Source organism: Rhinolophus hipposideros (assembly GCF_964194185.1).
Source record: "Rhinolophus hipposideros genome assembly, chromosome: 4".
Lineage (NCBI taxonomy): Eukaryota > Metazoa > Chordata > Mammalia > Chiroptera > Rhinolophidae > Rhinolophus > Rhinolophus hipposideros.
The window spans coordinates 19,246,865-19,391,043 of record NC_138050.1 but is presented as its reverse complement, the minus strand read 5'-3'; the positions used below and the strand labels follow the sequence as shown (position 1 = coordinate 19,391,043).

At 36.2% G+C, this 144,179-nt stretch overlaps 4 protein-coding genes across 8 annotated transcripts; 2 read left to right on the top strand and 2 right to left on the bottom strand.

The window, feature by feature from the left end:
• Positions 1-42,465: 42,465 nt before the first annotated feature.
• On the top strand, positions 42,466-72,913 carry LOC308496845 (uncharacterized protein; the record flags this gene model as incomplete). Its single annotated transcript, XM_081046644.1, has 9 exons — positions 42,466-42,495; positions 43,235-43,350; positions 43,513-43,762; positions 49,750-49,844; positions 57,059-57,126; positions 59,609-59,800; positions 67,845-67,928; positions 70,517-70,616; positions 70,958-72,913. The coding sequence occupies 5 exons, from the start codon at positions 42,466-42,468 to the stop codon at positions 57,105-57,107; spliced, it is 540 nt and encodes a 179-aa protein (XP_080902770.1). The 3' UTR covers positions 57,108-57,126; positions 59,609-59,800; positions 67,845-67,928; positions 70,517-70,616; positions 70,958-72,913.
• A 15,345-nt stretch (positions 72,914-88,258) lies between these two features.
• Positions 88,259-97,586, bottom strand: KCNRG (potassium channel regulator). The gene is made up of 2 exons (XM_081045653.1): positions 96,071-97,586; positions 88,259-92,944 (listed from the first exon to the last, which is right to left on the bottom strand). The coding sequence occupies exons 1-2, from the start codon at positions 96,649-96,651 to the stop codon at positions 92,704-92,706; spliced, it is 822 nt and encodes a 273-aa protein (XP_080901779.1). The 5' UTR covers positions 96,652-97,586; the 3' UTR covers positions 88,259-92,703.
• Positions 97,407-110,469, bottom strand: TRIM13 (tripartite motif containing 13). Of its 5 annotated transcripts, none has more exons than XM_081045652.1 (3): positions 110,371-110,469; positions 109,181-109,293; positions 97,407-99,831 (listed from the first exon to the last, which is right to left on the bottom strand). In XM_081045652.1, the coding sequence occupies exon 3, from the start codon at positions 99,823-99,825 to the stop codon at positions 98,602-98,604; it is 1,224 nt and encodes a 407-aa protein (XP_080901778.1). In that variant the 5' UTR covers positions 99,826-99,831; positions 109,181-109,293; positions 110,371-110,469; the 3' UTR covers positions 97,407-98,601. The 5 variants fall into 5 exon arrangements, with proteins under 5 accessions (XP_080901778.1, XP_080901774.1, XP_080901775.1 ...); XM_081045648.1 differs by lacking the exon at positions 110,371-110,469 and adding an exon at positions 109,835-110,147; XM_081045649.1 differs by lacking the exon at positions 110,371-110,469 and adding an exon at positions 109,983-110,143.
• Positions 110,470-131,563: 21,094 nt separating this feature from the next.
• Positions 131,564-132,230, top strand: LOC308496714 (charged multivesicular body protein 5-like; the record flags this gene model as incomplete). The annotated part of the gene is made up of 1 exon (XM_081046312.1): positions 131,564-132,230. Exon 1 carries the CDS (start codon positions 131,571-131,573, stop codon positions 132,228-132,230), a length of 660 nt encoding a protein of 219 aa, XP_080902438.1. The 5' UTR covers positions 131,564-131,570.
• Between the last annotated feature and the right edge of the window lie 11,949 nt (positions 132,231-144,179).

The following is a 144,179-nucleotide window of genomic DNA, read 5'->3' as shown; positions in this document are numbered from 1 at the left end:
TTCAGTGTTGGTTCACTGCAGGGGAGGGTGGGGGAAGCGAGGATTCCTTTTAACTGACCAGACTGGGACTGGCTGCCATCCCCGAGGGGTGGTTGTGAGGGTTACCTTCACCTCCTGAAGATTTTCTCATGCCTCCCCTTAACTGAAAAAGTCTGAGGCCTGCGTGAGGCCGTCCCCACCGGCCGCGCCTCGTCCAAATCTGCGCAGGCCGCCTTTGTCGCTGCAGTGACGACCGCAAGGGAGGAGGGCTAGCGCGAAGGTAGTCACCAGACTTGCGTGAAGTCTGTGTATCGCTTAGAACTCTGGTTTTTGATGGGAGGTTGGGTGCTTATCCAACCTCAGTGCAGCAAAAATCCCAAGGGCCTCTAGTCCCCGGCGGCCTCGGCGCGCCCTCGCCACGCTCTCGCTCACCCGAGCCTCTCCGCTGGGGGCCAACGCTAGCTGTCGCGCCACACTTGTTTCCCTGTGCATCCCCTCCGCAGGGTCCCCATCAGTCTCGAGTTACAACTCAAGACCCAGGCCAAACTTTCCCTTCTGGGCTGGTATATTATCATACGCGTTCGCTTTTCCCAGGGGCAGGAGGAGCGACAGGGCACCTGGCAGTTCCTGGGCGCCCTCCGAGGACGACCCGGACCAGGTTTCGGTACAGCTCGGGGGCCCACCCTCGCCTCCAGAGCCCAGACCTTTGCCTCCCACGGCCGCGCTCAGGGAAGCTGCTGCGACTGATGCGCCCCGGGTGCTTTCGTTTTGTTTTTACTCCCTCCTCTCCGCAGCTGGGAAGACTGCGGAAGAAAAAAGTGGGGGTGAAAAGCGTGTGTCCCGACAAAGTGGCGGGGACACCACGGCTCGGCCGGAAGCGGGGCGGGGGGGGGGCGGTGAGGAGGGCTAAGGCTGAGGCCTGGACACCCCTGTTCCTTGCAGGAAGCCCTGGCTTGTTTTCTTCTTGAAAAGAAACGTGCTTTGTAGCCATTGATGCAACAAATTTGGCGGCGGGGGTGGGGGGAACGAAGTAAGAAAAAAATTGGCGCGGAAACGAATTTGCCTTCTTAGGCGGGCAGTGTCTTCAAAGACACACGACAAGGCAAAGTAGAAAGGTTGGAAGAGGGGTGGCCGGGACGTTCACTAAACTGGAAGGAAACCGAGAGAGAAGGCGCGGGAGCCGAGGAATTAGACCGGTTCCCGCACCAGTCTTTGAGGACCATCAGGTGTGAGGGACCAACGCGCCGTCCAATTTGCAGCGGGTCCACTCAGCTCCTCGCTTTGGAAACTCAGCAACCACTACCACTGAGCAGCAGGTTCGCTTTACTTCCTCTCGCCTCCCTCTTCATTGGAGAGTGAAGCAGACGTTGCTACACTGATGGGCTCAAAGGCCTAAGGTTTCCTCCTTAAAAAAGTAAAAAAAAAAAAAAAAAAAAAGGCCCAACCTGGAAAGGCTTTTCAGATAGAGGCAAACTTATTGCTGCCGGGTGTGGCCCTTGAGAAAGCGTTCTTAGGTTTGCACAAGCCCAGCGCCGGGCCAGGAAGCGCGGCTGGGGGGCGCGGGCCGGGGCAGAGTCCCGCCCCCCTTACCCGGCCTGCACTTGAGCTCCAACGAGGGTGAGAGCAAGGGAACAGTCTCTCCAAACCCCTTATAAAATAACATAGTCCTTTCAGACTGTTTACCACACTGTCCAGCTGCCCGGAAAGGTCCGACGCGCTTCCTGCACTCGCCCCAGCTCAGCTGGCCTTTACCCCAACCCGAGATCTGATGGGCTAAATTATTTCATTCCGACTCTGGAAAGTTCATCTGCGATCTAAATAAATCACTTAAGGGGAAGACCTGAAGCTGCGAAGGTAAATAACATTCATACTAGCTACTTGCACTTGGTTTGGTTAGAAGGCCTTCCTCTCGTACTTATCGCCCTCCTTGTTTACATCGAGCTCAGGCACTGAGGCTTTAGGCCGGCAGGGAGCTCAGTTTCACTTCGGGGGTATGGCGGGGCCTATCATTTCGTCATTGGATTTTGAAGGAAAGTTCGCATGTTTTTGTCAGATCTAACTTCCAGTAACTCCTCAAACACTAAATTCCCGCCACTGCGGCTCAGGTCTGCAAACTCTTTGGTCCCTAGCGGTCCGAGAAGCGGTAAGTGAACTCGCGCAACGCCTTGCTGCACCTGTGGAGGAGGGAGAGCGTCTCCGCGGCGCGTCTCGGAACGCCCTCCCCGCGCTTCCCGCGCTCGGCGGGCCGGCCACCCGGCTGCTGCGAGCCACCCCCGCGTCCCCAGTCCCCTGCCCTCACCCAATCGTGCGGGGGCTGGGGGAGGGGGGGGCTGCGGGCATCCCAACTCCTGGGAAAGCGGCCGCGCCAGGGACAAGTCCGGCCCCTAGCTCCCAGGCGAGGCCCGAACGCGCTCTCACTCCGCGACCAGGGCGGTGGCGCTCCCGAAGCGGGAGAGAAGGAAGCGGGCGGAAGCGCGGAACAGTAGCGAGCACACCCACGAGCCGCGGACCCAGGAGTCCCTGCCCGGTGGCTAGAGCGAGGGTGCCCACGCTCTGCGCGACGCCAGGGCCGCGGCTGGAACCCACGAGCTGGGTGCATGGCTGAACGAGACAGCTGCCGCCGCCAGGGAGCCTGGCGGGCTGCGCAGAACCCCGGGGAGCTCGTTTTCCCGGGCGGGCACGTGACGGGGTTGGCAGCGCTCATGCCGGGCTTGGAGGAGGGGGAAGCGGCGATCAAGAGGCCGGGGCAGGCGGGCGACTAGCGCGCTGTATACTTAGGTCGTGTGCTGGGGCTTTTCTCTCCCTGGAGCCGGCGGGGGGAGGGGAGGGGCCACCGCTCCGCCTTCTCCTTTTCGCAATGTTGACGCAATCTATAAATAGTGGAACAAAAGGACCAACTTCCTCGGAGCTTTGCTGAAACTGCACAAAAAATCGAGCTGGGGGGTTCCCTGATCCCTGACGATGGGGCGGGGAGAGCGGCGCCGGGGGAGGGGGCGGGCGCGGCGGCGCGGGCCCTGCCGAGGGGGGACACCTGGCTGAGGCACAGCTGCCGCCGCGCCGCGCGAACCCAGGGCTCCGGTCCCTGCACAGGCTCGAGAGCTCGCCCTGACCAGGGGTCTTCCTCCTCCGCCGTTGACAGGTCAGTCTGTGCCGCCGCTTTCTACACTGGGTTTTCTTTTCCCTCCCCCAAGCCTCTACTTTTAGAAGAGAATCGAGGGGAAAAATAGAACGCGGTGCAGCAATGACAGCCATCAAATCTGCAGCTCCAGGAGTCCACGCAGGGTGGTCGAGGGGGTTCAAGGAGGCGGTCTGCGCCTGGCCCCCTATGGTACGGCCAGTGCCCGCGCCGCGGCTGGAGACGAAGCCAGGCAGAACTAGCGTGCACCGCCCAGGCAGCAGGGAGAGCGGAGGCGGGAGCACCGTGGAGGCGCGGGCCGCCAGGCTAGGGTAGAGGGCGGGTCCCCGGCTGCCGCTCCCGCCTGGGGGCCGACCCCCCGATGGAGACGGACCGGGGACCGGAGGCGGCTTGAGCGCGCCTGGCCCCCTCGGAGCTCGGACCTGGCGTCTCCGCCTCGTCCTAAGGCTGCTGTGGCACAGCGGAGCCTGAAAGCTCTGTCGCCGCACGCCGCCGAGCACCCTGGCTAAGGTGCCCACACACTCAAAGCGCCGGGATTTGGGGAACTAGGTGGAGACAGGGGACACGCTCCTACAGGAACCCGGGACCTGAGCGCGAGCGCCTGCCGCGCCGCCGTGGCGGTTACACAGGGCGCGGGGGAGGGGGCGGAGCTGGCGCTGTTGACAGCAGTGCTGGAGCTGGGAGGGCGAAAGTTGGAGAGAAGGGGCGGGGGAGAGGTGGGAGTTGGGGTTGGGGGAGGGAGCGCGCGCGCGGGATTCGGTGAGGAGGGGGGGGCTGGGTCACGTGACGGGCAGACGCCCCCGCTACAGGCTGACAGTAGCGGTGACGTCACTGTCCCCTGACTGCAGGGGGTGGCACTTCCGCTCCCTCCCCCATCTCTGCTCCACTGCCCCCGGTACCCGCGACGCAGCCATTTCGAAGTGTGGGAGTGGACGGAGGGTAGATAGGGGTTTTCCTGACGGCCCTAGCTCCTGAATGCTTCCCCAGCTGCCAGGAGTCCGGGGCCTAGGGACAGGGCAGGAGCCGCGCCGCCGGCTCGTGACGAGCCCCATTGTGTGAGCGGGTGGTGCTGGGCGGAGGCTGGTGCCTGCCCCCCGCGGCTCCCATCTCAGGAGGGGGCGGGGACGGCCCCTAAGCAGTCTAGGCCAAGTCCGGCTGCATCCCAAGAGCGGCTACGCGCGCCGCAGGTCCTGCACTCCGGACTCCTGGCTAGGAATCAGCAGCCTGGCCCGCGTTACCCGGGCGCCGGGTGGTCGGGCACCCACTCAGAGGAGCGGGGCTACGGTCCGGCGCCGCGGGTATGTGGTAGGAGTCTGTCACCACTCCAGGGGATGCGATTCCAGCAGTCCTTATAAGCTATTTGGGGAAACTTGGGGTTTTGGTGACTCAGAGCGGTGAGCGCTATTTATAAGTTGACGCGTTACTAGCAGGGAAATACACTTCGCTCAGATCTGCCGGCCCAAGGAGGGCAAAGGGCTGCGTTAAATGTAAAAATCAAAAGACAACTTTTTTGAAAGGGAAAAGGTTTGACTGTTAGAACCTGTGCTGTAAGACATTAGCAGGTTTCACGAGCAGAACACAGTTCATCTCAAAAAGTTGGAACATCTTCCGGGGTAGATGGAGAATTTTAAGGACACATCACGATGGTCGACTGTCATTTTGGGGTGGTGTTGCATCAACCAGGAACAGTAATTCGGATAAATGACCCAGCACTCCTCTGAGTAGATTGCAGAATATCAGAACTGCCTTGTTTATTATAGGATTTGTTAAATACATAACACCATTTGATAGGTAGGTCTAAAATAAAGGAAAACTGGATGATGTTGAAAATTCCTATACAGTATTCTGTAAGAGGAAGGTGTATTTGGGGATTTATCAAAAATCTGCTGGCAACTATAAATCACACGTTTACCACCTAATTTCTCCCTCCCAAGAAAGCACTACAAAAATGTTACAGCCGGAGGTTCTTTTACAGTGTATAAGTGCCGAATAATTATCAGTCATTGCTTGTTTTACCAGCTTTACTTTATGGTTTTCTTTTCTCCCATCCCCACCCCAATTTGGAAACCCAGGAGGTACATGCTAAGAGAAAGAGCAATTGCTAGGCTGGCTTCAGGCAGGCAAGAGTTCACAGCCACTTGTCTAGTCTGCACAGGTATCTGTAGGTAGTGTGACCTGAGGTGTTTCTTGAAAGATGGTGGTTTCCTGGCTGGCAAAAGTTAGGCTAAGTAAGAAGAAAGGAAAGAGCTTCCCAAGCTTAGAAGCAAATCAGCACGTACACAGTTCTGCAGTGCTCAACTAAGATAAGTATGGGTGGTATGTGAAAGGAATGAAAAGGGGTAGGAAAGGAAGCTGGAAGGACAGGGATGGCCAGTCTGTGCTCAGGGGTTTGGACTTTAGTCTGAGACCTACAAGTTTTTAGCCTTTTGGGTACACATACCCTTTTGAGAAAGTATGGAAAGTAATGTGGTCTCCAGAAAAAAAAAGTACCTATAGATCCATACTACAATTTTGCGTATAATTTTAAAGGATCTACTCTGCTTTTTGAGTAAATGACTATTAGGCCTCAGGACTAAAACCTACATAGGAAGAGGAGAACCATGAAAAGATTGTTTTAATGGAAAGGCAGGGACAGGTATGAAAAAAATTACAGGTCTTTGGAAAGATTATACTAGTGGGGTCCTTGAGATGGAAGAATGGACTAGGACCACTGCTGTGTACCTAGTGGGAGTGGGGATAGAAAGAAGAGGGGTTCAAGAAAAGTAATTAAAAAGAGTCAGTGGACTGGGAAACTGATTGGCTGTGTGGGGCAAGGGCAAGGGATCCCCAAATTTCTGGTCTAGGGTGTGGACTGGGCAGAGTAGGCCTCAGATCCTGGAGGAGGAACTCTGTTTTGTCTCTGGAATTTGTCCCTGTGGAGATATCAGGGAACTATCCCAGGAGAGTCAGAAGGTCTGGCTCTTTGGTGTCATTAAAATGTAGGTAGTAGCTAAAGCCACAGGCGTGGATAAGTGGACCAGAAAGTGTGTTAAAAGGATTCTGAGAAGGGAACCCTGGGGACTGGCCACCTTTAGGGAAAGGAGAGGGGCCAGAGGAACCTAGGAAGGCAGTGATGAGTGACTAAAGACAGAATGGTGTCCCTAGTTTATAACTCTGATTAGTAAATCCCACTTGATAAGGAATGAAAATATGTTGCTGGTTTGGTCCCTTTATAAGATCGAAAAGGCTGTGTATTCTTTCAGTGAAAAAGCACCTTTCAGAAGATTCTAACTCAGAAGGGAAATAAGGGCAGGAGAGGATCAAATCTTGCTTTCCCATCATTTTTTGAAACTAGGGATACCTAGGGGAAAATAAAAGAAGTGGAGGGAATCAAGCTTTCTCTTTTCCCTCCTCAGTCACTAAGCCTTCAAGGAAAAGGAGTTTGGACAGACTGGGTCCTCACGATGGTGTTTTCTGTTCCTAATGGCAGTTCAAAAACCACACTAACAGTACTAGGAGATGCTAAGATTTCAGTCTGGCTAAGGAAACAAGAAAAAGTGGAGGGAAAGGGTTTTTTCTTTTGCTTCCTCCATCTCCTACTTGTTACAGCTAACCTGAGCTAGAGATTTACTGGAAGCAGGGACTCAAGTACGTAACAAACCACTCCAGAACTTAGTGGTTTCAAACAACAATATTACTTTACTCATGAATGTGCAATTTGGGTAGGGCTCTGCAGGGACAGCTTGTTTCTAATCCACTTGGCGTCAGCTGGGGCAGCTCATAGGCTGGAGGCTTGCATCATTGGAAGGCTTCTTCACTTGCACATCTAGCGATTAGGACTGACCAAAGGCTGGGACCTTAGGTGGGGCAGTCAGCCAGGACACCTACATTTGGCCTGTCCTTGTGGTCTGGGCTTCCTCACAGCAGTGTTGCTGGTTCCAGGGTCCCAACACTGACAGCCAAAGGAAGCTGTACCACCTTTTATGACCTGACCTAATCTTAGAAGTCATGCAGCATCATTTCCATCAGATTCTGTTCATTAGAGGCAAATCATTAATGCCATAGATATTCTAGAAAGGGGAATTAGACTACCTTTAAAGGGAGGAGTGTTCAAAGAATCTGCAATGTGTTTAAAATCGTCACACATATTAACTTCAATTTATAAATAATATGTATATTAAAAATGTTTCAACATAAGAAATCAAATAAACATCTTCTTTTTGATATTAGGATGAAATATAAAAACCCGAACATTTCATTGTTACAGCAAAGTTAATCTTGAGCCAATCTGAGTAGGCATTTTGTCTCATAATCTTCCCTTCTCCAGTGAGACCATTCCCTCCCCTGTAGGGCAGGCCTCCTGAACACAGACACCTTTCTCTCCTAAGCCGGGTAGGAACCCCACAGTGGCTGTACCTTCAGGGCAATGATCCGGTCCTAAAAGCTTTTTCTGTTCCCTCCTTGAATTGTTCCTGACTTTGGACCTCACAAGGTCATTGTTACGAGGCCATCACTGACATGCCCTTACTTCTCAAAGTTAAAAAGCAAAATGCTATAGAGATTATTCTAGTAAGTACTTTTGTAATAAATTCATGTTACATAATTAAAACAAAATGACATTTCTAAAAATGAACTATTATGTTTTCAGATGTCAGGATCTTGACTTGGACTTGCTTATTCATAAAACTCAGTAATTGCCAAAGGATGATTGACATTTTAGGTATTTTATAAGAATTTGCATGTTTCCTTGAAGGTGATAGAACACTTGATTGCTATACGATTTAAATGACTCTTCTCTCACTTTTACAGTGCACATTGCATTATTTTTCTTTAAAACCAGTACAGGTATTTAGTTGGTAAAGGGGCTCAAGAGTTCTCTCTCTCAGGAACTCAAAATGCTACCTTTCCTTGGGTAACCAAGATTAAATAATCTTTTCTTATAACCTAGTTTCTTTGTAAATTCTCCTAAAGCTGATATAATTTATGCATCTTTGATGTTCTCTTAGAAAGACTTCCTTTGTGACTTAGAAATAATGCTTAGGCCATTTTAATAAGTCATACTCTCCTAAAGGCTGTCTAATACCTCTATATTTTGGTGATTTTGCATAATTACTTATAGTTATATTGAGTCAAAATCACACTGTCAATTCATACTATAGAATATAGGTTTTAAAATAAGTACATCTAGATGATGATAAGTACAGCTAGGTAAGTGTACATTTATGAACACTTTGTGTGTATTAATGGGTTTTTTATCTTTGTTTTTAAAGGTTCTTTTTAACAATGACTTAAAAAAATGACACTGTTCACATTAAACAGACTGTTATAAGGCTGAACCTGTTCCTGATTCTTTGTGACTTCACAGCTACCATGGAGGCAGCCCAAAGGAGCTTAAGTAAACACTTTTAAATTGCGTAATGCAGTTCTGAAGGAGGAACAACCCCAACTAAATTGTGTCACATCGTTTACAGATTCTGTTTTTCTGTATGCCAGAATGCTTATTACCCTATCTATAGAATGACTTCAGAGTAATGATAACATAAAAGAAAACTGGAAGTGAGCCGGCCAGTCTGGTTCTAGGCACGTTGGTGAAGGCAGGGCTGAGGAAATTATTTCAAAGTAGTTATCTAGTGAACTTTTTTCGTAACGTTATAAACTAAGCATTTAGAAGCATTTTAGAAAGTGCTATAGTGAAAATGGCACATTAAGTAATAAAGTCAGTATTTCAATAAAGACAAATTCAATAAACAAAATGACATTGCTAGCTGATAGTAATAATGCTTTGTCTACTATGTAAAGAACTAAGTACCATCTTACTTTTCATTAAGTAAAATAATTTGGATCCTTCTTTATGTTAGTTTTCTTCACCTTTCTATGTGTTCAAAGTGTAATGTATTTTAAAATAAATATTGTCATAGCCAATACAAAGTACATTTCTTCAACATGTGGGCAAGACTCTATGTTAAGCATCATGGAGAAGACAGAGAATTTTAAGTCCTTGAGGTAATAAAGTTATTGATATGATTATGTGCACAACAATATAACTTTACCAAGTTGAATTACAGAGTCTCCCATGCAGATTGACAAAGATTGAAAATAAGTGCTAACAACTAGTGTTGCTAAGAGTGCAATGAAATTTACAATCTCACCTATTACTATCTTACCTTTCAGGGGTCTAAAAAGATGTTCAAATCTTTGATACAGTAGTTGTACTTCCAGGAACCAATCCTAAAGAAATAATCAAATATGAAGTCAAATGAGTAACCGGAAGTTGGTGAGAGATGAGACTAGAGAATTGGATAGGGCAGGTCACAAAAGGAGTTGTAGGCCCTGCTGAGGGGTGTGGATTTTGTTCTAAATACGACGAGAAGCAGAGAAATGGTATATGTCTTAGAGGAGTCACTCTGGCTGCTGCTAAGTATTTCAATAGCAATAAATTGAGTATAATAGTCCTCCCTTTATCTGTGGGGGATACGTTCCAAGAACCCCAGTGGATGCCTGAAATCACAGGTAGTACCGATCCCTATGTATACTATGTTTTTTTCCTATACATACATATCTATGGCAAAGTTGAATTTATAAATTAGGCACAGTAAGAGATTAACAATAACTAATAAAATAGAACAATTATAATATACTGTAATGAGTTATGTGAATGTGGTCTCCTTCACATGCTATACCACCCTACCTGTGACGATGTGAGATGATACAATGCCTGTGTGATGAGATGAAGTGAGAAGAATGTGACGCAGGCATTGTGACACAGCATTAGGCTCCTACCCTGTTTCTCCAAAAATAAGACCAAGCCGGACAATCAGCTCTAATGCGCCTTTTGGAGCAAAAATTAATGTAAGACCCACTCTTATTTACTATAATATAAGCCTGGGTCTTATATAACATAAGACCAGATCTTATATTCATTTTTGCTCCAAAGGACTCATTAGAGCTGATTGTCCAGCTAGGTCTTATTTTTGGGGAAACACAATATAAGGGTTACTTGGACACAAGCACTTGATACCCTGACAGTTGGTCTGATCAACGAGACGGCTCCTAGGTGACTAATACAGTAGATATGCTAGACAAAGGGATGATTCACGTTATGGGCAGGACAGAGCAGGATGGCGCGAGATTTCATCACACTATTCAGAACGTCACGCAACTTAAAATTTATGAATAGTTTATTTTTGGAATTTTCCATTTAATGTTTTCAGACAACAGTTGTCTGTTGGTAACTCAAATCACGGAAAGCAAAACTGCAGATAAGGAGGGACTACTGTATAAAGAATTGGTCAAATAGGTGTTGGAGACCTGAAAAAGGAAAAAGGGAATACTGAGATAACAATAACTTCAGGAAGGATCCAAGACTCCTAGTACTGGAAAAACATAGGGAAGACCTGAAGTTATTAGAACCCAGAAGCTGTGAGGAAAGACTCAGCAGAGCTGGAACCCTGTCCTCGGAAGAGGGGGTGATGCCCATTTGCTGCTGGTACCTGAGAGCGGATGTTGTGGCTGCTTACAGGAAAATAGAAAACAGTTGATATTTGGAGCTAACTGCTGCTGTCAGGGTAAAGGTCCATAACTGGGGCAATGCTGACGGGTGCAGACAACCAACAAGGAGCAGTTCTTGTTCCCTCTTCTTGACTCTATAGATATTTTTCTCTAATGGCCCTTATTGACATATTGTAGCAGGGCTTCAGCTGTCAAAGTAGAAATGTAATTTGCACAGTCCTGGTCCCAGCCTCACAAAGCAGAGAATGGAATGGTTTATTGCTAAGAGATAACAGCATAATAACTGTCACAAAGAGAAATTAAGGATGATTTCTAGGTTTTTGCGTTGAGCAACTGGATGAAAATAATGCAAGTAACTGACATGGAAGCAACTTGGGGTGGGAAGAAGTAAATTGAAGTGGAGAAGAAAATTAAGAGATTTGTTTTGAGGTCCTTATTGGAGATCTAAGTATAGTTCCTGGGCAAAAGGTTGGATGGATTGGAGTTCAAAAAGTTTGGAGTTCAAAAGAGGTATCAGGGATAGAATACAAATTTAAGCGCCCTGATAACATAGACAATATTTAAAACCAGGAAAAAAATGGATGAGATGACCTAGGGGGAAATAAATGTTGATGGAGAAGAAGAAAAAAGAGTGAGGAATGTGCCTGGGGGTCCCAAACATTTAGGAACAGGAAAAAGATCTGGCAAGAAGGTAATCATGATCTCAACAAGAACAGTTTAGGTAGGGCTATAGGGACAATAATTCTAATTGGAATGGGTTGAAGAAATAATGTAAAGTAGAAGTGGAGACTACAAGTACAGATAGTCTTTGAAAAGTTTTATTATAAAGGGGAGCAGAAAAATGGGCTCCTAACTCACCATGTAAGTAAAGGGGCCCATGGAGTCTAGGGTGATAATATTTTTAGGATGGGAGATATTACAGTATGTTTATTGATTGGAATAATCCAGTAGAGAGGGAGAAACAGAGGGTGCGGGAAATGGAGGGGATAAGCACACAATCCTTGACTATATAAGACAAGATAAGATGGGGCACAAGTGGAGGGGCTTGCCTTAAGTAGGAGCCGTGATAGTTGATCCTTTATAAAGGAAGAGAGAGTATATGAGAGTAAAGATGAAAGGTTGGTAGATATAGTGTGGGGAACATGAGTTTCTCCTGTGACAGTTTCTATGTATCAATGAAACAAAAGTTTGAAGTGAGGAGCAGGGAGATGTGGGAGATTTAGGAGATATAAGATAATCATCTTGGAGAACAGACAAATGAGTTGAGTAGGAGAATGTGCTGGGATTGCTAGTCTTTCCTTTTGGTGAGAATTTAATGTCCAGCTATGTCTCTTTCATTTCTTGCTGTCTCGTATTTATTTGTTTTGAAATAATAGTATTAATTACTGCGGCCTTCATTGGCTTAATTTGTGGACATTATTTGGCTACTTCTAGTAATGCTGATAAAGGAGTTTTTATTGTTGTTTTGCCCATTTTGTAAAGTATTTAGGGAGGAAGATTTTGTGGTCTTCACTCCCCATCTTTATCCAAAAGTCTGGAATAATGTTTTTAAATAGACTGTACTTCATATTTTTTCAATTTAGCCTATATATAGGAATATAACAGATAAGAATTCATAGTAATATTATATATTATTATAATAGCCACCATTTACTGTGCTAGACACTTTACAAACATGATCTATGAAGCTTATAACAACCATACAAAGTTAAGTATTGGTTCCAGTTACTTCCACAAGAAACCTTTTTTACTGGTGATGTCAGATCACTGAATGTTACCTGAAGCTCACATCTGGCTAAAATAAACAAGGTAAGAACAAATTTTTCTCTTTTGTGTTTGTAAAAAATTAGCTCTTAAGAGACTTCTTTTTGAAGTACAAAATAATAGTTTACAAAATTGCACTAGACAAACTAATGACAATTTCATGGACAGCTTTTTGATATCATACCATCATTAAACTCTTATTGTGAGAGTTACTAACTGACAGATTTAAGGAAATTGGTAAATTAATTGAGGTGTCCCCTCTAACCATCTCCATCATCAACTATCAACGAACACCCTGGAGCCCACCATATCAATTAGTAAATTATACTAAATCATTATAATTTTATAAGTTATAGTATATGTATCAGTGTTTGTTTGGAAACTCCATTATTTGTATTTAAATAATATAAACTTTTTTTTTGGTCAACAATATTTCTCATGTGATGATACTGAAAACATCATTGGGACATAAATACATATTGATGACAAGTAATGGATTTCTTTTTCTGATCATAAAAGTAGCACATATAAGTAAAATAAATTTTGAAAATATGTTAAAGAAAATATTTGTTAAATAACAATAGGAAAAAAATAACCAATAATTCCTTTATTTAGAGACAAATGACTATTGCAGTTCACATATTTCCCTGCAGTTTTTTACTCTTCTGAAGTTTAAACTGTTTGCTTGCGTACACTGCCTTTTTTCATAACAATTTATCAGACATTTTTCTTCAAGTTATCTAAAACTCTTCAAAAACATTTTCAATGACGGCATAATGTTCCTCCTATGGAGTACTATTTCCTTTAGTGGTCATTTAAGCTGTTTTCCTTACTTTCTTATAAATGATGTTGCTACGAACTTTTTTTTTTTATTAGTTTCAGGTGCACAAGACCAGGTAATACTTAGACGCTCATCATTTATATCCCTCACACCGTGAACCCCCCTCCCCCATTCCCCGTTCCACTATCCCTCCGACATCGCACCGAGCCATCACATTATATATATACAATTATAGTTGGCATTCATTATTGTTCAGCTTCAGGTGGACAGTACATTGACCAAGCATCTACATCTGCCCTGAGGTGGTCTCCCAGATGGGACCTGTGTCCATCAAATACCCTACAAAATCTTTACAACATTATTGATTACGTTCCCCAAATTATTTTTCAAAAACTCTGAGGCCATTTTGTGGTTACCGACTGTTTTCTAATCCCCTCACCTTCCCCCTTATCCCCACCCCCCTCCCCCCCCCCCCCCCGCCCATCTAACAATCCTCAGTTTTTCTTCTTTGTCCCCGGAACTGTTTCTGATTAGTTCATTCACTTATTCTTTTCTTTAGATTCCGCATATAAGTGAGATCATATGGTACTTGTCTTTCTCTTTCTGGCTTATTTCGCTTAACATAATGTTCTCTAGATCCGTCCATGTTGTTGCAAATGGTAAGATTTCTTTTTTCTTTATGGCTGCATAATATTCCATTGTATAAATGTACCACAGTTTCTTAATCCAGTCATCTACTGATGGGCATTTCGGTTGTTTCCATGTCTTGGCTATTGTATATAGTGCTGCAATAAATATAGGAGTGCATACAGATTTTTGAATTGGAGTTTTGGATTTCTTTATGCATAAATCTGTTTTAACATTTCAGATTATTTCCTAACTTAGTATAAATTCCTAGAAATGGTCTATAAGGCCAACATTTTAAAGCTTCCTCTGATAAAATTTTACTGTAAATAGAATCTTTTAATTCTCTACATACTTTCATGTTGCAGATAAATTTAAGGAGAAAAATTTGTGTACACTATCTTTTAAAACAGATTATTATTTAAATTTAGGCTCAGTGTTTTTGTTTTATGTTTGTTTTAATATCCTACCTGTAAGGAAAAATCTCTTTAAAATATTATTGACTTTTTTTGTCAGATTTGAAACTTAGACTTACTTTGAGGATATAGTTTAAAGGTATACTTATTTCAGCCAAACGCTTCTATTTTTCAAGCTACCACTATCTCTTTGTTCCTATTTCCAAACATGTTCACCCAATAGTGGAGCCTTCTGACTCATCGTCAGTTTAATCTCACATGTGCACCACTAATTCATGGTATAAGTGTCCACATTCATCTGTGGATTAAAATATAAATAAAATTACAGGCCAAGGTCATTCCCAAACTTGGCAAATTTGGCACAAGAATTTTAAGAGTGCCTATATTAATAGTATAAAACAGTTCAATTGTGCTAGACTGAAATGAGCATATAAAGAATTAACCGAATTCTAAAATTTAGAATGGTGATAGAATCAAAACTTGGGAAAATTTCTGGAAGAAATCTAGTCAGAGTATGAGGTGTGATCAAAAGAGATATGGTGAATATGTACCAGAATTTATTCAAGTCATTTTCTATTGCTGGGCATGGGTTGTTTCTAATCTCGTTATTATAACACAACGTCACAGTGAATACTTTTGCACACAAGTTATTGTACATGTGCAGTTGACTGTAGAATAAATGTCCAGATGTGGGCTTGCTGGATAAAAGGGTCAATGCATTTGCATTTGGGGGAGATTAGAGTCCCTTCAATAGGGGCTTACCAATCTGATCACCAACCAGTCATTTATGAGGTTGAGGCACTGTCCCATTGAGTGGGGGTGCAGTGGGGATCACGACAACAGAAGCTCAGCCCCCGTGGAACGTACATGCCAGCCCTGGCAGCCTGATGACCTGCAAAGACAATTTAATACAAAGACAACTGTAAATTGTGATTACGTGCTTTGGAGACCAAAAAAAAAAAAAGTACGATGAATGTTTAAAAAACTTTACAATAATAGGCACATTGCCATTAATCCCCCTCAAAATACTCCCCTTTGCTTCGAATACACTTTTCCCATCATTCTTGCCACTGTCTGAAGCAGTTCTGGAAGTCCTCTTTTGTGAGTGTCTTTAGTTACGCTGTCGAGGCTGCCTCAATGTCCTGAGTCATTTTGACTTTGGGGAAGAGCCAGAAATCACACGGTACCAGATCCAGTGAATAAGGTGACGAGGACACACTGTAATGTTTTTATTTGACAGAAATTGCTGTGTCAGAAGTGATGTGTGACACGGAATGTCATCATGATGGAGGATTCATGGCATACTCTAAAACACGACTTCTCTCAACCATAGCTCGCACCGACTGACTACACAGAACAAGTTGAAATCTGTCACACACTGTTAGTAAGGTTCGCCACACCACTTCCCATATTGAAGATCCCTGCCTATCCGTTAGACAGCACTCAGCAGTAGTGTTCGCCATATTTTTTGATCACACCTCATAAATAAAGGATTACTGCATTTTAGTAGTAGCTATCATTTATTAATTCACTCACCTATTGAACTTATTGAAATATTTATTAAACATCTTTTATATGTCAAACACTTACTAAGCACTGGAGTCAACAAATAAAAGATACAGGCCAGTCCTCCTAGAAGATACATTCTAGTGGAAGAGAATGACAAAAGCAGATGAATAAATAAATGAATTATAAGTTGTAATCTAGTTACTTCCATTACTCAATATTATTTGAGACAAAGAAATGATTTGAGTTCTCCCCCAAGGATTTTTAAAGTTGTACTGAGTAAACAAAAAAGTTAAAGATTTAGAATTATTAGGAAATATAGCTGATCTCCATGGATATTATGTGACTCATTATCATCATTCCCTTGTGCCCTGTACCCACCTCCTCCAAAATAAAAAGGATAGACTAGGATAAAGGTCATACTGTTTGGCCTAACCTTCAGTACTCCCTTATCCCTGGTTTCGCTTTCCACTGTTTCAGTTACCAGGGTCAACCATAGTCCAAAAATACTAAAAGAAAAATTCCAGAAATAATTCATACGTTTTAAATTGCACGCCATTCTGAGTAGCGTGATAAAATCTTGTGCCTTCCAGCTCCATCCCACCTGGAATGTGAATCATCCCTTTCTCCAGCGTTTCTGCATGTATGTGCTACAGGCTCCTTAGGTTAGTCACTTAGTAGCCATCTCAATTATCAGATGAACTGTTGTGGTATGGCAGTGCTTGTGATCAAGTAACCCTTATTTTACTTACTGTTGGTCCCTAAGCACAGGAGTGGTGATGCTGGCAGTTTGGATGTGCCAAAGAGAAGCCGTAACATGCTTCCTTGAAGTGAAAGGTATGCATGTGTAGGAAAAAACAGTATGTACAGGGTTCGGTACAATCGAAGGTTTCAGGCATCTGCTGGGGGTGTTGTAACGTATCCTTGTGGATAAGGGGAAACTACTGTAATCTAGTCTGATCCAACCTCAAACGTAGCGTGTTGTAGTAGAAGGTACAATATGCCAAATTTGGGGAGTCAGGAAACCTAGGTTTCAGCAAGTGGCAATGCTGGGATTGAGACCTTAGGTGAGACATTTAATTTTCCACAGTGTCAGTTTCCTTTGAAAAATGATAGATTTTAACTAAGTGATCTCTAAAATGCCTTCAAGCTTTAAAATTCACTGTCTCTGCATCTCTCCTCAAAACATTTCTTCCATTATGCTTCTACTTATACTGGGAGTGGGGAGGAAGTGGTATAAGGAAGAGCACAGAGGTTAAAAAGAATAAGATTGATTCCTGTTTGACAGGAATCAAGGATTTATAGTCTATAATGACCATTTTCTGATATTAGTGAATATTTTGAAAACATGTTTTTAATATCTGCATATAATTCCAACATATGGATACACCAAAATTTATCCATATATTAATTGTAAATATATGGATAAAAATTTACAACTACAATTTTTGCAGTTGTAATATTTTAGAATCTATATTTGTCTAGTAGAACTTAAAATACCATTGTGGGCTTTCTCTTCTGTCTTTCTGTCTTTCTCTTCTGTTCCTTGTGCGGGGTGGGGGGGGGAGTTACCATAATTCTTTCCTCTTATCTACTCCAGCCTACACATGGCTTTCTCTTAACATAAAAACTCCACTTTGGACAATACTATAGAACCTGTCCTTTCTCCTTTCTGAAACAGTGTCATCCCTGAGTGAGGGCCATATTTCTTCACCTCTTTTGCAGCAAAAGAATGTGAATTAAAGCCAATTCCATGCCTGCATCAAGTCTGAATAATGTATATTTTAGTTTTAACCAGAGTTGAAATTCATGAGATCAAAACTCAAATAGGTAAAGATTCATTTCTGCCAACTATATCCAAAATGTGATTTAGCACTAAGCAATATAGATAGATAGATACATAGATAGATAGATAGATAGATAGAGAGATTTTGCCATTATCCTGAACTTGCTAAAGAATTAACTTTATTACATTGAAACATTAGAGCATAAGTATACAATTAAGAGAAGTAAAAACTTAAAGTTTTAACTGCTAAATTCAGTGAACAACTACATAAACTTCTATTTAGTTTTTTTTACTTTTTTTGGTAATATGGTATATTATTTCAATAGATATCACATTCTGGATTAGCTTTGACACTCCACCCACCGGGTAAAGAAATCAAAGAGGTGACACACTACTTTAAAATTATTCTAAAAAATATCCTGAATGAGTTAAAATCTTTTTCAATTTAATAGTTTTGGGGAGAAGAGTAGAACCTCTATTATGCCTCTTCGATTGTGAATTGTAAGTTAACTATCTTTAAAAAAACAAACTTCAAGTTACTATTAAACACCTCTATAGTATCAAGTTGGAATCTGAAGGAACACTTACATTAACAGTTATTTCTACCAATAGCTATGGACTTTGTAGTCACGGATAGAATTTTAGTGAAGGGATCTTTGAGGTCATATAATCCAACACTCATTTACACATGAGGAAAAGGAAAGCCCGGAAAAGTTCTTATTACTCATAGCAGTAAGTCTGGCAGGGAAGGGGGGCGGTTCTCCTAACACTGTCTTTTGGCCTAATGTATGCCAGAGGGTCATAGTTTATTAGAGTATGTAGCTAACACAGTTGAACAAGTCTAAGGATGATGTCTGATTTGATCCCTTAAGATTCTTGTTGGATGTTCCATTCCATCTTAATCTATTACCACAGACACAACTGGGCCTTTACACAAGTGGATGCTCCTATGCAATAAAACCCAAGAGAGAAGTTGGAATTCGTTTGGTGGAGCTACATCATTACACAACTCCTGCGGGGAAACCTTTGTGCCTATGCACATGTATACATACTCAGAGCCTCTTAATTTTGCTTCAGGAAATGCCATTTACATGCATTATGATGTAAATGATGTCCCCTGTAGTTATTCATCATAGGGACTCTGTAAATATAAGTATTGTATATTGAATTAATTAGGTTAGGTTAACTGCCATAACAGATCAATCCCAAAATGTGTAACAACTCAAATTTGTTTCTTGCTAAAATAAACAAGTAATTTAATACCATGTTTCCCTGAAAATAAGACCTAACTGGAAAATAAGCCCTAGTATGATTTTTCAGGATGACATCCCCTGAACATAAGCCCTAATGTGTCTTTTGGGGCAAAACTTAATATAAGACCCGGTCTTATTTTCCAGGAAACACAGTATTTAGTTTCCAAGGTCTTTCAGAACCTAGTCTTTTAGTATCAAACTCCAAGGTCTCCCTGGGCGTCTTCTCTATTTCAGTCTGTAAGAAGGAGAGTTTTTTTAGGTGAGGAGACTCAAAGTAGGACGTATAACTTCTATTCTCATTCCACTGCCCGTAACTTAGTCACATGCCTACACCTAACTTCAAGGAGTCTTGGAATAAGTTTATCTATATGGCCCAGGAGTGAGAACATGGATTTTGATGTCTAGCTAGCAGTCTTATTTCACTTAGGTACTCTCTCTCTACACACACATAAATTCTGCAGTGGTCACCAAAACATAAATTAACTAACATAATTATGCTTCAAATAGAACAATAGTGAAAGAAAGGGGCATTTAAGAATTGTATTCACTTCTACCCTCTCTCTCCTCGAGGCAGAATTGTTAACAATAATTAACAATTATTAAATGCATAACAAGTCAACTGAAACCTCAAAATGAGAAAAAAGCAAAATTTTGCAAACATTACCTTTACATATACATAACACACACACACACACACACACACACACACACACACACACATATATATATATACATATATATATATATATAAACCTTTACATATAAACACACACACACACACACACACGAGGGGATTTGGCTTGGTTTTCTTATTCCATTAATTAGTCAGATTCAGGACTAAGAGGTGTGGTTGCTTGTTTTAGGGGCACAAAGCCATCAAACTCCCTTTTAACTACATTATTAATAAATGATGTTTGGAAAATATTTAGCTTTTTACACAAGATAACAATCCCACAAATGAAGGAGACAGCAAGTTTAGTGTTTTTTTCCCTTGGGTAAGTTGTCATTGTAATCTTCAAACTGTTCTCAATTACTCTGTTTTTAATAGAAGCCCTGCATGGTTGCACTTCTGAAATCATAAACAGGAAATGTGATATATAAATGTCAGTAAAACTAAAACTCAATTCTATGGTTTGATGTTTTTGTCCCTTCATATTTTCATGTTAATGTCTGATTTTGTGTGTGCTTAGAATGACTATATGAAGGCAAGTAGTAATATTACCCCATTGGTTTTGGCAACCAAACACTTTGAGGTATTAGGGAAATACAAGGAATAACCTAAATGTTGTACACTTTCATGGAGGAGGGACTAGAAATGACCTAGAAACTGCTGTTTATTTAACATTGTTAGAAATTGCTTTAATGTATAGGTGGCCCAACTTTATTGTTGCCAGGAAACACTGTAGATGGAGAGAGGCCAGCGAGTGAATGACTTAATGTAGCTAATTGAAAATCTTACACTTTGTACTGTCCTATTCTGACACCTCAGCCATTCCTTGAATATGTTCCACTACATTAATTCCTTCATGAGACAACTAAGGAATAGCTTAAGTACTGCAAAAATCCAGGACATTATCTCTGGTTCTCCTCTATAAAGAACTTAGTTGTGTGTGTTTTTAATAGTTAATAATATTTTCTGTATAACACTATTTCAGTGTCTCTGCTACATGGACATTTCTATGGGGATTCCAAGAAAAGATTTTAATTGACCAGTCCAGAGCTTTTATAATACATTAATTATTTCTGGAGGAATGTTACCAACATGCAGATAGATGCTTCTGTAACTTTAAAATGTTTTTATGTAGGAAACTGGTTTTCTTAATTTTGCCTTAAAACTAAACACTGAAGGAACCATTTTATTCAAAGTTACATTATTTGAGTGAAATAACAAATATTAGAACCGGTGTATTATAAACCCTGTTTCATGATGGGCCACACTGATCCAGAGAATATGTTTAAAATGAATAAGGCTGCCCATCTATTGAGTGTCCACCTTTCTGCAGCACAGGAAGCATGTGCAATATGTAACATTTGAGGCATTATCTTTTAGTTGAAAATTCAACATATATAGAAAAGCTGTGGGAGTATGTAAAAAGTAACATAATAAAAGTATATAATGAAGTGCAAGCTATAAACAGTTGTTGAGGGGATGTGGAAGATGAAGTGATTCAAAACTAGATTGATAATGGGTAGAAGTTTACTGGCATAAGCAAATCTTAACGTAGAATTTTTTAAAGTGATGGATTTGGATTGCCACAGACAGGAGATAATCATTCATCAGATATTTATTGAGTGCTCACTATGTGCTTGGCACTGTTCAAGGCCATAGAGATACAGCAATATACAAAACCACTGCAGAGTGGGAACAGGCAATTCATCTCCCAGACATGATATCTGATAGAACACAGAACACAAATAAAAGAGTAGAGAGAAATGACACAGAAAGAGAAAGAACTAGTAATGGGCTTACATTAAAAAGGCCTTAAATACTAGAATGTTTCTAAACAGGAGAAAGATAGTTGGTGTGAACTGACCTCCTTTTATCACTACAGTTAAAACAGACTACTCTCCTAGCCTCCCAGATAACTTTATAATGACCAGTATTAACACAAACACATATTGAACATTTATAGATTGCCAACTGAGGTGTATGGAAGGCAAAAAGGGGAAGAATGGCTAACGAGTTGAATGTTATGTCTCCTTTTTCTCTGCAATGGTTATTATCATATATTATCAGTCTTTTCCTAGCAACAATCTCCCATTCGGTATTTGTCTAAGTTGTGATTCAGTTCCTGAAAATTTCTGCTCTTCTCCTTTCCTTCCAGGTAGAATCACTGAAAGGAAAAGAGATTCCATTTAAACTCCCATTTTTTAGTCAATCATGTTTTCCTTATTCACCCAACAAAACTTCTCTACAAAGTGTTTGATGAACAGTATTTTATGTTTTGCACCAGAGGCTAGTGGGGTAGGAGGTAAGACAGGATGGGAGCCAGGGGAATACCAATAGGCTGCAACACAATACAAGAGGCTATAATACAAATGGCATGTAAGAGCCTGGATTAAATAGGCATTTTAAAAATGAAAAGGGACATATCTGAGGTATACCGTGTTTCCCCCGAAATAAGACCTAGCTGGACAATCAGCTCTAATGCGTCTTTTGGAACAAAAATTAATACTGTGTTTTCCCCCAAAATAAGACCTAGCCGGACCATCAGCTCTAATGCGTCAAAAGACGCATTAGAGCTGATTGGCTGACTAGGTCTTATTTTCGGGGAAACACGGTATAAGACCCGGTCTTATACAAGACCCGGTTATATTATATTAATTATATTTATATATTATATTATATTATAATTATTATTTTATATTATAGACCCAGTCTATAGAAAAATAAATTATACTAATTTTTGCTCCAAAAGACACATGAGAACTGATTGTCCAACTAGGTCTTATTTTCGGGGAAACACAGTATTATTAAGAAGTGACAAGTTTAGCAGTTATTTACCTATGGGAAGGGAAAAAAGTAAGGAAATTAACCTAAGATTGTAAGCTTCCAGGTCCAAAAAAAAAATCGTGTTGTCAACAATAGCCAATAAATTTAAAAGAAATAGTTTGAAAGAAAAAAATGAACTTAATGTCAGATCTAAGTGAGGCATCACCAGAACATAGAAGATTCAAGCTTTCTTGATTAAGTTATTGGGCCTGTTGATGTACATGTGAAAGTCATCATATAGAAATTGGTTAAAACCCTATGAACTTATGAGGGAATGCAATGAAGAAAATCAAATGGCTGTGTATGAACTTTGATTTTAAGATGAAGTATCAATTTCAGAGCAATCTCAAAGGAGATGATCTAGTTTTGGAATTCTTTCCTTCAGGTCAGACAAAGCTGTCCTTTATTAAACATCTCTTCATTTTGGCTGACCCCTTAGTGGGTGAGAATAACAAACTGAATGAATAAAATTGAAAGACTTAGTTTTTCTGGATTATCTCACTCAGTGTTCTGAATTTTTAATTCAATGTGGTTTTACCCAGCTTACACAAATTACGTGCCTTAAGATAAAAACACACAAAATAAATATCTGCAACTTTTTTGTGACTAATGTACTTTTGTATAACGGCTATGACTTCAAAAAGTATTGAATATAAAAGATAAATTAGCACAAGTCATCCAAACTATTTAGCTCTTAAATATGGACTTTATTTTAATGTAAAATTGTCAGGGTCAGCGTGAATTTCTATGCCCAAAGCAAATCTTGGCTATGTGCTATCCTTCATGTTTCTATAAATAGGAAAGGATCAAGTTTTATTATCTCTGAACTAAGTTTTGGGGATCTATGTGATGCATTTTCTGTAAACAGGAGATTATATCATAAGATACTTTTAGCATTTCATCATAATCTAATCTTATATGGCTTTGGATTCCTACATTTGTGTAAAAGTATCTTCATAGTAGCAAGCAATGGAACATTTATTCACTAGGTTGGACACTATATTAAGTGCTCAAATGTTTATTATCTCATTTAGTATTCACAACAATTCTATGAGGTATTATTAACCCATTTCACAGATGGGCAGAACTGAGGCCCAACTTAAGTTACATCTTCAATGTAAAAAAGCTGGTAAGTGGGCAGAGCCAGGATTCAAGTCCAGATCTGATTCCAATGATACTTTTCTTAACTATTCCCCTATTGTGCCTCCAAAATCACCTCAAAGCAATTTTGTTATAAAAGTTTTATGTGTATTGAACTCTATCCAATAATGGAATAATTTTTTAGAAACTTAGAAATGTTCCTGTGTTCTTGCTTCCTCTCTTGACTTTAACCAAGAAAATCCATTCGGGGCAACTTTGATCACATTTTAAACGATATCTTCCAGACTAGTAACCATAATTAAAACACTCATACACATACACAAAAGGAAGATTTCATGGAAAAGTAAACAATTTCCTCCAGTTAAATTTTAGAGATATAGGAACATATCTTTAATTGTACTTATAGAAGTACATAAATAAGTTATTGGCTTTAATATTAACCTGAAAAGATCCTCCAAAGTCACATATTCAATTTCTTAGTTTCAACAGATGCAGACATACTATCAATATTGAAAATGAAATTGTATCGAAACAAAGCAACAGATAATGTTGAGCTAATTGTTGCCTATTGGTGCTATGTACATTCTATTCTGTATCTAACAAACATACCAGACAACATATTGAGGGGTAAAGATGTATGGGAGAAGTGGGTAGCATAGACTGAGCTATTAGTTATCAGTGGTATTAATAGCATCTGTCAGTCCAGCTATTTAACTACAAATCTAAATGGAGGTAAGCCAGTGTAACATGTATATTTTAGAGTAAAACAAACTTGAGTTTAAATCTTGACTACATTACTTACAAATCCTGTGACTTTGAAAAAGTTACTGCCTGTTGTGAAGCCCGGTTGTCTCCCTTTGTAAACTGGAAATAAAACTGTGGCTTAATGGGTGTCATAAAGATCTATTGAAACACCACACTGCCCAGGTTCAAATCTCAGCTCCCTCACTCAGTTGTGGGACTTTCTGCCTCCATTTCCTCATCTGCAAAATGAGGGTAACAGTAGTCCCCACCGCAAGGAGTTGTGAGGATTAAACACATTACTATATATAAAGTGCACATAACAGTGCCTAGCACACAGAAAATGATTTGTTTATACTATAATTATTTAAAACACCTACCTAGTACTTCCCCCTTAGTATGTTTCTAATAAGTGTTAATTCCCTTTTATATTTCAATTGAAATTATTTTCCTTTTATTCTAGATATTACATTTTAAATGTATATTTATTAAGCTTTATTAAAGTGTAACTGATATTCAATAAGCTGCACATATTTAAGGTGTACAGTTGATAACTTTTAACATGTATTTAAAGTGTACGATTGATAAATTTTAAAATGTATACACCCGTGAAACTATCACGAGAATAAGACAGTGAACATATCCATCATCCCTAAGGGTTCCCTCTTTATAATCCCTCCCTTCTTGCAGCTATCTCCTCAGGTATTACGGGTCTGTCTTTTGTCCCGATAGTTTGTATTTTCTAGAATTCTAGATGTGTGGAATCATATGGTATGTTCTCAATTTTTTGTCTCTCTTTCTTCACTCAGAATATTATTTTGAAATTGCTCCATGTTGTTCCACGGCTATTCTTTGAATATATCACAGTTTATTTATCCATTCACCCATTGATGGACATTTGAGTTGTTTCTAATTTGAGACTTCAAAATAAAGCTACTATGAACATTCACATACAAATCTTTGTAGGAACACATGCTTTCTTTTCTTGGGAAAATACCTAGCATGAGAAGGCTAGACCATATGTTGCTGTATAGTTTAACTATTTAAGAAACAGCCGAACTATTTTTCAAACTGATATCATTTCACATTCCTACAAGGAGTGTATCAGAGTTCCATTTTTTCCACATTCTCAACACCACTTTTCATTTTAGCTGTTCTAATAGATGTGTATACATTTTTTTTTTTGTATATAGATATCTAGTTGTCCCATAATGGTTTTACTTTGTGTTTCCTTAAAGACTATTGAGATTAATAAAGTTGAGCACCTTTTCATACACTTATTTGCTATCCTGGTATCTTCTTGGTGAAGTCTTTTGTCCGTTCTTTTAATTGAGATTTTTGTTTTCTCATTGTTGAGTTTTGAGTTTATTTTTTTATACAAATCCTTTATTGTATGCTTTACAAATATTTCTCCCAGTCTGTGGTTTGTCCTTTCTTTAAGCAATGCCTTTTGAAGAATAGTAGTAAAATTTCAGCAAATCCAATTTATCAGTTTGTTCACTTATAAATTGTGCTTTTGATGTCATATCTAAGAAATCTTTATAACTCAGAGTCACAAAAATTTTCTTATGTTTTCTTCTAGAAGTTGCATAAAAATTTCAGGTTTTACATTTAGGTCTATGATCAATTTTGAGTTAATTTTTGTATGTGATGTGAGATAAGAAGTTCATATTTTTGTATATGGGTGTCCAGTCCTTCCAGCACCATGTATTGAAAAAAATCTATTCTTTCTTCACTGGATTACCTTTGCACTTTGTCAAAAATATGTTATATATGTGGGTTTATTTCTGTATTCTGTTGCATTGATCTATTTGTCTATTTTTATACTAATACCACTGTATTTTGATTACTGTAGACTTATAATATCTTAAAATCAGGTAGTGTCAGCCCTCCAACTTTGATCTTTTTGTCAAAGTTAGTTGTTTTGACTATTCTAGATTTTTGGCTATTCTAGATTTCTATATGAATTTTATAATCAGCCTGTCAGTTTTTTAAAAGCCGACTAGAACTTTAATTTTAATTGTATTGAACCTATAGATCAATTTTACGAGAACTGACATCTTAACAATATGAATCCATGAGCCAGGTAAATCTCTCCAATTATTTAAATCATCTTTAATTCCTTTTAGCAATATTTGCAGTTTTCAGTGTACAGATCTTTCATACCTTTTGTGAGATTTATTCCTACATAGTTCTTATTTTTATGCTATATATTTTTACCCTTTTATTTTCAGTTGTTTGTTGTTAGACTGTAAACATATAAATGATTATTGTGTATTTACCATTTGTCCTAAAACCTTGCTAAATTTACTTGTTAATTCTAGTAGCTTTTTGTAGATACCACCAAGTGGAATAGATGGATGATTGTATCAGTTTTATTTCTTCCTTTCCAACCTGAATGTGTTTTATTTCTTTTTTTTGCCTGATTACACTGGTCAGAACCTGAATTGTTGAATAAATGTGATAAGAGCAGACATCCTTGTGTTGTTCCTGATCTTAAGGGGAAAGCATGCCTCACCAGTATGAGGTTATCTGCAGGTTTTTTGTAGATGCCTGTTATCTGAATGAAGAAATACCTTTTCATTCTAGTTTGCTAAGAGTTTTTAAAATCAGGAATGAATATTGGATTTTTGTCAGATGTTCTTTTTCTACATCTATTGACATGATCGGTTTTTCTTTTTTAGTTTAATTTGGTGAATTACATTGATTGATTTTGAACGCTAAACCAATCCTGTATTCTTGGGATTAATCCCACCCAATATTATCCTTCTTATATATTGTTGGGATTTGATAAAATTTTGTTTAGAATTTTTACATCTATGTTCATGAGGGAAATTGGTTTGAGTTTTCTTTTGTTTTGGAATGTCTTTGTGTGGTTTTGGTATCAGGTTAGTGCTGGCCTCAAAGAACCAGTTGGAAAATATTCCTACTTCTTCACTTTTCTGGAAGAGTTTATATATAATTAATATTATTTTTTTCTCCTAAATGTTTGGAATGATTTACCAGTGATGCCCTATGAATCAGATGTTTTCTTTGTGAGAATATTTTGAACCACTAGTTCAGTTTTTAAAACACAGATAAGTGACTATTCAGGTTATCAATTTCTTGAGTGAGCTTCAGTAGTTTGTCTTTCAAGGAATTTGGCCATTTCATCTAGGTTTGAATTTTTTCCCCCTAAAGTTCATATTTCCTTATTGTCCTTTAAATATCTGTAGAATGTGTAATTATGTCACCTCTCTCATTCCTATTTTGTTCTTCCTGATATGTGCATTCACACCTTTTTTTCCCCCCGACTAGTCTGGCTAAAGTTTTATCAGTTTTACTGATCTCAAAGAACCAGATACGTTTGATTACATAGATATTCTAAATTGATTTTTGTTTTCCACTTCATTGATCTTAACTCTTATCTTTATTATTTCATTTCTTTTGCTCCTCAGAGTTTAATTAGCACCTCCTTTCTAGTTTCTTAAGGTGGAATTGAGGTGGTCTTTGATTTAAGACTGTGTATTTTCTAATATAGGAATTTCATTTATATAAAACTTGATATGTTGTATTTTTATTTTCCTTCAGTTCAAAATACTTTCTAATTTCACTTTTGATTCCTTCTTTAATCAATGGGGTATACAGAAGCATGCTATTTTGTTTCCAAATATTTAATTCCATTATGTTTAGAGAACATACTTTGCACGACTTAAATCCTTTAAAGTGTATTAAAGCATGTATTATGGCCTAAAACAGAGGTCAGCAAACTCTTTCTGTAAAGTGTCAGAGAGTAAAATGTTTTAGGCTTTGTGAGTCACATACAGTCTCTGTCACATATTTTCTTTCTTTTTTAGAAATCTTTCAAACTGTGAAAACCATTCTTAGTTTATAGGCCATATAAAACCAGGCCAGATTTGGCCAAAGCCACAGTTTGCTGACCCCTAGTCTAGAATACAGTATCTCTGGGTAAATGTTTCATGTAGGCTTTAAAGAGAACATGTAGTCTACTTTTGCTAGTGGGGTGTTCTAGAAAAGTCAATTAGGTAATAGTGGTGGATAGCGTTATTTGAGTTTACTATATCCTTGCTAAATTTCAACTTGTAGCAATTATTGAAGGAGAGGTATTGAGATCTCTGACTATAATGGGGAATTTGTCTGTTTCTTCCTTGCAGTTCTATCAGTTTTTGCTTCACATATTTTGAAGCTCTGTTATTTGGGGTATAAACATTTAGGATTCTTACATCTTCTTCATTAACTGACCCCTTTATTATTATGAAATGGGCTTCTTTATCGCTGGTAATATTCTTTGCTCTGGAATCTTCTGTTTCATGTCAAGATAGCTGTACCCATTTTCTTTTGACTAGTGTCAGCATCAGCATGGTTTATTTGTTTACATCCTCTTATTCTTAACGTTTTTATGTCTTTGTATGTAAAGTGTATTGGGTCTTGCTGTCCATCCAATCTGGCAATTTCTGACTTTTAATTAGCATTTTTTAGATCATTTACACTTAATGTGATTACGGACATGATTAAAGATTATCATTTTGCTCTCTTCTATGTGTTCCATCTGTTCATTGTTCCTTCTTTTTTCTGCCTTCTTTTACATCAAGCACTTTTTTGGTGCGATTTCCTTTTTTTCTCCTTTGTTGGGTTATTTGTTATAACTGTTTTGTTATTCTACTGTTTGCTTTAGGGTTTATAGTCTATATCTTCAACTTAACCACAATCTAATTTCAAGTGATATTACACCAGCAAAAGAACCTTATATCATACTTCTATTTTACCCCTCCTGGCTTTTATTGTTGTTAGGTATTTTATTTATGCATGTTGTAAACCCCACAATATACTGTTACTATTTTTGTTTAAACAGTTGGTTATCTTAAAAGAAAATTAAATTTTTAAAAATCTTTCACATTTAGCCATGTAGTTAATCTTCTCCAGTTTTCATCATCTCTTAGTGTAGATTTGTATTTCTATCTGGTATCATTTCCATTCATCTGAAGGACTTTTTTAACATTTCTTGTAGTGCAGTCTGTTTGTGATGATACTGAATTTTCAGAGTCTCTGTGACACTCTCAAGTTCAAAGTGGATAAGCATCAAGTAATTTACTCTCTGCCATACGCTACTTTACATGAATAGCCTGGGCTAAATTGTAGAAGAGAAAACTGAAAAGGAGCATATTTTACAACTATGAAAATGTAAAAATATTTTACAACTATGAAATAGCCTAGAACCTTGCCTCTAAAAGTCCAGCTTGAGGCAAGGAGAACTTGTGTTAAAAGTGTGTTAAAAAGGTGTTAAAAGTGACTGAGTAAACATGGGGCATCTTCTCAGATATCAATGTTACTCAACAAAACATGAAACTAAAGAAAACTCTAGCTTGGGACCAAGCTTCTAGTCGATTATTCATTCTTCTCTGCTATTAATTACACTTTTGTAAAAAAGTGGGAGGAGCATTGACCTATATTATTATATTATTCATGATTTGCCAAAATGTCTCCTAAAATTGGATGCTATCAACAAATGTAAATTATTCAGAGGTTTTATTTACTTTGAATATACCTTTCTGAATTGACCACTATATCCTATTATTCAGCTCATGAATCATCTTCTATTGAGCTCATGAAAAATGTACTTGATGGGGTGGCTGGTTCGCTCAGTTGGTTAGAGCGTGGTGCTGATTACACCAAGGTTGCTGTTTCGATCCCCACGTGGGCCACTGTGAGCTGTGGGCCACTATGACCTGTGTCCTCCTTAAAAAAAAAAAAAAAAAAATTCCTTGATTCCAAGTTTGTAAAACACCCATCATTATTCCTATGAAGAACTGTTACTTACCAGTTCTCACTCTTGGGGCTGTTGGTATGCCTACATCAATCAGTACCTGCAACACTGTCCAATTTTCTGATTCCAATCCAGGATAAAATACAATGCACATAAACAAACCTGTTAGTGATAGGCCAAAAATAAAGACAATGGGCTCACTATGAAGACCATACCAAAAAATCCACTTTTAAGACTGCATCTTAAGGAAATAAATAAGGCAAAAATTTAGCTATTAGATTGTTCCTTTACTAGCAGAAAACATTGGTTGCAACCAATATAAATACCTCCAAATAAGAAACTGCTTAAATTACGGTACATCCTTATAGTCTATAATCAAATACATATTGTCATTAAAGTATATTATAGCTGAATATTTACTGCTAGTAATAATACATCTTGCTCATTTGTACTTTCTTTAATATCAATTGCTTGTGATAAGAAAAACCCAAAATTTTCAGAAATACTTAATATGAATACTTATGCGAAATGATGAGGTCATCATTTGTTTAATTCATCAATTCAACAAATATTTGCAGCATTCAATAAGATACAGTCCTTGCCCTCATGACTCTTAATTTGTGAGAAAAAATAATGATCAACAATCTTGGGAATTTTTTATTCCTGTCTTTCATTCTCATTACTTAACTGCCCAACCATTTTCTCCCTTATTCATCAAGGGCGTTGGCACTTGGCTTTCAGTATCTGTCTCCCTGCATTTTCTGCCACTGTGTGCCACTTCAGTGTCCATATGGATAACACATCCAACAATGTTGAATTCTAGACTCCAACAGCTTACTACTTCATTCCACAATCCATACCCAGAGCCACACCCTCACCCTTCTGATTACCAGGAAATTGCTCCACAGCAGCTTTAGCCTCCACCACTTACCATTCTAATTTTTTTTCACTCCATCACTCCCTAAACACCTGCTTTCTTACCTTTTTTTTTTTTTTTAACTTCCACTCCTCTACTATTCCCCTTTATGTTAAACCACAATCTACCACATTGCTTCATATCTTTTCCTATCCAGGCTAGATTCCAAAGTACATCAGACTCTCCTGCTATAACTTTGCTCCCTAGTTAATTCCCTGTCCCATTCCTTAGAGCGTATATTTTAAACCATGTTAATTCAACTCAAACTTGCTACTTCACCTATGACCTTATCTCTTTTATCAGAAAAAAATCAAAACTATCAGCTATGAATCTCCATCATCTTCTTGCTAATATTTATATGTTATACATATAACTGTCTTCACCTCCTTCCTCCTGATTGCTGAGTAAGAAGTATCCTTTCTCTTTTCCAGGTCAATTCCTTTACATGCACCCTTGATGCCATATTCCCTCTTCTACTACAGAATCTTGCTTTACCTTTATCTCTCCTCTTTTTAATCTCTCCTTGCTGACTCCCATATCTTAAACTCTCTTCACTGTAGAATCTCCTCAATTCTGTGACCTCCTCCCTACAATTACCATACTTTATTTCTGTTTTTAAAGAAGAAATGAAAAGCCTTGAAATAATATAAATCTATTGTAACCTTTCTCAATTTTAATATACTTTTCAACCCAACAGAGTTCTGCCACCATCGAAAGTGTTCTGGCAAACATTAATGACAAAATTGCCAAATCCCATGATCTTTTTCAAAGACAGGTTAGTTGACCTGTCTTTATCTTCTGATACTTCTGACTTCTTTCCTTCTGAAACCTCTCCCTCACTGGCTTCTCTAAAACTGAGCGCCATTGGTGCTCCCTTCCATCCCTCTGCTATTTCTTCTCAGTTCTTTTGCTGCCTCTTCCTTTGCCCATTTACTGATATTGATTCTCAGTTCCTCTCACTACATTCAGTCTCTATGAGCAATGGCATCCATTATCCCATTAATTCCAGCTACCATCTATTTAGTAACATCTACTTCCAGCTCAGGCCTTTCTCCCTAAACCTCAGAAGTGTATGCTGAGCTCCCTATTGAACTTCTCTATGTGGATATCCCACTGGCACTTAATCTTCCATATTCAAATATGTCCTCATTGAGCTTCTTATCTCTCTCCCCTTTCTCAGTTTTCCACCCCACACCCTGACACACACACACACACACACACACGCTCTCACACACTCCCCAAAGCCTTGTTCTTCCTCTACTTGTCTCTATCCTGGTTAATTATACCACCGTCATACTCTACAACCTAGCCAGGGACTAGGGAGTCATTCTAGACTTCTCTCTCGTCTCTATTCCAACCATCACTTCCTCTATCCAAAATCTCATTATTTCCCATCGTGACTGTAAAACCACACAAAAATACTTCCATTTATTTAAAAAAGAATAATAATAAAGCACATTTTACAACATTCCTCCTAGAATTTAAATTATGAAATTACAACCATGTTACATTAGCAAACCATGAAGGGTTATACCGAAACATACATAGCTTGTACTATTCCCAGAGATCAGAAATCTTGTTTATACCTCCATACCTAATAGTTAAGCAATCTGTTCATTTTTGAATAAAGTAAATATGGCATATTAAAACATATCAATAATTATTAAGCTGCATGTTAAACAGCTCAACAAATAAAAGGTTTCATATTAATCTTATATAATAAAACATAATTTTTAGACCTGTTAGTTCACTAGAATTTCTTTAAAACATGTATCACACATCTTTATACACACACCATATCAGGAATTAGATTCCCTATATACTGAGCTTCCTTCCTCTCACTCCTATCCTACTGTCATAAACAATACTTAACCCATCTGTGCTCCCTCAGTTTCTACCCAGTACTCACCCCCAAAATGATGAAAATGAATGCACCCCCTGGCTACCCTTAAATAAGAATAGTGTACACTAGGTGGATCAGAGAGGGCTCCCAGTGCCTCGCCAATTCTTTTCTACTTTGCTGATTTCTGAAAGAGGGACCCTCTCCTCCACAAGAGACAAACTGCAATTTTCCTGAAGAAAAGAAACAAAGTATAATATTTAATAGTACTAAATAAGTGAAATTCAATAATGCTAACATACAAAAGAGAAATATAGAGCCTTCCTTTGTCAATTGGGAAGAGGGGAGGAAAGTGGTATATTGGGGTTTTTTGTGTGTGTTTTTTTAACTTTTATTTACTTTAAGTGTGTTTGTCCAGGACCCATCAGCTCCAAGTCAAGTAGTTGTTTCAATCTAGTTGTGGAGGGCACAGCTCACAGTGGCCCATGTGGGGAATGAATTGGCAACCTTGTTGTTAAATGCACTCAGCTCTAACCAACTGAGCTAACTGGCCGCCCCCGAAAGTCGTATATTGTTAAGGGGCCTTCAGAAGCAATGCCTTCGAATCATTCCTGATTGCTTAAAAGTTTTCTTTAATACATATTATTTTATAATTAGGGGGAAATGTTCAAAGGCAAGTCCACAGGTCTAGTTTTAATGGCAAATAAAAGTTAAGTATTTTTACAAGTGATTTAGAAGAAGCTTTGAACTTTATAATAATTGACAACTGTATGTACTAACATTTTTACATCTAAAGAATTAAATTTTAGGAATTTCAATTTTATATAAAAGGAAAGGAAATTTGAGTAAAAATAAACGTACATGGGGAATCATTAGAATTAGCCATATGCTACAATAATTTCTTATCAGGAAAAGGTTTTCTATCTACCATACCATATTAGTAGTTTTGTAGTTTATACCATTATGAGTTCACTGGGTCAAAAGTTAACAGTATGGGGTCATCAAGTAAATTAAATGTTAACAGCAAAAATTAAAGGACTTAAATTAAAAACACAGGGTCTAATCCAATGATGAAGAAAAGTAAGGAAAAAGTGTTCCCACAAGAGCTATAAACTGTTCACCTATTTAAAATAAATTACTTCTTCAGAGCTGCCCTAAAAGTTAATTTGTTTTAAACACGTATGCATTTCTTTGCCAAAAGAGAAAGTGCTGTATTTTACTCTCCTTATTTCCCTATAGATTTGTTCTACAAGAAATAATTTTTCACATATTAAGTATAGAAATATAGTTCTCAACTGTCATAAAGAACTGGTCATATATCCTCAGTCATATCTGCTGGAGACCAGAGGGTCTCAACTTTTGTTTACTAAAAATAAGAAGGGAATGCTAATGTATTCCTGGTTCTTTTACAATGGGTGAAAGTTTTTTAACCATTGTAAAGTTTATTAAAACCTTTCAATTTTCTTTTGATAAAGGGCCAAGAATAGATCTATTTCTATTATTTACAATCCTTTTAATTATCTAAAATTGCTCCCTGAATACAAACATTTTAATGGCTAGGACAAAAAGTTAACCAACCCTTGGTATATTTCAGACCATATATGGTATAAAATTTACCATTCCAGGTAAATTTTTTTGAGAGGGGCCCTGTTAAACTGAACAATAACCAGAGGACAGGAGCCAAGATGGTTGAAGTGTTTAAAATCATAAAGCTATTAAAGAAACTAAAAGGATGGTTGGGGAGGGGGAATCCATTTGTCTTCTGGTTGAAAATAATAATGGTCATATTTAGAGGGTTATCACATGTAAGTGGGCATGAGTTATAGCGGGCACTTTGACAACAGTTACAAAGTGCCATGCTTTCATTATTAAGATTCTATGATTCCAAACCTGAAGAGGCTGAATTTTCTTTATTAAGCTCTTGTAAACTTTACATTATTTTAAAAACAATGTTTCAAGACACTGTATTTAATGTTTCATCTAAGGCCAGCACTGTCACACTAATGTTTTAGAAAGTAGATGACTGAAACAAATCGATTTATCCATTTCCAGGTATCCTTATTGATAAAGGGGGGCAAAAGTTCATACTTCTTTAGTAAATATTAACCATTATTAATTGTAAAAGAATTTTAGCTCAGTCCCATAATCTATGGCCTACAACACAGAAGCAAAAAAATTCTTCATATAGGGAAAAAATCTTTTACCTTCATAATCTTAAGAAAATCAGAGTTGAAAATGCTCTACATATATGAATCTGTTCTAACCACTTTCAGAAGTTTGGGCTCTAAACCATACAAAGTAAATTTCCCAAAACAGAAGGACATTTCATGATGCATGTATAAATTTTCTCCCATGTAACTAACATTGACATACTTTTAAAAATTACATAAGACAAAAAAAACTACTTTTAGTAGTTTCCAAACTAATTTCAATATCTTTTTGCCTTACATGATTTTGAAAGGGTCATCTAAAATATGTATGGACAATAAAGCATTTATATTGCTCTTTCATTCAAAGAATCTACCCAACTGCCGAAAAAAATCTGTGTCTAAATGATATATTCTCTTAAACTGTTACCTAGTTAATTAAAGCATATAGCTATGAACCATTTAAGCAGTCTCTGAGGAGGATTTTATAATTGTTTTTTAATGTGTGAATTAGCTACAGGGAAAAGAAACTATCAAAGTTACTTGACAGAAGAAAGATATAGTCAGTATCTAAAATAAACTATAAGCTTGCGCTTTAAAAAGAGAATGTTAACTGATGAATTTGTAGGAAAAACTCATCACATTCTTACAACAAATTTCAATAAATATTGTATAGGTTTATGATTTCAGTAGTAGACTAGATGCTGTATCTAAAGAGTTGTCCACCTTGAGGTCAGACTTCACAGACCTAAAAAAGACAAAAAGTACTTTTTATGACTTTGTTAAAAGTACAGAAAATACCTAGATTTGGTATATATATACATATATATAATACCAACAAAAGTATGTACATTTTAAGAAAGGTAAACTGTATTAAAATTGTAATATTCAATATATACCAATAACAAAAGATGAATACAAGTCACGTTTGACTTTTGCAATTACAAGAGATGCTCAAAGTGGTTACCATCAGCGTCCAGATGCTTCTGATTACGGCGAACTGCTGCTTGAGGAACGTTGACCAAAGTGTCCACTTATATACATTTTTTGGAACCTCTGGTAGTATTATATACACACATACTTACCATGATTAGAAGTTTAATTTGAAATTTTCAGGTAAATACCAAATTTGAAAAATTAAAAACTCATAGTAGAAAATAAATAGCTGTGGATCTAGGACACAGATTAGAAACATTTTTAAACCAGCCATTATTAAATTTTGTCCTCTTTGCCTTTATTATAATTCTTCGAGTTTAGTAGTTACAATATACATGGAGGGTCAAAATCCTAAGCATTAGCTATTTATACCACAATGTTTTACATATATGATAATAAATACAAAACAGTCTTAAAACATAATACCTTGTTCATAATAGATGCTCAGTAAGTATCAATTTACTTGTTAGAAAACTGCCTTCACATTCAATATAGAACAAATATTTATCATTTTATATTCTTTACAATTTTAACTCACAGATTATAGGAATACAGAGAGCTTAATACAGTAAAACAAGTGATTCTCAAATTTGTTCAGGTGGCAGAGCAATTGCTGATCCTGTCTCTGCTGAATACCACTCATTCCCATTAAATATTTATCAATGCCAGTAACTGTGTTAAAGACACAGAACAAGAACAGACATAGTCCTGGCTATCAGGAAACTCTCAAAACCAGAAAATGTATCTCTACATATGTATGCATGTATATTCACTACTTCAGCCACACATCGACACAAACAAAAAACTTTATGTGTGTATTAGTTTCCTGTTGCTACTGTAACAAATTACCCTAAACTTAGTGACTTGAAACAACAGAAATTTATCATCTTACAGTTCCGGAGGTTAGAAGTCTAAAATGGATCTCAGTGGGCTAAAATCAAAGTGTAGGCAGAGCTGCATTCCTTTCTGGAGGCTCCAGGAAAGAATCTGTTTTCTTACCTTTTCTAACTTCTGAAGACCTCCCTCATTCCTTGGTCCATGGCTCCCTTCTACCTTCAAAGCCAGCAACAGCTCTTTCAGTCTCTCACATCTTATCACTGACACTGACTCTTCCCTTTTCCACATTTAGAAGAACCTTATAATTACAGTGGGTCCACTCAGATAATCCGGGATAATCTATTTTTAGGTGATGTGAGTAGAAATCTTAATTCTATCTGCAATCCTCGTCATGTAACTATATATATATTTTTTTTTTTTCTTCAGGAACTCCATCAGCCATCTCTGAAATTATGCAAACTGTTCATATGTGTGCATGATTCTAGAGAAAGAATCTATAACTTTCAACAAATTCTGAGTTTCAGAATCACTGGAGTAACTCATAGAATACCAGTGTTCCTGAGAAGCATAGTTTGGTGTTGTCAATGATTCCAAATTCTACATTGGCTTTTTTAGTATGTATATTTTTAACTTTGATCAGAAAACCTTGATATGGGTTGAAAGTTTTTTAAGTATTTTTTTCCCTGTGTGTTTTTAGAAGTCGTTGTAATCATGCTAATTACACTTTCTTTACATGTTGCATTTATAAACATTTTTCCACATTGATATGCATCGTTTTGTAATGATGCTAGTAGAAATGTAGTAGAAATTTCACAATTTACTCAATAATCTTCCTACTATTAGACATATTATCCTCCTACCCCTCTTTTTACTGCTATATTTAATGCTGGAGTGAGGATCTTCTTGTATAGATTTTTTCCCCCATATTTTGGATTTATTTCACCTAGATTCCTGAAATCGGAATTTCTGGCAGGAAAAATACGAATATTTTTATAACCTTTTTATATATCACTAAATTACTTTCCAAAAGGGCTGTTTTAATTTACATTGCCACTAGCTTTTACTTACCCATACCATCAGTGTGAGGTGTTTTTTTTGTCTCTTGCATTTTCTAATCTGTTTTCTAGTACCCTTGTTAAAGTGGATTTCTAAAATATGTATCTGATCATATTATTCATTGGTTTAAGATTTTTCAATTGCATCAATATAAAGGTGACATGAAAGGCCATGGTTCAGCCTCGATCCACTTGATCAAGCTAACCTTTCTCACCTCCTCCAAACGCATCTAAGCAACAAATCGCATAAAGTACCTGAATTTTCTTGAACCTCCTTGTTTTCTTGTACTCTAGTGATTCTGCTTTAAATGCTTTCTGTGGCCCATTTCTACTCTCTCTTTTACATTGGATAACTCCAATCCTTTAAGGCTCCACCAAGGTATCCTTTAACAAGCTCTACAAAGCTATCCTTCGAGACACAGCTCAACTGTAACCTCCTCCTGAAAAGCTTTCCTGAGCCACCTATTCCCAACCTGGGTTAAATGCTCTTCCTCTATATTTATCAAATTATATCTTTTTAAAAATTTGTTTCTTCCATTAGACTTTCAGCTCCTTGCTAACAGAGACTAATATTTTTCATCTCTATATATCCAATTCTGATATGGTAAATGTTTGATTCATTCTGTGCGCTAGTACATACCAAACCCATCAAAACATACCTACATTTTGGGAAGTGTTATTCCCATTTCTGGGAAATCTTCCAATAAATAAGCAAATAAATGAGAAAGTCAATTAGGAAAGGTATATGCATAAAAATGTTCAGTTCAGAATTATTTATAATAGCAAAAAATTGGAAACAACCTAAATACCAGCAATAGATGAATGGTAGAATCTGCTACATAATATGTAGCAGAGCAATTTGGAATGAAGGTTGGAAAAATGGTGTAGTAACTTAGACATTTATGTCAAGTTTAAAAAGACAAAACAATTTCACACTACAACCCTATAAAATTAGATGTACAGACATTGACTAAAAAGGAACATGAAAATTATATGAATTGTTTGTGTGGACTGATTTCATTGCTTTTATTCAGAACTTTATGTTGCTATGACAACTCAATTATAATTATAATACAAATAATTTAAAATTAAACCCAAGTCATTACCATATGTGTATATATAGGTATATGCATATATTTTATAGGCATATATTTCCTAGCTCTGCCTCTGAAAAGTCCAAGAAGTAGAGACATCTCAGTAGCAATGAGCACACCTAGCCTTGGTCTTTAATACCATTCTCCACTAACAGGAAACAGGGCTCTTTAGAGAAAAGGCTAATTCCAGGGTTGGAGCAGGGTAAGGACAAGATAAACACGGAACATCTTATTATACCACAAAGTAAGGAAGTGCTCAAAAAAAAATAATTTATGTAGGCATGTCACAAAGATACAGGAACCAGACTAAAGGGGCTTCCTCCAGCTAAATCTCAGACTATTTGAACACCAAAATAATTAAACATTATAGACTTAAATATTTAGAGGTGAAAGGTCATGATGTATGTAACTTACCTTCAAATGGTTTAGAAAAAAACTGTGTAAAACACATAAATATGGATAGAAAGTATACATGAAAGAAAATACAGAAATGGAAAAACGCAGGAATTCGTAAGTTAATGCAGATAGTAAATAAATAGGGGAGAAGAGAGGACTCTTTTCAGTAGAATGCTGTGGGCCAACTGGTAAATGTGGAGGGAGTACTAAATTGGTTGAATCATTTGGCAACCATTATGGTAAAATTATATCGGCAATAATGGATGCTAAATTTAAACAGGAATTTTGATGAAAAGCAGAATAGATCTTCAATTGTCTCCCCACAAATTGCTTATTAATTGCCAGGAAGAAAAAAAAAACTATACAGTGGAAAATTCAAGCCACGTGTGAACCACGTGATCAAAATTAACACCATCAATGAGACAGATGTCTATCACGTGCTTCTGGAAGTGATACCCTGAGAAGGACCTCTGCAATGGTCCAGAATATATACCCTCAATTTAATCATGAAGAAACATTAGACAAAAACAAAACAAGGAACATTCTATTAAAAAGGGAGGTGGGGGGGAAAGCTGCATTCTTCAAGGATGTCAAGGTAATTAAAGATTTTTTTAAAAGGCTGTGGAAATGTTCCAAAGTAAAGGATGTTAAAGAGTCTGAACAACTAAATGTAATATCTGACCCTATACTGAATCCTTTCCTGGAGGGGGAAATGCTACAAAGATCAAACCATAAATTTGGAATATGGATGGTAGATTAAAATATTATTTCAGTGTAAATTTATGAAGTTGATAGTAAATATGCTCTTAAGTATTTAGGAGTGAATGACCAAGATGTATTTAACTTAACTTCAAACAGTTCAGAAAAAAAATTGTATATAAGTATATTAATACATAAATGTGAAAAGAGAGACACCATGGAACAAGCAAATGAAAATGGTGTTATTTGAACTATTTTTATTTTCCCAACTTTTTGTAAACTTGAAATTATTTCCAAATAAAAAGATTTTTATTTCATTAAGCCCATCTCAGAGGAATACAACCAACAGGAAAATAAAAGGTACCCATCTAAGCAAATTGTTTTTAAAACATCCAATAGTGTATATTGTTTTCAAGTTAATGTTCAAAATGTTTTCTTCTTTAAGAGTCTTCATTCTTTCTTAAAAGATGAGCAGACCTATACTTTTCACAATTTTATCTAAATAAGTTAATATGTTGAAGTCAACATTCCATCAGTTGTAGCTTACTCATTAGAAATAGCAGGAGGGAAAAAAAAACAAGCATTGAAAGTACAAGACCTCTGTTCTCCACACTACCCATATTTACTATTCGTTAGCTGGTGATTGCATTCCAGTTTCCAAGTAAAACCTCGGATTTTAAATTATGGCTTCAGTTCTACTCCTATAATAAGAGGAGTATGCAGAGACACAACTGGGTGGTGAAAGGGGGTGGGGAATTGTTAACTCTTCACTGTATTCAAGATGAAAGAAAGCTGAGTATTGTCCTAATTTAGACCTATATAATTGAGTTTTTTCTTTTCATAAAGTACATCACTTTGTGGAATATTAAAATTCAGGGAAGGTATTCTTTCTAGTTTTTTAACCTGTGAATTTGATGGTCTGAAGTAAAAGTGCTTTTTCTTTTTTTCCTTTAAAATTCAACTCAGGAATATGCACCCCCTTGTGGTCAAATATAAAATTCTTCATTTTCAAAATAGCATTTTTTCCAATAGGGCTTTTTGTTCAGGTATAGAAAACATGTTATTTGGTTTTGTTTTCTCCCATTTTAGTGAATTAAGAAGCTTTAATGGAGGATTTGGGGTTTGTTAAATAATATTTTAAACAAAACAGGACTTAAATCTAAAGGTAACCTACATATAAATTTAGTCTGTGCAAAATGGAAATAATAATTGCACCCACCTCTTGAGTTATGAGGATTCAAGGGGAAAATGCATATATACATACTTATCACAGTATCTGACACACAGTAGGTACTCAATGTTCTTATTTATCAACAACATTATCATCAATTTATATGGACACTCTCTTGAAAGACTATTCCAAAAGGGAGCTCAATCAAAAATTTATTCATGAAGTTCAGTACAATCTCGCAAATAAGTTCCCCAAATATATCACTTATCCAGACTTCGCCTAGCTGATTTTCCCCACAAGTACATTGTATTTTTAAAATTCAAAGAATATGTAATTATCTCTGGGTAATGGAAATTTGGATAGTTTTTATTTTATATATATTTTACACTGGCCTGATATTTTTCTTTAATAATTAGAAAAAGCAATAAAACCATTCCATTTCTATGTTACTCTTATGAAATAGTAAAACAAATTACCATTCTTATTCATCTGACAGAAATCATTACTCATATTTAGCAAAAATGTTATGTCAGGCTGATTTATCATTTTAAGGGACTTGAACAGGAATGCTAACTCCTAAGGGCACTAACTATAATTTGATTTTTTAAACACCTCTTAAAGAAGCCATTTTAAAAGATCAGTGTTAGAGACTATTGGCTAATATTTACTAATATGCGAAGCACTGTTCAAATGCCTTTAATATATTAGCTCATTTACATTCTTACCACAACCCAATGAGATACAAGCATTACTCCTTTTACAGAAGATCAAAGTGAGAAAAAGTACTCATATAGAGTCACAGCTAGCAAGTAGCAGAGCTGAGATTCAACCCAGTTTGGTTCCAGAATCTACTCACTTAACCAGTGAACAAAAGTACCAAAGCGATGTAAGACACACATAATACTTAGCCATGTTACTTCTCGATCTCAAATTATTAAAATCCATTTCTTTTCCAACGGTACCTCAATAATGCAAACTGTGTTGTGCCGGCCTACTCCCATTTCCTTATTTCTTAGTACTTCAAGCATTTTCATATCCATTCTTTTATTTAACCATCAAGGATATATGTCTTCACATACTTAAACAGGCATGGTTCATCACAAGTTATTTTGCAACAAAAACTGGAAACACACAAAAAAACATAGCAATACCCAGATTTTAAACTGTTCGATTATTTACAAATTTCATTATAACTTGGAATCAGGAAAAAAGTAACCAAAAATAACCTTAAACTGTAATCATTTAGGATGAATTTTTTAAATTCATCTCAACCAGCCTGGTGGCAGGTAGAATAACTCTCCCTAAAAAAGAAGTTTTTAGGGAAGGTGTTAAAATATTGACAACTTTGTCGTCATGTATTGTCCTATCATAGCTCCCTGTTTTTGACACAGACTTGCCTAGGTCTTGTCCTTCCACTTACCAATTTTAAGACTTTGGGGCAAGTTTGTTCATCAGAGTCTTGCGTGTCCTCGTGTGTAAAATGAAGATAATACTTCTTAGGGCAATAAACAAGATCAATCCATAAATCGTTTATTTAGCACGATGCCCATCACAGAGTACAGGCAATACGTGGTAACTGGGTATTATTTATACGTGCGTCGCACAACGGAAACCCATCTTTGCTAGGTTCAGTTCATTTAACACGCCTTTTTTTTTTTTTTTTTTTACTCGCCCTAAGTGACACCCAGAGACTGCCCACCCATTCACGTCTTCCAAACCGAGAGAATATTTAAGGACAAGTAGGACAGTGCGAGAAACTGGATTCGATGAAAGCGCCTTCTCAACAGGCAGCCTAGGACCGGGAAGAACTCCAGCAAATTTAAACACTCCTTCGACAGGCGCGCGCGCGCACACTCACACACTCACACGCACACACACACACACACACACACACGGTTGTCGAATAGGGGAAACCACGCCTCCTGTCTGTACTCGGGTTGGATCGCACAGCAAGGAGAAAGGCTCAGGTTCCAGAATCGGACATATGCGGACTCCTCGACATGCTGGCTACCTGTGCCGTCTTAAGCAAATCACTTAGTCTGACCCTTGGTTTCCTGGTCTGCAATCTGAGAATAATAATAGTACCTACCTCATAAAGTTGTTCTGAGGCTTAAGTGCGATAGCTTCTGTAAAGCGTTGACACATACGGTAGCGAGAGCTCTGTACACAGGTGGGGCTGTTTTTACACGTGTTTCCATACAATACTCAAGGTCTCGGAGATACGTTCCGTTGTTACGAGTTTAGACACTGGCAATAACACGTTTTTCTTTTCACTTAAGCTGCACCCTTATTTGTTTTCCTCGAACAGTAGAATACATGCCTATCAACTGATACGCCATCTACGGACCCTCGGCCCACAGTTTCCACTGTCCCTACACCTCCGCCGCTGAGTAGAGGAGGAGCTGCACGCAGGCGCAAGAAAAAGAGGTAGGAGGATTGCCACCTAAGGAAACGAGGGGCGAGCGGCGGACAGCGATGATTCTGCGCATGTGCCTGGCGTGGGGGGTTGGGAGTAGGAGTTTGCGCGTGCGCAAAAGTGTGGCGAAAGCCAGAGAAGGGGGTTTGGAGGCGGTATTGACAGCTGTGAAGGCAGCCCGCGTTCCCGGCATGCCCCGGGGCGGCGGGGTTGGCTCTAACGAATTTGAATGAGGAGCCTCAGCGCTTTCGGCGCCATTTTCGAGTGGTGCCTGATCTCATCAATCTAGCGGGACAGACGGGAAAACCTGTCCGAGAGTATATCGCCACTAGGACTCCACACCGAAAAATCACTGAAAAAGTCGCCCAAAATTCCTTCGAGCAAAGGACAGTCCGCGGAGTTTCGCCAGGGTTGGCGCAGTCGGTAAGAGCCTCAAGTAGAAGAGCGGGACTCGAGAGGTGGCAGCGGGACGGGCAGGCGGTGGGGGCGGTGCAGGGAGTGGACACGGGGTCCGCCCTCATTTTAATCGCTAAAAATGCGAGGAAATGGGGTTGGGGGTATTGGATGGCTGCGAGTGGGCGGCGGCGGGCGGGATGTGGCGGGAGCGCGGCGAGACGGGGTCGTGGGGGGAGGGGAGCTGGAGTTTGAGCGGGACGCGGACGGCCTGCGCCGAGCGGCCGCCGCCCGGCCGATCTGTCAGCGGGACCCCCTGCCGGGGGCCGGGACGGGGCGAGGCGGGGCGAGGCGGCCCGCGGCTGCCTGACAGGAGGTGGGCGACGAGCGCCCCCTCCCCCCTCGCCGACGCGAGCGGTCTTTCTTCGCAGTCTTCCCGGCCGTCTTCTCGTGACGAGAAAGTTACGGCCGGCGGAAAATTGAGGACCCGGAGTGGTGGGTGCCTCCCGTCAGCCGTGCGGGACCCAGCCCTGTGCGTCGTCGTCGTTAACGCTAAGGAGTGAGGTGCCCTAGGAATGTGAGTTTCACGACGCCGCCCTCGGGCTCTGAGCGCCTGGGTCCGGGAAGGGGTAGCGCTGACCGCGGCTGGCGTTTCCAATCCGAGCCAGATGGGGCGGGGGCAGGCTTTTGAGGTTTTAGCGGGCTCCTGAGAAAGATGCCGGGGTTTCGCTTTTGGCTTGGGGTTTTTGTCATTTGCTCTCCTGGTGTCCTTTCTTTGGGAGTGGGAGGATGTGTTCTTGGGTGAGATGAGAGACGGGGGTTCGAGCCAGCGATTTCCTGCTCTGCGCGATTTCCTCCGAGTCGCGCTCTTCTTAGAAGACTTTTCCTCCAGTCTTCGGTACACGTCGCGAGGAAAACAGCGATCTGTGAAACGGTCTCTTCCTCCCGAAAAGTCTTTACCCGGACAACTTAGCGGCAATCCCCACCTTTTCGTAAGAACTTGCTTGACTCGGAGGCGGAGAGAAGAGGGCTGTTATTTGTCTTTCCCCTTAGTGATTTTTTTTTTTTCCTTTAGCTCGCCGTTTTCTTACTCGACAACTCTTGAGTGATTTGAGCCAGTGACGGTTTCAATACTTTATAGATAATGAACTTTGTAAAAATTCCTCATTTAGAGGTATGCTGGATCTAGAATCCTTTTCTGCGCTGAAGGCGCCACTCGATTAACCCTTTGCAGGCCTGATGTTTTGCGTGTGGGGCGCGAGGCTCCGGGTTGCGAATATGCAAGAGATGGTTCTTGCAACAGCTATTCAATTGTTCGCAAAGAGGAATAACGCTTCCAGAGAACCGCAATCACACACTTTTCAGGACCGCCTGCCTAAAGAGTTCTTCCCTCTGGAATTGATGTAACGATTGATTGATTTCTTATGTCTCTAAAGACTGGGGGACCCGCCCTCACTTAGAATCTTTTCCCCGGAGAGAACAGGAGAGCGGAGTGTGATGTTTTTCAAATTGTGTCTAACGGAGCTCCCAAAACACCGGATTTGTTATCCCCTGATTGGCTGGAAGGAAGCGGGACTGGGGGGTTTGAATGTGAAACACTGGATTATAATTCTAGACTTCGCGAAAAATTGTATTTTTAGAGAACCACGGAAATAGTTAACAAAATGTTAAGACGAGGAGTTTAAAAAAACTGGTGTTTAATATTTTTTTCATAAAGGACCTTCGAGTGGTTCTGAAATGTATGTTAAAAGTAAAACTGAGGAGACAATTTTCTTAAAATTGTAATTCTGCTGGCTGAAATTACAAGACTTTTCTACATTTGCCCCTGTTCTCTGTTGATTAAAAACTGAGTGAAACATTTAGGTTTTTTATTCCTTTGACAGAAATTTTTCATCGTAAGTTACATTTATTAGATACAGGTTATGGGAAAATTGTTTCTTTTTGAGGAAAAGAAACTTTGATTTTCTTAATGTTAAGAAAGCTTTTCCACATTTTTCATAAAAATTGGACATATTTTTAAAACTTTTCACATCTAATTTAAAATATATAGGTTTTACTAATTCAACCATTGCAATGGATTTAAAATTTTATTTACAAGAAATATATGTTGCTTAATTTACACAATACAACAGGTAAGTATGCACAGGTGCGTATGCATGAATTCATTCCTTTGATAAATTCATTATGAAGAAATATTTTCATACAACAGTATGAAAATTTCAGTATGAAACAGTATGAAATATTTTCATACAACAGTATGAAAATTTCAACACAGTGTGTTCTATTGTATTTGGTTGGTTTTAAGTTTATTTTTGTTTAACGTTGCTTAAGACAGCCATCAGTATATTTCTATTTATTATCAACTTTGTCATTCCATTTCATTGCATCTTGATAAAAAACGGGTGTGGTTTTCAAAGAAAATCAGTAAACTCACACTGATAAACTAGATAGCTGTAGATGCTTTTTACACTTTTTTTAAATTTAATAGAAATGTATGTCCTGAATAGTTGAAATTTTGAAACTTAGAGTTTGTATTCTCACATTAGGTCAAATATGAATTGTTAGGAAATATTCAAATGAAAGACTCCTAAGACTTTCATAAATCTCTGCGGGGTTGTAAATATAATTTATATTAATAAGTGGAATAGCTGAGTTTATAAATCGTACTATTTTGTATAGCTTTCATAACAAGAATTGTAATTACAGAACCTGTGTTTGTTACCTTTTTTCAAAGCTGTTTTACTTTGAATCGTCTCATGAAAATTTCATAGAAAGTATTAATTATCCTCCATAAAATTTAATTTGATGAAATTGTAGGAGACCCCATTTCTATTTTAAATGTAATTTCACCTATGATACCAGAACTAGTGCATTTTGCTCTTTTTTGCTGTTGTTTTGTTTTTTTGTGTTTTAATTTTCATTCAAATTATTAGGTGACTTGGAGAGTTTTGAGGGTGGGATGGGGGAGGCCTTTCAATTCCACCAGGCTGGTTAAATTTAACCATACTTTTTTAGTGCTTTAGTTTATGAGGTTTTTTTGTTCGTTTGGGGGGGTGATGGATGAAGGATTGTTTTGCTTAATAAGCCATTTTAAAAGAAGTGAAGGATTTCTTTATTTAAAATACTGCACTTAAAGCTTGAGAACACACCTAAGACCTAAATAAAATAATAAATAAATAAACAGCATTCAAAATATTTTCCCTTTTATGTGATGCTTGATGAGAGGGAGGTTTTGGTTTTAGATTTGTGGGCATGTAGGTATGAGTCTCAGCAGATGTGTATGGTTACTATATTATGTACATTATCCATATTTCTCTGCAGTTGATAATTCTGATTTATTTTCTGTTCTATTGTAAGGTCTAGGAAAGTCATAATACCACAGGAAAACAATGGTAGGGAAAGGTGTTGCTACAGTAGCTCAACTCTTTTTAAAGCTGTGTTTACGTATTGTTGGTGAGAGTGAACTGGAGAAGGTATCAGTCTTCCTGGTAGCATTGATTTTCATTTGTTTGCCCTTACAACTATTTTTAAAAATCCAAGTAAAACTGCAATTTTAGACTTCATTTTAATGTCAACTCGTCTTAGTTGTACATTTACAAATTGTAGACTCAGGTGTTTGTAAGTAACAATGTATTTTTTCTTATCAGATTAATCACTTTTAGTATTTATCATGAACTAGAGCTAAGGATGAAAATTTCAAAATAACTTTCATATTCTGGATTCCTTGTTGCAATGCATCATGCTTTGCTTACTACATTTTTGTTTGTTTTTTGTTTTGTGGAAACATTTTTATTTTTTATTTACTTACTGGTATATGGCAACAATTCAGAATGTAACAAAGTACTTTAATCCAGAAATATTGGTCAGTTGATTGGGTTTACAAAAAGGAAAAAAAAAACAATGCCCAGAAGACTGTATTAGATATTTCTTCTACATGATACATAAGCTTTTTCCAATTAAAGAAAATCAGTTAGAGTATAAATTTACACACTATTTTGAAATTTTATTCTACAAAAATTTCTCTTATTTTAAAAAATTACTGGCCTAAAATTGGCTCTCGTCTTTTATTTCTATTGTTTAATGAAGCTTAACGATCCCCATATTGATTTCTATTTAACCCTTTTTAGAAGAAAGGTTATTGGTCTGATTATAACTAGAAAACATCTTAGAAAGAATTGTCATATTACAGTATTTGTATACAGACAGTTTTGTTCTTTTTTTAATTCAGCAAACTTAGAAACCCTGTGCCAGGCAACTAACATAACTCGAACTCAGACTGACTTGCTGAAATTTGGTAGCCCCTCTTTTAAGACCAAAGGTAATCAGTAATAAACTAAGATTTTCTTTCAAATAAATGTCCAAAATGAGATTCAGCCATTTTGCATTTAATTTTTACAAGTGATAGCATTAGAGCTTTAAAATTGTGATTGACTTAATATTATAAGTGTAACATCAGTTTTAGTATATCACGTTACTAATATGTGTTTATATGTTTGTCTGATTATCGGCGTGTACAAATGACTAGAACCTTCCTATAAATGTTGCTCTCTGGTAGGGAAATGATTTCCTTTTGCCTTTTTTCTTTCCCCCCCCCCCCTTGCCTGTCTTAGAGATGCTTGCTTTAAAGGATCTTCTTTTGAGGAAGATAAGTCTCAAATATTAGAATTAATATTAATTATATATGAATTTTATTCTTAATATTATCAAATTATGAGTTTAATATACTTTTGTTAAATCCTATCTTATTTCACTAAAGAATCTTTGCCCTGGAAGGACTTGTCATGGGTTCTGAGAATAAATAATAAACTGTATTTTGTAATAGATTTGAGTTTTACTATTTCAAGGTTTTTTTACACTATATTTTTTATCATTTAGTCTAATATTTGTCTTGTATTTGAACCTCCATTATTCTACTATCTGGTGTTTTTTGTTTTCCTTCTACTTGGCAAGGAGTACATATTGGTGTCTACTGTTTTCCTTCTGTGGTTTTTAAAGTTAAGATACCTTAATTTTCAGAGTGTTCAAATATAGAAAACTATCTTTTGAGGAAGATGATGTAGAAGAGATTTTAATTTTTTTAAATGTCATGGTATTTGAATTGGTGTTTGTGGGTTGTGTATATGTGGTTTTTGCCATTAAACAATCAAATATTTGGTGGCAGAGGAATTAAGGTTTATTTGGTTTTCATTTCTTTTCCTAAACTATTTTTAAATAAAAGTAGAAAACTCAGAGCAGTATAGTTCACATATAGTGCATTCTAAATCTTTGGTAATTCAACTATTTAATATTTGTATAAAGTTGGTTGCCACTAAGTCATTAAGGTTCAGGTGAAAAAAAGCCACTTAAATACATTTGGTTGTACCACCCCTACATGGAACTGTTAAAAAAAAACATTGGCCCAGTAGTCACCCACTTATAACTTATGTTTTCATTTGTTTAAAGAGTAAATTCTAAATTTTGTTCTGTTAAAATTGTCATGTATTAAAATTGGAAATAACCAATATTACTGTTCACTCAAGCATCGCAAAAGACAAAAGTTGATAATAATGGTAGTTTCTGTCATCGTTAAACGTTCGATAATTTGGGAAGAAAGTTAAAAATTTGTCTCCTTTGAGTAATTTTTTAAACTGGATTTTATGAGTTTTAGAAGCATAAACTGTATTTCTGATATTTTCCTTATGAGACCCCTATACCAGTTCTCTAACACCTACTTACATACACACACACTCATCTACAATGCTTTGAAAGTGAATGCCCTAAAGAGAAATGAAAGCAGAAACATATTAATCTGATTTGTTTGAAGAGACTTCTAATGATAAAGCATATCACAGGTGTTTCTAATCAAGTTATTTCTCTTTAAATAACATTATTTTCAAGTTAGTGTTTTTTTGAACATAGGCAAGATTGAGGTCATTTTGAAGACCTTACCTCTGTGTTCAGGGATCCACTGTGGAACTGCAGGAGGCGGAAATCTGTTGAGTGTCTTCATGCTATAATACATGACATTTTTATTGCAGGTTTTGACCTTTAGGAGAGAGCCAATTCTGGAGAACAACCTAACTTCTTTGATTGAACATTCACATAATGCATTGGAACATTATAGGAGATTAAGGTATACTAATGAATTTTAAAAGCATACAATTTTATGTCTTTGCAGTATAATTGGGCTAGACAATTAATTGGTAAAGCTAGGTAGGACTTTTAGGTGACTTAAAAATCATTAAAGGTTTATTAATACATATAAATCATTCTGTGAAGTGGCCATGGTTGAGTATTCTTATTAAAACTCCAGATTTTTTTTTATATAGTTCATGTTCTCATCATCTTGCATTAAGTCCAACTTTAACTGTATTTATTCTAAAAATAAGTATCTAGTGATTTTTTATTTTTGTTGTTACATTGCTATATGTAAAATATTTAAATAGTGCACTTTTCATCTTATAAAATGGAAAGTTTAAATCAAATGGAATTTGGTGTTTGGCTGTGTGACAGGTATACTGGTAGTTAGAGCCACAAAATTAGATAAGTTTAATGAGAGTATTTTAAGAGAATTTAAAATATTCCAAGTAGTATCCTAACCAAAAGTGGCAATTTGGTTGAAACTGAAAAACCCACTTTCTGAAGCACAAATTAATATCTTACTCATAGGCACTCTGAGTAAAATATTTAAATTATTCATATCAAAAACTGCTAACTCTTTAAAAATAGATGGTAGAATGTTGAAATCTCTACTGACTTACTGTCTTTTCCTCCAGAAATATCGTTATACTTTATAACAGAACCACTTTTATAGCATATTTATTTTCTTTGATTTTTTAAAAATATTTTTAGTTGAAAACTTCAGACAGTTAATAAAGTTATTGTTTTCTAAATGGTAATCTGGTATAATGAAAATGAACATACTGAACAGTATTACTAAGTTTACTTGGTTAATTTTTGCATAGTAAAGTATTAATCACATGATAAAGTATTTAAAAACTATTTGCTAAAGTGTGGTTTATAACATATTATAATGTGTTTCAATATTTTTGCACCTAAAGATATATACTTTATGTACTAAAGATACAGGAAATTACAAAGGTTCATTTTTCATAAGAAAAGTGTAAATTAGTCTTAAGAGTGAAGTATAAATATCATTGTCATAGAACTGCTTTTATCTGTAAACAAGGTTAAAATTTTTTTGAAGAAAATTCTCAGATGTGTGTTTAAGAATTAACATTGAGATACATATCAAAATACAAAAAAACTAATATTAGATATGTCTGTATTAGTAGATAGTAGATAGATAATCCAGGAATGTGAATCTGTTAACAGTTAAGGTTAAATAAAATGTTAGCATTTAATAGAAATCAGTGTAATATAAGGGTGAAGTTTAGGTATAAGTGTCATTATACTGTAAGGTCATTGAAATAAATGCAAGGTATCAGAATGTCTTCATAACTTTGATTTGAGAATGTTATGAAAAATCAGCTTAGTCTGAATAGAATGAAAATAAGTACAATTTTCTCCTCTAACTTATCCAGTGTTTTCCAAGTTAGAGAACATTAAGATGAAAAGTAAAAAATATGGTTTCTAAGTGTCTGAAAGAAAATCCAGGTGCAATTTATTGCTTTCAATCTAGATATCTCTACACACAGCTTTAATGAATTAAATGGGTGAAGAGGGACTGCTTTTGAGTTTATATTGTAGATAAAGACATAAACCCAGAGTTGTTCCTAATTTAGAGAAGTTATGATTTGTGCTCGTTGAACTTGTCAAAATTTACTGTTTGGACACAAATATTTAGTGCCATAAAGTTGTCCTCTCTATTGCTATATACTGGCTTTAAAACTTCCAAATTTTGAGCTTAGTAAACAATTTAACATCTAAAAGAATCAATGCAGATATTAACAGTTTTCTTGTATTTGGTTAGTACTTTGAGGGTGAGAAACAAACCTACTTTGTAAGACATGTTATGAGACAAGTTAGGGGCAGTTACTGCAAAGTGTGATTGGCTATCTTTTAACTGCCCTTTAAAAGACATTTTGTAAGGATTTTGGCTGTTTTAAATTTGCAAACCTGGTTCTGTATATCTAATGAAGCCTTGACATGTGTTCATTATATCAAAATTTGGGGGAAAGGATTTATTGAGTTACCTTTTTTTCAGTGACAAATTTATATCTTATTTGTGCAACATTTATATTTTTGATTAAATGTAGTTTTAGGATTAAATAACATTCATTTTCAAGAAAAATTCTTAATTGTTCTTAAAATACAGTTATACTGTCAGTGTTCTGTTTTATTGAAATAGTTATCCTTAAGGGGAAAAGAATATCTGGATAAACTAAAATAGAGGTAATTTAACATAGCTATGTGTGAAAGGACTTGAAATTATTCACTATTTGTCACTGATGTATAATGCTAATTTATAACAAGTTATATTTGAAGCATTTGTCAGCTATAATAACTTTCTTTAATAGAGGTTTTATAGTATTACTGAGGATTCATTAAAGATTAGATACAATTATCTTAATAAACTTTTTAAAATGTTTATTTAAAGCAGTTTTGTATGTGTGTATATTTTGGTTTTTCCTTGACTAGCAAACACATCCTTAATCTGTTTCTATTTTCCTTCAAATAAGACCTAATGCATCAGAAAACATTTTCAAAATTCAAGATGTAATTAATGAGGATATAAACTTTTTATTAAATATTATTTTGAAGTAGAATTTAATTTTTCAGCACCACAAACGACACTTTTGATATTTCATTAACATATGACTTGCCTTAGTTTTACTTTCCTATTTTCATGGTTAGAGTCCCTTGAAAGAGAAACGTGCAGCACGTTTCAAATGTAGCTGCTGAGACTGATTACTGGTTAATATTTATTAGTTTATTATTGTTTGTAAATGTCTTAATTCTTTAAAAATCCTTTGATATTTGCTGTTAGTTTTTTTATTGCATAGCCTTCATACTTACTATGTATGTTTAATAATTTTATCCTGTGATCCTCAGAATTATTTTTTATTTTTTTATTAACATTATTTGTTTCTTACTGAGCTGCTAAACAGAAAAATTACTTTTTCAATTTTGATAAAAATAAAAGATTGGGTTTTTTTAACAAAATATCTGAATTTTAAATATTACTATATTTTATACTTTTAGTAAATCTCAAGCCTAGCTTTCTTCACCAGGTATTATTTAATTTATCAGCCAATTCTGGCATTTAAAAAAATAATTTATAGATGTCCTAATTTTTCAGACTTTTAAAATCTTGTTCAGAATAAAACATTGCTCCAAGTGTTAAAGAATTATATTTAAAGTTATAAGTTCCTAAATAGCATCACATTTAAATTTAAATGTAATTTGACAGAAGAATTTATATTTCTGTTATGCATCAAATTTTTAGCTTTGTATTACACATTTAAAGTAGGCTAATTATATGTGGAAATTTTTTTAATAGTTGGAATTTTTGTAAAGACTTTATGGGCTAAAATCTTATTTCTTTGTTAATAATGTCTGATGTCAAACATGTGGTGATGATTAGATATGTGGAACCTGGGAGCCTGGAGCTTTTTATAAGCAAAATATAATTTCATTTCTTGATTCAAGTTTAGATACTTTCTTGTTTTCCAGGAGAATAGCTTGGGAAATTGTTCTTTATGAATTTTACTCTGAACCTGGATAGAACTCCTCTGAAAATTTTGATAATTGAGCAGTTAAACCTAGAGTAGGAGCTGAAGATCATTATAAGTGTCATTAATATTTTTCCTCACATATATTATAAGTTCTCTTTCTAATCAAAACACCAATTTTATCTTTTCTTCTCCTTTCCACATCCTGCTTTTTAAAGAAAAAAATCCTTCTTAAATAAGTTTGTCATATAGTGATGTAAGCAGACCTGCTAGGTAAGTTGGGCTGAACCATTTTTTTTTCTGTGTTGTAGATGCTTTTCTCAGTTGGCTACTGCAACAGCAGCAGCAGTGAATAAACAAGTATCACCACAGCCCTTGTTCTTGTCCCTTACGGCTGGGAGTATTGCTGCTGCTTGTCAGCTGTTGTACAGAATAGCATCAACTATGCAGTAATGGTGGCCAAAGGAGCCTGCACCCACCATCTCTCATAGGCCAGGTGGGAAGGGCCCAACTGTCAGTATCACCCATACATAGTATAATGAATACATTCTTTGGCAAAAAAGGTAGTTTCTTCCCAAAGTAGCATGATGAGAACAGAAGATACAGTTTGACTCACTATTTTTTACTTTTTACTTGGTTTTAGTTAATATAATTTTATTCAGTTAATTTCATCTGTTTGAATGGAAACCTGTCTTGTCTTGTGGAAGTATGTGTGGTTTCATGTTTTTTCACTGTTAAGCTGATAGACTGGAAAAAATGAATAATTAGCTACTGATAACACAAATTAGGTAATATACTGAGGAAAGAAAAGTTGACTGTGGCCACACAGGAGTGTTTCTTTTACTTTAGGCACGTATTCTGAGCCCCTACCATCTTCATTTTATAGCCCAGTCTAAACAAGGCCAGATTCTTGTTGATTTCACTATAACTGAAAACACCACCCTGTACTACCTGATATTTTATATAACTAAATACAAAGCTGCAGGTGGAAACACTGCAGGTGGAAACTTATGTTTTTACTTTTCACACTATAAAAATGTCTTTTATCTGTAAAGTTCAGATTATTCTAAATCTTGGAAATAGGACTTTGTAATTTCAAATAATATAGAGTGTTTTTGATTTTTACAATTTGAATTTGCACAGATTTGCATAACCTAAATATCTGTACGTTTTCCTCCTTTGTTATAGCTAAATAATTCCAATAGGTTGTAATTACAGGGAAGTGAATAATAGATTTCTATTAAAATTCCAATTTCATTTACAGCACTCTTGCTGGAAACTACAAATGACGTTTTAGTGTGTGAGTCTAATGTCTTAATTTAAAGTCTGACATTTGCATTCTTTTTAAAAGGTTACCATAGTTTCTCCCTGGTCATCTTTATAAAAATCACAACTAATCACTCCTGCTCTTAATGTTTTTCCTTAGCAATTACTGTAAACTCAGTTCCCTGCTAACATCAAAAAAAGTTTTGTTGTAGTATGTGGTTGGTTATCTGAAATAAATAATGAGCCCACAATTTGCTTTAACAAGATGTCAAACATATTCAACCATAAATTGAGATTACTTTTTTATTGCTAATACTGAAGTGTTTTCTTTAATTAGTTGATGTAATTTAAGAGACAATACATTAATTACTGGTAACCTTTCCTTAACCAAAAAGTGAGTTACATAATCCTTTATATTGAAATATCTTGTTTTTACTACTAATTACTGTGCATAATGTCTGTGGACCACCTGTACCAGAATAATCTGGAAGAAAACATTTTTCCAGACCTGCTGAATCAGAATCTGGAGCTGGGGCTCAGGAATTTGTGCTTTTTACAAGCTGTGATTTATTTTTTTTACTTATTTTAGACACACCACATGTGAGAAGCACTGCCCAAAATGAAATGAGGGAGGATTCTTCACACCAATAAACCATTTACATTTTCTGCTTACCCGCCCCCCCCCACCCTTTGGTTATCATGAATCTAAGCTCAGTAACTAATTATGAATCTTGTCATTTCTACCACGTTAGTTCTAGAGTAAGCCTTAGTATTTCTCACATGAGGAAAATCTATGAGAGTTTTATTTTTGTTGAAGTACCTTGCGCCAAATTTTAGTCTGTTCTATTTGTTCGGAACATTTAGTATACCTACACTTGATGAATTACTGAAGAATTTTTAAAATTTTTATCTAGATAGTAGCTATTTTTCTTAAACGTACTTCCAAATACTGAAGAACTTTGTTCATGGGAACTTTTCTTACGGCAGCATTTGACAAAATTCTATAAAGTTGAAGATATATGTAGACTTGAACCCAGCAATTCCATTTTTAGATGTTCTAGATAACTTCCAACATATGATAAAGTCGTATTTATTTTTACTTTAATAAGGAAAAAAATGGAGGCAATGTAAATGTTAAGCAACAGGAGAATGGCAAATTGTGACATAGTCATACGATGAACTGTTTGTTATACTGCTATTTAAGCGAGAGCTATGTGTATTGTCACCGGATGAATGACAAAAGTTGCAAAAGTTAGTTATACACTGTAACAACATTGATATAAAATACATATATAGTATGATAATGTTTATCTAAAACTTGAAAGCAATGATATACATATTGTTTTAAATACCTGAATTTGTAGCAATAGTATAATAGCATGCATAAGAAATAAATTCTAAATTCAGTATTATGATTGTATCTCAGGAGAGAGGGGAATGGGATAAGGATATGTTACAAAAGGGACTCAATTTTATGTGTAGTCTTTTTCTTAAAAAAATAAATTAAGCAAAGTAAGTATTCATATGGCAGAATATTAGAATTCAATATAGGTGGATTGCAGGTCCAGGGGTGGGATGTGCGGATTCATTTGGTATTCTCTTGATTTTTCTGTGGATTTAAAATACTTATTTTTTTTCCAAATAAATGAAAAAAAAAATGTGCTGTCCTTTTTTTAGTAAAGATATTTCCACAATAAGATGTACACTTGGAGTGTTCCATTAAGAGCATGGATGGGTGGGTTTATTCTATTCTTTCTATTCTATTCTAAGCTGCAATGTTTTCTTTTGCATACTGGCTTTTAATCCTTTCTACTCTATTAAGTGAAGAACAACCATGGAACAATTTCTCTTATCACCACTCTGTCATTTACTCTTTAATTCAGGCAGTTTCACAATTATATTTTGTTTTGGCCATAGGTCATAACATTATTTCCAAAGATTTCTTTATGCATTTTAAACTCCATCTTAAGCTTTGTATGTATACAGTATTATAATAGAATTCTTGAAATTGAGCAATATATGGATTTTTATATTTTGCAGTAGCATACATGTATATGTGTGTGTGTGTGTATGTATGTATCCATGAGAAACAGGGAGATTGGTCAATCTTGAGGTATGATCTTAAATTTATGTTAAAATATCTGCAGTTATATGATGTTCTCCAGAAGCTCAGTGTGCTTCAAGTTAGATATTGAAGTATGAGTTTTAATTACACTTATATATTTGACTTAAATTTCGAGAAGTTAAAAGTAATAGAAAAGTGAATTTTGAAAGCTAATGATAATCTCTGGACTGAAATATATAAATGCTGCTGCTGGGCTTTGTAATCTCTGATTGTTCTGTGCTGCATAGGGATAAGCAAACTGATTGTCAACCTCAATTGAAAATTTTTAATTTGTATACTGTGATCAAATTTTTAAAGTCTTCACTTTTATCTTTTTCCTAGGTTTAATAATAATAAAATGAAGACCATAATAAAACTTCCCCCTACTTAGTTCAGCAGTTCTTAACCTTGTAAGTATTAACTCACAGTCCCCCTACCATTGCTATTAAAAGATACTGCTTGATGTCATATTTTGCTTGATTTCTGATTTTTTGTTTTCTACCATCCTAGAATGACAACTTTCTAACCCCCTTACCTCCTACACCTTGAAATTTGGTATTAATTTAATCAAGTTTAGAGCAAGAATAATGCTATTGCCTTAGGTAAGTTTTGTATTTTGGAGAGTATTTTATAGCCAGGTCCTAACCTCTCTAAATCTGAGAATCACAATTTTAAACCCTTTTTCTTCAAAGGAGTTTACAAATAAGTAGTGGTCTTTTCTTATCATCATTATGTAGGTTAAGTGATAGTTATTTTATGGTTATAAATTGGAAGTAGCCTCTCCACTTGAGAAATAGGTTTTCATTAAACTTCTTTTTTACATTTCACTAGATTACACTTAAGACTTTGTGAAGTGCTTAAAATATAGCTGTAAAACTTCAGGAGGTGGGAAAAACAGGAAGACAATCCCTTTTCCTTCCTTTTACATATACACATGCACACATCTTTTCTTAGACTAAGAAATATTTTTACCTTGATCCATTTAACTTTAGAAAAACTAGTAAATTCTAAGGAAATAATTCTAACAGGTTAGCTGAAATTAATACCACACCCCTGGAAAAACTCTCAAATGTAGATCATGAAAGTAAGCACAAGGTACTTACTTTCTCAAAAGTATTTGAGACCCTATACCAATTTCCACCTATTCCTTGATCTAATTCTACATCTCTAAATAAAAGAAACTTAAGTACGACTGTTTCAGTTCTTGATGTTGAGACATGGCCCTGTTTAAATGAAAACTAGTACTTTAGATGCTTCTTTACATTATCTCACACCATTGCATTAAGTGACCTCGTAAATAATGTGTATGTGTTGACGAGTGACCTTATGATCATAAATGATCAGCCATTGAACTCAATAAGTAGTTTTTAGGGTGGAAATTAATTAAATTGAGCCAGTTTGAAGAGTAGTAGCCAAATGCCACAGGTGACTTCTTTTTCTAATTTTTTCCCTTTATATTTTTGTCTCCGGAAAACTAAAATGGAAACATTTGCAATCCCTGAAGAATCCTATACAGTAATCCAGGCTTGGGTTTCTTAATTGATCCCTTGAAAGCCAGCTCAGTTTTTCTTCAACTTAACTCTTAGAAAACAAGAAGTCTTTCCAATTGATGTTGCACTCTTATTGTAGTCTAGAGGGCAGTCCTCTTTTCAAAAATAAATAGGTGTCATTTAATTTCTAATAGCTCTATAAGCACAGAGAGCATCCCATTCTTAACCTCATTTCATCTCCTTTATAAATTTCTAAGCCAACAGCCTTCCTTGGATACTCTCCAGCATCTTTTAAACATAGGTCATTTGTAGTATTTCATAGTTGGAATGCTTTCTGTTGTCTGTTCTAGGTAGAATGCCTGGAGTTCCCTTTAATGTAAGATACTAAAAAGGTGGTGTTTCCAATGAAACACTACCAAGAAAAATAGGTACATAGTGACAGTAGTCAGTGATTCTATATGATTATGTGTGTATCCCTTCTTATTTTTTTGTTTGTTTAATGTCATTGAGTCTTTAAGATAAAGATTTATTTAAAGCTATTGACTTATGGAATGTAAATGTTCCAGAACTTGTGGAATATTGGTGTTTCATATATTTGATGCTGTCAAAATTAAATAATGGCAGTGGTTTGAGTTCATTTTAACAAACTGAATAAAGAGATGAAATATTTTTCAAGTTTATTTTTCAGTTTAAAGTTCTTACACTTTTGTTGCTTAACAAAATATTCAGAAATAGTCATATTTTCTTTTTTCCCACTTTTTCTTTTTTGAGCTCTGTTTTAATTTTGGACATTGCATTTTTGGGTGTACATATTTATATAATTCTGTTATGTGAATGTAAAATAACTAAATGTGTCATTTGGTGCTAAATAAAATAACATCTTTAGCATCGTCAGCAGTTAAGATCATTGCCTTGATCTTGTTAATCTCCAACAACAAAAATCTTAAGACAATGACTATAACTAGGAAACAGAATGTAAAGCAGAAAATTCACCACTCAGTACTTTCAGTGTTATTAATCCTGTAAACAAAAGTGATACAACAAATTATTTTGTAATTCTGGAGACTTATTAAATTTGCCTGCCCTCAAGAGCTTGGCTAGTGAAATAAAATGACAAAAATTATTTCTCTGAGTGATTATCAAGATAAGTTTTTGGAAATGTTATTAAGTTAGCAATAGAATAGCAATGTCATATAATCATACCATTCTAGAAAATGTTGTCAGTTCTTGAAAAATATAAATAACTAGAAAGTACTGCACATAAAACAAGAATATTGTAATCTGGGCAGTAACTAATCGATATGGCAAATAATACAAAATCGGTTGTCTTTTCAATAAAAAGGTAATGCGTCACTAGATATAACTGAAAATTTTTCTTTGTTTAATTCACTTATCATGGAAGTACAGTGGTACCTTGGTTTTCTAACGTAATCCGTTCCGGAAGACCCTTCGAGTTCTGAAACGTTTGAAAACAGCCGACAGCTAGGCCTTAGAATCTTGCACTCAGCGGAAACTGCGTGACATGTTCGACTTCCGAGGCATGTTCGAAAACCGAAGCATTTACTTCCCGGATTTACGGCGTTCAAAAACCGAGGTACTACTGTATACTCTTGTATAAATTACTGTCTACCTGTGCTACTCATGAGGACATTTTAATTATTTTGAATAATTTTACAGTATGAATTTTGCTGGGAGAAAGATTTTTGCCAAAAGAGAAAAAACCAAATTGCTCTTTTGGCACATGGATTAGTAGTAAAGGGTGTTATAGTCCAAAGCACAAAAATTTATGAGGGTGCTAGGTACTGGCAGCATTTGGTGATAGTTAAGGCTTTGCAAACTTACTGATATGATCAATTGATACGAATTTAGTAAATATATCAAATCTAGGCTCTTAAAGCTGTAGTGTTTTGTCCTATAATTTCTGAACGGAAAGTTTACAATAAACTGCAGCTGTTTTTCAGTCATTGTTCAAATAACTTTTTGAGAAATTGACAATGTTTAAACAAGTGCCAGGTGTTCCTTTCCTCAAAGTCTTATATTTTTGACATATATGTGTTTAACATCTGAGCTTTTATGTATAAGGGAAGGCTATGTTTCTGCTCTCAAGATGAAAGCCATAAAATTTGAATTTTAGTGCGAAAATTATAGAAAAGGGATAGATTTATTGTTTTCTCACCCTGAACAACTTCCCAATTCAAGAAGGGTGATTCAAAGAATAATAGAGAATTTCTTATTTATGAAATTACTTTGAATGTTTTCTTAGGAAAATGGAAACGGCAAAATTTAATAGCACAGGCCTTCATTTAAATAGGAAGTAAACATAAATGTAATGAATTCTGGTATAATAGGGATTTCAAGTTCTAAGCATAAAAACAGTAGGTAACATCCCCAGACTACTCTGCATTCTTGCCCTTTGTCACTACTTATTTGTCTGAGATATTTGAGTTTTCGAAGTTATCTCCATGTAAAAACAGGAATAAACTGCATGAAGTTTTGAAATAAATGTAAGTCCAGATGTCAGCAATCGTACCTGACTTTTTGCCTAGACAGTCAATTTCACTCTTTATTAAATACAGTAATGCCTTATGTAAGCTAGGTAAACTGAAGTTACAGCCAATAAATAAATTCATTAACATTTTTTCAGTTTTGTTTTCCTTATTTGGCTCTTCAAGTTGTTTTTTTATACCCCTAGTGTTTGGTGCCTTATAGTCAGGACTTAAAATTGGCAGTTTGTCCTTCAAATCCTTAATAAAACAGCTTAGTAAAATACACTGATTTTTTTTTTTTCTAAAAGTAAGTTTTTTAAATTGATCTGTTTTCATTTTATTTTAGTCCTCAGAATATTAGAATTAGAGCCATAATATATAAACTTTTTCCTTAGTATTGGAAGTTACATTTAAGTCTGTAATAATTGATAGAAAATAAAATTCTCATAAGAGAGCAGGTTTCAGTTTAGTATCTAACTTCATCCTTTGGCCCTAGGTATAGATTCTAAAAATAGTTTTTATATCTTTCTTTAGGCCAAACATACCCAAGTCCTTCCATTGGTTCTCATAGTATGAATTCTAGCCATTAGTATCTTAGATATTCCACATTGGCTCTGCTGTACTTTGTCAGTATTTCTTTTAGAATAATGTGTATAAAACTGAACCCAATATACTCAATGTGGTTTGAGCTACAAAATACAGTGCATCTCTTATGAATAAGGTACTTCTATTAATGCAGCCTGATTCCAAAAAATTTCTCTTTGTCAACACTGTTGGTTTATGTTGAATTGCCATCCACTGAAACCCTAACTTTGTCAGAAGTGTGTTTCAAATCCTACTATAAATTTAGATTCAGCAGGTATTTATTAAATACCTATTCCCTACTAGATGTGCTCATAAAAGCTGAAGTTTGTATACTCTTAGCAGGGCTATGAAGTATGTATTAATAGGCTCATTTTACGAAAAGGAAACTGAGGCTTCATGTACTGAAATAACATCCAAAGTTCAGGATTCCATCGTGGGTCTTCTGGCTTCACATTCACTGTTCTGTACCATTGCTGCCTCAATAAATTATTTCTGCCTGTTTATTATATTGGTAAAGTTAGAAATGCAGAAATTGACCAGTGAATATTTTTGCACTCAGGATGATTTTAGAGCTTAGGAAACATGCCTAGAATTTCTAAATGTTTTTTATTAAATACAGTTACGTCTTATGTAAGCTAGGTGAACTGAAATTAGAGCAGTGTAAGATAAAGTAAATATATGCCTAAGCAAAAATGATAACTGAAACAAAATTAGAGTTGTAAATCATTTACAAGGAAGTAGGGGAGAAACCCTAATTTATATGAAATTTGTATCTTTTTTACTTTGTTTAAAAAATGTTGTTAAACTGTTATCTAATATGGAAAGAAAACTAAATTAAAGTGTTTAAAGATTGCCATTTACTCAGGTTTCATGTTTCAGTTGACTACTTAAGCAAGACACTTATTTATTTTGTCTCACCTTTCAAAAAATGACTTTTTTCCTTAGAAGATCATCAGAATGAAAAGTTGATATATGTCAAAAGCCAGTAGAGATAATTAAGAGCCCACAGGCCAGAATATAAACCAACAGACTTGGAACTAAGACTGTGTATAAAGATAAAAGACAAGAACTGAGTGGTTTGTTTTATGATTTTTTTTTTATTAGCTTTTTTTTTTTTCCCGTCTGCTCCTAGTCATTAGGGTTCTTTCCACATCTAGATAGGGAAGGAAGGTGGCTTTTCTTTTAGTCAGCAACCTAGGAAGCAGAGATTTAAGAGACGTACCCACTGTATTTCCAGTGGACTAAGACACAGGAGTGGAGAAGTGTCCTGGGCCAAACCAGGAATCATTATCACATAGTAGTCCTGTTTGAATGGAAGATTGGTATGAAATAATGAAACCAAATATCTGCTCAGCACAATACTCAATACGGAGAATATTTGTCTTACATTCAAAAGCTGTTATGAATGGACAAATAACCATAATTTGAGTGCAAAAGAATGTAAGAATTAAAAAAAAGTTAAGAAATAGCATATTTATTTATGTTCTCATCATACCTTTTGTATTGTATTTCTTGGCTGACATTATGGTGTATTTGTAATTCATCCATATCTAGAGAGAAAAATCAACAAAACTTTAAAACTCAAAAAATATAACTGTTTAGCTTCTAAGTAGCTTAACGTTGTATATAAGGAAATTTGTTAGGCAATCTAATAAAATGATAACATATTTGGGGAGCACTTATATATAGCCTGACTTTTCTGGGATAAATTGTCTAAATTGAAATTTACTTCACACAGTTTCTAAGTAATTATTCATTTATTCATTTCTCCATCAGAGAAAATCAAGGGAGTATAGAAACAGTACAATGTTATGTTCACTTAAACTCAAAAAGTAGTTTTTTTGGATTACAAAACAGTCTTTTTGGATTATATCTGAATATTATTTCATTGCATGCCTTACCTCAACACTGAATTTTAAATGTATCTTTTCTAGGTAACACAATCTTTTTGTTTTTAAGCATTTATATCCAAATGACAGAAGTAAAAGACAAGCAAATTTTAATCTGTTGCCTGTGAATTTTATATATTTGGCATTTCATAAAACTTTTCAGTTTCTTAATAGGGTAATGAAAAAATCATGCTCAGTGAAATTGTCATGCTGTTTAGTTAGACCCCATAATTTAGGCCTTTGCTTAAAGATATTAAAGAATGGCTAATTTAAATTTTTCTCCAGGTATAATAACATATATGATTTAATTGGTATTCCACTGTCCTGAGCAAGGATAGTCATTCTGTGGCCCAGGTGCTACATATAGCCACCTCCTTAGAGGTTTATGTGCAGAATTTGAATCATGCTTGTTAAAAATAATTACTATTACAAATTGTATCAGTGCCAGAATAAAAGTAAAATTAAGATATATTAAAAATCTAATGTTCTGACACATAAAGGATATATCTAAACAAAGTAGCAGAAATATTTTCTTGCCATGCATTAGCATCTAAATATCCCTATCAAGTGACAGTGGAAATAGTTTATAGATTCAAAGAAATTTTGAATTTAAAATAATCCCTTCTTGAAGGCATAATATAAAACCTACTTTAGGAGCCTCAAAGTAGATGTTTAAAGGTAGATAAGAAAAATTAAAGTTTACCAGATTGAGAGATTATTGTTGCTGTTGAACACAGGTAAAGAGAGATGTGCCTTCTGAAGCTATGGCTAGAATTGCTCCACTGGAATATTTCAATTGCCATATTTTTTGGAGTATGGAATACATTTTTTCTACTACTTTAAATTTATTAGGCTTTCAAATAGAAAAGTTATTTTTAATAACCTTTTCAAATAGTTAAAAATAGAAATAAAAATAAGAAGAAATCTTCCTCTGAGGATGTTTATTAAAACATCAGTGTTGATTTGCAGTATTGTCACAGAAAGTAATCTTTCAGAGATAAAATTAAGATTAGAGAAATTATAGCATGTTTGTTGATAGGAATGATCCAGTAGAGAGGAAAATTAAAGATGCAGTTAAGAATGCTACAAGAATATCCTTAAGCAAGAGGGAATAAAAATCTAGTATACAAGTGAAGGGATTCGTCTTATGAACAGTGATTGTTTTATACAGAAAAGGAGTTGTATGGGCACAGATACATGTAGAGATAAATATGGAAATTGGCGGAAATTTTAATTGCTTCTGTTTTCTGAGTGAAAGTGCAAATGAAAGGGGAAAAGAGACACACCTGTCTGATATCTTCCTAGAAGAATGAGAGAATGAATGGACCAACGTTGCCAAACAGCTCTTGAGCCAATTTTAGAATTAAAAGATTTATAAAGGAAAATTGTTTCTGTTCACAGATGACGTGATCTTACATACAGAAAACCCTCGATTCCATACAAACAAATATACACGCACACATGCACACACAACGCTGCACAAAACAATTTATAACTAATAAGCAAATTCAGCAAAGTGACAGAATACAAAGTCAACGCTCAAAAATCAGTTGCATTTTTATGCACTAACAGTGAACAATCCAAAAAGGAAATTAAGAAAATAATTCCATTTACAGTAGCATCAAAAAGAATAAAATGGTATGAATAAAATTAACCAAGATGGTGAAGACTTTTATACTGCAAACTGAAGACTTGCAAACTACAAAACATTCCTAAAAGAAATGAAAACAAATAAATGAAAAGACACCCAATGTTTATATATTGGGTGTCCTAATATTGTTAAGATGACAATACTACCCAAAGTGCTCAACAGATTCAATGCAATCCCCATCAAAATCCCAATGACATTATTTTGCAGAAATAAAATTCATATGGAATCTCAAGGGACATCAAATAGCCAAAACAATCTTGAAAAAGAACAAAGTTGGAGATCCCACACTTTCTGATTTCAAAATTTAATACAAAGCCATGGTAATGAAACAGTATGGTACTGGCATAAATCAGACATATAAACCAATGGAACATACTAGATGTCCCAGAAATAATCTCTTGCATATATGTGCAAATGATTTTTGATGAGTGTGTCAAGACCATTCAATGGGAGGACAGTGTTTTTAACAAATGGTGTTGGGAAAACTGGATATTCGCTTGCAAAAGAATGAAATTGGACACTTATACACCATATATAAAAATTAACCTAAATATATGAGAACTAAAACTGTAAAACTCTTAGAGGAAAACATATGGGAAAGCTTTATGACATTGGACTTGGCGATAATTTCTTGGATATGACACCAAACACACAGACAACAACAACAAAAAGATAAATTGTACTTCATCAAAATTTAAAACTTGTGCATCAAAGGACACTTAAAAGAGTGAAATGGTAGCCTATATAATGGGAGAAAATATTTGCAAATTATCTGATAAGAGATTAATATTCAGACTATATGAAGAACTATATAATTCAGCAAAAAACAACCCAGTTAAAAACTGAGCAAAGAACTTGAATATACATTTTTCCAAAGAAGATATTCAACTGGGCAATAAACACAGGAAAAGTTGCTCAATATCACTAATCATTTAGGATTTGAAAATCAGAACCACGGTGAAGTATCATTTCATATCAATTAGGGTAGCTAAAACAAAAAGAAAATAAGTGTTAGCAAAGATGTGGAGAAATTTAAACCCTTATGCATTGCTGATAGAAATGTAAAATGGTACAGCTACTGTGTAAAATATGGCAATTCCTCAAAAAAATTAAAAATACAATTACCATGTGATTCAGTGTTTCTACTTTTGGGTATATGCCCAATAGAATTGAAAGCAGGACTCAAGCAGATATTTGTATTTATACTAGCATTAGTCATAACCAGAAGATCAAAACAACCTAAATGTCCATAAACAGATAAATTAAATATAGTATATACATACAATCAAATACTACCCAGCCACAAAATGGAAAGAAGGTGATACATGCAACAACATGGATGAACTTTGAAAAAGTTAGGCTAAACGAAATAAGCCAGCTGAAAAAGGACAAATATTGTATGATTCCATTTATGAGATACCTAGAATAGGCAAATACACAGTTACAGAAAATAAAATGGTGGATAAAAGAGGATGTGGAGATGGGGGAATGGGCAGTTAGTATTTAACAGATACAGTTTAAATTCGTGTGAATAAAAAGGTTCGGAGATGGAGAGTGGTGATGGTTGCACAGCAGTGAGAGTGAACTTAATGCCATAGAACTGTACGAATTTTAAAATGGTGACATTTATGTTAGACATATTTAATCTCAATTTTAAGGAATAAAATAAAAACATTTCTTAACTAAAGTTTTTTTTTTAAGTTTTTAAAAACTTTGCATTTTGAAGCATTCACATTTCTTTCAAGAATGGTACACTTGGCTTAGTTTAAAATGTATACAGACTTTGTAAAAAGGAAGGATTGGAATTGAAACGACCCAGTTGATACCTTGATTTTTAAAATAATCATTCAATTTTGAAATAATCATTTAATGTATACGTCCACTGTGCGGGGGCAAAGAACAAAATGTAGTCTCGAACAGTTACTTGTTTCATGACTTTGTATCTTATAATTTAAATTATTTTAAATTCTTTCCGGGAAGGGATTGTGGCTGTCTTGTACACTAGTGTACTGACTAGTGTAACAACTGGGACAGTGGCTGCCACATATTAGGTGTTCATTAAAATATGTGTTGAATGAAAATGTGTATATATATATAAATTTTGTGTACTTGAAAATGTCGTGTGTACACTTTTGTTTGAAAAGTAGGTGTGGTTTTGTCTGGAAAGTGGGTTTGAGGGAGGACAGTTTCTTAATGTAATTGGTAAGTACAAAGAAGTATTATGTATTTCTCATGACATTGCAAAAATTTCTTTTGGTGACATTGAAAACTGCAGAAACTTAAGACTAATATGTGAAATGTGAAACAGGTTTCTCAGATAGGAGATTAGTTACACACATTTTTTTAATAATGGAGAAAATACTCACAAAAAATGTGGTATATGACAGTTGTGCTCTGTATAAACAGATATTAGAACGGATGGACAAATTTCAGTTCACATCACTTTATTCTGTAATAGGAGTATTGTAGCTTTAGCATAGCCATTTTAATGGTGAGAAAACTGGCAAAAGAGCTTGTCAAGGCTTGAACTAGAGTGGTAGCAGTTTTCTGGTATCTTTTAGAGAAAGAAGTAATTTCATTCCTACATCTAAGTAAGTGAAAACTGTTTAGGAGTATACTTCCTTTCCTGGTGAAGAGTAGAGACAGGTAGGGGATAGGAAGATCAAGAACTACAGGATTCCTCTTTTATTTCTCATCTCTGGGTACAAAGTTAACTCATCTTTTCAAGGCTTCATATTCTAGAATTATTTCTTATATAAAGTGATATCCAACTTTGACAGAATAACTACTCTAAAAGGGAAATAAATGTTTACTAAAATAATATTTAGATTTTTTTCAAACAAATTAAGATTTTTTAAAAACAAATTGGTTTGCTTGGGGCCTTTTGTATATTTGTTTTATTTAGTATTAAAATATTTTCATGTGACTTCTAGTCTTTTTCTTTAAAAGTATGTTTTCATTTGGTAGCTTAAGTTAATTGAAACTGAGCTCTTGTATGTCATTTCTTATTTTTCTCTTAACATGAAGTCTCTTACCTACTTGATGAAGATGTTTTTTGAAAGGTGTACTTCAAGGAATGAAACGCTGTTTGCAATTTATGCTTTTACCAAGGTAAAAATCAAATTTTATGAATTTACTTTTTATAAAAGGAAAAAATAATTTCATGCATTGAATACATTCAGAAGTTTGATTAAATATTTTAACTGTGTTGACTTACTAAATTGACACAGGAAAAATGCTTTTCTTCATCTTTGTGTTCCTAACCTATAGTAATGTGCTTGACATGTAATAGAATTTCCTTAAATTTTTGATACAGAAATAAATTTCATTATCCTACTTAAAAGCTTCTAAGAAATAACTATGCACACATGTCAATGTTAGAATCTTTAAACGTGAATTTTCTAATGGATTTATCCTTTATTCTAAAGGAAAATTTTTTTGTATCTTTAGGTACTGTGTGTTTAAAAAAATAAAACCTTGGAGTAAAGTAGCAGCACATAATGGTTTGTGGGTTTTGAAAAGGTGCAGGCCATATTGTGCTGCCTCAAAAATACAAGGATCTGATCTTCTGAAGAAAATGTATTTCTTTTTATTCATAGCTCTTATGATAGTGATGTCAGCAGTGCCTTAGCAGCACGTAAATATTGGCGTTAAGATTCTAAAATTATCTCCAGTATTAACTGTGCTGCTGAAGTAAGGTTGGCCATATTCTACAGTTGTATTTGAATATATATTAATATTACTAATGTACTTTGTTTTATTGATAATGTATTGTCAGTATTATTAATAACCTTGTTAGGTTTAGTAGGAGTCTACAAAAATAAGTTAGTCCTAACTTTTCAGATGTGTATATTGAATAGGATAATTGCAATTTAATTGTGTTAAATGCCATCAAGAGTTTATTGAAAAAGCATATACAACATCAAATAAATTTACTTTAATACACATTTATACTCAGTATAAATATTCAGATTTTTTATATGACTAAACAAAAGTACTTATTTTATCTTTCTCTAGTAAAATGAAATTACTTTTAAAATATTTGCTTATCTCACAGACGAATTTACATTATAAAATACACATTTTGAACAGAACTTAGAAGACTGTTTGGTGAAGGGGGAATGTATCAAAACATATGAATTAAATTCCAGAAATCCTGAGTCTCAAAATGCACTTAATCATAATTTTAAAGGTAGGAAAGGTCTTACAGATGACCAGCCTATTCCTTGAGTAGCTCAGGAAACAGAAACTCAAGCAGTTTACTACACATGACAGATTAGGATCTTAATCCTATGTCTTCTGACTTTATACTCTCATACTGTTTTCTTTTTGTTTTTATTAAAATGTTTTAAGTCCTTAGCCGAAGATTTTTATTTGACAAGTCAAAAATAGAAGGCCTTGTTTTCTTTTTTGTATCCCAATATTTAAGTTCCGAGTAAAACCAAAAATTATTGTAGTTATTAATTTTATAATACAGTCAAAAATTTTAGTTTAATTACATTTGAAGGAAAATGTTTTACCTTCGATTTCTTATTTGTTGGTGTTTTAGTAAGTCATTAAACTAAAAGTTGATGGTCAGGCTAAGACTAACGTGTTTGTGTAGTTTCCTTCTGGTTTTATTTCCTGCAAGAAATATCTTACCCTTTTCTATTGTAACCAAAGAAAATCTGCAACATAAAAGAAGTTCTTAAAGAATCATTTCCAATTACAGTTGTCTATTTTGGGAATCCTAAAAATATATCAGATATAATTTAAGGAATTGTATTCAAGGATCTTCTATTTAAATTCTAATTTGAAGGTAAAGAAAGTACAAGATAAAGCTCTCATTTTTAATAACAAGCTCACATTTTTTCCAGCAAATTTTTTTTTCCAAAAAATAAAGAAGCAATACACCATTGCTAAAATTAAATGCCAGCTTTTACATGGAAATAATATTGCATAATACTTTTAAAAATTGTTCATCAAGCTCTTAATCTCTTTTCTTTATTTCAACCATTGTATGAAAGACTGTAACAAATATATGATAATCATTGGTTTTCACTAAAAATATTTCAGGATTTAATACATAGATGCTTAGAAATAGTAACTGAATGAATTACATAGTTTGTTCGGTATTTTCCAGAACAACCCAGGAGTTGGATTTCTCTTTTTGTTTTGTTTTCCTAAATGTATTTGAAGTCATATTTTAGAAAATTGTATTTAATCTACTCTGCCTTCTAAATGACAGAGAGAAAACTTGGATTTTACATTTACTAGGTGAATCTTTTTATATCTTGGTGCTCCTGATGTGAAGAACCATTTGGGGCTAATATAGCTAAATAAGAACTTTTCCTGTTTTATCCTGAAAGTGAATTAAAGAAAAAATTGAAATACTGAGAGAGTAAGACAATCTGTTGCATTGAAATTTATTGTAACAGTATGCAGCTTCTTTCCAGTCTTTTACTAGAGAAGAGGAAATTGCCTGTTAATACCTAATGAAACACAATTAGGTAACTCAACGGGATTGGAAGTTTTCATTGTAAGAGATAATATATTTCCATCTTTGTATAATTTTGGAACACAGAACAAATAGTAAAATAAAATACTAATCTTAATTTGGCTATTTATGTTGCAAGGAAGTAGTAATTATATATTGGTATGTATTGTTTTCATTTTTTCCATCTTCTTTGGGGAAAAAATTCCTAATCTTTTTCATTCAGGTTTCTTTTTAAGTTGATGCCAAATAATTCCAATGTTGAGCATCTTAAATCTGTTACTTGGAGTATGGATTGAGTTTGGAGCTAACTCAGAGGATTGCAGGCAAGTATCCAGGGAACAGCGAGAAGAATATTCAACAATTCAGTTTGCATCCTATTTTCAAATGCAAATCTTTGAAGATTATACATATTGATATGTGAAAGTAGATTTGAAAATTTGGCCATACACTAAATTCTATATTTACCAATAAAGATGTTCTTCAGTTATATATTATTTTGGTTGTTACAAAATTAAAGATGTTTTAAGCTACTAAATATCACTACTGATACATGCCCATGTTAGCCATAATTGGATTATCAAGATTATACTTTCATAAACTATGATCTCTCTAATGTATTTATTTAGAAGTTGACTTTCTAAATCATTTTTTTTTCCTTTTACAGGTGGATATTACTATCCCTTATTCATGGAAAAAGTTTGATTCTAAGTGTTGTTTCTCACTGAGTATTAACAAAAAGGAGAAAAATTAATGTCTTAAACTTTTAAGATAGATTTGGCTCTAGTAAGTAAGACATACGAGGTCTGACAATTAAGTTTGCAAACTTGCTACTGTGCGCTTACATTGGCAGCACTGTACAAACAGCTCGGTAAGTTTTCATAACCTTGGTATATCAGTGTCTCAGCTGTGTTCGTGTTGATCTGTGGAGGTATCTTGCTGAGTGGTGTTCATTGTTGCTGTTGGCGTGTTTTTGTGTGCTGTCGGGAAAATGTCTGAGCTTGAATTAGAGCAATGAACAAACGTTAAATTTCTTGTTAAACTTGGCAAGAGTGGAAGTGAAATCAGGGACATGTTAGTCCAAGTTTTGGGGGATAATGCCATGAAGAAAATGGCAGTATGCAAATGGATTAAACATTTTTCTGAAGGGAGAGAACGCATCACTGATGAAGAGAGGTCAAGATGGCCAGTAACTAGCAGAACTGATGAAAATATTGCAAAAATGTGTCTAAATATGCGTCAAAATTGTCAGCTGACTGAGGAGCATAGCAGACCAAGTAAACATCAGAGAAACCGGAAAATCTTAGCTGAAAATCTTGGCATGAGAAAGGTATGTGCAAAAATGGCCCCAAAGGAGCACACGATGAACAAAAGCAAAGGAGAGTTGAAGTTTGCCAAGACCTTTTGGAGAGGCAAGATGATGTTTTGAGCCATGTTATCACTAGTGATGAAACGGGTGTACCAATACCACCCTGAAACAAAGTGTCAAAGCACACAGTGGAAGTCAGCCAATTCTCCACAACCAAAACAGTTCCGTCAGTCCAAATCAAGAGTCAAAATGAGGTTGCTAAACTTTTTTGATATCAGACGGATTATTCATTATGAATTTGTACCAACTGGACAAACAGTTAACCAAGTTTACTATTTGGAAGTGATGAAAAGTCTGTGAAACAGACAAAAACGACCTGAACTTTTCACCAACAATTCACGGCTCTTACATCATGACAATGCACCAGCTCACACGGCACTGTCAGGGAGTTTTTAGCCAGTAAACAAATAATTGTATTGGAATACCCTCCCTACTCTTCTGATCTGGCCCCTAATGACTTCTTTCTTTACCCAAAGATAAAGGAAAATTGAAAGGAAGACATTTTGCCGACGTTCAGGACATCAAGGGTAATACAACAGCTCTGATGGTCATTCTAGAAAAAGTTCTAAAATTGCTTTGAATGGTGGACTAAACGCTGGAGTCGGTACATAGCTTGACAACAAGACTACTTCGAAGATGACCTTAGTGATATTCAGCAATAAGGGATCACTTTTTCTAGGATGAGTTCGCGAACTTAATTGTCAGACCTTGGTATTGCATATCTGGGAGAAGAAATAAGAGGTCATGATCAGAACATTTCCAGCTAAAAAAAATCGTATCACGAGAATTTTTAGTTTCTGTTTTAGTTATAATAACTTGAGCCCTGTTAATGCAGAATTAATTCCACTAAAAATTTAGGAGTTTATGTTCTTGCCTTGTTTATTTATAAAATTTATTCCACAGATGTCTGATGTCTTTTTTTGGGGGGCGGGGGGTATATGCAATGACAAAAATGTTGGCAAAATAAATAAGTTTAAACCTTTTATGTTTAAATTACTGTGCAAGGTGACAAATTAGTTGCTGGGTTTTTTGGGTTTTTTTGTCTTTATTATACTGAAAATTCAATTCAACATTTATAATTTCTATTTGGGTCTATTGATTTTTAATACATGGAATCCATGCAAAAACTTCATGAGTTTATTAGTATATTGTTGAGCACAGCCCCCTTAATTCTGTGGGAATTTGAATAATACTGATATTTATTGTTTTCTTGTGATTGGACTTGTGTTTTGAAAAAATATAAAAATTGCCTGGAGACTCTTGTTATTGTATATATTTATTTTATACTATAGTTAGATTTTGTTTGAGAAGTCCTGAGGAAAAAAATTTTAAGCCACTTTTATGCTAAATGTTCCTTAATTTGATTAACTTATTATTAAAAGGATTCGTAAAGGATATTATTAAAGGATTCTATATATCTTTGTTTTGTAATTTAACTACGTAGCATAGATTAGTCTATTAAAGAATATCTTTAGAAAGTGGTAGAAATTTTAAATCATCCCAGAGTTTGCTTACTTACATTTCTCATTATTTTATAATCTTTGGGAATGCTTATATTTATGGAAGTAACATTTTCAAGGATGTGAGTTCTTACGGTAAACTAAAACTTTTCCTCTGGACTTAATTCATATGATAGTAAATAAGCTATAGGGCAATTTTAAGTTTCCATGTGACCAGTGAAAAATACCATTGTAGCCTGAAGCAGTGAAGTAGAGTATTTGTTGTTCAGTAGTATGTGTCAAGAAAGTTTAAGTACATCATTTCTTAGGAGAATTTATAAATTTTAACATAGTTTATGCCGATTTTTATATTTTGTTTATACTTTCATGACTATTTTTCTGGCAGTGTGAAAATGCTAATGTTTGACAAGGACCACTAAAAATAGATTTGAAACATATATAGCAAGGTACAAATTTATTTTATATGTAGATACTGAGGATCAGCAATGAACAAACCAAATTCCAGCCCTCATGGTGCTTACAATCTTGGGAGTGAGGCGTGGGTAACAGAATAGACAAAAACTGATAGGTACCATATGTGGCATGTCAGGTGGTAACAAGTTCTATGGAAAAAATAAAGTGAGGGATGTGCAAGCAATGGTATAAAGGTTTTTGGAAGGCTAGAGGGGTATGTTTTCAAATAGTATGATCAGAAAAGAGCTCACAGAGATAGCATTTGAACAAAGACCTAAAAATAATAAGGGAACAAACCTTTAGCCTTTCAGGCAGATACAGAAACTGCAAAGACCTTGAGACAGGCATTTTTGGTGTGTACAAGGAACAATAGGGAGGTCTGGGTGGCTAGGATGAATTGTACAAGAGGGAGAATCGTAGCTCAGGATGGAAGAGTTTATAGGGGCCTGCGCTTATGGCTGTTTAAGCTTTAGCTTAATCTGCAGATTTAATTTTTCATACTTGTTTAAGAGAACCTTGACAGTTGTATGTGCCTCAGCCTATTTGACCTTTGTGCATAGAATATTTTTATGAATTGGACTCAAGGTTAGAACCTCCACTTGAGACCATTTAAAATATAAACAATGTTTAAATGTTTGGCTAATAGGTGTATGTGTGATGATGAGGTTTTTACAAATTGTGCTTTGATGGCTCTCAAATTGTTTTCCACTTGACCAGTTTAGTTAGTCAAAGTAATGGCTCCAAAAGACACTCTGAACTTGTTATTGTTTGTCATTAACTCAAACAAATCACGGTAGTCTTTGATGCCTCCATTCTTGGAATTGGCTGCGGTAGTTAAGTACTTCATTATTTCTTGCTTATTCCTGTTCTGCAGCATCTTAGCTGAGGAGTTCTTTGCCTGTAATTGTTTCATCTGCTACAGTGTATCCCACTAAATTAATCTTCCTAAAACACTGCTTTTTGTTGGGTGAAATTCAGGCTTCTCAGCTTGTACCTCATGATCTTGCCCCAACCTTCTTAAGTTTTCCTATTTTTCTTCCAGTGAACTAGTGCTGACACATCACATTTTTTTTTTAATCTGTGCCTTTATTTATGCCATTTCACCATCCCAATTCTTCCCGAACTAAGTCCTATACATTTTTTAAAATCAGGCTAAATTTCTCGTGTGTGCTAAGTGTTTCCTCATTTTAACAGTTTGGCATACTTCCTTCCCATAGTATGAACCATTTACACCCATAGCTCTTAACCTTTTTCTCTAACTTAACACACTGAACAACATAACACTTTATCATTAATTGCACCTCATTTATTCATACATTTTAACCTTTGAAATGGATTAGCAATATGAATAAAAATTTTAAATTTTAAAAACAAAATGAAGAAAAGCAGATGAACTAAGACATCCAGAACTTTAAAACACCAGACTAAATATCAAGTTCCAAAGTGATATAGTTGATTTTTTTTCTGTCTATCTCACACAGTGTGGACCAGCCATAGTATATTCCTAGGACTTCAGCACATTAAAAGAATGGATTACCTATTTCAATTTTCTAATATTGTAAAAGCAATTATTAAATATACTCTTTTAAGAGGTAATCCATGTGTTTATTATAGTGTTTATAATAAAAGATTGGCAGAGTTTTTTCAGTGTCTAACAGTAAAAGGCTGATTAAATAACATGTTAAATGGAATACTGTTCAACTATTTAAAATAATTATATTTAATGAGCTAGAAAGTTGTTCATGATTAAGTGAAAAGGTTACCAAATAGAGTGTGAACAGACTAATTAGAAGAATATGTTTACTAAACTGTTATTACTGGTTTGCTATGGGTGTGAGATAAATCTTAGTAGGTTAAGGGGGGTGTACCATAAATAAGCATATATGATTTATGTGAATGGGGAGAGTTTGTTTTTTTTGAAAAGGAGTGAGACATCCTTGAATAATAAAAATTATTTGAAGCAGCCTTACCACCACATAATCACCCCCTTTGGAAATCCGTAAATGGAAATCATTCTGGGTTCAGGAAGTTTAGAAGTGATAATGAAGGATTGACTATCATGGGAAGAACTGAACAGATTATTTCAAAAATTAGCTTATTTTAAAACCAGCTTCAGGGGAGCAATCCATTTGGTGTTCTCAAAGGAGTGTTGAAAAGGAATTCAATAATTATTTCTTGAATTTGTTGAGAGATTTTGCTGTCATTACCCCACTCTTCCAGTTCCCGAAACCCCAAAAGGTAAGTATAAGAAAAGGAGTAGTAGATAAATCTATTTTAATTTTGAAACTATGTAAAGAAAAATTGATTTGTTTTAGTTATAAATAATAGCACAACAAAACGGACTTTCAGATCTAAAAGTTAAGGATTTTCTGTTTAAAGGTTTAATTTTTCGTAGCATAAAAGTAATAAACAATATGGCATAAAGAAGATAGTGGTATTATAACAGCTGCATAAGATTGTCAGAGGGGTAGTAGCTTGGGGGGAAGAGGGTTTTCACTTTGAAGGTGTAAATGTCTAGTATGTTGGTTTGTACACCTGAAAATAATAAAAGTAATACCCATAGAAAAGGGTATTACTCAGAAAAGGCAAAAATTCTATTTAAAAATCACCGTTTTACCACCCATTGGCAACTACTACTATTATCCTCATTCCCTTCTACTTACACAGGTGGATGTTTCGTTTCTTAATCCAATTCATAACTATGCCCCGGACTAGAAAGAGCATCTCCCTCTGGAGAAGAGATAACAGGATGTACTCTGGCTCAGAAATTTTTTCTTTACATTTATCTAAAGTATACTGGAAAAAAATACCACCAATTTTGTAATATGTTTCATAATATTGTACTGTAAAAAGCTTAACTTTTTTTCTCAAGGTATTTTAGTAAACTTGAGCATATGAAAAGATGCATCTTGTTTATCACGTAGCTTCCTCTGCCACATTTGCATGTTGTCCCCAAGGGTACCTTTCCGTAGTGTGAGAAGAATTCTGAGGCAAGGGAAGTCTTTGAAGGGTTTAAACAGGAGAGTAAGAAAAGTAACTACTGAAATAATGTGCACTGCTCAAGATTTGCTCAAAGAGAAATCTAACATTTGTTTGTTTCTTCCTTTGTACCTCAATAATCACATCAAATTTATCAAAAAGCTGAGCTCTTCTAAAATTGTGGAATTCACATTTGAAATTCAAAAAACATTTACTAGTAATTATGGACATTTCAGTTCAAACATACAGCTATGGTTGTCAAAATGTAAACATGACACAAATATATGAAATCATAGTATATGACCTGTCACAGCGACCCATTTAGAAGGTAAGCAAAAATGGTATGTCTCAATCTATTTTTCTCACAAGCTAACATAATTTATTACTCTTAAGAATAGTAGTTTAATTTAGAAAGGCAGGTTTAGATTCTAAAAACAACTTGGTTAATAGAATAAAGAAAATATTACTTGGGGGTCTAAAAATCTGACTCTTAAGGGAATGGGTGATTGTCATCAAAATAGGCCTATGGTGCAGATTTCAAGTCAGACCTTGTTACGCCACTTTTGTTAGCATTTTACTGGGTATTGTATCCTTTGAAAATATAGGAAAGACACCCAAAAGTAAAGGTTTGAGTCCATAACAGTTATGGTACCACTTTTGAATTAGTGATTCTTAGATGTTTAAAACTCAAGGATTTGAAGCTTTAAAAATTGGTGACTTGTTTTTTTCTAGAAAGTTTTACAGAGTAAAACTCTCAGGAAAAATTATGATTTTACTATACTTCCTATATTCATTAAAATCCTAGAAATAAAGTTCTCTATACTCTTCCTTATTTTCAACAATGCCACATGGTGGTCTTGGTTTCTGGATAGCCAAATTGGGTAATTTAATTTGGAGTTTGGGTACAAGTTCAACAAATTTCAAAGTTAGCATGAAAATTGTTCATTCAGGTTAATTTATTACTATATGCTAATAAACACTTGTTCCCCCAAGCTATTGTTCATTGGAAGTCTTGGTGTGTTTGTCTCATTTCAGGCACATGTCATGTAGAGGATGGATGTGAACTAAATAGAGAGCATTGAGAGAATTGAAAAAATATGACGTGTTCAAATTTCATAAGGAGTAGTTGAAAGGGTATTGAAAAGCTTGATTGAAAAAGAATCTTGAGACTTGTTTATTCTGTATTGCACTGGATGGCAAAATGGGAGATTGCGTTTCAGAGATGCAAACATGATCTCTTTAAACAAGCAAGGGCTTTCTACCAACTATGGATGTGTGTGTTAGACCGCTGTACCAAGGACCTTAAGAGGGACAAAATACAGGGGGGAAATTAGTCAGATTAAAGACATTTAAAATGAAAATACATCGGCTTGATCAAATGCTTGTCTTTAAAATGTAAGGGTATTTGTACTAACAAAAGACACTTCTTTGACTAAAGGAAATTATGGGGAAATTTCTGGATATCTTGTATTTTCGAACATTTGTTACTAAAAATAATCATTGTTTTAACAAATTGACAGTATCTAAGGAAGATAGTTCAAGATCAAGGTTTCCAGAAGCAATGTCACTTGTCTGAGAACTATGAAATAATGAAAATGTTAACATTTTCATTAAGTACTGTAGTTAGAACATAATTTTTAAATACTAAAAGCTTTTATAAGTTGGCATTTATTTTCAAGGAGGGTTACTCTTTGAAGGCTCTTGAACAAATCCAGTAAGAACTGGATTAAGTTTTCGTTTTCCTATTAAGACTTCAAAGGAGAATTTAAGTTGAATTTGGATAAACTAACAGGAAGAAATCAATTCTACAGAAATTTTTAATCATACAGTTTTATCTTGAGGAGACAGGTTATAGTGTCAATGGGGTATTCTTTGATGTTTATATTCTAGGGTGCTCAGATGTTGATAAGCTGCAGGGTCATAGTTTGGGCTTAGAATTACCACTCTTTGAATTCCTTTCTGAATTGTTTCAATTGGAGCTTTGCTCATTTTACCAGGTACATAGTAGGTTCTCAGCTTATTAAGTGGAGTGTTCCAAGGAAGGTCAACCTTACTCTGAAATTGGCAGTGGGTCTAGTTGATTCTGGCAAGTACGCAGGAAATAATTATTCTGAATATCTTTACCAGTCTTTTGAGCCCAAATCATTGAGATGATTAAACAACGTTATGGCTTGGCTGAGAAGATAATTTTCACGACATCTTTTAATGGGGACTTCTTAATTTTTACAATTCAAGTACTTTTCAGACTACCCTAGTTCTCTTCCAATTTATATGAGATTCTTGATATGAGAATTGTAAATACAATGAACATGAGCCCTGGCACATGTATTAATGTTTATTTACCCCTGTGGGAAATAGGCCAGTAAAGTTTTGTTTATTTTGAGTGGTTATTTTAGTGGAAATGACTCAAAACAATCAAGTCAAACATTTTAGTACTTACGCCATAGGATTGTTGATTTCTTAAAGTGCATATAGGAACCACTGAAGCTTTAGGTGCTGCTCTTAGTGATAGAAATAATTAACACCTTGATTGTTTAATTCTTTGCCAGAAATTTTACATTTAATAGCCCATGTGATTTTCATAACCACTCTATGAGGAAGGTCCATCATCTCCATGTTATAGGTAAGGAAACTGAGTCAGGGAAGTGGCATGCCTCATGTTACATAACTAGTAAATGGACTCAGGATTCAAACTCAGGTGGTTTGATGGCAGATCTCATGCTCTTAGTAATTTCATCTACAGCCTTTGTCCTATAGCTAACAAAAGAGACAATTAACAAATATTAATAGCCATAAAATGTGCAAAATGATAGTGATACTTTCCAAAGAATGTCTTAAAGATAGGTTTGTTAGTGGTGGTACTATACCAAGCACAAATTATCTTAAGTGCTCCATGATGGTACTACTGCCCCACTGCAAGGAGGCGTGCTCTTAGCAGTGTGTTTCCGTAACACGGGACATGGATCTCTATGTGTCCATGTCCTCCTGTATGGTCCATGGATATACATGCAGATACACAAATTCGGTCAGCTCTTAATAAGAGTACTCATCCCCAACTGCAGAGTAAGGCTACACAATCTATAGGTCATATTTGACTTGTTTTTAAGATGTAAGTATCAAGCATCATTATCACCTCATTTAAGCACACTGTTTGGAAGCGCATCAAAATCTAAGAAAAGAGGCCTTTTGTAACTAAAAGGCTGCAGACAAACTACATCTAAAATGTAAAATTTTGGAAATTAAGCTATCAGATACACCATTCTTTTAGTATTTCACGTCTATTTAAAGAATTGGACTTCTGGCAAGGCTTCATAGTCATTAACTTCATTCTGTCTCTTAGAATAATTTCAGGCAATATAGCAAATTCTTAGCCTTCAGAAATATTCTTAGGTATTACCTCAGAAGGGGTACCTCCTCCCACCCACTCCACATACACACAAAATTAACTCCCCTTTCTGTACTATCATAAGTTTCATTGCTTATGTTACATCATATTGTAATTATTTTCTTTTTCTATTAGCCTGTGAGCCTAATAGACTTGAGCTGAGAGACTATCTTAACTCAGCTCATTTGGTGACTAATGTAGCTGATGACCTCACATCACACTCAGTAATATGTTCTCTTATTATAGATTGGTCAGATAGCCAGAAATTAGATCTTTTCAGTGGAATTCTCCCAGGCACAATTAAGTCAAATCTATAGATCACCTATGTCACAATTACGTTGAAAGATAAGGAATGAGAACATGAAGTAGTACTTGCCAATATAAAGTTCTATATGTGAAATAAGTCTTTGTAAGGGCCCTTTCTCATTGAGATGATGTACTAGTTATGGAATAAATAATTTCACAGAGTATTTTATCTCAGGTAACACAAATGAGAAATTTTGACTACCTGGCGTAAATCTTAGGAAATCTAACAGACTGAAATGGATTCCCAGATGTTCTTTCTGAGAAGTTATGAGAAAGCACTATGGAGGTCAGGAATTACAGTTAACTTTGCAACCATCTCATAATTCGGGATTTTTTTTTTTTTACGTATTAAGTACTTTTAAAAGTGTTAAAATTATTTAATGGCTGTTTTTTTCTCCATCATTGATCGGATTGGCCCTACTATTGATTGTTTAGGATACCTTTAAAATCCAAGCCAACCTTGCTTAGACTGATGAAATCATTAGCTTGTATCTAAGAAATTCATCCAGAACAGCTATTTGTAACTACCTCTCTGTTTCTACTTATCAAGAAATAGTTTTCACTTGCATCTTTCCCACTGAAATCATTTGTGTTTTGCTGATCTTCCCCAGCCTCTGCACTCCACCTGCCTGCCTGAGCCTACAGCACCCAGCCTCGAAATCCCACTTCCATAAATCCATGGCATTCAGATGTTTTGCCCTGTGTTGGGAAGTCATCTGGCTTCTGCGCTCTACTGTTTGGGGAACCCAAGGCTATTCCCAAACAAACTGAATCTCTAGCCTTAATATCCTACTTGCTGTGTGTAGCCTCTTGGATCTCTTTCACATGGTAGCCTCTGTTGCTCTTCATAGTTAATTCCTCCCAAATTGGGCATAGTGTGCCTGTCAAAATATTTAGGTGTTTCATAGTTCGCAAATGTATTCCTTGATAATTTACCTGATGTCTGCTATAAAATTTATTTTTATGAAGTTTTCTAAAATTATTGTCAGATAATAATTACCCTCATTTTTAGACAAAGAATAAAACCTAAGATATTGTTGCATTAGAATAGGATTTTGACATCAAGATTCTAAAATACAATACATGGCATAATGCCAACACTTAGCTTTAGGTTGATAATTGCTCAATAGAACTTAACTAGAGACTTATGAAAGGAAGCATGAGAATGATGAGATTGTCTTAAACCTCATCTTTAATCCAGACCTGCATTAATTATTAGCCCTGCAGAGGGCTAAGAGGTTGGAAATTCCTTTTTTGCTAAGTTTACCTTTCATTTTGTTTCATTTCCTGTCTTAGTATGTTATATGAAATCGTGCTGTTAAATTTTAATTTATTCATGTGTACAATGTATAATTTTACAATTTGTGGTGTCTGATACATTATTTCCAGTAACAATTTCCTTACAGATGCAAGGACAACGTTAAAATTAAACTAAAACATCTGACACCCAGCAGATATTTAATAAACATTTAAATTAATATTGAATGAGTTAATAACTGATTTACTTAACATGGTGGTTTTAAAAGGTGTCAGAATATTTAGAATTCCTTTATCAGCAAAACAATTTTGGAGACTTCTCTGTGTTTATTTGTAATATTCAATATTTTTATATTAATTTCTGAGTTGAAAAGATGAAAGTCCTCAGAGATAGTAAAATGAATTTTTTTAAATTAAATCTTTTTAGACTACGCTTTTGGTTTTGGTGTTTCCTCCTACAGAAAATAAATTTTTCTAATAAAAGCATGTCTAAAGAAATAATTCATTCAAGAATTAAGAGTAATGTGGAAAATCAAGTGATATAAATTAGAAGTGAAATTGTCCATTAGATTAATTTGATGATTCTAGACATGAGAATCTAAGTTATTGTCTATAATTTTGTCATTTTTAAAGTCTCAGACAATGAAACTTCCATCACTTCATTCTCATTCAATAATGTGTGTACAACTATTCATTCAGCATGTCACTTTGTTCAGATGCACTTCCCCCTGATACCAGTCTCTCCAATGTCATCAGTATGCCTTTTTATTAAGATAACGAGCATGTAAGAGAAAGCTAAAGCTTTCCCATTGGGTTAGAAGACCATGAAATGAAGCAGAACAAAAGGTTATAATGCAGTAAAATAAAATTCATTTTTTGAATATTGTGCTAAAGAAGTGTTTAAGTAGCTTGGTTATTTTGCCAGAGTATTGACAATGTAAACAGAAGCTTAAACTGTTCCTATCCCAGAGAAGTTAAGTGTGGTCATTTTCAAATACTTAAAACTGGCTCCTCTGCTGGTTGTGTGACCTTACCCAAGTTAGTTTTGTTACCTTACCCAAGTCTCTCCAAGCCTCAGTTTTAAATTGTGAGAAGTCTTGTCCCAAATTTTTATAATCCTAGAACAGAGTAGGCCTCTAATATATCCATTTTGCAAATATTTCTGTACACTGACATTATTCATAAAGGCAAAGGGAAAAGTTAAGTAATCATGTAGATTTATGTGGAAATCTCACCTTAAAATTCTGGGAAAACTTTGCCATTATAGGAAAAAGCTTTAGGTTTGTTTCTTCTACCCTTTATCAGACCAACAACTTGATTGTGTGAGATAAGATCAAAAACAACAAAATAACTCCACTGGAAGTCACTGTGGAGAGGCACTCACTGTAAATGAAAAATAATGATAAATTTTAAAAGTTTATCAGATAAAGCATTTAATTGAATTAATGGGACAATATGGCGTACTAGATTTAGTTAATTGAAGTTTACAATAATTGTAAATATTTTCTAAAACAATTTATATTTTCTCAGAGTATGCTGAATATCATTAAATGTTATGAGTAAAAATATCAAGTCATATAAAAGTATTATGTAATAAAGTATGAAATAATATAGAAGTTTTAAGAATTGTGTTCAATGTGTTTTAAGCCATATAACCCAGAGTGTTTGATTACAATTTTTCTTAAGATTGACTTCTTTCTTCTTGAAGTAAAATTCAAGATACTAATTTAGGTTAACTAAGGATTCCATTTGAAGAATTCCAGTTTCCTTTAAGCAAGATTTCAGTTTATTTCAAACTCAACAGATGTGTATTGTATTCATGATTTGACAACGCTTTTGAAAGATGTACACTCCAAAGGATTCGAATTATAAACCTTTCAGTTTTAATCTGTTGGTTGTAAGCAAGGCCATGCATTTGTAATCTCTCCTACTGCTAGAAGTTGGATCAGAAGGAATTGGATTATCAAGAGTGGTTACTGGTTTTGATCATAGTTATATTACATGCATGTGGTAGAGTAGGACAATTTTACTCATGCAAATCTATTTTTGAATAGTGTGAAAATCTGAGGTGATAATTTGAGGTTTCAAATTCTGTATATCAGAGTGAATATAATTTTATTTCATCAAAAATAGTTATTAAAATAAAATGCCTTAAAATTTTTGTTTGCATTTTTAAGAGAGAGAATCTTTTATTATTAAGGGCCTATTCTATGCCCAGTATTTCACTATAATCATAAAAAAAAAAAGAATGGTCTCTGTCAGCAAAGAACTTTTAGCTTAGATGGGAACATTATACTAACACACAAGAAACAACTAGAGAATAGTGGAATGTAGTCTGCCTTGCTGACTTGAAGTGCAGTAGAAGCTCGAAGGAAGTGTGGACTTAGACTCAACAGAGAAGACTTAGAGGAGATGGAAGATGAGCTGGGCTTAAGGAATGAAAATTCAGTGAAATGAAGGAATTGGAGACTTTCAAGTGCAAAAAGCATGAACCAAGGCATGATCAGATAGCAAGGACTAAAGCAGATACACTAGGTTGAAAGCAGAAATATGTATTGGGGAATCAATACAGAGATAGGTAGGGAAATGAGTGCAACCATGTTTGAGGTTGTTTTCCTTCCTTTAAATAAAGTGCCCTAATTTCTAATAGAAGAAAACAAGAATATTCAAATTGCCTGGAGCCCTTTGGGAGCTGATGTATGATGATTTGAAGAGAGCACAATCTGTAAGAAATACTGGAAGGAAATCTAGGCTTAAATTAGACAAGTTTACCCTAATCATTAAGGGAGTCTCTGGATTTTAACTCAGTAAATCCAGTGAAAAATCTTGAAAGGGTTGCATAAATCTACTGTCAGGCTATTTCTGGCCCTAGTAAGATTGACCTTACCACTGTGGGAATGATTGCCAATTAATACCGAAGTACTGTTAAGCCAAATAGAAATACTCCTTTTCCAAACCTCTGATTTGCATCCAAGCCTTAGCTCAAGTTATTTACTCCTAGAATGTCCTTTCCCTCATCTTCAACTGTTTAGATCTTAGGCTATCTAACTCCTGCATGTTTTCCTAGTTCATGTTCCTCTTCAGCCAGAAATACCATTTCTTTTTTGTGCTTCTATACTTAAAACAATACATTCTGCTTTATGGGCAGGGACAATCATTTTTTATTATATACTCTGCCAGCCTAACATAGCAGGTTCTTGGTAAATGGCAACTGACTGCTGAAAGTCAGCAGTAAGCCTTTATGGTAATGTATTCCAGAAAGGCTAAATACCAACTAGGTAAATGTAATGTCTAGGCTCTTTCGTGGTAACAAGGAGTTCTCTATCTTTTACTGCTTATCAGGGCTCCTCTCATTCAATGCTGCCTATTAACATTCATGCCTCAAGTTTTAGCTACCTTACAGTATCCTTTTTAAACATTTTTAATCAAAGCCAGAAACCTATAGGTGGAGTTATGAATAGTTGGAAGGCCTGTGAAATTTTAATATCCCTTTTTAAGGGCTATTAGTGACCTAACTGATCGTCTAAAGCTTTCCAATGAAGTGGCTTGTTTTGTGTTGGCCTTTATTTGTGTGTTTCAGGAGATGGAAGATAGTAGTACTAGAATGAAAAGTCCTTACATGAAAAAATACTTTCCAAGAAATACCATTACCACAATCAAAAAAACAAATGTATTCAGTATCTACTGCAGTTCTTTCAAGTGACTCTAAAGAAAATGGTATGCTTCTGAATCCCTCTGCTTACTGGAGCTACCTTATTGAGTGGAATAGGTTTTCTTATAAATTTTCTTGGACAATATACGAGACTTATCTAAATCATACCAAAAAAGGTTTAAGAAATCTTAAGAAAATTGAAGATCAAATATGCAGCGTTTATTTTATGCTAGGACATTTAACTCATTTATAATGTGATAAGGGTTTATTTTTATTTATCCTATGAGCTTTTATGTAAAATCTGTAGGACAGGTATGTCTATTTTCCAGAATCTATGTATCAGTGATATGTTTTTAAAAGTCTATTGTTGCTGTTGGGTTTGGTTTGGCTTTGAGGGTAGTTGTCATATTTGTTGTGTTTAACATGTAGCCAAAAGGCAACCAGCAATTAAATAATGGTTCCTATGGCAAATTTCCCCTCTATATTGATTTGCTTTATGACCTGTTTTCTAGGCGTGTATTTTCGCAACACCTGGTGCCCCTCTGTAAAAAAAAAAAAAAAAAAAAAAAAAAGCGAGAACTGGCTGTATACCTGTACCACGAGACCACGTGGAGAAAGGACTGAGACTGGAAGCTGCACACACATTGTACAGTTCAGAGTGCCTGAAAACAGTCTGCTCTAGTGAAGGGCAGTAAATGCTACCTGAGATGATCTCGGCACAAAACTGTGAGTAACTGGGGAATTCAATCGGGGGGTTAGAAAATTGACTGCTAATTCAATAAAAAAGTCTTCATTTTGTCATTTGTGACCTGTATATTTGTAAATTATGATACACTGAGTTGTCAATAGTTGACTGGTTTGTGGGTGGGAATTTAAGTCAAAAGAGATTGCAGTATTCCCCCAAAAATAATTTGGGAACTTTGTCTTAAAACCTGAGGCAAAGGTTACATGAATTTGGATTACTAGGTTAGAATTAGGCTATTGGACCTTTGCCTGGAAACCAATTAGAAGATGTTAGTCTTGATACAGCAAGAAATAGGGAGGCAGTATAGCCTCTTGAAACAAAACAGTGGAAGTTGACAAAGTAATGGAATTTTTGGAAATTAAATGTGGCAATACTATATATAGAAGGATTCTAAGAAATAAAGTCTAGTGGCAAGGAAACTGGGCATGTGTCTATTGCAGTAATCTAGGAGTGAAGAAAACCCGGATAGAATAATGGCAATGAGAGATTGGAGATGAAAGAATACATTTATTTTAGAAGAAAAATTGTAGAACATCATGATGAATTGGATAAAAAGGAGGTATCAAAAATTATACATTTTCTGTACTAGAAGACAATCGTGGTATCCCTGAAAGTGGACAGTTAACCGAAGCAAGTTTGTGTAGGAGAGACATTGAGTCCCATTTTTGTAATACTGAATTTAAGATGATATGCAGGTCTTCCATTTGAAATGCTTTGATTAAAGGTTGCTGAATGTACAGAACTGAAATTGTATGTAAAAGTCAGGCTGATAAGGTAAATTTGTCAGTATCTACATAAAACTGATATGGGTAGACGAGCTAACTGAAGAACTTTATTAAAGACAATAGATCCCTTTCTTTAAAATAGAAATATATAAATACATGTTTATGTAAATAAATTATTTGATTAGGTATGTAATCTTAAACATTTCCAGAATTGAATTAAAGCTCGCCCTTTTTTGCTTAGAGTGTCATATCTCAAGCATGGCCTATAAGAAAATCCCTACATTTGTATCAGTTTTGAGGGACAGTGACTAAAATGTGTTAAAATTCTTGAACCTTACCCTTCTATTAATAAAGCAAAGATCTTTCCCAGTATTAGATTGAGGGAATGAAATTGAGAACTTAAAGTCCAAATAATTCAGTCAGTTAAAACTTTATAAAATTGACATGGCTTTAATTTCTTAAATGGAAAGGCAAGTAATTGAATTGTGGGAAATGTGCCTGTCTCTAGTTTCAAGAAACAGTACAGCACAAAGACCTGGCATTCTGGCTGAAGAGCTGTAATAATAAACAGAAATTTGAAAACCAGGAAGACAAGTTTTCCAAGAGTGCAACTGTGGCATTTCAAGGGAGATATAACAAGAAATTCCGGAAGGTGGCCAAAAATAGGTTTAGATAATTGAGAGTCCTTATTTGAATACTTGTTTTTGATGGAGAAACACAGTTAAGAGGAAATGAAGGTTCTGTCTAAGAGGTCTGAAACTTTTTCTCCCCCTTACCCTAAATAGAGTTTGCTTCTGAAGAAAAATGTTAGCCAAAACAAATCAAATAGGAATTCAGTACTGCTTAAATTGTAGCCAGGAGTTTAAAAAGTGACCAAAGCAAAAAATAATAATAATAATAATTAACTGAAAGCAAATATTTTGGTTTTCTAGGAGCTAAACGTTGTTTTGTAGGATTCCTATTTAGAAACTCGAAGTATCTTGCTCTGTTTATCTAGTTATTACTTGCCATGAAAAATAGCCACACATCATTCGACAAATACCATATTACCCTACATCTTTGATTTTTTTCATATGTTCTATTTTAATGATATGTAAGGAAATCTAAAATGTTAATCTGAACTTCCAAATAGCTTTCAAGAAACTCAGTAATACGTCTTCTGGATATACCAGAATCTTTTAACCATTTCACCTCAATCCTTGAAACATTTGATTAATCCAAGTTCAATGCACCTATGATTTCAAGTCAGGTTATCCAGAATTCGGTAAGTTTTTTTTCTGTATTTCCATCATGGTTACATCTAATTTCCATGTCTGGTCTACTGACTTCTACTGTCTTTTCATGACTTCCGAATTATGGAGGTAAATCAAGATTTAATATTGATTATAGTCATGTAACATTCCTTCTAAACGTGTATTCCCTTTAAGTTCCTTTAATTACTAAGCACTCTTGTAGCATTAGATTTTTATTATTAGCAAATTAAGTATATTTCAGTTTTGGATGGGTTATTTTGCTGATTAAATGTATAATTTTGTGGAACTTTCAATGAGTTCTATGTACATCTATATTTTCATCTCATTTTGTAATCACCCAAGTAAACATCTAATAGAAAAATACAATGATTTTTTTCTGTAACCTTTAATCAACTTTCAGATTCTTGACATAAAGTATCCTCATCCATCTTTCAATCTACTGTAATTCATGATTTTCCAAGTACCTGTTCACTGAGACAATAGCGTTCCAAATTTTTCAGTTCAGTTGAGGCTATTAGATGTCCAGCACTGTCGAGGAATGTAAAGACCCGTATAAAGCACAGCTTCATCTTAAAAGAACTCATGGAACCTCAGACATTGGAGCCAGAGTTTCCTGGGTATGGGGTGCAGGGGTCTCTTATTACAAGGAGGGTAAAACAAACCTGTCCTATTTGGCTTCCGACTTGAGTGCCCAAGGAAATTCAAATTCTTACCGGAGTATGAAATGATAGAGAGCAACACGAAATAGAAACACTTGGTATTTGGTGTGTTTTATTCAACTGATAAAGTAAAAAGCAACTTGAAAACAATGATTTCTGGATTTGAGGTGTTGGTGTGAAATCTGAAGGTACAGAAAGCTGCCTACCTAAGAGCTTTGTATGGTTAGACAAGTCTTAGGCACATTTTAGTTTGGGAACAAAGTCCTATTTGTTTTCTGCACGTTGTTGCTTTTTTACTCTGTGCCCTGCTTACCGCTCATTTCCCATTCACCATGTAAGGTGTTAGCTTTTAATCCATTTAAGGATTTTTGTGGTTAGAGCTGATAGTTTAGATAAATACCAAGACATTTTGTAAGCTTACTAACTGTGAGATGATGAGTTTTGGTTGAAATTTGTACATAACTTTTGATCTCTAGAAGGTCTAATCATTCCCGAGGTATAGTTCTGTGGAAAAGCTGGTGAATAATTGTGTTTTGTTTAAAACACTTAAGTTTGATGTTACATTGTTCTCTTCCATGGGTTCTTTGGCTCCAGGAGGGTAATAAAATTTCCTCAATTTCTTTTTAAAAATTTCCTCTTAATGGCTGCTTACATTGCTAAACTTGCTGTTACGGAGTCAACTTCCTCTGCACGGAGGCAAAGTAACATTAGAATATGGAAGATTTAGAGAGCTATTAGCAAGTCTTTTATTACCCCAGCAAAGTCTCGGGTGATGTGAACATTTCTATTACTTATGATGGAGAACCAGTACAAAAACTTACAAAGCGAAGCTGAAGTGTGTCAGATGTAAACATGATTCCCTAAATCATGTTTCTCAAGCTGCTTGCCTTTGACCATTTTATATTACTCTGGGCTCCTGATTTCAGATATATTTTGAAAGAAGCCCAAATTAATTCCAATTTTACCGTAACCCAAGAACACTTTCTAATTATGACTTGTATATTAAATCTAAAAGTAAACTTCAACACTAGAGCTCCTTTTCAGAAAATCTTTGTAGGGAGAACTTCAAATTGCTTGTAAGGTAAATTACTGAGGTTCAAGAATAAGCTAACATCTTTAGTGCCAAAGAAATGAAACTGTGGGTGATGGAAAGAAGCTGAAACAAACATAAGAGAAGTGAGAGGATAGGGGAGGTCCAACTACTGATGGTACCATTGAGACTGACAGCCCTTAACGTGCCCTTGTGATGATTCATACTTGTGTATATATGGATTGATAGGTGTATATGATTTGATGAACAAAGTTTTCGGCATGGTTAGCCAAGACAAACTTCTGCCATTATTTTCTTATAATTGAAAATAAAATGACAAATCAGTTCATTTAAGAAGTGCTCCCCATACGAAAATATTAGTCTTTCTTTCCTAAAGCAGGCAAGAGTTTTTAATTTGCCCGTGGTACATCTAACATATCCCTATTTTCTTCAAAGACATTTGCCTTCCTTTCTTAAGACTCAATTTTGTGCATGTCTTCACATGCCAGTTACAGTGTCCCACTCTATTTTGGAGAGAACACCAAAGGCTTACTGAAATGATTTTGACAGATGTGTCTCTAGATGAGATAATCTCTAACATATTTACTGAAATAAGTAACAATCCACTCTGAAAGTACACTTCCCCTATAATGAATATTTTTTAATTGTGGCAATCTGTCTCCTAAAAACCTCTGTGTTGTGAACTCATGACTTTTGAGACGCTATTTAATAAAAGGCTTAAGTTATTTTAATTTGAACCCATTGTCAATGTTATGAATTGTATTTGTAGTAAGCTCTAGAAGGGAAGGCATTGTTTTGTACCTTGCAATATCTCCAATGTCTAGAATAGTATTTGGCATACAGCAAATGTCAATAAGTATTTATTGAATGAATGAATGTTATGTATATTATATGTTTCCATAGGTAATGTTTCTATTTAGCACATTCGAAAGAACAATTCTCATCTCAAACTAGTTTTCTGCAGGAGTGAATGACTAAGAACACATTAATAGTAGTTTAAACATTTCCTGTCTTAGTCCTCGCCAACCTATAGTTACAATATTTTTTATTCCAGTATTTTTAACCAGTTACCAGTTTTTAATAATCTTTTCAACAAAGCACTATGCAGAATTAAACAGTGTTACATATATAACCATGCCAAGTATACCCAACTAGTTAAATCACATACATGCCAAAACTTAGCAGAATAGAAATATTGTGCCCTAGAATGTGATGCTAGCAAGGGAACTGGACAAAACACATCATCCCCAAACTAAGATGACACACTGAAATAACTAAGCTGGCTTTTCTGCAGAAAAGAGAGGGTGAGTGCCACCAAAAACAATACACTTATTCATAGAGATATTTTTCTTATTTGGGTCATTATTTTCAATTGCTAACCTTAACATTACTAATCTTAAAGTATTGCACTTTTACATTATACATAATCTTTTAAGGTAGTCTTAGGAAATATTGTGTTGTTTTTTTTAAAAAGCATAGTTCCCTACAACCCTCGTACACAAATCTATAAGTAATTACTAGAAATTTCTGGAATGCAGTTTCTTTACTAAGTAGGAGTTTCACAGGAAAGGTGAGAGAATAAAATTTGTGTTAGTGTAACAGGCCATACTATGCCATAACAGTCCCCTTTACCCTGACATACACACACATACACACACACACATACATACACATAATCTGTCAGGTATGGCTTTTTTGTTGTTGTTAATAGATAATACATCTACACGGTGTGGTGAAAAGTAAGTCTTCCTCATACACCTAAACCCCACTCACCCAGTTCTCTCTCCAGATGACCAGTGTCTTTGCTGAAAAACCCATGCATATATAAGAAAATAAGTAATTTTTTTCACAAATGGAAACTGTAAAGTAGAAACATATCTTTTTCCACTTTATACATTGTTCTGCACCTTGTTTTTTTTCCTACTTATATTTGACAATCCTTTATCAGTTTGGAAACTGCTGCCTCCCTCTTTTTTAAGGGCTGCATAGTGTTTCATTGCATGAACCATAATTTACTCATTCCCTATTGATGAACTTGAGTTTATTTCTCATCTTTTGCTGTTATGATGATATATGTTCTCACTTGAATGTGAACTCGAGACTATGGATTTTTTTTCCTTACTCATTTTTTAATCCTGAAAACTTAGTATAGTGTCTTAACAAATGTGTAACAGGTGTTTTTGAATGAATTATACTTTTTAAAATGGTGCTCAACTGCTTTCACTCAACAGTTTTTAACCCTACCATGTACAGAGTACCTGGTCCTCTTTGACTTACTGATGCCTCTTCTAAATGTTTATCCTACTATTTAAAATGACATATATATATAAGAATTCCTACAAGAGAAATCATTAATTCAAATTATATGTATATTTTAAATGTTAGTAGGGGTTATTCAAAAGTTTTTCACCAAATGTAGGTGTTAATTAGTAACAAACATATTTCTCTCACTGTTTAGCACTATTGAGTGGATCGAGCTCACAATCAAGTGAGAAAAATTTGTTTTTATGATGGCATAAATCTCTGCAGAGGAAACGGCTGATTAATATGCCTGAAAAAGGAGGAAAACAAGGTCTCACAGAAGAGGTGCAATTAAAAAAGTAGGTCACCAATCTTCATTATCACTCACTACTAATAGTTACTGAGTGTCTGCCATGTGCCAGGAAATGTGTTAAGTACATTATCTGTTTTAATCCTCATGTATCTTATAAGGGACATGTAGTTGCTATCCCCATTTGATAGATGACGAAGTTGAGGCACAAATAGGTTAAATGATTTGCCCAAATCATATAGCTAATCAGTGATTAGAAATCAAGCCGTATGATTCTCAAGCCCATTCTTGAAAGAATGTAAGTATTCAAGAAGAAGAAAAAGGGCAAGAGGCCTGGCGGCAGAGGAGTATGTGCCACAGTGCCAGGTGCCTGGTGTTGTTCAGAAAGTAGCAAGCAGTCAGTGTGGCATAAGCATTGTTGAGGTGTAGCTGCCCCAGATGGCACGGTGGGTGACAAGGCCAAAAAGTTAGGCAGAGTACATACATATCCAATGAACATGTTTGCCCTAAATATGGAATCTCCATACAAGAAAATGGCAATTTCCCTTTAAAAGAAAATTTTAAAATCTCATTTCTTTTTCTGAGATTGCTCTGGCATGATAGTAGCCTCTGGTTTCACTGTTTTGTTCATGGCTAGAGCTTCAGGCCTTTTCCTTCTTTCAAAGCTATAGTATTCGGTTTTGTCTTCAGAAGATACTGTTCTAGTGCTGACGAGATGGAAGCCTTCCATTAATAAAGTGTCAATCAGTAAACCAAGGACATTAGTTCCGTTGGCCAATTTTCGGTTGTCAGGTTTTATAGAAACATACCTAGAACACACAAAAAATGTTTAATTATAAAGCATCCCTTTAATAACTAGCAAAACTAAACACACAAATATGACTTATAAGCTCAAAGAAAGGCATCATACCATTTTTGATCAGATACTTTTTTGAGGCTTAATTTATAAATTCAAATCAGTAATTTCAAGGTACTGAAAACAGAGACCTTGCTGTGATCTCCCAAGTCATTTTACTTCTACATTTAGGAATTCAACATTGATGAATTTTCATTGAGAAACTGTTTCCTGGAGCAAACAATTTGATCAAACAATTGGCTTTATTGTCAGTTTTTACTCAATAACTATCTATTGCTGAAGAACAAAAACATGGGATCAAAAGCCTCTGGAATTGAAATGATAAAACTTTCTATTTCCTGGGAAACTAAATAGAACCAATCCACATAATTCAAGAAAGATATATTTAAACTTTTCAGATTGGCTGTATGTTGGCTTTAATAATGTCAACATAACATATCCACATAGATAAGCTATATTACTCCTTCTTTATCTACTATCAAGGATATTTTTATGACTTTGTGTCCTTCCACCATTTGTCTATGAGATAATGAAGCAGAGGCTAACTTAAATTAGTTCCAGGCAGCAACCTAAACTATCTGCAGTTATATGGGATAAAAAGAGCCTTGGGGACGTCCCTAAACTCCTTTTAATTATGATTGAAATAGAGTAGTTTATTGTAGCTCACATTTAGAAGCTCATTCTAGGCAAAGAAAGCAATTCAATAATAAAATGTAACAATTATAAAAGTACACATCAAAAAGTTTGTTTGATATAGCAAATTTCTAACCTTAGTAAATCATTCCATCTACCTCCAAGCCCCAGATTTTGATTGTATAGCCTAGAAACATTTTTCAAAGATAAAAGAGTTACAGAACAGCTCACAAAATTAAAATACAAATAGTAGGTGATAAAGTGGAATGCACTTACAAGAAATCACTGAGCCAAAGTACTTAATTCCCTATGAAGTCAAATTGAGAAATGAAAGAATTCAAGGCACAAGAAAAGTATCAAAGAAACCGGTGAAAGATAGAAAATCAAAACATGTTTTAAAAATGTCAGGCAACTGCTCTCTTCCATTTGAGCCAGTTTAAAAAGGAAAGTGAGATAGAATAAAGGCTACCAAAGAGACTAAATCCTGTGACCATAACTTGAGCTTGATAATTTACCACATCTGCAAGATGCAAGCCAAGTATTTCTAGTACTGTGAACTTGAGAGAGAATAACTGAGTGACCTGCTAGGTTAACAAGACCTTAGAGTAGTAAATCATATTAGTGGAACATACTAAATAGATGATACTCCAGACTCGTAGGAGCCATTCAGGCTTACTCCTCCACTTTTCACCTTCAAAAAACATCTGAATAGACATATTCAGACCAGGGAATAAGCAAGAAATCAAATTGATTGCTAGCTAGGCAGTCATCTAAGGTGGATCTTTTAAGGCCAGAGGTTTCATATGGTCACCTGAAACCCAGTGACGTCATCTTATTCAGGTTATCAGTCTCTACTTTGAAATTGGCACTATACCAAAAAAACCACAAACACTTCTGGGATTGGAATCTTCAATCAATAGAAAAGAATCTATTTGGGGATGAAATTTTTTTTAATTTTAAAAATAGCTTCTGGTTTTGGAATTACCTGCTTTGGAAGTTTAAATATAATACCATTCTCACATGACAATGAAAAAAATTTTGTAGTATTTCTAAAACATACTTTAACAAAGGGGGAAACCACTTGGCACTGTGTGTCCCAACTTGAGATTCTAATCTTATTTTACAAGATTACAATTATTTTCTCCAAATGTATAGTTTTCAAAGAGCATTTAATATTTCCAGGGTATCTTTTTTATATTGCATGTTTCTTAAAATCAGTAACACCATTTTTCCTTAGGTGTCTAACTTTTTAAAAAGGGATCTGCAAAGATCTCAATCACTCAAATTTTAAAAAACAAAGACTGGTAATTTCCTTTCTGTTTATTAGTGCCCTACCAATGAAAAGAAAGTTCTGCATAGAGATTTGAGATAGAGTCTTAGTTTTCTTCACAAGTAGCGTATTAATTGAACTGGTTCTCTTTTCTTAAAATGACATTTCAACCTCTTTGGAAGAGCAGGAAATTATAAAGTATAAAAATTTAAGAATTGTCACACTGCCCAGTGTTCTCCAGTTGGTAAGCAAGACCAAGGGGTGTGTTGTGGGAGAGGCAAACATTGGTTATTCCTGATGGCTACTGCTGAATTTAAGAAAATATCCCAAAGTATGTCTCTGCCTTTATCCCCCAAAAGTAATTTTTATTTTTTAAATACTAAAGGTAAAGAACACATGCAGACTCTTTTTTTCCTCCTTAAAATTAAAGCCAGCTTTCACAGATAAAATAATTGTGGGAGAGCATTAAGATATTTTTAAGGAAAAAAAAATAGTATCTGTGACAGCAGAGTGGAAATCAGCCTTCGGGTCCAGCCAAAAACAATAGGGGGAGAAAGTGAATAATTGACTCAGGAGCAACTCTCCTTAACATACTGACAGCCTATCCCAATATTTTGAGTTTTCTAAGAGTGCCAGAGATGTAAAAGGATACCCAATTTGCCATGGGATATATCTGCCTTAATGGTGTTTAAAAATAAAATAGGATGGAGAAAAATCAGTAGTCAAATCATACTACTAGGCCTGAAAGAACAAATACACACAGAGTGTAAGAAAATCAGGACCAACTATTGAGTCTTTACTATATGCCAGACACTAAAAGAATCTCTTGGGGGACAGGGGGAGGCATTTCACTCCTAAGCCAAATTAGCAGTGGAACATAATCTATAAAATTATTTCCTCTTATAACTTTAATGACCACAGTCCCAATTTCCCTGAACAGTCCTGATTTATTCCTATTGTCCTATTCCTATATAATAACAATACCCTGCCACTCTGAAAAGTATCCCAGTTTGGATAATAATTATCTGGTCATTCTACCCAACTCTACAGGGTACCCCAGAACGTTATTTTGATTTGATCATTTTTTCCAGAAGTTTCAGGCATGAGAAATTTTGAGTTTTCAGGGAAAACATCAGGAACTAGTATAGAAGAGAGATGTTCCAAAGTACAAAATACCTGAGTCCAGTTTGGTTATCAGTCGTGCTGCCAGAGCCACACTGGAAAACCAGGTCATGGTAAGAAGGTCTTTGTGGAGGCAGAGGAACCAAGGTCGTCTGAGGAGGGAAAGAGCTCCTACTCCAGGTAGGTGCAGCACGTTGCTCTGTAAACACTGTAATCCTCCCAGTTAGCATCTCAATTGTTTTGCTGCAAGAGCCAAACACCCTGAAAAAAGCTTGAGTGTTTCGGCTTAGGAAGTGCACCTCCACAAGAGAGGGTTTTGGCTGTAGCAAGTGTTCTTGGTTTAAGAGATCAACCAGAGGATCAAGTTCATAGAAAAGAGCCTCTCTCTGAAGCCTAAGATAGTCAGAAAAGTCAGTGGGTAGTAAAAGCTGTTGAGTTCTCAAAAAATCTAAGATGAAACTAAATAAAGCACCATCTCTGTCCACAAAAATCTGGCCACCAACCATCTTGAATTCTTGGTCTCTGCCATCTAACATTCGTGTCAACCGAGAGGCAGGAAACTGTTTTATGGTAGAACACCTTGTTGTGAATATCTTCCCTCCCACGTTCAAAGTGACCAGTTCCTGACTACTCATTCTTCTCTTCAAAGTAGAGGCTAGAAATGATCAGCAAGACTGAGGAACTTATAAATCAAACTATAACCACAAATGTTGCTAGTTATGTATGATTAGTAAGTGGAGAGGGGAAAATAAGCAGACCTAGATTCCCAGGTAACTACTGTAAAAGTAAATATTGTCTCTATAGCTGTGTTTGCAAATTTGAGTTGCTTGGGAACTTGCAGTATACAAAATGAAGAAAACAACAGATGAGGAACTGGATAGTTTAAGGAAGCTGTCAATACATCTGAGGATAGATGTCAAATAGATTCCTGTATTCCATAAAAAAATTCTCCATGAAAATCTGTTGTAAATCTGTACTTTAAAAAAATAAATACTGGGAACAGAAAAGCACTCCCTTCCCCCAGACCTCTAATCATGGCAGATTTAGAGAAACTTTGTCATGGTTCCTGATGGTCCCTTTAGCAATTCCAATCATGAATTGTCAGTTAGGGATGACATACAGCCCTTACCTCAACTAGCAGCTTAAGCTGATTTTTCTTCTAACTAGAATGATTCTTCTGTACTTTAAATTTAGTTGCCACCTTTTTCCCTGTATCTGCTTGCGTTGTCTTCTCAACCAAACTAAGGGACTAGGGTACAGACATTCTGGGCTTTCGATGTCTTATTCCATGACAGAAATAAGGCAGGCTAGAGAGCAGTTCTAAGGTCACTTTCCTTTTCATTTGAATTCTAAGCAAGGTGAGAAAATTAAGTATTTTTATTCTGTGGGAGATAGGGCATTTTTATTGCATGTGAGCAGATACGACAGCATTAATGTTTAGTGATTACTTTGTCCTTTATAATAGCCGATAGATTGTTTCATCTGTTGTCAAATTAGTCTTAACTACTCTTAAATTCTTTAAGCAAGTGGATTGGTTTGGTTGATCAGTTGCCAGGATACTTTGGGACAACACCACAAAACTTAGCTGCCAGCAAAAAGGAGGCTTTCCCATTTCCTGCTCTTGCCCTTAGATTTTTTTTAACCTATACACAGCCACCTAACACTTCTGTGGTTTATCACCAAATCCCTTTGGTGATAAATTTACAAAACCTAAGGAGAAAAGGGCAAGCTGAAATTTCCACTCTTCTAAAAACGTACACTTATCACAAGAAAATACCGGTTTTTGTTTACATGAGATTTACATTTTAGCAAAAAAGGAAATCAACCCTCTGTAGAAAAATTTGGAAATCCAATCCATCCGTGTCTTCTTTCCTTTTTTAAAGAATGCTCACTCAAAAAAAAAGTTGCTTCACAAGAGTAGTCTTTATTACATGCTTAAGTGAACAATCACTATTATACTAATTCATCAATACAATATTAGGTTGGGCCGGCCCAGTGGCTCAGGTGGTTGGAGCTCCGTGCTCCTAACTCCAAAGGCTGCTGGTTCGATTCCCATTTGGGCCAGTGGGCTCTCAACCACAAGGCTGCCAGTTCAATTCCTCGATTCCCGCAAGGGATGGTGGGCTCCAGCCCCTGCAACTAAGATTGAACACGGCACCTTGAGCTGAGCTGCGCCCTTCACAACTAAGATTGAAAGGACAACAACATGACTTGGAAAAAAAGTCCTGGAAGTACACACTGTTCCCCAATAAAATCCTGTTCCCCTTCCCCAATAAAAAAAATTAAAAAAAAAAAAATTAGGTCATGTGCTTTCTCATCTCCCCTATTTACACAGCATAAATGCAACCAGTATTGGGGTAGGATGCTTATTTCAAAAGCCCTCTTTAAAAAGGAAGGATTCAGGACTGTACTATTAAATTTCACTTATATCTTTATGCTACCTAATTTGAACATGTGTAAGGCATTATTCTTGAAAGGAATACTTCTGGAGGAAAAGACCTGACGGGAATCTGACCAAATCTGGACTACCATTCCAGTCTCTAACAAATATCTAACAAAAGACAGAAATGTACTTGAAACAGATTTTATAATAGTTTATATTTGCACATAAATTCTGCCACGTTATTCAGCACCACCAAAGTAAAATTCTTGAATCTTTCACTGAAAATGAAAATCCCATCTGTCACCTGTTCCCAGTAAAAAATTGATTGTTCTACAAAATCAGGTGATTTAATCAGACAGGAACTGAAGTGTGAAAGATGGTCTTTCCAGGTTGAGAATTCATCAACTAAAGACCATTCTAGGAATATAGCAGGACCAAAGAAAACGAGAAAGCCAAGCAGAATGACTACCACAAGTAACAGATAAAAGGTCCCAGGAATCTTGCTAATGAATGTGCCGGTGTCTTGAGGCAAAGCAAGTTTATCCACATCGACTAGTTTTATGTCTTCCCACTGACTGGTATCAAAGTTTTTCATTAAAGGGCTTGTGGGCAAATTAGAGGGAGGTAAAGGAGTTTCCTTGATTACTTTTATTTTCTCCCTGAACTCCTGCATCTGTTGCAGAAATATGATTGGTTCTGACACGTCTTTGAAGGCCTCAGCAATGTTAAAGGCCATTCGTTGTTCCTGCAAGATGGTGGTGAGTTTGTTAATTTCTGGGTCATAGGCTTGCATAACTGCAAGTTTCATGGTCTCAAAGTCAGACAGGATTTCATTCTTCTTTTGATCTAAAGTGTGTTGTAACTTATCAAAAAACTCTTTCACTTTATCTGAATCTTTAGTCAATAACTGTAGAGATTTCCTTTTGCTAGTTTCCAAGGTATCCAAGCGAGAAAGAGCATCTCCCCGACGCCAGGTCTCAAAGCTCTGGAAGAGGGACTCAAAGGCATCCCTTTCCTGAGCATAGGCATCTTCAATAGAACAGAAGACATGCTGGGTGTGGTCACCACAAGTAGCACAGATCCCACAAATCAGCTGCATATCAGTCAGGCAGAAAATGTTGAGAGGCTGCCCCAAGTGTCCTTTGCACACTGGCATTTTGGGAGAGAGCTTGATCTTGTTGTACTTCTCCACAATCCCCTTCAGGGAGTAATTAACCTGCAGGCTATTGACTCCAGAAGCTGAAGTTTCCTTACGGCATGTGGGGCACTTGAATGGAGATGATCTCCACAATGAATTCCGTACATTCCCCTCTAAGAGCCCTTCTAAGCATTTTTTGCAAAAGTTGTGTGAGCAAGGCAAAACTCGGGGATCATCAAACAGACTGCAACAAATTGGGCACGTAAGATCTTCTTCAAGCAGCTCCATCACATCCTAGCAGAGAGAAATAAATATTTTATTTTACTCCAGTAATTCCCTCCACTTGAACTATGTATTAATTAGAAGAAACTATCTTCAGACATTAAAAATGATTTCACTGAAATGACAAGGCAAACAAAGGAAATAAGTGAGCAATTTGGGAAGGGAATGCACACCAAAGCAGATTTAATCTGCTGGGACTAGAACATGCTCCTTATTAGCAGGGCTCCCTGTACACAAGGCCTTTGTGTGGGCTTTCCAACAACAGTCTTCGGCTGAGACAGGGTTAGGACTAGGACAACTGCAAGTTGAGCCAGCAGGACCCAAGTGATTGTTTTAAAACAGAGCTGACTACTAGCTATCAGAAACAAAGCTACTCAGTGTCTGAGTAAAAAGAGCGCTTCAGTCTGGGCCCACAATTATAAAATGGTATGCTATTTAAAAGAAACACAAATATAAATCCAAGCACGTACTCTCATGCAGACTTTTATTAAAAACTGGCATTTTTTTCTATTACAAAGACAAAATTACAATTAAAATCATAGGTAAAAACAGAAAATGAGAGAGTGGCAATTCATTCTTCCCTAGAGAATTAAATGAGGGTTTTTTTTAACCACCAGAGCAGTAATCAAAGCCATCTGTACTGTCTAGAGCATCAGTTTTCAGAAAGTGGTGGGCAGAAACCGGGGTGTCCCGAAGACTCTCAGGGCATCCGTGAGGTCAGTACTATTTTCATAATAATACTGAGATGTTACTTGCCTTTGGCACCAGGTTGACCATTGCACTGTAAAAGCAACAGTGAGCAGACACTGCTGGAGCCTTACCAGGAATCAAACAAGGCAATACAGAGTACCAAACTACTACTGCTCTGTATTCTTCACCACACCCCCACAGTCGGGTGGGGGTAGCCAGTTTCATTTAAGAATATTCTTGATGAAGCAGTGAAAATTATTCGTTTTGTTAAATCTTAATCCTTGTGTGACAGAACAGGAAGTAAACACACAGCATTTCTGCAGCATACGAGGAGATACTGTGTGGAGGAAAAGTGCTTATGTGATTGAGGTGCAAGCTGAACCAACTGCTTTTTACATGGAACACCATTTTTACTTGAAAGAACAAATGACAAACTATGCCTATTCAGGGATCTGAAATGACTTAGATATCTGGCAGACATTTTCTTGAAAATGAACAAAATGAGCCCGTCACTTCAAATGAAAAAAAAATGACAGTATTTTCTTGCCAATAATAAAAGCTGAGTTTCTGAGTGAAAACTAGAATTTTGGAAAACATATTTGCCATTTAAGAGCTTAATAGCTCCTCATTAATTAAAAGACTTTTCTAATGATATTAGGAATATGGAATTTTTTTTTAAGGGGGGAGATTACTGTAGAATGAAATATGTCAAAATCTGGAATTCTGCATAACACAGTGAACTAATTGGTTCAAATCACCAACGCATGTTATAAATCATGCATGGATAAAAGATTGAAAGACCAGAATGCTACAAAACATGGTTTCAGATTCCATATTGCAATTAACCTTTAAGAAACTATCATTTGTTGAGTTTTGGTATAGTATCAAAGAAGATCCACAATTGTAAGAAAAGGCTATAATACTCCTCCCTTCACCAACTACATATCTGTGCAAGGCCATACTTGGTTTTCTTTGTATATTTCAACCAAAATAACTTATTGCAACAGGTGTAATGCAGAGGCAGATGAAAGACTCCAGATGTCTTCTATTAAATAGAAATTCATTAAAGAGATCTATAAATATGTAAAGCAATGCTACTCTTCTCAAATGTTTTGAAAAAGTTATTTTTCACAAATTATTTATGTTAATATGTAATAGGTTTATCATTGTTATTTTAAATATCTTTACATTTTTGTTTTAATTTATAATACAGTAAATATCTACTGTACTATACACATGTAAACAAAAGCTCTTGGGATTCTTAGTTTTTAAGAGTGTAAAAGGGATCTGAGACCAAAATATTTGAGATCCCTGTTCTAGAGAATACCACTTCTCAATGCAAATTTATTGTTTTTAAATTTACATTTTAAAACTTCAATCCCTAAAGTTTAAAGCCAAAAATAGTGCTAAATATGACCTTATTCAGTTCAAAAATAGTGCTAAATATGACCTAATAAAGTTTTGAAGCCAAAAATAGTGCTAAATATGACCTTATTAACTAAATATGACCTTAGTAATATATATGTATATATCACATTACTACTAAATACCGTGTTTCCCCAAAAATAAGACCTAACCGGACAATCAGCTCTAATGCATCTTTTGGAACAAAAATTAACATAAGACCTGGTATTATATTATATCATATCATATTATACCCAGTCTTACATTATAGTAAAATAAGACCGGGTCTTATATTAATTTTTGTTCCAAAAGACGCATTAGAGCTGATTGTCGGGCTAAGTCTTATTTTCGGGGAAACACGGTAAGTAAAATAAGATCTAATAATCTACAGGCCATCTTATAATAAAACTAAGTAATTTTTTATCAGCAATTTTAAGAGTTACAATTAGAGCTATCATCTAGAACATAATTAAAAGACAAGGTAAATTTGCAGGGCTAATTAGTTTATGGTTTATATTAAGTTGTGAGAGATACAAATATAATATATAATACACATATGGTGAATTAAAGATTATTCTGTCAAGTTTAGTGTAATATAGCAAAATGTGCAATGAGCTGATTTTTCTGAAAAATCTTTTGTGACATAAGAAATCATATAACCTTTGAAAAGCATTAGGAAGAGAATGGCTATGAAGACTGGTGTGCTCTCCAAGAGAAGTTATCAAGCAGCTGTAAAACACTGACTAGAACAGAGAAGAAAAACTTGGGATGACCCTCCAGTCCCAGCCCTGTTCCACACTTTATCACCTCCACTGCTATCATCTTTCACCTAAGAATTCTATGCTAAGGCTAGATTTTGGAGTAGGCAATAGAAACAGGAAAGTAGTGGGCAGCATTCAATAAAGTAAACCTAATTTATTCATCCTTGCAAGGTTAGAATTTCCAGAGAATCCTATCCAAAGGGGGAAAAAAAGGATACCAAGTGGTTGGAATGAGGAGGACAAAAAGGGCACCTGAGGCAAAGAGAAACTTAGAAGAAAACAGCATACTGTAATAGGGGCCAAGAAGAATTTTAAGGCAATCAAATATGATCAAAAGGAAAAAGGAAAATGTCACACACAAGAAAATTTAGAAATAATAAACAGTCATCCCAAAGCCATCATCAACTTACAACTCTTAAAATGAATCAGAGAAAGTCTCTTTTTTACAAATTGTATCCATCAAAATTATGGTAGATCCTATTGTTCCATTTCAAATAGTATAGCTTACAAATCTTGGGTTATAATTTAAAGATTCTTATTTTCATTCACTTTAAAAGCTAAACAGTATTTTATTTTCTCTTCACTTAGCTTTATACTCAAAACTTTCTACTATGTGACCACTTCCACAGGTGACTTTCAGAGAAAATTGAGACATAATATCCTAATCCAAGAAACCTTGGCAAGTTTGTTGCTTCGAAAATTTTAAAGGGAAATACACAGTAAGATGTTTATCTCTCTACATAATGGATTGTTCACAGAAATTTATAGATCCTTTTCTTAAAGTGTATCTAACACAAAAATCTGAAGAAACCAATAAAGCTTCCTCCTTTAAAGAAACTAAATAAAGTACACAGTTCCTCTTTGGGGGAGCAAATTTTTCCCCAGATAGAAGTCAAGAAACTATGTGAACAAAATTATTATTCAGTCATAAAATTTCACCTTAACCAATGTCAAATTAAGTATATAAAGGCAAACAAGTTTTCTAAGATTCACTGCTTCCTTTCAATGTGTTCTCTGAATACTAAAAGTCTAAATTTTTGAAGCACAAAAATCTATTTTCTCACCAATTAAAAATTTCCCAAGTTTTATACCAACAAAGAAAATAGACAAATATATATACCTTATTGTCTACCACCTGTCTGGTTTTCACCCTCGTTTTCCTGACCTATTCATGTATTTAATTGACATAAATAAAATCCAATCTTTTTGGTATACCGTTCTATGAGTTTTGACAAATGCAGTTGTATAACATCACCACACATTTATTTTTTGGCAAATTTGCAAGGCAGATGCACTCAAGGAACACTACAAAATCTGCTTCATCAATCTACCCACAGTGGGTATATAGCAACAACAGTCTCTACAGATAAAAAAACGAAACATGACAACCAGAATATTAAAAATGGAAAAGCCAATACTTACAAAGGAAAGGAATCATAAAATAGAAGTAAAAGCTACTGTAGTAATGTCTTCTCCCTCCTAGAAGTCCTTTGTTTTTAAATGAATCAGCCCAAAATGATTATAATGCCAAAGGTGTTCATTCATTCTATAATACAAAATCTATTTTATTAAAATAAACTTTCCTAGTAAAACTTTGGATTTCATTGGTTGACAGCAATAAAGTTGTTCAACATACTACCCATGATTTCTTTCCAAATCCCATTAGAAGGGGGGAAAAAAAGGAAAGCCAACAAATACTTGTATCTATTGGGGGTTTCAACCAAATTTCCATCCTGCTTTGAGGCATCTTTGAATTCAGGAATTTCAAAGCAGTATCCAAATACTTAACAAGTAACTAGATAGCAAATAGTGAAAATCACTGCACTGACAAAACTAAGTTACGCAAAGCCCTACCAAACTGAGAGCCTCAATCTTCCCTTGGAAAATGCCTAGAATTAAGGGGTCACCTTTTCTTCTTCTAATCACTTCCTCTCAGCACACTAATCTTATTTTCAAGTAGTACACTGTATTCTATTTTAGTAGGAAATCCACTACTAACGCTTTCTTGAAACTTAGAAGTCCAGTTAACAACTGTTTAATCCAGGTAAGGATATTTATTACAGCATTTTTTAAATTTTCTGTATATTTGAAAATTCTCACAAAAACTTGGTAAAAAGACCAAAAAACTAATCAGGACGGCCAATATAAGAAAACCATACTGAGCTATAAAAACAAAACTTTAGTTAACATTCGTATGATAAACTTCACAAAGAACTTACTCTGGTATAGTGTTTTTTATAAATTAAAAAACGCACTACTGGAAATCTCTGGATCCAGAGCCGTGAGGAGACTGACGTGCTGGCTTTCAGTCTGCGGCCTTTAACAAAACACTTACCTTCCCTCCTCACCGTACAACTGTTCGGAAAGGTATCTCATTTAAATATATGAAAATTATTCACAAGTCTTTGTTTTAAGTATGCTACATCAATGTGTTGGAACACTTTATTCTGGCTTTTATAGACTGTTCCATAACTTATGTGATCAAAACAGGACAAAGTGAGATTAAGATTTCCAGTATCTCAAAAAAGGAATATTAAAGTATATTGCATATAGTATTTAAAATAGCTTATCCAGTTTGTTACGTAGATCTTGCAAACACAATACAAAAGTTACCTATGTGTCCATATAAGACGATAAATAGTAACTTAGCTTTTCTGGCAGTATCCTAGAGTGAGTTTAAATTTCCCTTAAGATATTTCTAGCAAAATTCCTGGTACTTAAGGCAAAATGAACCGAGGACAGAACGTCTCACCTATTCAGAAAGTTCAGTTTTTGGACTAAGGTGACATTTTCAAAAACAAAACCCAGGTCATTACCTAACTAGTCCAGACCACTAGAAACGCTTTTTTCCCTTTCCTTTATTCTCTTCTGTGTACCATACCACTATTTTGCTTTGACTCTTGCCTTTATTTTTCTTTGAACTCATTTTCTGCATACTGTTTCAATGAGTAGTCTTCTGATTTCGTCTTATTTCCTTATCCTCTACCCTCTTCATCTTTGTTTCCCTTTTTACTTTCCACTGTGCCACTTGATAATCACCCAAGATATTATCCTGTAATCCTGTAAGTCCACAACATTAAATCAGTAGGGTTTCACAACACCAGCTAGATCAGATACACATGTCCCATTTATATACAACTATTGAGAAATCGGTGTGATTCCAAATGGTGTTGAATCCCATTCTCTCCCAGATGAAATCAATTTTAATAAAATGAGTGTCTGAATTTGAGAGAAACATACAGACTAAATTATTCCCTAGTCTGGTACTAACCAGATCGAGATAATTATCTTTACCTGTTGAAAGTTCAAATTAAGTTGGAACTGTGACTTCTGCAAAGGTTTTATGAACCAGAAATGTCTGGTTTCTTTTCTCCCAAATAAATGAAAATGGGTTAAAATGAAAGTGGCAAATTCTCATCTCTAAAACAAATTGTCTTCTTGACAACCATAAGCTAAGCAATTATTGACCTAAATTATCCCCAACAGGTTGAGATCTATTAAGTTTCTATCATCTAACTCTGTATTTGAGGTTAATTCCAATTTTCAGAAAGTACTGCCAAAGTCTAGCATTCAGTAGATAACTAGCTAGATTTATCTAAGTAAGTGAGATTATTTACATAGTTTGTAATACTGTGCCAAATGAAAATAGGCATTTAGTAGCTAACTGATAAGTACTACCCTGTTTCCCCAAAAATAAGACCTAGCCAGACAAGCAGCTCTAATGCATCTTTTGGAGCAAAAATCAATGTAAAACCTGGTATTATATTTATATACATTATATCGTATCATATATAGCTTATCGTATCTGGTATTATAGTAAAATAAGATGAGGTCTTATATTAATTTTTGTTCCAAAAAAATGCATTCGAGCTGATTGTCCAGGTAGGCCTTATTTTCGGGGAAACACGGTAATCTACAGAATATGTCAAGTGGAAAGGTAATTATGCTAAATTTTAAGCAATTTTTAGGTTGGCTATATTATATATACTACGTTGGCACTCCTTGTTCATAGTCAATACTGCCAATATAGGGGCGAGGGAGGGGAGGAAAAGCTCCTCTAGGAGTTTTAAAAGGGGAACCAGGCTACTGCCAAGTAGGATATACTTGTGCTTATGCCACAGGAAAGACAATAATTTATCAGCAAAAATTTTCAATACAACTTTTACTTAGAAATGTATGTATCTACAATGGAATTGAATTAAAAAGAGTTCACGTTCTGTGAATTTGCTTTATAGAAGGTTTGACTGGAATGGAACTATTCTATATGTCAAAGGACACCCATATGTGGTTAACTATCGTAAGAGGTGGGCATAGCACCCCATTCTAATACCATTCTATTAGCTAGAGTCCCAGACCAAGGTGATGACAATGGCAGTGTCTTTCCTGAGTAACAAAAATGGATAATCCAATGTTCTAATGATATTTACAAAGATTATAAGCCAAAAGTCAATTCTTGCCTTAAATTAAAAAATATAGCACATTTACAAAACTAGTTACTCCAAAAGGTGTGATAAATGCCTTATAAAAAGGAGAGAGAGAGGTGACACCATACTGAAGTGGGAGAGGTTACCCATGCAATTAGCTTTTGTTTTTTTGTTAAATTATAAAAATAATTTGTGATGATACAAAATTCAGAAAAATACAGGGGAAAAAAAATCACTCATAATTATACCAGCAAGGAATAACCACTACTATTTTGGTGTATTTCTTCCAGTCTTGTGTGTTTGCACACACAAACATTTTAGCATAACACAATTTTGTATCCCATTTATTTCACATGCATTTCTATCATTATATATCCTTCTAAGACATGACAGTATAGCTTACGAATATGTTCTTTCTTATTGGTTGTTTTATTGGTATTATATTTAAATGAACACCTTGTAGAAATGTCTTGGTCCACAGCTCTGATTATTTCCTTACATAACTCCTTTAAGTGTACTGTTAGATGGATCAAAGTAGGAACATTTTTAAGGCTCTTGAAAAGATCGCCAAGATTCCCTCTAGAAAAGCTATACCACATTATCAACTCTAACCAATGATGTATGAGTGCTCTACCGCTCCATGCAGTTCCTGCCCTTACAACAGAACCATACTTTTATAGAGTTTAATAAAAAACCAAGAATAAGGCATACTTTACCATACTTATCCAAGTTTAAAATATAAAACCGTTTATGGCAGTTAATATTAGTGTCTGTGTATTACCAATATATACAGGAAATAATATAAGTATGGTGATGGCATAAAATAGAAGCACAGCGCTTAAAAACTTCTTAAAGATCATCTAGCTAAACACCTAACTTTGTAAGTGAAGAAGACTGAGGGTCCCCCCAATGGAGATTTCTCAATCGTACACAGCAAGGTAGTTAACAGGACCTGAGTTTCCCAATTCTTAGACCTTAGCACTATCCAGGAAATCAGTCAAGAATTTAATATCCTCATTAATAAAATGGAGTTTTATCATGGGCTCTTTAAATCCTTTACAAAATTGTATGGTTTTTTTTTTTTTTTTTTTTTTTTACAATTTAGGTTGTAACAGGCTCTCCAGTGGAGGGAAAAGAGCATTGAAGCTGCTTCTGAACACATAGGTTCAAGCACTGGTTTTACCCTTCACAGAATAAGGATTTTTACAGCACCTACATAATTTTCTTTGAAAGATTATGTGTGACAATCTTGTAAAGCGCTAAACTATATTAAATTTAAGGTGGTTTAATTATGTATGTGTGCAAACACTCTGACGACTAAATATATTTAAAGTGTTATGTTAGAGAATGAGTTATTAACCAAGAAATGTCCTAAAAGAGAGCTGGACTCTTTGAACTGTAATTTCAAGGAAGGGCAAAGCAAGTATTACAAGGACAGCAGGTACAAAGCATTTCATGGAAATGGGAATATCTGAACAAAAGCTGTAGCAGAAGTAAGGCCAGGTAACTAACCTATCATAAATGTAGAATATGAAAATAACCTGGTGTTATAGAAGGACTTACCAGGGAGGTTTAGTACATCAGCTGGTGCAAAAAAAGATGGTATTTTTAGAAAAAGATATGAGAGTGAAGAAATTTATCTTCTCATTGGTGTAAGACAGAAATATAACCAGTTTATCAAAGTTCCATGCAGTTCTACCAAAGAGAGTATTTATGTAAATGAAATTCTACTTTTAAAATATCTATTATATAGTCAGAAAACTCAACCCCTGTTGTACAAGCTCTAGCAGCATGGCGCAGAAGGGAAAAAAACTTGTAAAAAAAGAAATGCTGCTGAAGTTTCTTTTCCTTTGAATTATAATACATTTCAGATAATTGCCACATAAAGAATTTCCAAGACTGGAATCTATTTTTCTGAGTTTTGACAAAATATGGAAAGCACAAAGACCACTCATGAGGGTGGAAACACATACATTCTATGCATAGTTCAATTCTGAAATCTTCTGGGCCTAAAGAAATTGGGTGGGGTTTTTTTGTTTTGTTTTTTTTTTTGTTTGTAATGTAGGAAGTATTTTAGTTTACCTCTGTCCTCTGCAAGCAGGTGTATTCGTCAGGGTTACTATTTCCCAGGGCAAAAGAAATCAGGGTTTTGGATATTTTTTTTTCACGTTGTGACTGACAATCAAACGGGGCTACTGCAAAGAGAGAACAAAGAAGAGGGTATTATGCACTCATTTGCACAGGATCCTTAGTCTTAATCCTCAATTTTTTCACTTGTCCCCCGCAAATAAAGCCAGCCAGCTAGGACCTGGTGAAAAGACTGGAGCGTGGGAGAGGCAGGACATCTCTAGACTAAGCAGCTTCTCCGTTAGGGCGCCCTCCCCCGGGGCCAGGCAGCCTCCCCAGGTTCAGTGCCAGGGAGTGGTCGCGGGGTCTCACTTCGGTTCTGGTTCACGATCGCCTTTCCCAGGCGATACCGAGGCGCTGGCAGTGCAGCCAGCATGCTGACCGCGCCCCGGGCCCGTGGGATGCCCACCCGCACGCCGCTCCTCCCCACACCCCGTCCCGGGGCCCCGCCAGTTGCGGTGCGCTGCGGGGCCTGGAGCTCTGAGCTCTCCGCCGGCCCCCCACCCACGCAGGTCCCTGCCCCGTCAGGGCAAGTCCCCACCCTCGCAGCAGGCTCCAGGAGCACCCCCTCCCCAGAGAGGAGCGCGCGGGCGAGTACTTAGCTCGGACCTCCCGGGCCGCGGAAGGGGCCCGGCCTGCAGCCGCCCCACCGCCGCTCCTGCAGCCGCGGGAACCGCGCGGGAAGTGCCCGGCCAGGCTGCAAAATGGACTCCCGGAGCCGGCTGGGCCCCGCCCCAGCGCCCTCCTCCCCCGGCACCTCGGTCCGCCTTCCCCGCTGGATTTCGCCTTTGTTCCGCCTCTCGAGGCTCGCCTTTCCCGGGGAGAGGGAGAGGGAGAGGGACAGGGGAGGCGGGCGTCCTTCCGGGGTCCGGTGCGCCCGAGAGAGGGGAGCGCCCGGGCGGCTCGCTTTTCTCCCTTGCAGGGGGGCTGCGCGCGGCGCCGGGCGGGACGTCGACGGAGGAGACGAGTGGGCTTGGCCTCGGCAGCGGGGGCGCGGGCGCCGGGAGGCGGCGCCGCCCGGCGAGCCACCCGGGAAGCAAGCCGGCGCGCAACAAAATGGTTGGGTTTGGATTGTTGTACTTTTTTTTTTGTTCGTTACATTTTTAGGAACAAAAAAAAAAGCCCAACCCTTCACACCACTTCACCTGCATCTCTCAGGACCAGAAGCCCGGCTACAGCGGCTCGGGCGACGCAGACAACTGCCCCGCACCCACACCCGGGTGCGTGGGATTGGTGCTCTTGTTGGGACCAAGGTTTGGGCTCCAGCCAGAACACAACCAAAACAACGTTAACTGTACCCCCCGCCCCAACCTTGTACCGATACCTTAGCAGGCTTTAGGCTGAACATTAGAGACCCAGCTCCATTTAAGATTTTCTTTTAGGAAGAACATCGTTGCTCTTTCCTTCGGAGAGAAGGAAGAACTTAAAATTGGTTTTAATTTCCCTACCGCTAACGGTTACTCAGTCGCTGTTTGACTCACTATTCTGATGTCCAGACCCCTGTTTAGGAACCTCGTCTAGTATCAAACACATTGAACTCTTGCCAAGGAGCAGTTCTAAGAAGGATGCAAAGATGAAGGAATGGTTTCTCCAAATTTTAGTCTTGGGGGAAGTGAAGCAAGGACAAAAAAATCACAGACTATGCCCTGGGGTTGAGTTCGCCCAGATAGGGAAGACTGGGCTTCGGAAGTATAATCTGGGGGAAAGGTATTCGAGGCCTACCATACATAATACCTGTGCTCTGTGACTAGTAAATGATTAGCTTAAACCCCATAAAAAGCACCTCCCCTCTCCCTTCTGAGATGGCCAGTTCCTCGCCATGCCCAGGGTCCCTTAAACCTAATTTTACCTTTGTAATGTAGTTGCTATATTTGTGTCATTTAGTCCTCATAAAAACACTGCGAGATGGAAATTATCCTCATCCTATGGGTGATGATTTCTTCAAGGTAAAAAAAACAAGAGGCAGAGCCGAGACTCTAAAGTCAGATTCCAGGTACAGATTCTTTCTATAGCATAGTAACTGTCAGTGCCAGTGAAAACCACCCCAGTCTTCTACTAAATTAGTGTTGTTAAAAAAACAAAAACAAAATAAACGAGACTAACTTATAGAAACATTTAAATACCCTAATATTAAAATGATACAAGAGCGATAGGATATTAACTCATAAATCACAATTTGCCTTTAAGGTAATCGTATAATACATATTTATATAGTTACATCTGGTTGGTGTCAGATAATAAACTGCCCAACTATACGTAAAACACTGGTTAAATATGCATAGAAACCCCTAGAGTGTTAAAAAAAAATACTAAGTGTAATTATATTAAACTCTCTTAAGTGTAGAAAAATAGGGAAGAAGAATCGCCTCTCCTCCCATGGTCCTAATAAAACAGCAATCAGGGAATCAGCACATATAGTGTAAGTAGAAAAAAGAATGACTGCCAGATTAAAACCAGCATACACAGCTACATCCTTCCAGGAAGAGCACAATGTAACTAGATCCTGTTAGAGATAACACCAAGGGGTAGTCAAAATTCTATCACCCTGGAATTTCCTTCTATTGACTGGTGGTCAAGTAAGTAAACTAACAACTGAAGATTGGAATTCATATGTCAGCACAGCAATAAGACTATGGATATAGTCTATTTGTTTCTGTCTTTTGTGATAAATATAGTTTATAGGTAGAATATATATTCTACAGACATACACTTATTCTTATTGTTGTATTGATTTATTTCATGCTGTTATTTTTGTCCTAAGCCTTGACAAAGGTAAAAACTGCCAGCTTTTCTCCACCAAGACATGTGATCAGACGTTCCATAAGGAAAGGGACAGTGCCAAAAATTTGGGGTACATTGAACTGTAAATTGTGAGAGTGGAGGAATATCTAGTAAGTAAGCCTAGAGTAAAAGAGATGCTGTTGAGCCTCATCAGATACACTGGAACATTTTATTATTATTCTGTCTTTCCCTTTCTAATAGCTGCCAAAGTCATGAGTGCAAGCCCCAACATTCCCCAACAATTCCTGGTGATACAAGACACTGACATCGCATGGTGTGGTGAAGAGCAGAGGCTCTGGAATCAGTTCCGCACCCACACCCTAGGTCTGCCACTTACTAGTTGTTCAAGTTACTTAGTATCTCAAAGCCTCAGTTTTCTCTTCTGTAAAATGGGGATCATGATTCACTTGATTGTGCTAATTAGATAGTATACAAAGCCACTAATACTGTATGTAACACATAGGAAGTGCTTAATAAACGGTTGCTACTGTTAGAAGAAAACCATGCTGGGTTTGATTATACAGTTGCCTTGAATTTGTAAATTTGAGGCTTGCATGATAGTCTTAAGCAGAGCCTATGCAGTAGAGGAAGCTGACACCATAATTTCTGCTTTTCCACACCCCGCCCAGGGTGGCCTTTTAAAAAGCATATATCATTCCACTTCTATAACTCCTTCCCTATGCTTAAGGAATGGCAAGAAAAAGAAAAACACACTAAATGAGAGAAAGACTGCAGTTTTTTAAGAAGCTCTAGAATTTCACAGAAATTGAACATCCAAAATATTCCATTAAAAGGAAAAAAATCTACCTGTAAAAATAACATTTACCACAAAAGACAGAAACTTACCAAAGACTTGATGAAAATGAAAGGAATTAGTGCCTGGTTTGAAGAAAATTCCAGATTCCATATATTTAGGTTGAACAGTGAAGATCATGCATGAACATGGAACAAATAGCAAGATCAGTTAGATTTGGAAAAGAATGAGAGATGCTTAAGCAACAATAAACTTGGCTTTTCGTGTGCTGTTTCTGTAGATGGAAATAAAAATTGTAACAATAAAGTAAAATGTCAAAGGTAATTAAGATGTTACTAACATATGCTTATAATTATATACTCAAGATTAGCACCAAAGGCACTAATCATGGAATTTCCCATGTGGTTGAGGAGACAAGTCTTTAAAAGATGAACTAGTTCAGTAACAGGACATAATAGCAGCTATTTCAACATGAATGGTGAAGACAAGATCAGAGGAATGTATCAGAAGCATCAGGGAAGATGTAACAGGGCAGGTAGGAGTCAAACAGGGCCTTTAAAGATCATAAGATTTGAAGATGAGAAAGAAGGGCATTGGAGCTGAAGTTCAGGGTAGGAATGATACAGAGCGCAGAGCATAGCCTGATTTGGGAATAAAGTTTGAGGCCAAACTGGAATGTTTTGAATGTCAGAATAAAGAGTTGAACTTCATTCTGTAGGGAATTGGAAGCCACTGAATCATTATATATGTGGCACTAATAAGATGAAAACAGAATTTTAGGAAGATTAATCTGATAACAGGATCCAAGATTTAAGGGAAAATAAATTTCCTTTATTTTAATATTTTTGAGGTTTCTTGAAAATTATAGATTTTTAAAATACAATTATATATATAAAAGTACGGTATATATGGTTAAGTCCTATTGAAACTTTAACATAAAATACAGTTTATTAAAGTTCCCAATTTGTAAATAAAATGCAATGTTGAAAGAATTAACCATGACAAATATTCTCCTAAAATTCTACAAAAGGAAATTATGTGTGTGTATATATTTATATGTCAGTCATATATATAATTTTATCTTGCAATAATGATTTAACTATATTGTATGACTAAAGGTAATATGTTGTTTAGCTGCCTTTTAGAGTATTACTTACTAGAACTTTAAAAATAATTACATATATATACTCTGAAATGTAGTGCTGTGTTCTAATATTTTAACAATGATTAATTACATTCAATTATGTTAGTGTTTTTCTATATTTAAGTCTTATATATGTAGAATTTTATTCTTGATGCAGAGTAACTTTATGAAGTCCTTAAGAAATGATTCATTCAGGTAAAGACTAACAAATGCTGTATCTATTTGCAATTTTGTTTTAAGAGAACTCAATCGGTATAAACTGTTTATTTTGGAATCTTTCTGTTGAGTTCACTAATCATTATGTGTTCTATTTTTATCTTGAAAAATGTCAGTTATGATAAAGCCATAATTTCAATTTAGAAAATGCTTTCATCCTGTTCTGTGGGACATTTTTTGCATATTTTCTTCTGCAAATAAGGGTACAATTGGGGTTTGGGATATGTAGTTTTTCGGTACCTGTTACATTCCTGTACCTTCAACACACTCTATTTTAAAAGCATAGTACATCACATAGAACTTTGGTTCTGAAGATCTACACTCATAGATTTATCAGATACCTACCTAATATAGCCTTACACGAGAAATACATGTTTCGTATTTTTTAACGTGAGCCGGGTTGAGTCTCTGTGATAGCAATGCATGTGGTAATAAATGCCTTGTCAAAAATGTGTTTTTCTTTTAATGGTTTTGTTGTTTATAACACTATTCCTGTTGTTGCTAGAATGTAGCCAGATCTCCAGGAGCTTGAGCTGGATCTAAAGCAGCCCACACCTTTCGCAGTCAGGCAAAAGACACAGACAATTCAGAAAGATGCATGAGACTCATTATATAATATCAGCAGAGTTTAGGCATTTTGTGAAGGTCGTTGACCTCCATGTTGTGAAATTCAATATTTCAGTCTCTCATTTTCCTTGATCTAGCAGCATTCACTGCCTCCTCCTTAAAAGGCTCTCTTTCCCTGGCCTGTAGTCATAGCATGCTCACTCGTGGCTTTCCTTTTTCCAACTCAGGAACACTTGCTGGATCATCCTCTTCTACCCAGCACTTAAATTCTGGAATTCTTTGAACACTCAGTTTCAGGACACTCACAGGACTTCAACTGTCATTTAGTGACTCTTGCATTCCCTGTAAAGCAGGGATCACAGACTGATCACCTATCATTATACCGTTTTTAAATGATAAAAACTGTTTGAATTTAAATACTTTAGCGGAGGCATGTTTTCTCCTTCCTCTCCCATAATCCTTCCTCTCTGCTGGCATTTGAGTTAGCCCTTGTGTTGCCCAAGGTTTATTCTCCTTTCAGCTTCAGTGTTCCTACTCCTCTAGTTCTTTCTCTCCCTAAAGCACCCCTCATCTGCCCCCAAACCGCCTCCCAATCCCCAGCCCCCAAACACAGCACAACTGACACATCCCAGGTTACCTTTCCAAGATGTTCTAGGCCAAGGACAGATCCCTCTTAATCAGCTCCTGTTATCCTGTACTCTTCTTCTATTGCTCACACTGCAGTTTGTTATTATGTATTTATTTGTATAATTATTTGAATGATGTTTGTCTCCCCACTTAACTGTGTGTGTTTCTGTGCATGTGTGTATTTGTGTTTTACCATCATTGCATTACCAGCGCCTAACCCAGTGATTATGAATTTTTTTCATGAATATCTTAGGGAAGTAAGAGCTCCCTCTTTCAAAGATCATTGATGTAGTTCAAACTTCTAAAAATTAGCTGTTGAGACCAGCTGAAATGGTAATGTACTCTGAATTTTATTTACTTAAAATAGGCACTTTGACATATTTTATTTTATCAAAACAATATCTTTCCCTATTCATTTTCAAAGCAAACTTTTCCCAGTTTCCTCCTGTAGTTTATACAGATGTGTGAGCAGTCTTCATTCTTTCACAGATAGCTTGTCTTTTAAAATGAGGGTAATTTCTTCTAACAGTCTTCTGTTCTAACAGTCTCTCAGAGAATTCTTATAAAAAATTGAGAACTTTCTTTCTAAGCACATAAATTAAGACAATATGACATAAAAATGTAATGATATGATTAAGAATGTAGCAGTATGCTATGATTCCAATTTTGAAAAGAAATGTAATTGGTAGTATACGGATAGGGAAAAAATATTTGGAGGAATATACACCAAATTGTCAATTTGAGAAGATGGAATTTGGGAAATTTTCAGTATCTATGTTTTATATTATTATAAATTTTTGTATTTTTACATTGAGCGTTTATTACTTTTGTAATATATAAAAAGAAAAAATTTGTAAAAGAAAAACTCAATTAGACCAAATATATTCAATACATATAACTATGTTACAAACTCTTCCAAAGAATACCAAGGCAAACACCAAGATAGAAAAACAGGTCAAGTATATGAAAAATAGGACATAAAAAAAAAAATACAAGTGATCAACATGCATGAAAAAAAACTTTTATTCTCATTGATAATCAAAGAAATACCAAGCAAAACACTGATATAGCCTTTTTCAGTTCACTAGATTGACAGAGATTTACCACATTATAATGACCAGTAGGCCATCATTGAGTGGTACAGACCATCTTATTTGCTGCTGGAAAACAACATAGATGGATACAACCTTTTGGGGGATAGTTTGTAATCTGTATCAAAAACACTCTAAATACATATACTTAATTCAATTTCTAGGAATTTCTCCTAGGATAATAATCATAAACACCACAATTTAATACCAAGTGTATGTGTTATTAGAGCTATTGGGGGGGGGGGAATTAGAACTATCCATCATCAAAAGAATATGACTTAAAATGAATTCTGGTACATTCAGACAAAATAATACGTAGCAATTTAAAAATGTTTTAGAAGACTATTTAACAACTTGAAATATTCAAGATCTTTTATTAAGTCTTTCTCTGACTTAATAAACGCTCAATGCAAAAATGTAAAAATACAAAATTTTATAATAATATAAAACATAGATACTGAAAATTTCCCAAATTCCATCTTCTCAAATTGACAATTTGGTGTATATTCCTCCAAATATTTTTTCCCTATCCGGATAGGGAAAAAAACAAATTTCAAACCAGTATATGTAACATGGTGCTGATCATGTCTGTGTGTATGCATGCATATGCATTTATTTAAAAAGTATCACAGTGTTCATAATTGTTATCCATAAGCAATAGAAAGTGAGAATGACTTTTATTTTGTCCTGATTCTTTACCGGATTTTTCAGTAAAGACTATAGTGGAGTAAGTCAGAGAAAGACAAAGTCCGTGTGATTTAACTTAGTATATGTGGGATCTAAAGAACAATATAAATGAACAAACAAAACACAAACAAATTTATAGTTACAGAGAACATTTTGATGGTTGCCGGATGGGAGGGCGAATGGGTGAAAAGGGAGAAAGGATTAAGAAGTACACATTGGTAGTTACAAAATAGTCACGAGGATGTAAATTATAGCATAAGGAATATAGTCAGTAATACTGTAATAACTATGTATGGTGTCAGATGGATACTAGATTTATCAGGGTGATTACCTCATAAGTTATATAAATGTCTAATTACTATGTTGTATACCTGAAAACTAATATAATATTGTATGTCAACTGTAATTGAAAAATAAAATTATGTTAAAATGTTTTTAAAAGACAATATAACAAGATTAAAAATGTTTAAATAAATGATTAGAACTATCTATAATTTCATTATAAAACCAGTCTGATTAACTTATACAGAAATACATTAAATTTTTAATATGAAACAGTTTAAATATAGAAAAAAGTGTTAACATAAAAAATAGCCATAAACCCACATTATCTCCATGTATGATTTTACATTTTTACCACATATGTAAATATCCATGAAAATATATAGTATTATTTTCCAAGTTTGAAAGTCTTATTTAAAAATTGTATCACAATACACAAGGATGTATATTTTTAAATATTAACATTTCTATCATACTAACACATGCTGTCAACTGCTAGTTGAGGTGGAAACTTTCCACTCTCTCCGCCCGCCTTATCCAGGAAGGGGTTATAATAGAGATCAGACCTGAGACCTGAGCGGCCTTGCCTGGCTTGGAATCCAGAATCTTTTATTCACCAGCAGTATAACATTAGACTAATTCCTCTGATCCTCAGTTTCCTCATACATAAAATAGAGATAATGACAGTCCCTCTTCCATAGTCATCTGAGTATAAATTAAAGTTATGCATGGAATGCACTTGGTACAGTGAAGCACGGTACCTAGAAACTCTCAATGGGTGTCTGTCATCGTCCTTGTCATGTTTATGATTGCAGATGTGAACCCGGACCTCACTCTCTCTTCCTACAATGAAACAGAGTGGGGCACATAACCAGGGTCAGCTCAGAGCAGGAGAGGCTAGCCTGTTTTCCGCCCTCTCCCGCTGGTGTGCTGATATGTAGTTAACATTCAGCTTTGGGCAAGGGACAGACGGGGATGGGGAGCAATACTCTGTAGTGTTTCCCAGTGTGCCTGGTGTAAATACTCCCACCCTGGCTGATTGCAAGTTGTCAACTTGAGTTCACTGAATGCGGAGCTGGGAAGGGATGATCAGAATCAGCTTTCTCAAGCCAGCATGAGCCTGCTCCAGCTCACCTGGGAGAGAAGCTCTTCTCTTTTGCTGCCTCCTTGGTCGCTGCTGAAACCACAGGCAAAGGATCAAGCATGCCTGAGGCAGGGGTCTATTTATGCCTGGAAGCCAGAGGAAGTCTTCAGAGCTGAAGCCCAAAGCAGTGCTGAGGCCCGCCCTCCAGAGTACTGTAACAAATGGCACTCAATTCTCATTTGCTAGTGTTCCCTACACGTCTCTTTCCCTTTGAGGATTTTGGGTGTACGTGTGGGTGTAGCTATAGTCGAGGATAAGATTCTGTTATCTCTGGATCATGTGACCAGAATGCCTTCTTAAGAACAACAGAACGTATCCATTTTGAACATGTAGCATTTTACATCGCACTATTTCTACTAAGATGTTACTTACTTCAGTGTCTTTTCCTGGTCTTTTATAATGATACTTCTTGATGGCTGCATAATTCCATTAATACACCTAAGTGTAAGGTGTACGTAAAGGAAAAAAAGAACCAGGGGGCAAAAACTGGCAAAAGTGGCATACATATAGGAAAAGAATAAGAATTTCAAGAACTGAACATAATCTTTGCTCTTAAGAAGAAAAGTAAATGAGCCCTGAAAGATGACCACTGAATCTTCCAGTTAGGTTGCTACTGATTTCAGGAGGAGAAAGTTCACCTCTCTACTGGGGGCAGGGGTACGTAGGGGAAGTGATGGTGTTAAGACCAAGTGTTTAGTACATGCCAGGTGCTCTTTTTGCATTACCTCATTTAGAAGTCACAGTAGAGAAAGTGAGGCTTGGAGAGTAGTTGGATAACCTGCCCACGGCCCCACAGGGTAGTCGCCCTGATCAGTCTTCCTTCTACTGAATGAGAATCAAGGCAGTAGAGGCAGGAAGCATGAATAATTCTTCCTGGAAGGATGATGGGGAAAGAAGAGAAAGGGCAAATAGCTACATAAAATAAATGGACATGGAATTACTGCTTTCATAATAAAAACAAGGCCCAATTCCTCCAAGGCTGACACTGAAATAAAGCCTCAGGGGACAACAGGGCCAGAAGCAGAGAGACCGCCAAACCCTAAAGCCTGTCCTGCAGATTCATCTTTCTATTGGGAATCTCATCCTGATTATCTCTGCTCCATCAAAGCCTCCTCAGAGCCTTTCTTCCTTTCATATTTGAGGCCCAAGCATGAGATGGCAAAACAGTTCTTAATGTCCCATGGCACATCCAAGTCAAAGCTAGGAAGTTTAAATGACTTTTCCCAGGGCAAGGGCAATATTTCGTCACCTTGCCAGGTCCTAGAAACTGCCCCAGACACTAGTTTAAATATACAGAATGTCAAAAGATTTAAATTCAGGTTTATAGAAGGGCCTGGGAATGGGTATTTTAAAGTAATGCCAGTTATCCTTAAATTCCTGCAAGTTCGAATATCACTGTGCTGGCAAGTAACAAAGAGAAATAAACACAGTAGCATAAATTCATGTAGTCTGGCTCACAAGAAAAGGCCTACTTATAACTGTGCTGGCATCCTCACCCTACCCCTGTGGGTTTGATGCCATCTTGGCACATGCTGGCTATTTTAATCTCCAGCCTAATCTGGGCCCAACAGAGGGAGGTCCTTTGCCAAATTATAAGGTGACAGGGGAGGAGGGGAAGAGAGCTTCTTCCATCTTTACTATGTTTCAAAGACTAGATTATTAGTTCCTAACTGGCACACCAATGCAGACAAGGCCTATCTTTGCCCACCCCATCCCCTTCTTCTTTGTCCCTCCAGCAGGCACCTGTCTCTTACTGGCCTCTCAGTCTCTCCAGGAGCTAGTATTAGGGAGGGTGACCATACATACAGGTTTTCCTGGGAAGAGTCCTGAACTACTCCTCAGAGCCCAGAGCTCTTTGGTGTGGTGTCCCCTTTCATTCTCAAAAAGGCCCCCATTTGGATCATAAATTGCGTAGGCACACTGTCTATGAGCCGAGCTAGAAACGAAACACAAGTGCCTAAGAGCAAGAAGTAGTCTGCCAGGAATTTACGTAATGAGTTCAATTTATCAAGCAAATCACTCTGTGACACCACTCACATCATTTCAATTAATTCTCACAGCAACCGCACGACACAGCTCTGGGGACATGGACTTTGCAGATGAGGAAAATAACAGGGTTAAATTTCTTGACCAGGGTCAAGGAGCAGAACTGAATTCGAATATTCATCTGCGAGACCCCAACTTTTGCTCTTAAAGGGACCTGCCTGCCTCCTCAGTGTGGACATTTCACCCACCAATTTCTGACTGTTAAGAAACAGAACTTTACCAAGAAGGTTGGTTGGTTTCAACACTAAAGGAATACGTTCAATATTCATATTTTTCATCTTACATTTGAAACTAGAAATCTGTTTCTGCAGCTGTGTGTATAATTCAGCTCTTGTTTCTGTAACCTAATTTGAAAGAACATTTCCAAAGGAAGCAACCAAGTCTACAAAAGCACAGTTTGACTCAAATGGATCCAACCAATTCACAAATGGAAAATAACATTGAAGAATAAGTTTTGCATCACAAGTGCGGCTGCTCCAAGTCATCCCAATTGAAACTAAAAATTTAAGTATAACCCAGAAAATGGATGGTTCAAAATCTTTGCTTTGCATTTGCATAGCTTGGTGTTCTAAACCGGTTGATTTCCCAGAAAAGGTGGCAAAGTTGTGACCTTTGCTTTCATCACCGGATTGTCTGTTTTTGGTTTACTTTCCTTTAAAAAAAAAAAATTGGGTAATTTTTTCATTTTAATTTTTAATTCTAAAAGCACTCCCTTAATGCATTCTCTTTGGAAAAAAAAATCACAGAAGGCTTAAATGGCCTTTCATCAATACTCCAACCTCAGACCTGTACACTATTACTGGGTTTTTTTTTTGTCCTTCTATTTTTTTATCCAGGAAATTATTTTTCTACCTTCTGCCTTTTCCAATAAAGCTTCCAATACAGAAGTATTTCCCTCCCTTCCCCCCAAACTCTATCACAGGGAAGCTACTAAAATCTATCCTTATAGAGCTTACATTCCAGTGGGAGACACAGAAGATAACCATATGAATGAATATAGCATACTTTCAGGTGGCAATAAATGCCCTGAAAAAATGAAACAGGGTCCGGAGACAGAGACTGCCTTTTATCTAGGTGATCAGTGACAACCTCCCTGAGGATATGACATTACAGCAGAGAGCTGAGTACAGTTAGGGAACAAACCAGGCAAAGATGTGAAGGGAACAGCATGTGCAAAGGCCCTGAGCAGGAACAAACTTCAAGTGTTGGAGGAACAGCTAAAAGGCCAGTAAACTGAAACAGAGTGTGAGAGAGAGAATGGTGGCACGTGAAGCACCCCACTTTCCACCATCACCTCCTATCTTCCTATTCCTATAGGACCCTAAATCCAAAATTTCTTCAACTCCATTGGATCCTATAGTCTATTGCTTCACCACCTTTTGATTGTTCCTCTCTCGTGTGCTCTCCTCCTTAACAGCATAGAGCCACTGTCCAGTATTATAATCACTCCCAGCATAAACACTCAACTCCTTTTCACTTCCTACCATTTTTCTTTCCTCAAACTTGGAACACTTCCTCCCCAATTCTCACTCTCAATTGGTGGGCTACCTATTTCACTGAGAAACTAGAAATGAGTCACAGAGACACCCACATGCTCCCACCACTGCTCTACTGACCCACTGCACTTATGCCCACATCCCTGCCTGCCCCCTCGCCAGGGCTGAAGACCTTTCTACAGGTCCACAAACTCCATTCCCTCCAGCCTTCTCTTCTTTTTTGCTCCTTCATCAGTCCCGTCAGCAAAAGAAATTGCTGTAATTTCCATCTTAATAAAGTCTTCTCTTGACCCCACATGCCCCTGTAGCCACCACCATGTTTTTTTTTATATTCTTTCTAGCACAACCGGTTTACTCAGTCTAAATAACCCCCCCCACCACCACCACCACGGCCCCGGGCATTTCCTCTGAACCCTGTCTGGCCTGGCTTTGTGTCACCATCCCACAGAAGCTGCCTCAACTGTTAAATCCTTCACCTTAGTAAATCCAATGGTTAACTCTCTGTTCTTGTTCACCAGGCCGATGGGCAACTTTCGAGTACTTCTCTTCCTCCACTCGCACCGTTCTGGCCAATGCACCATTATTGCTGCTGTCTTTGGAACAAGCCGTCCTGCAGCTCCTCCTGCCCTTCTACACAATCTCATCACTGACCTTCTCATATTCCTCTCCTGTCTTCCCAGCCACTCTGCAGAGGGACAGAGGAGGGGACCTCCTGTTCCTGCATGGTCTGCCCTCTCCCCAGGCCACCCCAGGACCTCTCTGCCTGCTGCTTCCTCTCTCTGCTCCAGCCACGTCTGCCTCCTTGCTGCTCCTCAAACATGCCAGGCACACCTCTTCCTTAGGGCCTTTGCACTTGCTATTCCCTCTGCCTGGAATATTCTTCCTCTAGAATCCACTTGACTCTTTCCTCACCTTTAAGTTTGTGCTCCAATGTCACCATCTCGGGAAGGCCTTCCTGCCACCACTCATCTGGCCCAGTAGTCCCTCCCTGCCGCTCCACACTCCTTATTCTCCTTTTCCACGTCATTTTTCTCCATAGCACTTACCTCCATATTTCTTTGACTATGGTCTCCTCCCACTAGAATGTAAGCTCTGTACAGCAACAACATGCCCAGTATCTAGCAGAGCACCTGGCACATAGTAGGCCCTCCATAAGTACTTGCTGAGGGAATGAAGAGTTTGCATGCAGAGCCAGACCATGCAGTAGGGCCTTGTAAGTCCTGGTAAGTCCTTACCAGGACTTACAAATTTGGATTTTATATTACATGTGAAGGGGAATCACTGGAGAGTACACCATCTGACTTAGAGTTTAAAATACCACTCTGGCTGTTGTGGTATTTTGTGGAGCCATTTTGTGGCTGTTGTGGAGAGAAGACTGTACGAGGGGGGTATAAGAATGGTATTTTTTGGCACCCCTGGTTTTTGGAGTTATAGCTAACAGAAATTGTTAATACATTGGATGAGGATCTGAGAGAAATAGAGGAATGAAGGATAGTGTGTAGGTTTGGGGCCTAAATACTGAATCTTTTTGAGCCCATTTCCTCTTCTGTAAAATGGGGACGATTAGAGCATTTCTGTCGTGGGACTTTTGTGAGAAAGGGGGTAGAGGCTGTCAAGTGCGCACAGCGTCTGGCACTGTAAACCCTCAGTAAATACTAGTTATTGTTACTGCCCCAAGGTAACTGGGTTTCCTGGCTTCCTTAGTAAGCAGAATTACAAGAATACCCACCTCACAGAGGCCGAGGGAAAAAAACCAAACAAAACACTTTTATAGAGTGTATCCTTCCCTCCTCAGGGATAGACTTTTTCTCTATTTAACAGAATACTTAACATTAGTGTTGGAACCTTTTACTTGCACACAGATACACAAAAGAATTCCTCACATTTCAAAGGAATTATAAGCCTCCTTTAAGTAGCGTTTCTCCGTTTAATACTTAGCAGAGGGAGTAACTAAAAGCTGAAATTACAAACCTCTGCTGATTAAAAACCAATCAAAATGTAAGAAAAAGTACATCTGAAATAATGAAATTTTTAAACAGGTATTTTAATACACCAGAAGCTAAAATATCACACCGTCCGGTTCAATACAGGACACCTGGCAACGCTGTTTGTCAGTGTTTAACTCAGCTTTCTGCAAAGCCAACACCCAACCCTTTTTTTGGTTGCCTTGGCTTGTCCTCATTTCCCCCTGGAAAACTGTTTCAAACTTAGTACAGATAACATTCTGCCTCTATTACAATTAGCAGCTTCTCTCAATGGGTCACCTGGTTTGGCGAGTGCTTGTGTGGGGTAACGGGGTATCTCATTTCCAAAACTCCCAATTTAGGCCTCCAGGTAGCATGTGAAAGTTGCCTGTGGGGAATTTAGGGGCTGCTTGGGGCCTGCAGGGACTTTCCTGCTAGTGTCTTCTTCTGCCTCACCAGCTCTCCCTGGTTATTGGTGATCTGGGCCTCACCCAACAGAAAACCAGCCACTCTTCCTCCCAGCCCCCAAGCACCCCGGGAGGTTGGTGAGGAGGCCCTAAATCTGTGATTCTTTTCCCTCCTCACCCCATAACTGAACTCCTCCTTAAATGCTTTTACTACTTGAGAACCTGGAAAGGCAACCTTGAATTTGAACTACATTTGGAGGGACCTCCTCCCAAAGAATCTGCCCCAATGGTTGAGTGTTTGCTCCCAGCGCTCAGCTTCTCTCTTCTGAGGTCTAGAAGAGACCTTGGCTTCTGAAAGTGGGGTCTAGGGACAATCAGCCCCCCAACCCACCCCTAAGGTGAAATGCAGAATTAGAGGCAGTATTCCAGACCTGTTGAATCAGAATCTGAGTCTTAAGAAGATCCCCAGGTGATTCCCACTCATCTGCAAGTTTGAGAAGCAGAAGCATGCCCAGACCCCTCCCTCCTGCTGGCCAGGGGGAAATTCTTATAATGGGTCCTGTGTAAGTAAGCCCCTGCCTACTTCATTGTCCTGACTTGCCAAAGAATCCTGAGCCGCTGCCTTCGGACCCCCTGCCTTTGGACCCCCTCTGTGCCCTGTGTCCTCACAGCCAGTGTTTCTTTCCTGGACTATTTTCCCTTCTAGGAGACCTCCGCTCACTCCTCTGCTCAGGTGAGGCACCTGCAGCATTTATTTTCTCAAGGGCCTATTTTCTGCTGTTCTCCCAACCAGGGCCCGTGTAGGGACGGAGCCGCAGAGAGCAGTTTCCAGGCTCTTGGCGTCACGTGGAAAGGTTCTGGCTCGGGTAGTAGATGGCTATTGGCTGTGGCTAGTTGGCCGTCAGCTGTAGCCAGTTAGCAAATTGACCACTGATATAACTGCCACGGCTGCACTGGGAAAGGGAGTCAGGTTGGTTGGCAGGCGGAGAAGCACACAGCAGGTCGCAGGTCGTGTGAACCCAGCCTCCAGTGAGACTATAGTGATATGACTCCCCAATGTATGGCTCTGTGGGTGTTCCTTTTTGGCCTAGCCACATCCTGCGTTCTTATGTGGGGAGCTGGAGCTGAGACCCCACAGGCCTCCCGGCATGACAGCCTGTCATACCAAGCCAAGTGCTGTCTCTTCTGCTTTGACCTGTGTAATGACAGTGTCAGAGAGCTGAGCCCAACTGCTCCCCGACACTCGTCCTCCACCCACTCTGCGTGGCCTTGCACATGGCCACAGACTCCCCTTTTCCACCCTTACTCTGAGGTGGAGACTAACCACGCGGCACAGACCTACTACCCTTGTTCCTGCTAGTCACTCCCTACAGCCCCAACAGACCAGGAGAATACAAGCAATGGCTGCCTCCAGATGGAGACACCCAGGGAGGGGGGCAGGGATGCTGAGTAAGAACCAGCATTGCAGAGAGGGTCATGGTTCCTCGGAAACAAGAGTGCAGGAGAGGCAGGTACGTTTAAAATGCTCCAAGCACTTGATTCTTTGAAGGTTTGGGAAATTGACTTTGGGGTTGCTGTTCTTAAGCTTTCCAAAATGAGGGGGCGGAAATGTCAGATAACTTTTCTGGAAGGTGGAAACCAGCCCCTCACCTGGAAAGAAGGCTTTTTGGCTCTCAATCTACTAGTCAGGTTCATTTAGCCACACATTCTTTCTCACACTTTTATCATATATGACAGAGTTGATTTTCCCCCAAAAAAGATATATTGAAAGCTGACTTCAACCTTTTAAAAAGTACCCTTGGAACGTTATCCCTATTCATTATTAAAACAGGGTTTTTCCACATTTTTATGTATTTTATTTATTATATTACATAATTATTATAGACCTTTTTATGTACCGAGCACTGTCCTAAGTGCTTTACAATTTTAACTCATTGAATCCTTAAAATAATTTGATGAAACAAGCACTGTTATTAACCTCATTTATAGATGAGAAAATTAAATCATAGAGGGTTTAAATAACTTGCTCAAGGTTATACAGCTAATATGTGACAAAAACAGAATTTAAACCCAGACATTCTAGGTGGTCCATATGCTGAACCAGTAGGATATACGGCCTCTCTAAAGGGCCTGAAAAAATAAATATATGTACTTTTTTACAGTATGTTTATTATATATAATACATATTATGTAATATATTTTACATATATTACATATTTTTATATATGTACATTTCATACATATGTAAATATGTATGAGAGAGAGTATATGAAAGAGAGAGAGAAGGTTTCTAGGCGTAATTTTTCCTCATGTTTTCAACATGTGCCTAAAACCCAATTTTGAGAGTATAGTTTTTCTGCAGATATATCCTCTTGAGGAGTCTAGAGGACTGGTTTTTATAAACCTCAGCTTCCTTGTCTGAGATATGAGGGATTGGATTAGAGGAAGAAGTTCGTCAAGTCAGTGTAAGGAGCCTTCAATTTTAAAATTATTGAAATGTCCCGGAAGTCTGACCCGGTGCCTTTTCTTCTTTAGCTTTGACTCCGCCAGAGATGTCATGGCTTAGCAGTGTCTAACTAACTCTGGACTGTTCTTGTGTCTTTTGGACTAAACGTAATGTGTGCTTCTTCTGTACAACTGGTGATGCCCTAATGCGTATGTACAGGCTTCAGTTTAAAGTTCTAGAATCTCAGGCCTTCGGGTTCACGGAAAAGGTAATGGTCAAAATAAACAAGTGGGGGCAGGGGAGTGGGGGGGGGGGGCAAAGGAAACAAGTTCTATCTGCTGATGCAAGTGCGCCCTCTTCCGGCTCTCTGAAGGTAATCCACCTTCATTAAGGGGCCTCTTCCATTCCTGGGGTACAGCACAAACTTTTGTCCTTCCCTTCCTCCGGCAACGTTCCGATATTTGCTTAGCACGTAGCCTGAGCTAAGCACAAGTGTGCTTATGGTTGGGGATCGAAGATAAAAGCTTCGCAGCCTTATAGGTTCTAACAGTCTATTGGGGCACGCCCAAATCGGATCATTACAACACATCTTCAAAGGTGTGTCACTGGAGCTGTGCCTCACGTCCCATAAGTTTGTAACCATAAGCTGCACACAAGAACCCAAATTAAACAGCCCAGTACAAAGCCCTTTTGTTAGAAGAGGCCTATGACTCACTCAAACATTTTCTCTGTGCACAGAGGTGACCTGCATAGGAGCAACACGGGGAGCTAGTTAGTGCACCCGGGGAGACCCAGGCTACCTGGGAGTAGTCCCGACAGCCAGCGCTCCAGGTTGGGCCTGAGAGGGGCTGCAGAAAAAGGTCAAGGTTTCACAGGGAAAAGGGGGAGGTTAAGAACAAGGGCCAGGAAGATAGCTATGCATTTTAATATTAAATTAATAGGTAATGAGTGAATTTAAAATATACAGCCAAGACCACTGGCACTTCTAGTAACAAGAGTCTAGCCTATCTTCCTAACTAGATTTTGTTGCATTGTATTTTTTTAATAGACTGTTATCTGGTCATGTTTTTCAAACTAGGCCAGGACGCCTCCTTAATTTCTAAAATACAAAAACTCTTTCTGCTCTTCTCAAATCTAATCAAATTCTGGACACACCCGGCAACTTAGTGTGCCTTTGTCTCCCCTAGCAATGATTTCCTTTCACATTAGAAAAAGTTCTGCTGGTAACATGCCTGCTATATAAGCTGGGAGGGAAAAGGAATCGCAGGAAGAGGAAGAGCACGTTTTTCTTTTCAAAATGTGTGAGGGGAGAAAATAAAGGAAGTGGAGAAATATACCACTCAGTGGACAAATTTCTCCAAACCAAGGCCCAAAGGAACAGCCATCACAACAACAAAAGGTGGATGTAATTACAAACGAGGACCTTTGACAAGTCTCTAAAACAGTTCCTACAGAGGGTGCAATTCAGAAAAATCTATGCAAAGGAAGGAGAAAGAAAGGGAAGACAAAACTGGAATTTCATGAAAGTAGAGCAAAAGCGAAAGAGGAGAAAGAAAAAAGGAGAAAGTTCGGGAAGCAGAGAGGAATAAGAAGTTCGTGTGAGTGGCCATGGGGCAAAGGCGGCCCGATGGTGAACATCTTATATTTACAATCAAATTTAAGAAATGCATGTCTTTGAAAAAGGCAAGTGGAAGAAAGTAGAACTTTAGTGTTCTTACTCCCACCCACCCCCAAAAGGTAAATATGTGAAAATGAGGGCCACGCAGGAGTGCAGGAGGTAAAAAATGAAAGCCTCTATTCCCCACCCCCACCCTGAACGAATATGTATGCACTAACAGAAGAAAGAGTGGTGCGGGTGAGGGTGCATGTGGGAGGTGTGCACACCTAAGACAAACAAGCACATGCACTCTGATCTGTGGAAGGCCAGCCCAGGACACTTGTGGTTTAAATCAAAGTTTTCAGCCAATGCTTGACAGAAAATCTTTAGGCTTCCTGCCCTGACAGTCTTCACTTAATTCTCAGCAAATGTGAGACCTATTGCCAAAAACAACAACAAAACACCACCTCCCTGTTACATTTGATTGGCAAAAAACAAAAATAAAACCTATATTTTGATGCATGCCTGAAATGTTAAGGATGTACCTGTAGGAATTTGGACCTAGCACATGAAGCTTTGTAAAGTACACTGAGTGAAAGTTTATAAAACAAATACATAAATGTCACTGCAATGACCAAGTTCAGTTGACATGTAGTACCCTGTTTCCCTGAAAATAAAACCTAGCCGGACAATCAGCTCTAGTGTGTCTTTTGGAGCAAAAATTAATATAAGACCCAGTATTTATTATATTATATTATATTATATTATATTATATTATATTATATTATATTATATTATATTACATTACATTACATTACATTACATTACATTAGATCTGATCTTACAGTAAAATAAGACCAGGTATTATATTATATTATATTGTATTATATTATATTATATAAGACCCTGTCTTATATTATAGTAAAATAAGACCAGGTCTTATATTAATTTTTGCTCCAAAAGACGCATTAGAGCTAATTGTCTGGCTAGGTCTTATTTTGGGGGAAACGAGGTGACCCCAAAATAAAAAAAAGCTGACCAACAGATTCATCCTTTTAAGTCCCATTTGTACTTCTCTCATCAGTCCTGACTCACATGAGGTAGGCAGTGGGAAGGATGACAAGGTGGATAGGGGTGGGTGGTAGACTAGTCTTGTGCCTAGTGATGAATTAAGACATGTTCAATTTCTACAGGTTTGTTACAATTTCCCACGTCTTGTAGAGAGATTTAGACAGCATTTTCTCATATAACTTTAATGCAAAATAGTTAATCCTGAAGAATGGTTAACATGTGGCAGTTTACCTATTGTATAAATACTATTTATGTAATAGTGAATAATAAATATGAGTAATACTAGAATCTTCTTTCAATTATAAGAAGAGTGCTAATGTATTATTTCATCAGTTTGGCCTTTCACCAGAATATCTACTAGGTTTTAGCAAGGTTAGGACTATACAGTCCTCTTCGTAGCTCCCATATTGTATCTTTGTATGGTTCATTTGTTAAATGGTTGGTTTATACCCTACTTTTGTTCCCCAAGAGATTTAAGATTGCCCAATGCCTTTCACATCAGAAGTGCTAAATGGCATTCAAGTGATAGGCTGTATATAAGTGTATGTATAGAATGTGTACCAATCAGAGCAGTCCTCACTTTAAATGACTGTATGTAAATGATACTAAATACCACAACTCATGGTAATTGAAATAGGTTTCACACACACACACACACACACACACACACACACACACAGCCTTTTTTATTGTTTGTTTGTTTACCCTATAGCTTTTCTGGATAGCAACAGAAGAAACGTGTAGAAAATATAAAGCCAAGCTGCAGTAGGTCCTATGAAGTGAGTTCTCTGAGGTCCCTATCAGAGAAATGGATTTCAATCTTTTTGGTTAGCCAAATTAACACAACAGAATAGAGATTAGAAGACCTGACTCAAGAAGATTTGGTCATCTCAACATCGTTGTTTTAAAGAGCTGTCATCAGACTCCTTTTGATTCTAAAGGGAAAGGGATGCAAACAGTGCTATTCCTAGGAGGCTGGCTAATCCTCTATCGTTAAAACAGTCCAGCCACACAGCTCCTTACGCTTACAGTGTGGTGATTGTATAACAGGGTAGAGGTACCAAACACACTCAAAGGATAGGACGTATTTTATTTAAAATTGTTCCTGGGGGAACAATGACATCAAGAATGTCACAGTAATTTAGTGAATCATTAGCCATAATTACCAACCAATAAAATTAAAATATTCCATAATGCTCTCGTTTTCATTAAATATTGGTTTATAAGGCATTGTTCTGTTGTTTGCTTTAGTTAAAACAAAGTCTTTAAAACCAGTATCCCATATCTGTCAGTATGACTAGGTGGAAATCTTTATAACCATGATATTTGATGTGCAAAATGCTGTCTAGGTCCCAGCTCTGGGTGTGCAGTGAGCACAAGACACAAGAATGTCATTATGACCCAAAGGCCGTGGGAATTGGGTTGACTGGGCCTTACCCAAGGGGCCGGGAAATAACATAGCTGAACACAGAAAAACAGAAACCAAGGTCTCCGCTGGTAAGATGGGCTTTGCATGAAAGTAAAGTTGACGATGGGAGAACAGTACTGGGTTAGAACCTAGAATTTGAGAAAAAGATAAACATGGCTGCCTGAGCTCTAAGTTAACTAGAACAGTTCAAGACTAAGGCTATGGATGACAAGATGGGCCAGAATACCCCTCATCCCCTACTTAGTCACTAGTTAGTCACTAGTTAGTCGCTATGTTACCAGCTTAATTTACACTGAGAAATTTATGGCCACAAAGAGCAATACATGTATCTTGCCATCTGCGACAACATGGACAGACCTAGAGGGTATTATGCTAAATGAAATAAGTCAGACAGAGAAAGACAAATGCCTTATGATTTCACTTACATGTGGAATCTAGATAAAACAAATGAACAAACAAAACAGAAACGGATTCATAGATACAGAAAACAAACTGATAGTTGCCAGAGTATTGGGGGTGGGGGGACAGGTGGAAAAGGTGAAGAGGAGTAAGAAGTACAAACTTCCACTTATAAAACAAATAGGCGGCCGTCCAAGATGAACCGATTCTTCGGGAAAGCGAAACCCAAGGCTCCTCCGCCCAGCCTGACTGACTGCATTGGCACGGTGGACAGAAGGGCAGAATCCATTGACAAGAAGATTTCTCAACTGGATGCTGAGCTTGTGAAGTATAAGGATCAGATCAAGAAGATGAGAGAGGGCCCTGCAAAGAATATGGTCAAGCAGAAAGCCTTGCGGGTTTTAAAGCAAAAGAGAACGTATGAGCAACAGCGGGACAATCTCTCCCAACAGTCATTTAACATGGAACAAGCCAATTACACCATCCAGTCATTGAAGGACACCAAGACCACGGTTGATGCTATGAAACTGGGAGTGAAGGAAATGAAGAAAGCATACAAGCAAGTGAAAATTGACCAGATTGAGGATTTACAAGACCAGCTAGAGGATATGATGGAAGATGCGAATGAAATCCAAGAAGCACTGAGTCGTAGTTATGGCACCCCGGAGATAGATGAAGATGACCTAGAAGCAGAGTTGGATGCACTGGGTGATGAGCTCCTGGCTGATGAAGACAGTTCTTACTTGGATGAAGCAGCATCTGCACCTGCAATTCCAGAAGGTGTTGCCACTGACACAAAGAACAAGGATGGAGTCCTGGTGGATGAATTCGGATTGCCACAGATCCCTGCTTCATAGAATGCATCGTTCAAGTACATCGTGTAAAATAAACACATGTTCTGGGACTGGGAAATTTATCTTTCCAAATTTACCATAACAGATTAAGGTTTCTTTCCTTTCTTTGAAGGAAAAGTTAGATACATTGTTCTTTTGTTTTTCCGTTAAGAGACTCATTGTTTGGGGGATGCTTTCTTCATACTAAATTTGTATTCCTTTTTCATATGAAAGACTAACTTACTTAAAAGTATCAGTGGGTATGTATGATTTCACTCCTTAAAAGTAATTTGAGATAAAACCAATGAAATGGGAATCTTTAGATTTCATGGTAGTATAACTCCACAATCTCAAACTGACCTGATACATTGAGAAGGCAAAGATGAGATTACGGATACTTCATATTATGATTCAAAACCATTTTCTATTGTGGTATTATAGTTTGGTTTAAGTGATGGCCTTTTTTGATGAGCTTTGTTGTGTCTTGTGGGTAAATCATTACTGTGTCCAATATTGGAATGGAATTATCACTGTGTCATGAGTGGACATTTTGATTCTGTGGTTCTCTCAGTATTACAGCTTAACTTGTAATCAATAATGAATATTTCTTGATATTTAATGTATAGGACAATTATTTATACTCAATAAATATTTTTCAAAAGGAAAACAAAACAAAACAAAAAAACCAAATAAATCAGGGGGGTGTAATGTACAGCACAAGGAATAGAGTTCATAATAGTGTAATAACTTTGTTCGGTGACAGATGGTAACTAGACTTATTATGGTGACCACATTGTAAGGTATATAAAGGTCGAATCACTATGTTGTACACCTGAAACTAACACTGTACCAACTATGTTTTTAAGAAAAAGATGCAGAACACTATACCATCACCTCAGAAACTTCTCATAATTTTTTTAAAGAGGATTTTTTGTGTGTGTGTGGGAGGAGGATAATAGAAGTATTGAAATTTCAGTTGGTCTGATTTTAGCTTAAAATAGCTGGGATTAACTTACAGGTGGTCCTACCATGTTTCCCTGAAAATAAGCCCCAGTTAAGATCATCAGCGAGATGGACTCATTTAGTACATTATGACGATGTTTCAGAAGAAGATGACATGACTGTATTTGAATAAATGTAGATTGTTGTATGTGAAAAAATAAGACAGCCCCTGAAAATACGTCCTAATGTGTCTTTTGGAACAAAAATTAATATAAAACCCTGTCTTATTTTGGGGGAAACACAGTGCATAGAGCGTAAATAGAAGTTTATGAGCATCATCTTCAGAAATGATCCCAAGTAATGAGATCTATGAGAATGACTGATTACTCATTGTTCTCAAACTTCAGATCATCTCAACTTAAAGAAAAGACAAACATACCGCTGGGAACAAACCTCTTTCTTCTTACACGTATCCTCCACTGACAAACACACAGAAGGAAAAGTGCTTGCTCACATCCCTGACCTGTGTCCTGGAACTCAGACTGCGTGAGTCTCACGGCCAGGGTTCAGAGTGTCCTGGGTAGCTTTTTGCACTGTTTTTAGTGTCTGGAAAACTAAATTCTTAGAGCCAATAAGCCAGTAAGTCTTATTTCCTTTCAAAATTGGGTTTTGAAAACTTCAAAAGCTTTCTTATTGTATGTCCTAAGATACTAAAATAAAATTATTTTACATTACCAGATTTGATCTTCATTTAACTTGCAGTTTGCTGTGCAACATTTCAGGTGTAGCTTCTGACATCAGAATATAGAATTTTTGTCACATCTGTGTAGTACCAAGACATTATGATGTCATTAAAGTACCCCTAAAAACTTTTATTATGGAAATTTTCAATCAGACACAAAAATGCAGAGGATAATAATGAATCTCCATAAACCCATCACCCAGCCCCAACAATTATCTTCTTAGCAAAGTGCATTCAAGATTCACTTATGTTGTTGCATGAATCGATCGTTTGTTTATTTTTATTGCTGAGTAGTATTCCATTGTATGGATTTACCACAGTTTGTTCATTCACACCTTGATTGCTTGTTTGGGGCAATTATGAATAAATATTCACATATAAGTTTACGTGTGAACATAAGTTTTTTACTTGGATAAATACCTCAGAATGGGATTGCTACTGGGTCACATGATAAATGTGTGTTTAACTTTATTTAAAAAACAACAACACCAAATTGTTTTCCTACAGTAGCTGAACCATTTTGCATCTCCAGCAGCAATGGCTGAGAGTTCCTGTTGCTCCACAACGTGGCCAGCATTTGGTGTTCAGTTCTTTATATTAGCCATTCTAATGGGTGTGGTGGAGTAGTGTCCCATTGTGGTTTTAATCTAATATTCCTAATGACTAATGAAATTGAGCACCTTTCCATATGTTTATTTGCCATCCAATTATCTTCTTTGGAGAAGTGTTTTTTCAGATATTTTGCCCATTTTTAAATTGGGTTATTTGTTTTATTGTTGTTGAGATTTAAGAGTTCTTTATATATTCTGGATACAAGTTCTTTATTGGATATATGATTTGAAAATATTTTCTCGCCATCTATGGCTTGTCATTTCATTCTCTTAATAGACTCAATTACAGAGCAAAAGTTTTTAATTTTGATGAAGTTCAATTTCTCAGTTTCTTTTTTTATGGGTTGTGTTGTGGATGTCATATCTAAAAACTGATCACCAAATCCAAGGTCTCCTGTTGTTTTTTCTAGAAGTTTTATCTTTAGGTCTATGCTCCATTTTGAGTTAATTTTTGTGTGAGGTATATGTTTAGTTTCCTTTTTTCTTTTTTTTTTGCGTATGGATGAATAATCATTCCAGCACCATTTGTTGAAAAAACTGTCCTTTTTCTATTGAATTGTCTTTGTAACTTTGTCAAAAAATATATTTATTAAATCTATTTTGGGGCTCTTTATTCTGATCAATTTATCTGTGTGTGTGTGTGTATGTATGTATATGTGTATGTATATCCTTTTAACAATACCACACTGTCTTGATTACTGTAACTTTACAATAAGCCTTTAAATTGGGTGGTGTAAATCCTCCAACTTTGTTGTTGTTGTCATCGTTATCATTTTTTAAATTTTTGACCCTTGTAGTTTCATAAACTTATCCATATAAGTGTAGAATCGACTTGTCAATATCTAAAAATATGTCTGCTGAGACTTTCCTTGGAATTGTGCTCAATGTGTAGATCAAATTGAGGAAAATTGGCATCTTAACAATATTGAGCCTTCTAACTCATGAACACAGCATATCTCTGCATTTATTTGGATCTTCATTTTATTTCATCAACACTTTGTAGTTTCAGCATACAGATCCTCTATATGTGTCTTAGATTTATAAATAATCTTTTTATTTTTGGAGATGCTATTTTAAGTGGTATTGTCTTTTAAATTTCAACTTCCAATTTTTTCTTGCTGCTATAAACATTTGGGTGCAGGATTTTTGTGTGGAAATAAATTTGCAATTCCTTTGGGTAAATACCAAAGAGTGCAATTGCTAAATTGTTTGATAAGAGTTATGTTTAGTTTCGTAAGAGACTGCCAAACTCTCTTCCAAAGCTGCTGTATCATTTTGTATTTACACCAGTGATGAATGAGGGTTCCTGTTGCTCCACATCCACATTCAGTGTTCTGGATTTTCGCCATTCTATAGGCATGTGATGGTATCTCATTGCTTTAATCTGCATTTTCCCAATGACACACGATGTGGTGTATCTTTTCATATGCTTATTTGGCCTCTGTCTATGTTCTTTGGTGAGGTATTTGTTAAGGTCTTTGGCGCATTTTTTAATCAGGTTGTCTGTTTTCTTATTGTTGAGTTTTAAGAGTTCTTTGTATATTTTGGATAATAGTTCTTTATCATATGTGTCTTTTGCGAATATTTTCTCTGTGGCTTGTCTACTCATTCTCTTGACTTTGTCTTTCAAAGAGTTTTTAGTTTAATGAGGTATGGCTTATCAATTCATTCTTTTGTGAATTGTGCCTTTGGTGCTGTATATAAAAAGGCATAGCCATACCCAAAGTCATCTAGATTTTTTTCCAATGTTATCTTCTAGGAGTTTTATAGTGGTTTTTTTCTCCTGCAAATCAACATTTTATTAATTAAGTATAAAAGGCTTAGGAGCATACTTATTTGATTTACTATCAAATTCACATGGGCTTGCCACATTTAATGGCAAGAGGTATTTTTTGTTTTTGTTTTTGTTTTAATTTATTGGGGTGACAATTGTTAGTAAAATTACATAGATTTCAGGTATACAATTCTGTGTTACCTCATTTATAAATCCCATTGTGTGTTCACCACCCAGAGTCAGTGCTCCTTCCGTCACCACATATTTGATCCCCCTTACCCTCATCTCCCACCACCTTCCCCCCTTACCCTCTGGTAACCACTAAACAGAGTTTTATAGTTTTTATTTTATACTTATGCCTGTGATACATTTTGAGTTAATTGTGAAAGTTGTAGGGTCTGTGTCTACAGTCATTGTTTCGCATGTGCATACACATGCAGTTGTTCCAGCACCATTTGTTGAAAAGATTGTCTTTGCTCCATTGTATTGCATTTGATTTGCTCCATTGTCAAAGATCAGTTGACTAGATTTATGGGGATCTATTTCTGGGCTCTCTATTCTGTTGTATTGATTGAATTTTCTATTCTTTCACCAATATCGTCCTATTTTGATTACTATAAAATTACTATCGTTTTGTTTTGTGTTTTCCTTTTTGTTTTAATTTTGTTTTTAAGTACGTAAAATACATGGTTTCCAAGGCATGTTGACAGAAGCCTCGTTTTCTTCCCTGTCCCTTTCCCCCCTCCTATAAGTAATTATTTTTATTGTTTTTTTGTTTGTTTCTGATTTCTTTATTTCCTTTCATATACCTTTATATATTATTATTCCCACCACCCATTTCTTATACAAAAGGCAGCATACTGTATTATCCTGCAGCTTGATTATTTTTTATGTAACAATATATCTTGGAGTTTACTTCATTTCAGTGTATAGGAATGCTCCCCATTCCTTGTTATAGCTGCATAGTATTTCATTGTGTGGATGCATCATGGTTTATTCAATCTTCCCTGTTGATGGACATTTGGGTTGCTTCCAGTCTTTTACTATTAGAAATAATGCCAGAAGAAAGAGCTTTATGCATATAGCATTTGCATTTTTGCTGGTATATCTTTGGGCTAGAGTCCCACAAGTGGGATTGCTGAGTTAAAAGGAAATGTAAAGTAAGTTTATTAGATTTGGCCAAATTCATTCCCGCAGTGATTATATCACTTTGTATGGACATTAGCAATGTGTGAGAGTAACTGCCTCTCCAACAGAGTGTATTACTGAAGTTTTGGGTTTTTGACAATCTAAGTGGTATGTCGATATTTTTTTTTCTTTCTTTGTAAGCTATTTTGAAAAATGTTTTTTAAATATTAAAATTTCATTAATAATAATAACGTAGTATTTCCTCCAAGTAATTTTAATTTGCATTTCTCTTATTATGAGTTAGGTTGAGTATCTCTTCACATGTTTAAAGACCTTTGGCTTTTCTTTATCTGTTGACTGCCTGTTCATATCTGTTCCCCATTTTTCTAAGAGTTGTTAGTTTCTTTCCTGTCAGTTTTTAGGAGCTCTTTAAATATTAGAGTATTAGTTCTTTGAGATTACGTTGCAACATTGTGTTCAGTCTGTCAATTGTCTAAATTGTTTTCTAATACTTTGTCAGGGCACCAGAGTTGATGGGACTTAAAGGAAGTCACTCAATAACCAACCAGAATGTTGATATATTAATCTACAACATGTAATATTCCGTTCTACTAACAAATATCCCATTTCTGCTGTGCTAGTTACCTTCTTCCTGGTATCAGAATTCCTGAGACTAAATTCTTGATTAGGAGGTTATAAAGTGATAGCGTCAAAAGCTACTTCAACTATATACCTCTATACTCTGTTTTCCCTTTTCTGATATGGATGAATCATCCATGTTTTTATTGAAGGCCAACTCAAATACTGGTGCTTTAGATCCCACCCCCCCCCTCACTTGCTCAAGGATATGATTCCAGCAATTCTTTCTTCTTTCTCTTGAATTATCAATTTTCCCTTCACTCTCAGGTCTCTCCCTATGAGCATGCAAACTGTAGTATCTTCCACCTTTAACACAAAAATTCTAGATCCCACAAAGTTTTGGATTCCTCACATCTCCTCCAGTGATCACTTCATTTCTCTGCTTTCTTTTACAGTAAAAAGAAAAAAAATCTCAAAATTGATGTCTATTCCTATTGTGTCCACTTCCTCTCATTTTCTGTTGAACCCACTCTAGTCAGGCTCTTGATACCCTATTGTAACAGCTCTCATCAAGTTCACCAATGACCTCCAAGTTTTAAATCCTGTAGTCAATTCTCAGTCTTCATTTTATCTATTCTCTCAGTAGCATTTGACATAATTGTTCATTCCTTCCTTCTTGAAACCCTTTCTTCATTTGGGTTTTGGCAGGCGACACTCTCTTGCTTCTCTTTCTATCTCACTGGCCTGCTCTCAGTCACTTTTGCTGTTGTTCCTCATACAGTCCTGTGTGGTCTCATTGGATTCTATCAATAGCACCTCACCTGAGTGTTCTTTGGTACTATATGTATGGTCTTTAGATTTACTTCTCCTGGGGGGCTAAGCTCCATTATGTGTGAATTTATTAGATTAAATCTAAGACCAGAAACTTTGTTACTTAATTTCAAAATCTCTAATAATCATCTCTATTTAACCTAACCAAGAATTTTCCCCACAACTAATCCATTTATGATTTTAGTCATAATGTATAGTCATAGCTAATCTAATATAACCTCTACTCTGTCTACCCTCCAATGCTGAAAGATAACACTGAAAGATCTGGCATTTATTAGTTTATAATAATAAACTAATAATAAGCTTTAGAATCTGATAGTCCTGATTTCTGGTTCTGACATTTATTAGTTGTGTGCCTCTGGCTAAGGTACATAACCTTTCTGAACCTCCGTTTCCACATCTTATAAATGTGGACCACAATTTCTATAGTGTTGTTAAGAGGTCTAATAATGTAACACAGGAGAATCCTTGCCCTATCTTGGCAATTAGTATTAACACCTATCCAATTGCATTAGCCAGAAATTTGGGCCTAATTATTGATACCCTACTCTTCCTCACCTCTCATATTCAATCTATCACCTAGTTATGTAGATTTTCAAACCAACCTTCTTAATGAAATTCAATAAAATCCTTGCACATATGTATCTCAACTATTTTTATAGTACTGATTTTTAGTCTATTAATATGATCCTATAATCTCCTCCGTTATGTGTTTTCAGTTGTTTTTGATGCTTTTGCAGTAACTGCACTACTGCACTGAGTCTCTTTTCAACTAATTATGTAGTTTGAAATATTATAAGTAATTTAGCTTCTTTCCAAGAAAGTAGATATGAACATTTTAACTGGATCTGAAACTCATAATTTGACTATTAATTTGTTCCTTATGTTTTATTTTGTCAGTTTTTTATTGTTTTAATGATTCCTGAAAAGTTGGATAACACAGTCCACATCGTTTCAAATGTATAAATCATCCAATTTGGTATTTTAAGTTCATAAAAACCTTTAAATCTAATTATCATGCATTTTCAAATAATATCAAAGTGAGAGCAACACATTTCCAAATCAGTATCATTAGGCAAGTTCCTATCTCTTAATTGCAAGCATAGAAAGTAAAAAAATATGTAGGTTTGCTAATAAATTCTGTGATAATGTCCTTCACTTTAATCAGATTGTTCTCATTTTCTTTCAGCTTAAAAAGAGCTCATTAAACTTTTCAAGTATATTGAAAAGACATGTTATATAATTTTGCAATATTTTAACTTCAATGTTTAATTTTTCATTGACCCAAAAAACTCTACAATAGTATCAAATATTAAACAAAGTCTTTCTAATTAAAATAATTTCCAGTGGCAAGGCTTCTTATTTCTGTGCTTGGAAAAGACATTTAATTTTTTTTTTCATTATCATTGCAGTTTGTGAAACTATCATATATCATGCATAGACTTAATTTTTTTTTGAGGTAAAAAATATCATTATTCATCTCTGTTAGGCGGAATAGTGACCCCCAAAGATGTCCATGACCTTATCTCCAGAACCAGTGAATATGTTATTTTACATGTCACAGGGATTTTATAAATGTGATTAAATTAAGGATCTTCAGATGGGGAGATTATCCTGGATTATCCAGTTGGGCCAATGTTGTCATAAGGGTCCTTATAAGTGGGAGCAAGAGGGTAAGAATCAGAGAAGAAGTGATGATGAAAGCTGAGGTCAGAGTGATGAGTGCCAAGGAATACAATTGGCCTCTAGAAGCTGGGAAACACAAGGGAATGAATTCTCCCCTGGAATGTCCAGAAGGAACATAGTCCTGCAGAGCCATTTTAGATTTCTAACCTCTAGAACTGTAAGATAATAAGTATGTAACTGTAAGATAATAAGCCTCTAAATTTGTGGTTACTCTTTGTTACAGCTACCATAGGAAGCTAATACATACAATAAGGTAAGGTACATAAAGTGCACTAATATTATATACACAGCTTGATGAGTTTTTGTGAACATCTAGACCTACGTAAGCATCACCCACATCAATATCTAGTACATTTCCAGCATCCCAGGCTAGCTTTGCCCCTCCCAGGCAACTCTTCGCACACCAGAGGTAACTACTATTCTGACTTCTTTCACCATCTGTTTTGTGTATTGTTGGCCTGCTTATAAACAGGATCATACCATATATACTGTTTTGTGTTTGGCTTCTTTTTACTCAGCATCTGTTAGAGTTATTCACATTGTTGTTGTATATCAGAAGTGGTGTGTTTGGTTTTTTTATTTCTGTGTGGCTTTTTTATTTTTGTATTAATTTATCATGTGTCAATTTATTTATCCATTTTCTCATAAATGGAATTTTTTGTATTAATTTATCACGTGTCAATTTATTTATCCATTTCCCATAGATGGTCATTTTAGTTATTCGCAGTTTTTTGTTAGGAATAAACAGTAGTTTTTACAGCTATAAAGCATGCACAAAGAAAGTCTGAAAATCTTGATGTCTGCTTTCTGACTACACATTTTAAGATTAAACCAAACGTAATTATTCTTTGTAATCAAATAAAATCTTTGTTATCTGAGTTATTAAAAGTCCTGTATAATTTTCAATAAGAATGCCAAGACAAGTCAATGGGGGGAAAGAATGGTCTTTTCAACAAGAGGAGAAGGGACATCTGCATATCTCTGTCCAAGAGAATTAGTTGATCCCCTACTTCACACCATATACAAAAATTAACTCAGAATGTATCAAAGACATAAATCTAAGAACTGAATGTATCTACTCTTAGAAGAAAATATAGGAGTCAATCCTCCTGACCTTGGGTTATAAAACGGTTTCTTAGATATAACACCAAAAGCACAAGTGACCAAGAAAAATGGATAAATTGGGCTTCATCAAGAATTGTTCTCAGTGCTGCAAAGGACACCATCAAGAAAATGAAAAAACAACCCACAGGAGAAAATATTTGCAGAATATATAATCTGAAAATGTCTTATATCCACAATATGTAAAGAACTCTTACAATTCAAGAAAGAAAAAGATAACCCAATTTTTAAATGGTCAAAGGATCTGAATAGACATTTCTCCAAAGAAGATATACAAGTAGCCAATAAGCACATGAAAAGATGATCGACATCACTGGTCATTAAAGCAATGCAAATCAAAGCTACAGTGAGATACTACTTCATACCTACCAGAACAGTTAAAATGAAAAAGACAGACAATAACGAGTATTGGTGAGGATGTGGAGAAATTGGAACCTTGGTACATTGCTAGCAGAATTGTAAAATGATACAGCCACTTTGGAAAGCAGTTTGGCAGCTCTTCAAATGTTTAAACATTGAGTTACCGCATGATCCAGTAATTTCATTCCAACATATACGTTCACAAAAGAACCTATACACTAATGTTCATAGATGCATTATTCATAATAGCCAAAAAGTAGAAACAACCAAAATGTCCATCAGTTCATGCATGGATAAACATAATATGGTATATCTGTTACACTGGAATAGTATTTGACCATAAAAAAGGAATGAAGTACTGAAACATCATGTTAAGTGAAAGCAGCCAGGGAAAAACACCACATATTGTATGATTTCATTTACATGAAATGTCCCAAATAGGCAAATCCCGAGAGTCAGAAAGTAGATTGGTGATTGCCAGAGGCTGGCGGGGGGAAGTGGTGGAATGGGGAGTGATTGCTCACGACTGTCGGGTTTCTTTTGGGGTGATGGCAATGGTTGTGCACCTCTGTGACCATACTGAAAACCATCGAATTGGACACTTTAAAGGGCTGAATTTTATGGTATATGAATTATACCTAATAAAGCTGTTATTTTTAAAAATTCTATAGCGTTCCCTTATACAGCAACCTGCCTTAGTGCATTTAGCATAGACACCTGTTTCTAAGAATTCAGTTTGCATGATACTTTCTGGGCTTTAGATGAAGTAAAGTATAATTTCAATGTATTTACTTATTTCAGGGGCTTCATTCATTTGCTATTTTTATGAAGTCAGAGTGCTGATGAACTAAGAACACATAAAAATGGGATTTTCTCTTTTTTTTTCTCCTGGAAATTGGGGTATATTCAAGTACCTTCCTAACTTTTCCATACCACCACTTTCCAAAGCTTTACATCTCTTTTTATAGAAGGTACTAAGTACTTAGTGTGGACTGAGGTCTGCATTAGATGTTAGACATGATACCTACAAACACAAAGTTTAAAAAAAGAAATACATAATAATTTTTAAAGCATTTGGTTAAAAATTTGGAATAGGAAAAATAAGAAGAGTATTTCAATCGTACTCAGCTGTTCGCAGGTCCATTTTCCTACACTGAAGTCCTCTTGGCCACAATGTATCCCTGGAGCTTCTTCTTGTTGTTTTATTTCAAAGTTTTTGTTTCACAGGACTTCGTTGTTATCATTTTGGATTTCTTTTTAAAATACAAACATTGAATTTTATTTCTTAATCCTTTCTTTGCCTTCTCTAAAAATGTTTTAGAAGTTCTTAAATCTGTCAGGGTCATACCAGTCCCCTCAATAAATTAGTAAGGTGACATCTTTGGAAGCAATTGCAAACAATTATTATAATTTTTAAATAGAACTATTTAGTGTAGCTTTAATATGGTAGAATTCCTTTACAATAAACTTTGATACATTGACATTTTATTTTATTTTTTGTGATCCTACTTTTTTCTGACATTCAATACTATTTTATATTAATTTCAGGTGTAAGCATAGTGGTTAGATATTTGTGTAACTTAAGAAGTGATCCGCCTGACTAATTTAGTACCCACCTAGCACTACACATAGTTATTACCATATTATTGACTATATTTTCTATGCTACACCCTACATCCCCATGACTACTTTGTAACAACCAATTTCTACTTCTTAATCCCTTTCCTTTTTTTCACTCACCCTTTAACCGCCCTTCCATCTGGCAACCATCAAAATGTTTTTTGTATCTATGAGTGTGTTTCTGTTTTGTTTGTTTATTTTGTTCTTTAGATTCCACATGTAAGTGAAATCATATTGCATCTGTTTTTTTCTGTCTGACATACTCCGCTCAGCACAATACCCTCCAGGTCCATTCATGCCGCCATAGATGGCAAGAACCCAATTCCCATCCATGGCTGAGTAATATTCCATTGTATATATGTACCACTTCCTCTTTATCCATTCATCCATCGACACACACCAAGGCTGCCTGCACATCTTGGCCATTGTAAACAATGCTGCAATGAACATATGGAGACAGACATCCCCTCAAAGTAACTTTTTGGGTTTCTTTGGATGAATTCCCAGAAGTGGGATTACTGGGTACTTCTTTGTCTCTTGATATAGCCTTTGTTTTAAAAATCTATTTTGTCTGGTAT

What these genes read in the sequence shown, in the direction of transcription:
- KCNRG (XM_081045653.1), bottom strand. Translation starts at nt 96,651, where the DNA reads ATGAGTAGTCAGGAACTGGTCACTTTGAACGTGGGAGGGAAGATATTC. An exon ending in GATAACCAAACTGGACTCAG is followed by an intron (nt 92,945 to 96,070) that starts GTATTTTGTACT and finishes TGTGTGTTCTAG; the next exon opens with GTATGTTTCTATAAAACCTG.
- TRIM13 (XM_081045652.1), bottom strand. Translation starts at nt 99,825, where the DNA reads ATGGAGCTGCTTGAAGAAGATCTTACGTGCCCAATTTGTTGCAGTCTG.